The sequence below is a fragment of the Dendrobates tinctorius genome, unplaced genomic scaffold (genome assembly GCF_039654945.1).
Source record: "Dendrobates tinctorius isolate UK_male_01 unplaced genomic scaffold, ASM3965494v1 ptg000129l, whole genome shotgun sequence".
Lineage (NCBI taxonomy): Eukaryota > Metazoa > Chordata > Amphibia > Anura > Dendrobatidae > Dendrobates > Dendrobates tinctorius.
Genome location: NW_027361797.1, coordinates 16811816 through 16955994, shown reverse-complemented (window position 1 = coordinate 16955994; position 144179 = coordinate 16811816).

Sequence of the window (144179 nt, the reverse complement as noted above, 5' to 3'; positions counted from 1 at the left end):
CTACATACATACTACATGCTACATACATACTACATATATACTACATACATACTACATGCATGCTACATACATACTACATACATACTACATACATACTACATGCATGCTACATACATACTACATACATACTACATGCATGCTACATACATAACACATATATACTACATGCATGCTACATACATACTACATGCTACATACATACTACATATATACTACATACATACTACATGCATGCTACATACATACTACATGCTACATACATACTACATATATACTACATGCATGCTACATACATACTACATGCTACATACATACTACATATATACTACATACATACTACATACATACTACATGCATGCTACATACATACTACATGCTACATACATACTACATATATACTACATGCATGCTACATACATACTACATGCTACATACATACTACATATATGCTACATACATACTACATACATACTACATACATGCTACATACATACTGCATGCTACATACATACTACATACATACTACATACATACTACATACATACCACATATATACTACATACATACCACATATATACTACATACATACTACATGCATGCTACATACATACCACATACATACTACATACATACTACATACATACTACATGCATGCTACATACATAACACATATATACTACATGCATGCTACATACATACTACATGCTACATACATACCACATACATACTACATACATACTACATACATACTACATGCATGCTACATACATACTACATGCTACATACATACTACATATATACTACATACATACTACATGCTACATACATACTACATATATACTACATACATACTACATACATACTACATGCATGCTACATACATACTGCATGCTACATACATACCACATACATACTACATACATACTACATGCTACATACATACTACATATATACTACATGCATGCTACATACATACTGCATGCTACATGCATGCTACATACATACTACATACATACTACATGCTACATACATACCACATATATACTACATACATACTACATACAATACATACATAGACATACAGTACATATAACATAGAGTAACATACTTACCAATACTTGTCACATTGTTCCCCGAAGCCATTGTCTTTTACGGAATAAATATTAACATAACAAACCACAAAAATACTCACCCACGATCCGAAGCAGTCCACGAGTGTGTCCCACGACGATCTTGGGTAGAGAACTGCAGCATCAGCTGATGCTGCCGTTCTCTACGGGCTGCAGGAATCCAATGACGGAAGGTAGGTATCCTTCCGCACTGTATTCCTCCGCCACTTAAAAAAAAAAAAGTCCCTAGTCTCACTTTATGCCATTGCTGCGTGGGAAATTCCCACACAGCAATGGCATAAAGTGAGACTAGGGACTTTTTTTTTTTTAAGTGGCGGAGGAATACAGTGCGGAAGGATACCTACCTTCCGTCATTGGATTCCTGCAGCCCGTAGAGAATGGCAGCATCAGCTGATGCTGCAGTTCTCTACCCAAGATCGTCGTGGGACACACTCGTGGACTGCTTCGGATCGTGGGTGAGTATTTTTGTGGTTTGTTATGTTAATATTTATTCCGTAAAAGACAATGGCTTCGGGGAACAATGTGACAAGTATTGGTAAGTATGTTACTCTATGTTATATGTACTGTATGTCTATGTATGTATTGTATGAATGTATTGTATGTAGTATGTATGTAGTATATATGTGGTATGTATGTAGCATGTAGTATGTATGTAGTATGTATGTAGCATGCATGTAGTATATATGTAGTATGTATGTGGTATGTATGTAGCATGTAGTATGTATGTAGCATGCATGTAGTATGTATGTAGTATGCATGTAGTATATATGTAGTATGTATGTAGCATGTAGTATGTATGTAGCATGCATTTAGTATGTATGTAGTATGTATTTAATATGTATGTAGTATGTATGTAGTATGTAGTATGTATGTAGCATGCATGTAGTATATATGTGTTATGTATGTAGCATGTAGCATGCATGTAGCATGCATGTAGTATGTATGTAGTATGTATTTAGTATGTATGTGGTATGTATGTAGCATGTAGCATGCATGTAGTATGTATGTAGTATATATGTGGTATGTATGTAGCATGTAGTATGTATGTAGCATGCAGTATGTATGTAGCATGCATGTAGTATATATGTAGTATGTATGTAGCATATATGTAGTATGTATGTAGTATGTATGTAGCATGCAGTATGTATGTAGCATGCATGTATTATATATGTGGTATGTATGTAGCATGTAGTATGTATGTAGCATGCAGTATGTATGTAGCATGCATGTAGTATATATGTAGTATGTATGTAGCATGTAGTATGTATGTAGTATGTATGTGGTATGTATGTAGCATGTAGCATGCATGTAGCATGCATGTAGTATGTATGTAGTATGTATGTAGTATATATGTAGTATGTATGTAGCATGTAGTATGTATGTAGCATGCATGTAGTATATATGTAGTATGTATGTAGCATGCATGTAGTATATATGTAGTATGTATGTAGCATGTAGTATGTATGTAGCATGCATGTAGTATATATGTAGTATGTATGTAGCATGTAGTATGTATGTAGCATGCATGTAGTATGTATGTAGTATGTATTTAGCATGTAGTATGTATGTAGCATGCATGTAGTATGTATGTAGTATGTATGTAGTATGTATGTGGTATGTATGTAGCATGTAGTATGTATGTAGCATGCATGTAGTATATATGTAGCATGTAGTATGTATGTAGCATGCATGTAGTATATATGTGTTATGTATGTAGTATGTATGTATATATGTGGTATGTATGTGGTATGTATGTAGTATGTATGTAGTATGTATGTAGTATGTATGTGGAATGTATGTAGTATGTATGTAGCATGTAGTATGTATGTAGCATGCATGTAGTATGTATGTAGTATTTTTTTTTTTTTTTTTTAACATTTAACACATTAGCCGGATGATGGGACTACTACTGTCCCATCATTGGCTAATGTGTCAATCACTGTCATGGTAGCAGGCATCGCGAGATGGGACTTGTAGTCCCATCGGACGATGCTTGCACAGACCCCCGGACATCAGCACAGCCCCCCGGCAGGCCGGCACAGCCCCCCGGCAGGCCGGTACAGACCCCCACAGGGTGCACAGACCACCGGCAGGCCGGCACAGCCCCCCAGCAGGCCGGTACAGACCCCCACAGGGTGCACAGACCACCGGCAGGCCGGCACAGCCCCCCGGCAGGCCGGTACAGACCTCGGGCAGTCCACACAGCCCCCCGGCAGGCCGGCAGAGACCCCCGGAAGGCCCGAAATGACGGCGCATCATGATGCGCACACACCGCGCATCATGATGACGTCAGGCTGTCAATCAACTTTGAACTTCCGATTCCGATGCCGACTTCCGATATTGAAAAAATATCGGAAGTCGGTATCGGAATTCCGATACAGCAAGTATCGGCCGATACCCGATACTTGCGGTATCGGAATGCTCAACACTAAGGGAAATATGTTCAGGGACATCCTTTCCAGGGTAATAATATGTATGCAAGGCAAAATAAATATCCCCCAAAAAAATGCTCCTCCACCACTTTGGCTATGTTCACATGTAGCGTTTTTGATGCATTTTTCAATGTTAACATTGCTTTCAATCAATACTAATGCATTAGCTTGGAAATTTCACTGTAGCATTTAACAACCTTAGCTGGCCATGTGGTATGTGACACATCATCAGACACATCTTTTTTTATTTATGAAGGAGTGACTCTTAAAGTCACAAAGCCTATTTTTATAGGGGCATCAGTCGGCATTACTATTCTTAAAGGGCCATTATAAAACAGTGAGTCTCCTATACTGTTATTGCCTATGCATTGAGGGCTGCGCTGCCAAAAATTAGGACGCATCCTAATACCCCTTTCACGAGATGTACAGGAGGACCTCCTGAAAAAATGTTCCCATTTTAAGAAAGTGGGTCTCCCATAGTGTTTGCCTATGCATTGAATGCAAGAGCTGCCTTGCCCCAAAGTTACACGCCCCCAATAACCCTTGGAACAGAGGTACTGGATGGCCACATGAAACCAAAGTTCCCATTATTTTTCATTTGGTACTGCCATACTGTTAGCCTATTCATTGAATGCAAGGCCCGCCCTGCCCCAAAGTCACATGCACCCCAATAAGTATTGAGCCCACAAACTGGAAGGCCATAGGAAAACCAAGTTCACATTATTCTTTTGGTACTGCCATACTGTTAGCTTATGCATTGAATGCAAGGCCCACCCTGCACCAAAGTTACATGCACCCCAATAAGCCTTTGAACCCACATGCGGGATGGCCACAGGAAAATCAAGTTCACATTATACATTTTGCTCTTCCATACTGTTAGCCTATGCATTGAATGCAAGGCCTGCCTTGTCACAAAGTTACACGCATCCCAATAAGCCTTTGAACCATGGTACTGTATGGCTATAGGAAAACCAAGTTCACATTATTCATTTGGTTCTTCCATACTGTTAATGCAAGGCGTGCCCTGCCCCAAAGTAACACGCACCCCAATAAGCCTTTCAACAAACGTACTTGAGGACCTCATGACACAAATGTTCCCATTAGAAGAAAGTGTGTCTCACATAGTGTTTGGTCTGCCCTGCACCAAAGTTACATGCATTACAATAACCCTTGGAACAGATGTAGATGTGGTCCTCCTGAAAACAATGTTCCCATTAATAGGAAGTGGGTCTCCCATAGTGAAAGTAGATACATTGAATGCAATGTCTGCCATAATTATTAGGCACTCCAAAGCCCCTTGAAAGAGACATGGAGGAAGACCTCATAAAATTGTTCCATTATAAAGGAGCGGTCTCTTTTACTTGGAATGCCCATATTTTTGTAGTGAACTTGCATGTGATCTGTGTGCAGGAAAACCACACTTTAAAATATCTGTACTGTAGGTAAAAATTTATTTTTGGTTATCAAACTGGAGTCAATAACTAGGGTAAGACTCAGCAAAAACAGTAGAATGTAGGACTGAAATGCCACAATTTGTAGTCCACAGATAGATCTGGCGTTTGACAGAGATACCAGACTGTTCAATATGTGGCCTGTATTTTTAAATTTTGTACCCCAAAATAGTGTAGATAAATAGGGTATCAGGCAGGAAATACAGTGGAATGTAGCCCTGAAATGCCACAACTTGTAGGCCACAGATAGATTGGGCGTCTGACGGAGATAGCACACTGCTAAATATGTGGCCTGGATTTTTTTTTTTTTTTGCAACCAAAATTGTGTCAATAAGTAGGCTATGAATATGATACTACAAAAAAAATTCTTTAGAGGACTAAAATTATAAAATATTTAGCGCAATGATATGCAATGTGTGTGGCAATGAAAACAGAGTAAAATATATGAACTGTAGCTAAATTTTTTTTGGCAGCTAAATATTTTTTTGGCAGCAAAATGGTTTCAAAAAATTTTATAAGACACTCCAAAAAATACTACAGTACCACAACAAATGTCAGAATTTCCTATGCACTCTGATATGATGACTGGGATGGGCAAAGCCGTTTAAAATAGCTGGATTTTCACAGCGTAGTATTAAAAGGATCAGGCTGTGGTCTGCAGTGTCAACAAGCGAATGGAGAAAAAAAAAGGGCTCTGGATTACTTTGGAAAAAAATAATCAGGATTGAGGTGCAAAAAAAAATTATTCCTAGCCACTAATATCTGGAACTAGGTATATACCGTATGTAATAGGTAGCAGCAGCGGCAGACAGTAATGGACCCTTTTGATGTACAGTTGTGGCCAAAAGTATTGACACCCCTGCAATTCTGTCAGATAATACTCAGTTTCTTCCTGAAAATGATTGCAAACACAAATTCTTTGGTATTATTATCTTCATTTAGAATCATAGAATCATAGAGTTGGAAGGGACCTCCTGGGCCATCTGGTCCAACCCCCTGCTCAAAGCAGGATTCGCTAAATCATCCCAGTCAGATGACTTTCCAGCCTCTGTTTGAAGACTTCCATTGAAGGAGAACTCACCACTTCTCATGGCAGCCTGTTCCACTCATTGATCTCTCTAACTGTCAAAAAGTTTTTTCTAATATCTAATCTTTGTCTCCTCCCATTCAGTTTCATCCCATTGCTTCTAGTCTTTCCTTGTGCAAATGAGAATAAAGATGATCCTTCTACAATGTGACAGCCCTTTAGATATTTGTAGACAGCTATTAAGTCTCCTCTCAGTCTTCTCTTTTGCAAACTAAACATTCCCAAATCCTGCAACCTTTCCTCATAAGACAGGGTTTGCAGACCGGTCACCACTCTGGTCGCTCTTTTCTGAACTTGCTCCAGTTTGTTGATGTTTTTTTTTAAATGCGGTGCCCAAAACTGGACACAATATTCCAGATCAAGTCTGACCAAAGAGGAGTAGAGGGAAATAATGACTTCACGTGATCTAGACTGAATGCTTTTGTTAATACATCCTAGAATTGCATTTGCCTTTTTTGCTGCTGCATCACACTGTTGACTCATATTCAGTCTGTGATCTATTAGTATACCCAAGTCTTTTTCACATGTGCTGTTGCTTAGCCCTATTCCTCCCATTCTGTATATGCTTTTTTCATTTTTATTGCCCAGATGTAGTACTTTGCATTTTTCCCTGTTAAAAACCATTCTGTTAGCTGCTGCCCACTGCTCCAGTTTATTTATATCTTTTTGAATCCTCTCTCTCTCTTCTCTAGTATTAGCTATCCCTCCTAGCTTTGTGTCATCAGCAAATTTAATCAGTTTACCCTCAATTCCTTCATCTAAATCGTTGATAAAGATGTTGTACAATACAGGGCCCAGGACAGAGCCCTGTGGTACCCCACTTGAGACATTCTTCCAACTGGATGTGCAGTCATTTACGACCACTCTTTGGGTCCGATCACTAAGCCAGTTATGAATCCACCTAACAGTTGCCTTGTCCATTCCATACTTAGTCATTTTTTCAATAAGGATTGTATGAGATACTCTGTCAAATGCTTTGCTGAAGTCAAGATATACTATATCTACAGCATTTCCTTGATCCACCCAATCAGTGATTCCGTCATAGAAGGAAATTAAGTTAGTCTGACATGACTTATTAGTTACAAACCCATGCTGACTCTGTTTAATCACTTCATTCTTATCCAGGTACTGACATACATGTTGTTTAATAATTTGTTCAAAGATCTTCCCTGGTATAGAAGTCAGACTCACTGGCCTATAGTTGCCTGGGTCCACCTTCTTCCCCTTTTGAAAGATAGGTACAACATTTGCTCTTCTCCAGTCTTCTGGGACTTCTCCTGTTCTGCAAGAATTTTCAAAGATTATGGAGAGGGGTTCAAAAATTTCTTCTGCTATCTCCTTTAGTACTCTGGGGTGTAATTCATCTGGACCCGAAGACTTGAATTCATTTAGGTTAGCTAAGTGTTTCCTCACTATCTTTCTGTTTACAGATATCCTGGATTCTTCTATTCCCTTAATAGGACAGTGAAGAACAGTTGATGTTACATTTCCTTTCTGAGAGAAAACAGATGCAAAATAGGAATTTAAAAGTTCGGCATTCTCAAAATCCTGTATTACCATTTCATCATTTTCATCCTGTAAAAATCCTATAGGATCTTTGACTTTTCTTTTGCTTTTGAGATATCCCTAAAATCCTTTATTATTGCTTTTGACATCTCTTGCAAGCCTCAATTCATTGTCAGCTTTAGTTAATCTGATTTGTGCCCTGCAGGTTCTGCAGACAGCATTATATTCTTCTTTAGATATGCCTCCCTCTTTCCATTTTATAAACATTTTTTTCTTCCTTTTTAGCATGTGCTTAAGTTCTGTGTTCATCCATCATGGTTTCCTTAAATGCTTCCTATTCTTCCCTCTTTTCGGAATTGTTAACAATTGTGCTTTGAGAATTTCATTTTTCAAGATTTCCCCTCCTTCCTGGACATTTTTGTCTTTAAGGATATCCAGCCATTGGATCCCTCCAATTCTCTTTCTGAATCCCTTAAAATCTGCCTTTCTGAAATCTTACCTTGACGTCTGAGTCTTCACAGGTCTTCCTCCTCTAGTTATCCAAAATTCTAAAATAGCATGGTCGCTACCTCCTAGGGTCCCAGCCACTTTTACCTCCTCAATAGAGTTGAGCGATACCGTCCGATACTTCAAAGTATCGTATCGGATGGTATCGGCCGATCTTTAAAAAAAGTATCGGTATCGCCGATTCCGATACCGGAAGTCCCATTCAAGTCTATGGGACTTCCGGTATCGGAATAAGAAAAACCCTTTCCTGCCCTTGTACAGCCTCTCTGGGGTCTGTACGGGCCTTTCGGGGGGCTGTGCCGGCCTGCCAGGGGGTCTGTGCAGGCTCCGGTGGTCTGTGCCGGCCTGCCGGTGGTCTGGGCAGGCTCCGGGGGGCTGTGCCGGCCTGCCGGGGGGCTGTGCCGGCCTGCCGGGGGGCTGTGCAGGCTCCGGGGGGCTGTGCCGGCCTGCCGGGGGGCTGTGCCGGCCTGCCGGGGGGCTGTGCAGGCTCCGGGGGGCTGTGCCGGCCTGCCGGGGGGCTGTGCCGGCCTGCCGGTGGTCTGTGCAGGCTCCGGGGGTCTGTGCAGGCATCGTCCGATGGGACTACAAGTCCCATCGGGCGATGCCTGCTACCATGACAGTGATTGACACATTAGCCAATGATGGGACAGTAGTAGTCCCATCATCCGGCTAATGTGTTAAATGTAAAAAAAAAAAAAAAATTACATGCTACATACATACAACATGCATACTACATACATGCTACATTCATACTACATACTACATACATGCTACATTCATACTACATAAATACTACATGCAACATACATACTACATATATACTACATGCATGCTACATACATACTGCATGCTACATACATACCACATATATACTACATACATACTACATGCATGCTACATGCTACATACATAACACATATATACTACATGCATGCTACATACATACTACATGCTACATACTACATATATACTACATGCATGCTACATACTACATGCTACATACATACTACATGCATGCTACATACATACTACATACATACTACATATATACTACATGCATGCTACATACATACTACATGCTACATACTACATGCATGCTACATACATACTACATGCTACATACTACATATATACTACATGCATGCTACATACATACTACATACATACTACATATATACTACATGCATGCTACATACTACATGCTACATACATACTACATATATACTACATTCATACTACATACTACATACATACTACATACATACTACATACATACTACATACATACTACATGCATGCTACATACATACTACATGCATGCTACATACATACCACATACATACTACATGCTACATACATACCACATATATACTACATACATACAATACATTCATACAATACATACATAGACATACAGTACATATAACATAGAGTAACATACTTACCAATACTTGTCACATTGTTCCCCGAAGCCATTGTCTATTCCGGGATAAATATTAACATAACAAACCACAAAAATACTCACCCACGATCCGAAGCAGTCCACGAGTGTGTCCCACGACGATCTTGGGTAGAGAACTGCAGCATCAGATGATGCTGCCGTTCTCTACGGGCTGCAGGAATCCAATGACGGAAGGTAGGTATCCTTCCGCACTGTATTCCTCCGCCACTTAAAAAAAAAAAAGTCCCTAGTCTCACTTTATGCCATTGCTGTGTGGGAAATTCCCACACAGCAATGGCATAAAGTGAGACTAGGGACTTTTTTTTTTTAAGTGGCGGAGGAATACAGTGCGGAAGGATACCTACCTTCCGTCATTGGATTCCTACAGCCCGTAGAGAACGGCAGCATCATCTGATGCTGCAGTTCTCTACCCAAGATCGTCGTGGGACACACTCGTGGACTGCTTCGGATCGTGGGTGAGTATTTTTGTGGTTTGTTATGTTAATATTTATCCCGGAATAGACAATGGCTTCGGGGAACAATGTGACAAGTATTGGTAAGTATGTTACTCTATGTTATATGTACTGTATGTCTATGTATGTATTGTATGAATGTATTGTATGTATGTAGTATATATGTGGTATGTATGTAGCATGTAGTATGTATGTGGTATGTATGTAGCATGCATGTAGTATGTATGTAGCATGCATGTAGCATGCATGTAGCATGCATGTAGTATGTATGTAGCATGTATGTAGTATGTATGTAGCATGTATGTAGCATGCAGTATGTATGTAGTATATATGTAGTATGTATGTAGTATATATGTAGTATGTAGTATGTATGTAGCATGCATGTAGTATATATGTAGTATGTATGTAGCATGCATGTAGTATGTATGTAGCATGTAGTATATATGTAGCATGCAGCATGTATGTAGTATGTATGTAGTATATATGTAGTATGCATGTAGTATGTATGTAGTATGTATGTAGCATGCAGTATGTATGTAGCATGTATGTAGTATGTATGTAGTATATATGTAGTATGTATGTAGCATGCATGTAGTATGTATGTAGTATGTATGTAGCATGCAGTATGTAGCATGTATGTAGTATGTATGTAGTATGTATGTATGTAGTATGTATGTAGCATGCAGTATGTATGTAGCATGTATGTAGTATGTATGTAGTATATATGTAGTATGTATGTAGTATGTATGTAGTATGTATGTAGCATGCAGTATGTATGTAGCATGTATGTAGTATGTATGTAGTATATATGTAGCATGCATGTAGTATGTATGTAGCATGCATGTAGTATTTTTTTTTTTTTTTTTAACATTTAACACATTAGCCGGATGATGGGACTACTACTGTCCCATCATTGGCTAATGTGTCAATCACTGTCATGGTAGCAGGCATCGCCCGATGGGACTTGTAGTCCCATCGGACGATGCTTGCACAGACCCCCGGACATCAGCACAGCCCCCCGGCAGGCCGGCACAGCCCCCCGGCAGGCCGGTACAGACCCCCACAGGGTGCACAGACCACCGGCAGGCCGGCACAGCCCCCCGGCAGGCCGGTACAGACCCCGGGCAGTCCACACAGCCCCCCGGCAGGCCGGCACAGCCCCCCGGCAGGCCGGCAGAGACCCCCGGAAGGCCCGAAATGACGGCGCATCATGATGCGCACACACCGCGCATCATGATGACGTCAGGCCGTCAATCAACTGAACTTCCGATTCCGATGCCGAATTCCGATATTGAAAAAATATCGGAAGTCGGTATCGGAATTCCGATACAGCAAGTATCGGCCGATACCCGATACTTGCGGTATCGGAATGCTCAACACTACTCCTCAACCATTTCCTCCCTGTTTATAAGGATTAGATCCAAGGTAGCAGTTCCCCTTGTTTTCTCCCCTACCTTTTGGAAGATGAATTTGTCAGCAAGAGAGGATAAGAATTTCCTTGACCTGTTATTTTTGCCTGAGAAAGATTCCCAACAAATGTCTGGATAGTTGAAATTTCCCATGACAACTATGTCATATTTTTTGGAGAACTTGGCCATTTGATGCATAAAGAGTTCATCCATATCTTCAGCTTGCACAGGCGGCCTGTAGTAAATGCCTACAATGGTGTCCTTTCCATTGTTCTGTCCTTTTATTCTTACCCAAACAGTTTCCACAGAACTCCCAGTCTCTGAAGCTTCAATCTCTGTGCAGATATACTGTGCGTTTCTAACATACAATGTGACACCTCCTCCTCGTTTATCAAGTCTATTTCTTGCAAATAAGTTGTATCCTTCTAGTCTTGAATTCCAATCATGTGTATTGTCCCACCAAGTTTCAGTGATTCTAATGACATCAGATTTCTTTTTCTGTGTTAGTAGTTCCAATTCTCCTTGTTTGTTGCCCATGCTTTGTGCATTAGTATAGAAACATTTTAGTTTGTGATTGGTTTCTCTTTCTCCAATATTTTTATTAATTAGATTCTTTTGTCTTTGTTCTTCCTTTCCACTTCTAATAGCAGAGTTCTCAATAGCATTTGTCAGGTGTATGGCTTTTTCTGGTCTTTTGCTTCCCTTCCCATGTTGTTCTAGTTTAAAGCTCTCCTTACAAGTGTAGCAAGGCGACTTCCAAATACATGTTTTCCAGTCTTCGTAAGGTTCACCCCATCTCTAGCAAGTAGTCCATCGTATAGGTAATTCACTCCGTGATCCAGAAATCGAAATCGTTGCTGATGGCACCATCGACGTAGCCAGTTGTTCACCTGCAAAATCTTATTCCACCTCCTTGTTCCATGGCCATCCACTGGGAGGATGGAAGAGAAGACCACCTGCGCTCCCAGTTCTTTCTCTTTCTTGCCTAAGTCTTCAAAGTCTCTGCAGATGGTTTCCAGGTCGTTTCTTGCGGTGTCATTTGTCCCCACATGTAGCAGCAGGAATGGGTAGTCGTCTGTAGGTCTGAAGAGTCCTGATATCCTGTCAGACACATCTTTAATTTTTGCACCTGGAAGACAGCACATTTCTCTTGAAGTTATATCTGGTCTGCAGATAGCGGCCTCTGTTCCTCTCAACAGGGAATCCCCCATGACCACCACTCTCCGTTTCTTCTTCACAACATTTTTCTTTCTCCATCCAGGAGGACTCTGAAGGCGTACAAGGTTGCTGTTTGTGGGCAAAGTCTTATCCTGATGTATTTCTTCATTGCTTTCCTGCGTGAGAGCCTGGTAATGGTTCCTGAGAAGTATGGGCGCTGACTGCCTCCTGATCCTCCTTCTTCTCTGGGTCACATGTTTCCATTCCTCTGTTTCTTCAAGTGCACTTCGAATTTCTTCTCTTTCTGTAACATGAAGAGATAATTCTGCTCTGTCTAAGAACTCTTCACCTTCCTTAATGATCTTCAACGTAGCTAACCTCTCTTCGAGATTTTGCAACTTTTCCTCCAACAGGGACACAAGCTTGCATTTGTGACATGTGAAGTTTGGCTTTTCCACTGGTAAGTCTGTGAACATGTAGCAAGAAATGCAGCTCACCAAATGGCTCCTGGCCTCTTCCATATTGAGATTTCTTAAAAACGATGAAAGATGAGCCAAAATTCGCGCGCCGATTCACGTTTTCCGATTTCCTCTTTTCAGCTGCAACGGCCAAAACCCAGTGATCGTTGAGCTCGCGGAGACTCTTCACTTATCCCAGGAGGCACTGGGAATATGCAAATGATCTCCTCAGGACTCTTCCCCTGGTTTTCCGATTTCCTCTTTTCAGCAGCAATGGCCAAAACCCAGTGATCGTTGAGCTTGCGGAGACTCTTCACTTATCCCAGGAGGCACTGGGAATATGCAAATGATTTCCTCTTTACTCTTCCCCTCTTCATTTGTCTTAAATGAAAAAACACAAAAAGAATTGTCCTAAAGCCAAATTGGATATAATTCCACACCAAACATAAAAAAGAGGGTGGACAAAAGTATTGGCACTGTTTGAAAAATCATGCGATGCTTCTCTAATTTGTATAATTAACAGCACCTGTAACTTACCTGTGGCACCTAACAGGTGTTGGCAATAACTAAATCACACTTGCAGCCAGTTGACATGGATTAAAGTTGACTCAACCTCTGTCCTGTGTCCTTGTGTGTACCATATTGAGCATGGAGAAATGAAAGAAGACCAAAGAACTGTCTGAGGACTTGAGAAACCAAATTGTGAGGAAGCATGAGCAATCTCAAGGCTACAAGTCCATCTCCAAAGACCTGAATGTTCCTGTGTCTACCGTGCGCTGTGTCATCAAGAAGTTTAAAGCCCATGGAACTGTGGCTAACCTCCCTAGATGTGGACGGAAAAGAAAAATTGACAAGAGATTTCAACGCAAGATTGTGCGGATGTTGGATAAAGAACCTCGACTAACATCCAAACAAGTTCAAGCTGCCCTGCAGTCCAAGGGTACAACAGTGTCAACCCGTACTATCCGTCGGTGTCTGAATGAAAAGGGACTGTATGGTAGGGGACCCAGGAAGACCCCACTTCTGACCCCGAGACATAAAAAAGCCAGGCTGGAGTTTGCCAAAACTTACCTGAAAAAGCCTAAAACGTTTTGGAAGAATGTTCTCTGGTCAGATGAGACAAAAGTAGAGCTTTTTGGGCAAAGGCATCAACATAGAGTTTACAGGAGAAAAAAAAGAGGGATTAAAAGAAAAGAATACGGTCCCTACAGTCAAACATGGCGGAGGTTCCCTGATGCTTTGGGGTTGCTTTGCTGCCTCTGGCACTGGACTGCTTCACTGTGTGCATGGCATTATGAAGTCTGAAGACTACCAACAAATTTTGCAGCATAATGTAGGGCCCAGTGTGAGAAAGCTGGGTCTCCCTCAGAGGTCATAGGTCTTCCAGCAGGACAATGACCAAAAACACACTTCAAAAAGCACTAGAAAATGGTTTGAGAGAAAGCAATGGAGACTTCTAAGGTGGCCAGCAATGAGTCCAGACCTGAATCCCATAGAAAACCTGTGGAGAGATCTAAAAATGGCAGTTTGGAGAAGGAACCCTTCAAATATCAGGGACTTGGAGCAGTTTGCCAAAGAAGAATGGTCTACAATTCCAGCAGAGCATTGTAAGAAACTCATTGATGGTTACCGGAAGCAGTTGGTCGCAGTTATTTTGGCTAAAGGTTGTGCAACCAAGTATTAGGCTGAGGGTGCCAATACTTTTGTCTGGCCCATTTTTGGAGTTTTGTGTAAAATGATCAATGTTTTGCTTTTTGCTTCATTCTCTTTTGTGTTTTTTTCATTTAAGACAAATTAAATGAAGATAATAATACCAAAGAATTTGTGTTTGCAATCATTTTCAGGAAGAAACTGAGTATTATCTGACAGAATTGCAGGGGTGTCAATACTTTTGGCCACAACTGTATGCAATGATATTTGTATACCCACATACAGTGCCTGCATACCTTGCACTGATGTGTATATAAGCACATACACAATGTTAGGACAGCGGAACGCACCAAATATAAAATAACAGGAGGTGCGTTCGGCGCCCGGAGTCGACCGTGCAGTAGGTGACAAGACCGCTGCTGAACAATGGCAGATGCACCTAATCAATGAGGTACTGCGCTCGGGTTAACGTCACCCGAACGCTAAGGACGGCTCTGTTCTGGCACAGAGTCGCAAGAGGCAATGTGATGCCGAGACAGAGGCCTGCGTGTGGCGTCACAACAGCGACCAAGAGTAGATACGGTTAGTGCAGCGCAGCGGCAGGTAAAGCCGCAGATGTCGACGTTGAGACACGGGCGCCGACGGACACTAGTGTAGGCGAGAATCACGTGGCGTGTAGCTTGCCACAAGCTGAGACTGACTATCCAGCTCTATGTCACCATTCGTAATATCCGAGGGAAGGGGTTTCATAATGCATCAGTCACCAGTCCACACATCCGTCACCATACACACACAGCATAATTTGCTACACTAGCGCATCGCCGAGCCGCCATGCGGGCTTTTTATAGCGATGCGCTTCCGGGACCTTCCATTAGCTTGGGAAGGACCAATCAGATCCGACGTAGGACCCGAGCATGTGACCCCTGCTCTCCAGTGAGAGGTCAAGTTGCGGGCATGCCCAGTAGCACGGCATGAGGACTTAGCCTCAGGAGCAGTTCCCTGCAGAGCAGATTGTGCTGCTATTGCTGCACCAGAGGTGGCAGCAACATCCAGGCTGTCAGAATGAGTCTGAGCAGCAAGCCTGGCTCGCCGTGTTTGCTGAGCAACACCCCGAGCGGTCGAGGAAGAATGGGAGACTGCAGGATGTCTGGGTCTGGACTCCCGCTGTGCAGTGCCAGGAATCTGACGCCTAACACACTCCCTGCCTACCAGGCACTGCAATCTATATACAAGGTAATTTGTCCTTAGAAGGACTGTTGGTTTAACTGGATTTGTGGATTCTATGATGGTATACCCACACTAATAAAAGCACAAATCTGTCCCTATCTCAGCAGCAGCTCTTCCTACACTGTCTGATTCTGGACATGACAGTGATGAGCAGGGCAGCAGCAGGTCTTTTATAGACCTGATGATGCTCTGTGGCCAGCCAATCACTGTATTACCACAACGAAGAAGGCTTCGGCATTACATTGCGTGGCAGACAATACCTGCTTGTTGATTGGTGCTCTAAAGAGTGCCAAAATTGCAGGGCGGAGACCTGAGCTCCTGCCGAATAATCCCCGAAATGCTCGGTGCTCGCTGAGTACTGGGAGTATAGCAATACTCTGGTGAGTACCAAGTAGTGGCGATCATGTTCACTCATCACTAGTCACAACGTATTGTTGACCTATCCACACTATGATACTCATCAGGCAATCTGTGGCCACAGTGGTAAGAGTAAATTCAGTCTGTTTTCCTATTTTACCCACGTTTTCATTCTTAAAGGACATCTACAAAGGTTATTCAATGTTCACATAACAAAGATTGGTGAGACCCTCACCATGCTGAAAAGCCGAGGTCTAAATTCACCTGAATCGAGCTCAGGTCGATCATGTGTAGGAGTGGTGGAGGTGATGTTCTACCCCTTGTCAAAGGTAAAAAACCTCTTGGGCTGCAGTCTAGAATAGATAGGGTTAACTGTAATGGCCGGCCCAGTTCTGAGAGGGGCAACTGAGAGTTAGTGCTAAGTTCAAGTTCAAGAACTGTCAAGGGCAGTTAGAGGACGTGTACTAAAGTGACAGCAGTGGTCATAGGCAATAGACCACTAGGAACATGAGCCTGTTACTCGGGGAGTGGATTACCATAGAATCCTTCTGTGTGAATCAATTTGTCAGCCTGGGAACCTCGAGATGGATGTTGGGGCACTTATGCTCACTAAGTCTGCCGAGCTGCAGCTAAAAATGGAGTAAAACTCTCAGAGGCAGGAAATGATACAATCTGGGTGCATCCTGCACCGCTAGTAGTGGAGAAGAATTCCTATTGCTAGAGAAGGTAGCAAGAGGGATGTTCTACCCATACCGAGAACCAGGGCTGAAGTTATGTCCAGTACCTGTGGAAAAGACTGTAACCTGTTGGGCCTTATCCTTATGCTTGATTGTCAAGACTGCAAGCTGTCAAGTAAAAGTTTGATTATTTCTATGAATTCCATGTCTCCTGGAATGTTTGTTTCAGAGGCTCCAGAAGAAGCCTGGAGCCAGTGGAGACCTATGGGCCACAAGTAAGTGTGATGCACCCCACATACAGCAGCACACAGAGACTGGGGCATGATTTGTCTGTAGGGTGCCAGTGCGAGCCAGAGCAGCAGCTTGCCCACTATTAGCTCGCTCGGGCACCTTTGACACGGGCACCTCTGTCTTAGAATCGGTGGGAGTTCCCACAGTCGGACCCCTAGGGGACATAAAGTTATCCCCTTTCCTGAGGATAACTTCCAAACTTTCCATCAAGGGAAAATGCAGTTTGAGTCTCAGCCCATCCCTGACTGTATGTATGCAATTACTGCAGCAGAAATGAAGTTACCGCAGTGTTGAAAAAAGAAACTGTAATAATTGTTTCTGCAGTTAACACATCTGCATATGTTTCCGTCTCCAATAACATTTTGTCCACTCATTTGCAGAACCTCAAATAAGCTAAAATGTAAAAGTTGAAGTAGAGGTCATGAAACTTTGGAAAAGTTCCTCTGCTCTCCGTTAATTAGGTGCACTTGAATCAATGCCAATGCATGTCAGATTGTTTTTACATCATTGCTGGCTTAGGTCTTTTCTTATGAGCCTGCATAATTGGAAGATAGAAGTTCTAAATAATAAATGTTTCAGACCACTTGCTGCATGCAGGAAAGTATTATTGTAAAGGTACTTAAATCAGGGAGGTTATAAGGGTTTTGTGTAAGTAAAACAAAAATGGAAAATCACAACTGGTAGAAAATTACATAACATGAATTAAATTACATTCCAAAATTTTTCATTGTTAATAACTATAACAATTAGTAATACATAAAATACATTTCTCAAACAAATTAATGGCAATTTAAAAAATAGAGGGAGTAATCAGGGTCTCCATATATATTAATAGGAGATACAAGACTATTATCCGAGCTATTTTCAGAAAAATATTATAGATTTCTTTTTTGGTCATGGAGGTTTAAAAAAATGTTTAAAAAAAATTCTGTCAAGAACATAAGACCTTGGTCAGGGGTGATACAAGCACTCTTTGGACTCAATACATACATGAACCAGAGGAATCAAATACTCAAGCTTATTTGGACACACCTCAAGCCCACTTATACATGCTGCTATGCAACACCACTAGTATCGCAATATTCACCATCAAATCAGCCTCAGGATACCAACTATGGACCATCTTTGGTCCATCTATGATGAAAACCTCTTCCTCCTGCCTGTTAACATACAGGATCAGTGCTACCTAACACAAGTGGTATGAATTAGATTAATAAATCCAGTATCACTGGGCACTTGGCAACTATCCTGTGAGTAGATAAATTAGAGAGTAGCTGAGAGTTTTGGAAGGGCAAGCTTTGACTGTGCAAAGAGGGGCCAATAAATACATGTAAAGATAATTGCCCCTAAAGCAACCCTCACTTAGGACACATGCAATATCTATAATATTCAATGTCAAAACTATTCATGGATATATCTGTATTTGGGGAACCTAACTGCTTCTGTGGCTGCAATTGCAATAATTTTTTTTGGTGGCAAACCACACAAATGCAATAGCACCCTGAATTATGGATATGTCATAGTTAGAGATGAGCGACTTTGCCTTTTTTAGGGTCGAGTCGGGTTTCATGAAACCTGACTTTTGCAAAAGTCAGGTCAAACGAAATCGGCCGACTATAGGGAAAAGTCGAAGGCCAACTGAAACACGAAACCCAATGCAAGTCAATGGGGAAGCAAAGTCGTCAGGGAGTGGAGGACAGTAAACACACCTACAGTGCCCATTTCGATGCCAAAAACATCATTTCTTATTACTGAATCTTGTCAACCTTAATTTACTTCATAATAATAGTTACACATTGAAAACTGGGGGTTATTTGGCTAAAGTGGAGGGATAGGGCTGGCTCCAGGATTTCGTGTGCCCTGGGCCAAAGAGTGTCAGTGCGCCCCTTTAACACATACTACAGCTCATGATGCTCCGATACGGCACAGAAATATAGGTATAGTACAATGATAAATACTTCACTGCTTACATGACATGACTGACCTATTTTAAATTGTACACTAGCGCAAAAAAGGACAGTATATTACTCCATACAGTATTATGGCCACCACATTGTGCGCCATACAGAATAATGAGCCCCATATATTTCTCCATACAGAATAATTTGTCACTCAAATATAATGTTCCATACAGTATATGATGAGCTCCACATAATGCTCCAGTATATGATGGGCCTCATGGATGATGCTCCAGTGTATGATGGGCCCTAATAATGCTCCATATACAATGGGCTCCATTTCTAATGCTCCAGTGTATAATGGGCCCCGTAAATGCTGCTCCAGTGTCTGATGTCCCCAATCTGGAATGCTCCAGTATATGATGGGCCTCATGGATGATGCTCCAGTGTATGATGGGCCCTAATAATGCTCCATTTAAAATGGGCCCCATTTCTAATGCTCCACTGTATAATGTGTCCCATAGATGCTGCTCCAGTGTCTGATCTGCCCCATTTATAATGCTCCAGTATATGATGGCCCCCATGGACGATGCTCCAGTGTGTTATGGGCCCAAATAATGCTCCATATATAATGGGCTCCATTTCAAATGCTCCAGTGTATAATGAGCCCCGTAAATGCTGCTCCAGTGTCTGATGTCCCCAATCTGGCATGCTCCAGTATATGATGGGCCTCATGGATGATGCTCCAGTGTATGATGGGCCCTAATAATACTCCATATATAATGGGCCCCATTTCTAATGCTCCACTGTATAATGTGCCCCTTAGATGCTGCTCCAGTGTCTGATCTGCCCCATTTATAATGCTCCAGTATATGATGGTCCCCATGGATGATGCTTCAGTGTGTTATGGGCCCAAATAATGCTCCAAATATAATGGGCTCCATTTCTACTGCTCCATTGTATAATGGGCCCCGTAAATGCTGCTGCAGTGTCTGATGTCCCCAATCTGGAATGCTCCAGTATATGATGGGCCTCATGGATGATGTTCCAGTGTATGATGGGCCATAATAATGCTCCATATATAATGGGCCCCATTTCTAATGCTCCAGTGTATAATGGGCCCCGTAAATGCTGCTCCAGTGACTGATGTCCCCCATTTGGAATGCTCTAGTAAATGATGGGCCCCATTTTTAATTAACCCAGACATGGTATGTGAAAAGAACTCCATGGAGTAATCTGAAGTGTGTGCTGCTGCATCCTTCACTTTTGGGGTGGGTGAAGGACACAAGGAAAGGGGTTGCTCCTGACCAGAAGCCTGTACTTATGACTCAGTGCTTGCATTTTTTTAAACTTCAGAAGAGGAGGCGATAGAGCTGGAGGCTATTTCAGCAATGGAAGGCAAAAACAGTTCCTCATGCTCCGGCTTTAAAAAGCAGTCTACCTACTCCAAGAAAATGGAGCCTTACTCGCCTTCCAGAGCTACACCATAATGCAGGCTCAACACCTCCTGCCTTAGCTGCTATTGTGTTTTTGGCACTACCAGCAGATGCACCACCACCACCATCAGTACCAGGTGGCCCCCCACGCCCATGTCCGCATCCTCTTCCACCATACTTCCTCATGTTTTGGAAAATGGACCCAAAATACCCGCATATATATGGTACTGTATCAGAAGCGTACAGCTCTATACAGTCTAGGGATAACAGTAAATCTCCGTATATGTTTCATGAGTCATACACAGACGCTCACAGGCTAAGTATGGATTACCCAATAAAATAAAAAGTTGAAAAAGGGTACAGTATCACCAGATACAAGGTATATATAGTATAGTAGTAATCAACACAAGCCCAATAAATAGTACTGTAGGCAAAAACTAAAAAGTCTCAATTAATGCACGACACCAAACTAGAGAAATCAAAAAGCAAAAAACACAAATATAACTAAAAAGTAAAAAATATACTGCAAATAATGCATAAAGGTAATGATAATAATAAGGGTATTTAGTAAACATAATTTTGATCAAAATAATGTACAAGCCATCCCGCCACGTCACGGCAACTCTTGTGGGACAGTCCCTACTCTAGTATTTAAAACCTTTTCACTTGCCAAGTGGCGTGAATGTGAATAAGGGTCAAGCGACTGAACCACTAGTAACAGCTTAGGCCAGACTGGATGGCTTTCCGAGCTCAGAAAGAGGGCGGTCACACCCATATATGCACTGAATGCACAATGAAATGAATAAAAAACAAATCTGAACTGAGAAAAGTAAGTTAATGTGTATGCACAATGTAAGTGCATATTAACACATGACCATTAACCAGAGAAAACAAAAAGCAAAAAACACAAATATAACTAAAAAGTAAAAAATATACTGCAAATAATGCATAAAGGTAATGATAATAATAAGGGTATTTAGTAAACATAATTTTGATCAAAATAATGTACAAGCCATCCCGTCACGTCACGGCAACCCTTGTGGGACAGTCCCTACTCTAGTATTTAAAACCTTTTCACTTGCCAAGTGGCGTGAATGTGAATAAGGGTCGAGCGACTGAACCACTAGTAACAGCTTAGGCCAGACTGGATGGCTTTCCCAGCTCAGAAAGAGGGCGGTCACACCCATATATGCACTGAATGCACAATGAAATGAATAAAAAACAAATCTGAACTGAGAAAAGTAAGTTAATGTGTATGCACAATGTAAGTGCATATTAACACATGACCATTAACCAGAGAAAACAAAAAGCAAAAAACACAAATATAACTAAAAAGTAAAAAATATACTGCAAATAATGCATAAAGGTAATGATAATAATAAGGGTATTTAGTAAACATAATTTTGATCAAAATAATGTACAAGCCATCCCGCCACGTCACGGCAACCCTTGTGGGATGGCTTGTACATTATTTTGATCAAAATTATGTTTACTAAATACCCTTATTATTATCATTACCTTTATGCATTATTTGCAGTATATTTTTTATTTTTTAGTTATATTTGTGTTTTTTGCTTTTTGTTTTCTCTGGTTAATGGTCATGTGTTAATATGCACTTACATTGTGCATACACATTAACTTACTTTTCTCAGTTCAGATTTGTTTTTTATTGTTTTTTATGACACCAAACTAGTATAAATTGCCAATAATTACAACAAAATTTTGTTAAATACAATAGCATGACATAACAAGAAAATTCACAGAAAAACAGGGACACTGCGATCCTAAAGAGGAGCCATATTGCACATTTGCCCGAAGTTGGCATTAACAAATGCATAATATTGCAAAGGCCTTCATGCCTACAAAAATATCAAACTCATATGTCCATGGTAACACCCATATGAATTTCTTTCATATCACCTGAGTAAACATACTAAAACTATTCCTTATGGATAAGGGCATAACCCAATATTTGAAAATACTCAATGAGCAAGCAATACCATCTAGCTCTAAATGAGCGTCTCAAAAAGGTGAACTAAGAAATTTAGTCAATGGAAAATTTCCCAATCGGACACTTACATGGAGGGAGTGTGTAGCGCCAGCCATGCATGGTTCATTTTAATAAAAGATAGATCATCAACATTTTGGGTCGACAGACGGGTCCTTTTTTCTGTCAGGATTGATCCAGCAGCACTGAAGACTCTTTCAGATAACACACTAGCAGCAGGGCAAGCGAGCTCCTGTAAGGCATATTGTGCCAATTCAGGCCAGGTGTCCAGTTTAGAGGCACAATAGGCAAAGGGGAATGACCTGTGAGGGAGAACATCGATATGGGACAAGAAGTAGTTCGTAACCATAGTTGACAACTGCTGTCTCCGGTCACTTTTAATCGATGCAGTATTAGCAGTCGTGTGAGCAATACTTGAGAAATCATTCCACAACATGGTCATTAAACCCCTGTCTCCAATGCCACTTCGTCTGTGTGCACCACGAACACCTCTTCCATTGTGCCCACTATGGATCGTGGGAGAACCAGCATTGTGCTGGGAAAGCCTCAAACAAACCGTTTACCAGAGTTGCTTGTTTGTTAGCCAATATTATCTCTAGGTTCTAGTGTGGCATGATGTTGTGTAATTTGCCTTTATAGCATGGATCGAGGATGCTGGCCAGCCAGTAGTCATCATCCCTCATCATTTTGGCAATGTGGGGGTCCCTTTTTAGGATCCGCAAGGCATAATCGCACATGTGAGCCAATGTTCCAGGTGTAAATGCTGCACTGCCACTGCTGGGTGGAGGAGCACTTTCTGGCAAATCCACATCCCTACAGTCACACACAAATACTGTACCTGACCTTGGAAAGCCAACATTTTCTCTTGCCCCCTGAGAAGCATCTTCCTGCCTGAAATAATCATCCCCCTCATCCTCCTCCTCTTCTTCCTCCACCTCGTCCAGGACAGTTCCCTGACCAGACAATATCTGACTGTCATCAAGGCTTCCCTCCTCCTCCTCCTCCTAAGCTGCAGATGCCTGATCCTTGATGTGCGTCAAAGTTTGCATGAGCAGACACAAAAGTGGTATGCTCATGCTTATGATGGGTTCGTCTGCGCTTACCAGCCGTGTGCACTCCTCAAAACACTGAAGGACTTTACAGAGGACTTTAAGCTTTGATGCACACCCGACAATTCCATGTTTTCCCTAAAACTGCCTGCCCGTGTATCTTCCCACAAATGCATTACAGCCTGCCTCTGTTCGCACAGCCTCTCAACCATGTGCAGGGTGGAGTTCCACCTTGTTGCAGTGTCTATGATTAGGCGGTGCTTGGGGAGGTGGAGCAATCGCTGCAGCTTCTGCATATGAGTGGAAGTTTGAGCAACGGATGTGCCAGCACAGTATTCGCAACTTATGTAGCAGGGATGTTAACTCAAGATAATTATTGAGGAAGCACTGCACCACCAGATTCAATGTGTGAGCCAGGCAAGGTGTGTGTTTGAGTTTTGCACGGGCTATGGCTGCCACAAAATTACGGCCGTTATCACTGACTACCTTGCCTGCCTCAAGATGTAGACTGCCCAGCCATGACTCAGTTTGTCACTGCAAGTAGTCGGCCAGTACCTCCGCGGTGTGTCTGTTTTCGCCCAAAGACATCATCTTTAACACAGCCTGCTGACGCTTACCACTAGCTGTTCAATAATGGGACACCTCGTGTGCAACACTGCCAGCTGCAGATGGAGTGCTCGAGCGACTGCTCTCTGTGGACGAGCTTTCACTGATGGAGGAGGAGGAGGGTCGAAAGCCTACAGCCAACTGTTTCCTATACCGTGGGCTAATCAGCACTGTTCCACCACCGCTGTCCCCTGTGGAGCCTGCATCCACCACATTAACCCAGTGCGTAGTGATGGACACGTAACGCCCTGGCCATGCCTACTGGTCCATGCATCTGTTGTGAGGTGCACCTTTCCACTCACTGACTGTTTTATTGCATGGACAATGCGGTCTTTCACATGCCGGTGGAGGGCAGGGATGGCTTTTCGAGAAAAGCAGTGCCGACTGGGTAGGTCATAGCGTGGGACAGTGTAGGCCATGAGCTCGTGGAAAGCTTCGCTTTCAACCAAATGGTAGGGCATCATCTCTAATGAGATTAGTTTGGCAATGTAGGCGTTCAAACACAGTGTATGCGGATGAGAGGATGAGTACTTTCTTGTCCTACTCAGAGTGTCTGGTAGGGTGAGCTGTATTGGAGAGCTGCATATGGGGGAAGTAGCGGTGGACTGGACGGAGTGAGAGGGGGTTGGTGATGGCATTGGTGGTGATGGCCTAAATTCAGTGTTGTGTTGCAAAACCATTGTGATTCCCTGAGTGCTTTGGCCTTGCGACGACACCTCCACGTTTAGCACTGATGGTGTGCTTAACGGTGGCGGTGGTCTTACAGTGGGGGAAGTGATGGAACGTTGCTGGCTACCTTCAGTCGGAGCAGGTGCACATGTGCTACCTGAGGTTTTGTAGTCCGTCCACGCATGCAAGTGCATGTTGATTAAATGTCTAAGCATGCAACTGGTATTCAAATTTCTGAGTTGTTTACCTCGGCTAAAGGTCTTTCCGCACTTCTTACAGGTAACCTTTGCCTCATCAGTAGGATTTTGGACAAAGAAGTGCCACACTGCACTCTTCCTACTATGGTATACATTTTCTGGCCTTGCACGCTGTGCGAAGTTGACCGTCTGGCCAAGCTGTCCTGCAACTCTTTTAGTTTTTGGTCTACGTTTTTGGACGGGCCAGCCAGATAACTGCTGCTGCGATGTCAATGCCTGCTGCAGATCCATCTCCTTATCTGAACTATTGCCAGCGCCACCCTCCTCCCCCAATGGACGCCAATCCGGGTCAAGAACTGGGTCATCCATCACCTCCACTTCAAAGTCATCTGCACCTTCCTCTTTTACCTTCCTCTGTGTCACTGTGTAAGGCGGTATAGTATGTGGGAAGGGGCACCTGAGTTTTATCAGGATCAGATTCTGGCTCAATAGACTGCGAGGGCAATGTAGTGCTCTGGGTCAATGTACCAGCAGAATCATCTAGCAGTGGCTGTGCATCAGTGCACTCCATGTCAGATTCATCTTGGACTGGGGAATTCAGGATTTGACAGGATAACCCAGTCATGGTATGTGAAAAGAGCTCCATAGAGTAATCTGAAGTGTGGGCTGCCACATCCTTAACTTTTGGTGGGGGTGAAGGACACAAGCAAAGGTGTCTTTCCTGACCAAAACCCTGCACTGACGACTCCGTGCTTGCAGGTTTCGAACGTTCAGAAGATGAGGCAATAGAGCTGGTGGCTGTTTCGGCAATGTACGCCAAAACCTGCTCCCGATGCTCCAGCTTTAAAAGCAGTTTTCCTACTCCAAGAAATGGCAACCTTACGTGCATTCTTGGGCCTGACGATGACGCAGGCTCAACAGCACCTGCCTTAGATGCTATTGTGCTTTTGCCAGAACCAGCCGATGCACCATCACAATCAGTATCAGCTGCACCCCCCTGCCCACATCCGCGGCCTCTTCCACCATACTTCCTCATGTTTGGGAAAATGTACCAAAAATACCAGCAGAGAGATAGTACTGTATGAGGAGCGTCCACCTGTATAAGGTGTATTAAAAAAATTAAATCTACGTATATATTTTGTTAGACACAGACACTCTCACAGTATGTATTTGACTGTAATCTAGCAAGCAGATATACGGAACTGTATCAGAAGTGTACAGCTCTATACGTTTTTGTGTAACTAACAATATCCGTATATGTATTTACGGAGTGTCACACAAACACACGCTGACTCTGTATAGATGTGACTGTAATGCGAATGGCAGATATACAATACTGTTTGAGAATCGGACAGCTCTATACGGTGTGTGTATGGAAAATTGTCAATCTCCGTCTATTTTTATATGGACTGACACACGCTGTCTCTATCTAGTTTTGACAGTAATCAAACAGAAGATATACAAAACTGTTTGAAAAGTGGACAGCTCTATAAGGTGTAGGTCTGGAAAAATGGAAAATCTCCTAGGCTTGTTTTTCCAGAGTCACACCCAGGTAGCTTCTATTTGTCCGTGATACAAGGCGGTACACGGTAGTGTGTGAGGAGCGTACACCGCTATACGGTGCCTGTATGGAAAATTGTCAATCTCCGTCTATTTGTATACGGACTGACACACGCTGTCTCTGTCTAGTTTTGACCGTAATCAAACAGCAGGTATACAAAACTGTTTGAAAAGTGGACAGCTCTATAACGTGTAGGTCTGGAAAAATGGAAAATCTCCTTGGCTTGTTTTTCCAGAGTCACACCCAGATAGCTTCTATTTGTCCGTGATACCAGCCGGTACACGGTAGTGTTTGAGTAGCGTACACCGCTATATGGTGTGTGAAAAAATGAACGCTCAGTAACTCACCAGAACAAAATAATAAAAGTTGGAGTGTGCTTTGAAAAAAGCAGTTTGAACAGTAGTGTGCACATAGCAATGCAGCTAGCAGGTAGCTTAAAAAAGCAGCCTAATCACCACCAGCGCTGCTGCACACAACAAAAATCCTTCCATTTCACTGCACACTAACTGTACAATGAAAAGCGCTATCAACAGGAGCAATTTTGTTTTTCTTCTTCCCTGCCTAACGCTCTCCCTATTCAGAATCAGCAGCAGCAGCACCAATCCCTATTCTAAGATCGGCAGAAGTTAGATGGCGGTCGTCGGTCACGGCCTTTTATACCCACTGTGACGCCACACAAAGCCAGCCAATCACTTCAATGCCCTTCTCTAAGATGGTGGTGGCCGCTGCCCATGTCATCGCGTTGCCCACAGTGTGCATTCTCCATCATTCGCTGAGAAAAGGCGCTGGAAGTATTATTTGAAACGCGACTTTGGCGCTCTGATCGGCGACCTCATGGCCGACCTCACGCTATGGTTGGGTGTCGGTCGGCGAAACCCGACTTTAGCTAAAGTCGGCTATTTTTTTAATTTGACCGACCCGTTTTGCTCAACTCTAGTCATAGTCATATTTGGTGCAGCTAGGGTGACAAAGATATACTTGTAAATTTAGCGGTCATATCATTCCACTAGGAGGTTCCTGTGGGAAAATATGACATAAAATAAAATTAGGCCTTAAACTATGTCTCTTTTTGCATATTCATCCTTCTTTTATCCCAGCAAAGGAATGATTGAGGGGTTTGGTTAAGACCCTGTGTAATACCTTACAGGGATGAGCGAACGTGCCCACATCTTTGGTGCCTGTTACACAGCAAATAGGCATGCGGGGATTACTGTTGAGTTAATGTAATACCATAGCAATCTTGGCTGTGGCATGCTAATTCTCTTGGATCTCTCTGCAGCATTCGACACTGTGGATCATCAGCTCCTCCTCACTCCATTGGCCTCAAGGACACCGTTCTCTCCTGGTTCTCCTCCTATCTCTCTGACCGCTCCTTTACTGTATCTTTTGCCGGTTCCTCCTCCTCTCACCTTCCCCTTACTGTTGGGGTTCATCAAGGATCAGTCCTAGGCCCCCTCCTCTTCTCCTAGTGCACTGCCCCTATTGGTCAAACAATCAGTAGATTTGGTTTGCAGTACCATATCTATGCTGATGACACCCAATTATACGCTTCTTCTCCTGACATCACGCCAGCCTTACTAGAAAACACCGGCGATTGTCTAAACGCTGTGTCTAACATCATGTCCTCACTATATCTGAAACTGAACCTGTCAAAGACTGAACTCCTTGTGTTTCCACCCTCTACTAATGTACCTATGCCCGACATTGCCATTTCTGTGTGTGGCTCCACTATTGCCCGCTGTCTTGGGGTCATACTTGATAACGAGCTTTCCTTTACCCCCCACATTTGATCACTCTTGTCATCTGCACCTCAAAAACATTTCTAGAATTCGACCTTTTCTTATTTTTGAGTCTGCAAAAACACTTAAACTCTTACTGTTTCTCTTATTCATTCTCGTCTCGACTATTGTAACTCTCTTCTAATCGGTCTCCCTCTTACCAAACTCTCCCCTCTCCAATCTGTCTTGAATGCTGCAGCCAGGATCATATTCCTCACCAATCATTACACCAAAGCCCTCCATGGCTCAGCACCACACTACATCTCCTCCCTTGTTTCAGTATACCACCCTACCCGCGCCCTCCATTCTGCTGATGACCTGAGGTTAGCTTCCTCAATAATCAGAACCTCCCACTCCTGTCTCCAAGACTTTACACGTGCTGCGCCAATTCTTTGGAATTCACTGCCCAGGTCAATATGATTAGTCCCCAATCCCCACAATTTTAAGCGTGCCCTGAAAATGCATTTATTCAGACTGGCCTATCGCCTCAACATATTAACCTAATCTATCCCTGTGTAGCACAGCTAAAAGTTTTACCATAACCAGGTTCCCCGCATCATGCTCCCACATGCTTTATGCATCCATTAGCCCTCTGTGTCTGTACTGATACACACGTAACATTATGGCTGGTCCATACAATCAGGGCAACTGTTACCACCCACCTTTCGAGTCTCCCTTTTTTTTCTCATAGATTGTAAGCTTGCGAGCAGGGCCCTCATTCCTCTTGGTATTTGTTATAATATATGTGATTATTGTTATGCTGTAATATCTATTGTCTGTACAAATCCCCTCCGAAATGTAAAGTGCTGCAGAATATGTTGGCGCTATAGAAATAAAATTTATTATTATTATTGCTGTGAATGGATGGCCGTCTGACATCAGCAGGGACAATAAAAAGAAGACAGGCGCCTCCCGACTCAGCACACTGACACCATTGCATAGCTCTTTGTATTGAAGGGATGGAGTGCTTGTCTAGGCCTTGTGCACAGTATAAAGAATCAGAGGACTGTAGTGTTGATACTGGTGCTGAAGCTGATCAATCATAGACATTCTAAGAGCTAATCTGCATTAAGCCTACGGAGGGAGAGGGCGTTGCAGGAGCAGGAAGATTGACAGAATCTAGTCTGTAGACAGGAATAAGGCCTGTCCAGTCCATTGGCAAATATATACCTACAGTTTTTTTGTGGTGGGCTCCAAAAATGGAATATGTTTTGATCAATAAAATCATTTTTGCGTTATATAACAGACCCAAAAATAGTTGAAACTTTTTTTGTGCTACATTTCTCAGACATGCACTATTCCATAGTGCAGAGTAAATTTCCGTGATCTCTAAAATTGTTAAAAAGCTGTTTAAAATTTTGTAGGCTTCCATTTCACAGACATACAGTTTTACATGGTTAGTGAACATTTCTGTGATCTGTAAAACTTCTAAAAAGCTTTTAAAAATGTTGTAGGCCTCCATTTCTCAGACATACAGTGTTACATGGTCTTTAAACATTTCTGTGATCTGCAAAACTATTAAAACGCTTTTAAAAATGTTGTAGGCTTCCATTTTTTCAGACAGTGTTGCATAGTCTGTGAATATTTCTATAATCTCTAAAAGTGAACAAAGGCTTTTAAAAATTGTGTAGGCTTCCATTTCTCAGACATACATGGTTGCCTAGTCTGTGAACATTTCTGTGAACTCTAAAACTGCTAAAAAGCTTTGAAAAAAATTGTAGGCTTCCATTTCACAGACATACAGTGTTACTTGGTCTGTGAATATTTCTGTGATCTCTAAAAGTGGTCAAAATCTTTTACAAATTTTGGAGGCTTCCATTTCTCAGACATAGTGTTACATGGTCTTTGAACATTTCTGTAGTCTCCAAAAGTGAATTAAAGCTTTTTTTAAAATGCTTGTAGGCTTCTGTGTCTCAGACAAAAAGTGTTATGTGACAATAGATAAAAAAGACAGTGCCTCAGACAATGGTGAAAAAAAGGCTTGCATTTTATTCTGCCTCCTGTGGCGACGTTTCGGTCCGAAGACCGTCGCCATAGGAGGCAGAATAAAATGTAAGCCTTTTTTTCACCATTGTCTGAGGCGCTGTCTTTTTTATCTATTGTTATGGAACTTGCTCCAGCATGGGCTCCTTGGTTTTGACGTGCGCCTCTACAAATCTGTCTTAAAGACTTTGACGCTTATAGGGTGTAGTTAACTTTTTGTTTTTTTGGTAAAAGGTGTTATGTGGTCTGTGAATATTTCTATGATCTCTAAAAGTGAACAAAAGCTTTTAAATATTGTAGGCTTCCATTTCTCAGACATATAGTGTTATCTGGGAACATTTCTGTGATGTGTAAAACTGCTAAAAAGTAGAGATGGGTGGAAACTTGGATGTTTGGGTCCATCGGGTTCAGCCAAAAAGCTAAAAAAAAGTTTGAGTTCGGGTACCAGAACAGGACCCGGACCTGAACCCCATTCACTTGAATGGGGGGCACAAACATTCAGTGTTTGCCAGACTGTCATGTGCATGACAGTACAGTAAACACAGCTTCTTATTGGTGGTAAAATCATCACCGCTAATCAGACAGCCATGGTTCCCACGCTGTCAAAAGACAGCATGAGCCAGCAGCTGTGATCAGATGTCTAAAGTTTACCTCCGGTCACTGATGTCACTGGTGTCGTCTGCTGCCACTAATAACATTGAGAGCAGGAGCGGCTAATGGGAGTATTCATCAGCCAATGCCTGCGCTGTAAATAATTTTTTTTAAAATGGCATGGGTTCCCCTGTATTTTTGATAACCATCCAGACAACTCGCAGATGGAGGTTGCAACCCTCAACTGTCAGCTTCAGCAAGGCTGGTTATCAAGAATATATGGGTCCCCACTCCAATTTTTTTAAATTAATTAAATAATTTAAAAAAATGGCGTGGAATCCCCCCTATTTTTGACAACCAGCCTTGCTAAAGCAGACAACTGGGAGCTAGTATTCTTAGGCTGGTAAGGGGCCATGGATATTTATCAGGAATGCTGCCTGAATATCAGGAATAGCTGCCTGGTGGGCACTCACCAGTGGCTGAGGTAGAAGCTTGCCTAGAACTCCGGTGCCAGGGACAGCCAGCGACTGCGGGGAGCCGTGAACGAAGGTGGTGCTAGTGATGCTGCAGAAGCTAGCCATCCACTAGAAAAGGCAGACAGGACCTGCGGCACGTGACCACGGGTCAGAGGGGAGGAGGCGGAGCCTAGCGCGCCTCTGTTAGAGCCAACAGAGTGGGGCTGCCGCGGCTCCTGGGGGCAATGTAGGAGGGAGAGGGGATCCAGGGGACATTACAGGGCGACAAAGGGGAATGTAGTCAAACACAAGCCAAAGTCACACACAGAACCAGGAACTAAGTACATAGGGGTAAATCAATGGATAGTCAAAGTAAGTAGCCAGAGTCAGAAAACCGGGAGAAGCAGATAACGGAACACAGACAACAATCACAAATCACAACAGGAACAGAACCGGGTCAAAAGAAAACAGACACACTATAGCACAGGCACAGGGCACAGGCACACAAGGGTCGACACACTCAGCCAAGGGTCAAAGTATAACCGACAAAAGATGGCCCCACAATGAGGCTATAAAAAGCCTTAAAGAAACCCAAAACAAAGTCATCTGGGTTAACCCTTAACACACACAATCCATTCACCAGCAAACCATGACATATTGGCCTGTACCAGCCTAAAAATAGCAGCCCGCAGCCACCCAGAAAAGGCACATCTATTAGATGCACCAATTCTGGTGCTTTGCCCGGCTCTTCCAACTTGCCCTGTAATGGTGTCAAGGGGGTTCATATTTGTGGGGTTGATGTCACCTTTGTATTGTCAGGTGACATCAAGCCCACAGATTAGTAATGGAGAGGCGTCTATAAAACACCTATCCATTACTAATCCTATAGTTATAATGTAAATAAAGCCACAGCAAAAATAAAGTCTTTTATTTGAAATAAAACAAAACCTTCTTTTCCATTTTTATTTAAAAATAACACAGATATACCCACCTAACGCCCATTCCATTGAATCCCTCATCTCCTGTAATAAAGCAAAAATAAAAAAACAGCAATATCCCTCACCCATCCGACATTCTGACCGACACTGTAATCCATGTCTGGGAATAAATAGTTTTCAACCTGGATGGTGCCAAGATGCGACCGTCCAGGCTGAGAACCACTGAGGAATGAGCTGCCTCAAGCGCAGCATCAGTGACCAGCGGTGACATCATCAACGTAACTGTCAGTCACTGAGGCTGCATTCCCAACTGAACTGTGGTGACCTCGGTGAGATCCCCACTAGCACAGTGAGAAAAGACTCACAGTGCAGTGGCAAGTTCACCGCAGTTCACTGGGAGAATGTCACTGTGGTGAATTTGAACTGCAGTGAAGCCAGAGCAGTGCAAACTGGTGGTCGGTTGGATAGCAGAAAATTCTTCCGTCATGCTTGGCAGCACCACTCAGTCTTTCACACGGTCCAGTCTCACCAGCCTAAAGTCTGGATCACTAAATCCTCACCCTGATCCTCTTTCCTGCCCATGTGGAGTACCAGGAGACTCCTGATCACACACTAGAACACTCTGAGGAATTCTTCGCCACAACATTTCTTGATTGAGGCCTCTCAACCTGTATGCTCCTAGAGGGACCGAAGGACATTCTGTTTAGTGATGCACAAAACTAATAGCAGCCATGGCCACAAGAACATGACATTGGGATGTAAAATGCAATTTCTCATCGATTTCAAATGTTTTATTGTCCCTTCTTAAAGTGGAGTAAGGGGTGTGACATCATTGTTCTCAGCGGTGATCTGGGAATCAAAGATGCCTCCAGGTATCTTGCCCATACAGTTCTCCTTACATTCAGCACTTTTCCTATCCATTTGAACATTTTCACTGCCCCAGACCTCTTTATAGGCTCTGCTGGACAAAATATCTCAACTTTCCCATTGAGGTCCATTATACTAGTTACTCGAAACGAGCATGCGAGTATTAGGAGTTACTTGGTTTGAGCAACGAGCACCCAAGCATTTTAGTGTTCGCTCATCCCTAATACCTTATCAAAAGAAAGCCACAGTCAAATCCAATGAGAAGAAATGTGAATTGCAGTTCTGTCCAAATTTTCCATGATAGTCTACTTTCTTAGAAGCTCTCACAGATCCAATTCGTAAGAGCTTTCTGTATTTAACACATTTATTTTAGTCTATTTTTGATTGTTTGTCTTTTAATGATTTCATTTGTTTGTAAACTATTATGCACTTAGATATTAAATCTAAAACGTATTAAGTTTGTTCCTTACTGCTCTAACCATACTCAGAACCTTGAAGAAGGAAAGTATAGCCTGGTTGCATTAGGTCTCATGCACCTAACCGAACAGTCCCAAGATAAAAATTGGAGACATGTCCAATTTTGATCCGGGTGTCAGATCAAAATTGGAAATTCAAGTCTATGGGTCCATTAAAATTTTGGACCACACTTGGATGACATATAAGCACAGTTTGATTTTCACAGACTGACAGAATGGAGGGGGTGGAGAACCTTTTCTTCTCTCCACTTCTAAGAAAAACTGATGCCACCCTAATCAAACTTTGATCAGATTCTGATCAGAATAATCAGACCATTTTTCGTGGTTGGAGTGAAAATGGTCGTGTGTATTCCAGAGTACTAAAAGTGTATTTGGTGCTTGGGAAGGCTGGGTGGAGCTTATCCTAATGTGTTATCTACAACAAGCATCTCACTGACCTATCAAAATGGAGAGTGGTGGCAGCAAGGAGTGTGGTGTGTATGTATGAACTGGCTGTAGGATGCAGCCTATTGCGATGAGTGAATGGACAAGTGAGTTTGAGAAGCCAATTCCCCCTTTATAGTCACATCAGATTTGGTGTTGCTTGTGACAACAGAAATGGCAACACGGTAGAGACAATGATGAACAAGCGTCTAATAACAGTGCCGAGGGGTGCCAAGAAACAATGGGTATATTGGCAGGCATCCATGGAAATGTTTTCTGCAATCCATTCTACTTAGCAGGTTCAAGAGGAACCTTAATCCTTCTCCCTTAAATCTATTTACAGAAATCTGGACTTCAAACATGGTTTCCTGTATTGCATCCATGTAGTAGCTGCCAGATGGGGTAGAGAGCTGGCAGAGAGGTTTCACTAGCCAGGCCAAAACCAAAAAATGCAGACGCAGATGGTGATGTCACAAGGACAAGGTCAGCAAGATAGCAAAGGTCAGAATCAGGAGAATGGAGTCAGTGTCCTCAGGTAGGTAAAAGTTAAAGTCAGACCGGGACAGTCACCACACAGGTTTCCAAAGTCCCTCTCTGTTTATACCTCCAGCCAACCTACTGTTCTCACTACAGCTCTATACTGGTGCTTAGCAGAGCATTCAGGCACTACACACAATTACTTATACACTCTTCCCTACATGCTCTTTCCATCAAGCTCTACTCCATCAGTGTACCCTCAAAAGTCAATGTTGATCCTGCCCAAGACAATGTTTTTTGTGGCACAACTGAGCTGCCCATCATCTCACATCAAGAAACGGGCAAAGCACTGTGCCATTAAAATAGTGGCAACAAAGGAGAAACAGCAAAGAGGGCAACAATAAACTGAAAGGGGAGCACATTTTTTGTAGGTGGGGATTTTGAGGGTTATCCATTTACAAGATTAATATTTCTGTATTTTTGCATTTCTACAGAAAACATTTCCATTGCTTAACATTCCCTTCATCATTATCTTCTAGTGGCAGGTGGCCAGTAGATCATTTTTTCATACATGTCATGCTTATATTTCTTATCACTGGCATTTTAATGCTGTTTTCTCATATTCTTCTGCTGCTTTTTTATCTTTTGTCAGGCAGTATTTTGCAGTTGTACAATGCACTGATCCAAATCTGTTCAACCTGGTACCTGAACTGTATTTTTTTTAATTTTGAAAATGGACCAAGAATATGACACTTTGCTTTCTTAAAACCACTCGACGAAAAAGCTGCATCTGCAAAAATCTAAATGTTCCTCCAAGCTAAGTAGTTGGTCAGACCTTTACTTTCCATCATCTTTTAGTTACTATTAAATCTTTGCTGCGTGAAATCAACTATTAGACTAAAAATCAAGTAGTTTATCTTAAAGTAAGCTTTTTAGCCAGTCATGAATGTTCTTTTGGAATGTGTGTTTTATGGTGCAAAGAAGGTGATTTTTATACAGGGCATATATATTGAGAAAAACATGAAATGAATAATTATTACATTCTCAAGGTGAAATATGCATCGCATTTATAGGAAGACCTATTATGTTTTCCATTATGCCTGTTTTACTAAACACTTGTATTTCTCATGAAAAATAGCATTGCTGCGGCATCTCTTCTTAACTTTTCTTAACTGATGTGAGAATCATGTGGGAATAGTGGATGAGGGCACCTGCCCAGGGGTACAGATGGGGAATGCAGATGCCCTGTCCCGAGTGCACTGTTTGGCGGGTGTCATTGCTCGACCGGAGTGGTCTGAGCAGAGGGGTGGGATATGTGAGAATCATGTGGGAATAGTGGATGAGGGCAGGTATATCTCGCCCAGATTCCTTTCCTATGTGGCCTAGTCTGGTCAGTATCGCACCTGCTTACTAATGGATAATGGGAGGTGGATATAAAAGGATGCCAGGTGGTTGTGTGAGTGTCTCAGCCTGGGAACACAGAGAGCCTGTCTGTGTGAGAGACACACGTGAGTGGAAGCAGTGCCCACTGCAATTGTGGTTTGGCTGGACGGGAGAAGCCCGCCAGTTGGTAGTTAGGTTGTCCATTGTTTAGTTAGTGCCGGACAGGCAAGGATTTGTTTTATGTTTTATTTCCTTTTGCATTGCTTTCACCGTTAATAAACCTGACCCAGGGTCAGTTACACCCGCATCCCAGCTCTGCGCCTGAGTTTTATGCTGAACGCACGTGACCTTTGACCCCAGCAAAGCCGATCCCGGAGTGTTTTATCACACTGCCCATAGGCGATAAACATTAAAGCAGTCCACACATTCTAAAGTGTCAATCCTGAGTAAACAGCTTTCATGAGATTTTGCAACTCTGGGGTGTGCAGCCAGCTGTCAGATATAGCCAGACTCCTCATAAAAAAGATAAACATGATATATTGCCATTTTGACCTTTTCGATTGTTTTATGACTCAGTGCTTGTTCATACTGATTAAGAAGAACTGACAGTGTCGGCTCACCAGGGTGGTATAATTGAAAATATTTGTACTCACACCAGAATAATCTTTGTACTTGTTGTAAATAGATTTGTTTCTTTATAGTTAATGCTGTTAACTTGCCACAAGATGTCGTTGTTGTTTGAACATGGTTAATAGACTGTGATATGCCTATAAGATGTGAGAGGAGGATTTACAAAAGTAAAACACAGGATGAGGAAGCATGGCCATCTTGAGCAGGGTCTGCATTAATGAGAAGTGTATGAGGCTGTGCTGGAGAGGGATCCGGTGATATCCCCTCGTGACAGCACCACACTGAGTTAAGAGCAGCGGCAGATTGTAGCTGAACTGATCAGGTATCCGAGCCTGTTCGGATGCAAGAGAATTCCTGCTGTAAAAGCTGTTAAGGAACAGAAGGGGTCGGGACCTGTGAAGTGAGAGGTGCTGCACAACATGGAAGATTGATACCACAAACATCCTCGGTTTTGCTCACCGGCTGTAAGAGCTCCGCATCTGCCTGCGTGTCCTAATTTTGTCGTTTGGAGCAGACCCGGCGAAACCTCAGTAAATTAACATGCACACATCACAATATATTTTGGCACCCAGAGACAGAAGACTTGAATAAAGCCTATAGTTAGTTAGATATATTGACTTTATGGACCACGTTTTCCTAACTGAATCAACGGCCAGAAACTGCAGATTTGTCACTATGTTTTCTTGTGGTTCAGTAACTAAGCACTTTAGTGCTGACACAGCATGCAGCAAACTCCAGACAGGACTTGTGTTTCCTCTTTGTTTGCTGGAAGAGGAGTCTCTCTGTGGAAAAATATAAGACAGAGCAGTGATTCAGCTCCAATAGACTTTGTCCACGGCACCTTCACTGATGTTATACGTACATGGTAGTTAGTCAGGGCATGAGTCAGGTAACTCACACTTTGCTCTCCCCTTTATCCATGTGCTTTATATTTATCCTCCTGTGTTCCCTTGCCATCCACATTCACCACCCTATCCCCCCTCCATCACGACTCATACACATCAGCCCCTCTATACATCCCTTTCCCATGTACAGCTCCCATGAACTCCTCACCTTCCTGAACAACCTCAGCCCATCTTGGCCAAACACATCGCAGAAAAAAACTACTTATAATTCCAACAGCTATTTGCTCTTTATCTTGCTACTGCTACTGATTTCTGGGGACAACTCCCCCAACCCTGGTCCACCATCCCCCAACCTCAACCACTACCCTACTTCATATCGAAACCATAATAATCTTATTAATATTACTACAATATTAATATTAATTAATATTATTACTTGCACTCCCTCATCTCCATCTTTTAATTGTGCTCTCTGGAATCCACAGTCTGCTTGTAACAAGCTTCCTTTCCTACACAACTACTTTCTGAAAAACTCTCTTAATATGTTGTCCCTCACTGAAACCTGGATTCAGGATTCTGACACTGTCTCTCCTGCTGCCATTTCCTACAGTGGCTTACAATTCTCTCACTCCCCGAGACCCACAAACAGACATGGTGGTGGAGTCGGCTTACTCCTGTCCCCACAATGCACTGTCCAGGTCATCCCCCCAGTTCCATCACTATTATTCCCTTCTTTTGAGGTCCACACCATCAGGCTCTTCCATCCCCTCCCCCTCAAGGTAGCGGTCATATACCGGCCCCCAGGCTCACCCACCCACTTCCTTGACCACTTTTCAGCCTGGCTGCCGCACTTCGTGTCCTCAGAACTTCCAACCCTTATCCTGGGAGACTTCAACATCCCCATTAACAGCCCTACTTCTAAATCTGCATCCCAGCTTCTATCACTAACCACCTCTCTAGGCCTCTCGCAGCTTTCAACCTCTGAGACACACAAGGATGGTAATACCCTTGATCTGGTTTTCGGCCGGCTCTATTCAATCTCCCACCTAAATAACTCCCAGCTTCCACTCTCTGACCACAACATTCTCTCCTTCACGCTCACAAATCCTCGCCCACCCCAGCTCACTCCTACCTACCACACAGTCAGAAATCTACAAGCCATTAACCCTCAGACACTTTCAGATTCCCACCACTCATCACTGTCCCCAATCTCCTCTTTTTCCTGTCCTAATCTGGCTGTTCATCACTACAATGACACTCTTAGAAGCACCCTTGACTAAGTAGCTCCCTTCACCCTCAGAACCTCCAAGCAGAGTAAAACAGCCCTGGCTCACATCGCAAACTCAACTTCTCCAGCGATGCTCTAGGAGTGCTGAACGCCAATGGAGAAAAACCCGTACAACAGAAGATTTCATCCACTTCAAATTTTTGTTAAGAACCTATAACGCTGCCCTTCACCTCGCCAAACAGACCTACTTCACTACACTGATCTCCTCACTAGCCAACAACCCCAAGAAACTTTTTGACACTTTTCACTCCCTCCTCAGGCCAAAAGCACAAGCCCATATCACAGACATTTGTGCTGATGACCTGGCCTCCCACTTTACAGAAAAAATAGATAATATCTGTCAGGAAATCTGCTCCCTACCACCAAGTGCTGTGACTTCCATCCCTTCCTGCATTTCCCCGGGCTCACTTTCCACATTTGATCCCATCACAGAAGAAGTCTCCAGACTCCTCTCTTCTTCTCGTCCGACTACATGCACTACTGACCCCATTACCTCACATCTCCTCCAGTCTCTCTCCAGTCGTCACAACCCACCTAACTACAATCTTTAATCTCTCCCTCTCCTCGGGCATTTTCCCATCCTCCTTCAAACACGCCATTGTTCCTCCATTACTAAAGAAACCCGCTCTCGACCCATCCTGCACAAACAACTACAGACCAGTCTCCAATCTCCCCTTCATCTCTAAACTTTTGGAACGCCTAGTTTACTCCTGCCTTACACGTTACCTCTCCACTCACTCCCTTCTAGACCCTTCACAGTCCGGCATCCGCCCACTACATTCGACTGAAACTGCACTCATCAAAGTGACCAATGACCTTCTGACAGCAAAACGTAATGGTGACCACTCTCTGCTCATTCTTCTTCACCTATCTGCAGCTTTCGATACTGTTGACCACCATCTCCTACTCTCTAGGCTCCAGTAACTAGGCATTAAGAGCACTGCTCTCTCCTGGTTCTCTTCCTATCTTTCTGACCGCTCCTTCAGTGTTTTATTCTGTGGCTCCACATCATCTCCTCTTCCTCTCGCTGTCGGGGTTCCTCAGGGCTCAGTCCTTGGCCCCCTTCTTTTCTCTCTCTAAACGGCCCCAATTGGACAGACCATCAGCAGATTTGGCTTTCAGTACCATCTTTATGCTGATGACACACAACTATATACATCTTCCCCCGACCTTACCCCCGCTGTACTACAGAACACCAGTGACTGTCTGTCCGCAGTCTCCAATATCATGTCCACTCTCTATCTGAAACTCAACCTCTCCAAAACTGAACTTCTTCTGCTCCCGCCGTCTACTAACCTCCCTAAATCTGACATTTCCCTTTCCGTAGGTGGTACTACAATAACACCCCGGCAGCAGGCGCGCTGTCTGGGTGTTATGTTTCACACCAATCTCTCCATCACATCCCATATACAATCTCTTGCCCGCTCTTGCCGCTTACACTTAAGGAACATCTTTAGAATCCGCCCATTTCTCACCATGGAAACAACAAAAACCCTCACTGTAGCATTGATTCACTCCAGCCTGGATTACTGCAACGCTCTATTAATTGGCCTCCCAGTCACTCGACTATCCCCTCTCCAGTCCATACTTAATGCAGCGGCCAGGGTCGTCCATCTGTCTAATCGGTACACGGATGTGTCCGCTCTTCGTCAGTCATTACACTGGCTGCCCATTGATTATAGGATCCAATTCAAAGTACTTGTTCTCACCCACAAAGCTCTCCACAGTGCGGCACTCCCCTACATCTCCTCCCTCAATTCTGTCTATCCGCCTAGCTGATCGCTGCGCTCTGCAAACGACTTTCCACTAACCTCTGCACTAATCCTTACCTGCCACTCCCGACTCCAAGACTTCTCTTGTGCTGCTCCTTTCCTCTGGAATGCTCTACCCCAAGAAATTAGGACTAACCACAATTTGCATAGTTTTAGGCACTCCCTCAAAACACATTTGTTCAGAGCGGCCTATCACTTTCACTAATCAAAGTCATTCTATGTGTAAGTGTGCGTGTGTAGCCCATTCACTATCTCCATCCATCCTTCACCCCCTTAAGATGGCTGGACCTTCATTGTAAATACAAAATTGTAAATACACACCTGTACTTTGTATCTCCCTCACCTCATTGTAGATTGTAAGCTCTCACGAGCAGGGTCGCCTTATTTCCTCTTATTTTGCTTTAATTATTGTATTGTTAACGTTGTTATTTATGACTTGAGTTTTGAAACTGTTAAACTGTAAAGCGCTGTGGAATATGTTGGCGCTATATAAATAAAGATTATTATTATATTTTGTTAATTTTGTAATATTCTCAATATAGTTGAGGACAGACTTTTCCTCTAGTTTCTTGTGGTCATACTGGGATGGGAGAGGAATATTTGGTTGGGAAATAGGAATAGAAGTATATATTCTTAAGATTGTGAACCAATGTGCTGAACCGAAGGCGAGCCCGTGCTTTGCACTCATTTAATTTAACCAGTTTTTCTCAGGGAGTAACCAGGTTCAGACAGGCTCGCCAACAGGTAAATTCACATAGAGAATATAGCAGAAACAGTTCTTTGGGTGCCGAGCTGTTCAGTGGATATAGGCCTCTGGAGAAATGTTTGCTTGTTTGTTTGTTTGATGTGTTTTATTTGTGTGTTTATCAAAACCGGGTTGGAATATATTCATTTCTAAGTAAAAAAGTGGACTGTGTGGAAATTAGTTCTTTTCTCGTCTGTGACTCCGCTGTATCTTGAACACTCTTGGTGCATGATTTACACTCTCTCTTCCAGACGCAGTGATCATGTGATCACTGGCTGTAGGGATAGAACAGGAGCTGCTGGATCCTAGGAGACCTAGTCAGTTCTGCTTTGCAACCAGGAGGGTGAATTTTGTCCTATAACTGAAGAAAAACAGCAATAAAAATAATGTATTAACATGTTAAAATGTCCAGTGTTTGAAATAAATATAAAAACTTAAATTTATATAATAGCAAAAAAAAATGAAATAAACATAAATAAATAAAACAAAACTAAAAAAAAAGATGAGTCGATCAGTCTGAATTGCTGATTCTAGCCCTCCCCCTGTAGGAAAAAAATATGTCCAAGATATACCATATTTTTCAGACTAAAAGAAAAAAAAATCCAGTCTAATGCCGGAGCTCCCGAAAAAAGTGAAATATGAGAGATCGGTTCACTTTTTTCGGGAGCGCCGGCATCAGACTGGATTTTTTTTTCTTTTATCTTGTACCTGCGGAAGACTGAGGATCGCCCCGTTGATCAGGAGCCGTTCAGCAAACCGAACAATTAGGACCTTGGTTTGGGACATTCCCCCAGGGCCAATACGCTGTTCCTTCAACCTCAATTTTGTGAATGCATCAGCTTTGTATTTTAATTTGGGACATTTTTAATATTGCACTTAGATCCTGCGCGGTGCTGTCCCTTTTATATTCCCTATCCTCAGGGTACTATATGGAAAATAATTTTCGGACTATAGGACGCATGGGACCATAAGACGCACCCTAAATTTTCAGAAAGAAAATGGGGGAAAAAAATTAATGCGTCAAATGGGGATCTGTCTTACAGTCCTGAATTCATCTTACCCGGGGGGAGCGGTAGCGCTGCTGGCAGCAGGAGTCGGGCGATTCTTCTGGGGGTCTGACGCTGCAGGGCGATGATCTCGCTCCCATCCCAGCCTGGTGCGGAAGTTTCGGCGGTGCTTGGTTCTGGGGGGGGCTCCAGTGATATAGTGTGGCAATTTTGCCAATGCTCAGTGCGGCAGGGGGCTCTGGCAACATGGTGCTGCATTGCGTCGGACTGGAGCACCTTGGGCTCACCACAGAATATCATTCTTGGGGCCCACTATGTAGCTATATAGAAATAAATACAAGGCCACCAACTGTGCGATATAACCCGCTAATATCATGGCATAACTTAAGGTAGTACATGTCTTAATGATATAGCAGGGGTTGGCGCCCACATTTTGGTTCGAACTCAATGATAAATGTGCCCTTGTGTTAATTAACCACTAGGCCAATGTGTTATAGCACCAGTGTAGTGGAGGGGATTTTATGACACCTCATCTATACGCTGAGAAAATCTACGGCAGGAATTGACCGATTCAGATTTAACATATTCACGACCGATTTCATCCTTTGCAATACAAAGAATCAGGTCAGTGGTAAAGGTGTGACATTACATAATAGTAAACACAGCAATATCTGCACAATGTCTGCACAATGTCTGTGTAGATATTTCTGCGGTTAATTTGCTGTTTGATTTCTGCAGCAAATACATTATGTGAATGCCCCCTCTTCTAGTGGTAGGGGTCCTAAATCACTTATATATGACATTGGAGTAATATCGAAATGCGTTTTCCCTCACATCCCCCCATACACTTTTTACAGAAATCTCTCTGCCACCTATAAGACCATAACGTTTTATGAAGGGCCTCATTTTGTTAGTAGTAGGGAAAGAAAAGTTTTAGTCAGGGGTGATAAAGTGGGAGAGGGGCTCAATCAGGGTAATACAGGGGGAGGTGACACAGTCATGGTGATACAGGGGGGGGTGGTGCAGTTAGTCAAGGGTAATACAGTGAGAGAGGGGCTCAGCCAGTGTGATACAGAGGGAGGTGCTGCAGTCAGGGTGATACAGAAGGAGGTGGTGCAGTCAGGGTGATACAGGAGAGGTGGCACAGTCAGGGTGATACAGAGGGAGGTGGTACAGTCAGGGTGATACAGGGGTAGGTGACACAGTCAGGGTGATAAGGGGTAGGTGGCACAGTCAGGGTGATACAGGGGGGTGGCACAGTCAGGGTGGTACAGAGGGAGGTGGTGCAGTCAGGGTGATACAGGGGAAGGTGGTGCAGTCAGGGTGATACAGGGGGAGGTGGCGCTGCCAGGGGTGATACAGGGGGAGGGGACACAGTCAGTCAGGGGTGATACAGGGGGAGGTAGTTCAGTCGGAGGTAATACAGGGGGAAAGAGGCTCAATCAGGATGATACAGAGAGAGGTGGTGAAGTCAGGTGTGATGCAGGGGTAGAGGGGCTCAGTCAGAGTGATACAGGGGGAGGTGGCGCAGCCAGGGGTGATACAGGGGGAGGGGACACAGTCAGTCAGGGGTGATACAGGGGAAGGTAGCTCAGTCGGAGGTAATACAGGGGGAAAGAGGCTCAAACAAGATGATACAGGGGAAGGTGGCATAGTCAGGGGTGATGCAGAGGTAGAGCCTGGCACGTAACTACAGCGGAAATGCGCGTGTACGAAGTGTATGGAGCGGAGCTGCGTGTGTACCAGGTGTGCGGAGCCACGTGTGTATGATGTGTACGGAGTGGAGATGTGCATGTACAAGGTGTACGGAGTGGAGATGTGCGTGTATTTTGGCATGTGGGGGCCCCATTTGAAAGTTCGCAATGGGGCCCATAACTTTGTAGTTACGCCACTGTGTAGAGGGGCTCAGTCAGGGTGATTCTGGGCGAGGGGGTCCAGCAGGGGTGATACAGGGGAGGGGTGCAGTCAGGGGTGATTCAGAGGGGAGGGGGTGCAGTCAGGGGTGATATGGGGGATGGGGTACAGTCAGGGTGATTCAAGGGCGAGGGGGTGCAGTCAGGGGTGATACAGGGGGGAGGGGGCTCAGTCAGGGGTGATATAGAGGGAGGGGTGCAGTCAGTCAGGAGTGAAAGGAGAGATGGGGCAATGGGACCCTGATTTATCCCTAAGTAACTTAGTGCCTCCCCCTCTATCACCCCAGACTAAAGGCCCCCCATTTACACATACTTTTAGGCTGGTAGGGGGGCCCTCCTTCAACTATTGCAGCTGTAGCAGGGAGTCCTCTATCTCCCTCTGCTGCTTACACTGTGGGGGAGGGGCATTATAGATGACAGCAGCTCATTACCTGAGCTGTGCTGTACAGCTGGGGAGAAGACACAAACAAAGCTAACACTGATTAGCTGAGCTGCAGCCAATCAGTGTTAGCCTTATCAAGAGCTGCTCCACTCTCCCTGCTTGCTCATGGCAGGGAAGAGCGGTGACACAAAAAGTCATCAGGACACACGAGCGCTATATTACTTACAAATAGTGTTCCATAGTCTTCAGCAGCCGAACATGTGAGCTGTTATCAGTGAGGCCCGCACTGCTCTCTGAGGAGCTCTGAGCGTGGGAGCTGGGAGTAGTGGTGGTGACGTCACACTGGGAGGAGTCCTGCTCTTGGCTCCTCCTACAGAGCAGTGAATATTAATTTTTCTTTAGCAGCAGGGACAGGAGCAGCCGGCTTCTGCTACCTGTCACCCCCTGCCACTCCACTGGCACCAGGGGCCCCCATAGCAGCTGCCCACTGGCTGGGGGCCCCTGGAGCAGTGGGGGCTCTAGGCAGCTGCTGGCCAATATGCCAGCAGGTGTCAGAGCCTGGGCCCACTGGAGAATCCTCCAGTTCTCCAGTGTGTCAGTCCGACCCTGTGCGGCAGCTTCGGTGGTGCACAGTGCTGTGGTCGGCTCCGGCGACATGGAGCGGCAGTTTCATTGGTGCACGGTCCTGCGGGGGCTCTGGCGACATTATGTAAAAGCACAATTTTTTCCACAGAGTCATTTACCATCTACAGAGTTGTAAGGTACTAGCAGGAACGGAGTATGCAGTGACGAGCAAGAGGCAGAACAAGATTTAACGGGTTCTTTATGCAAAGACATCTTAACGGTAACTACTCCATGCAAGGAGTGCGAAGGAATGGAAGTATACAAATGTAGGAGGGGATAACACGGTGGGGGGGTGCAACGTTAACAACAGACAGTTAAAGCAAATCAATTTATCAGTCGGTGGCTCCCTGACGGAAGAGGTTGAAAGATCCCACGATGGCAGTGCAGGTGGCGCGAAACGTCTCTGAAGTGGTCCCAGATGAAATTGAAGCACTGTCTCATTGCAGAGGTGGCGTATCCTGGCCTTTCCAAATGTGGTCTCCCAATCCAGGAACACGGTGTTGGACAAGAGGTTGTAGGTGGCACAGCAAGTGCGACACAAAGTCTCTAGATAGAGGCCAGAGCAGAGCCTCCCAATTCAGTGTGTAACACAAGGTCAGTACTGTGAAGCTTGTCAGTCACTGTGGGGGGTGCTGACCAGTCAGGACTCTCGGGTTCAGAAGTCTGCAATGTGCTTGGCCCTGTCCGTGCACAGGTTACGTACACAGGGAAGGACAGGCCGCAAAATAGGCCTCCTGGTTGGCAAGCAACAGCGGAGACGGAGTTAACGTTCTCCTTGCACGTACACTGTCTTCCCGCCAGAAGTCACGTTTTCGCATGCTCAGCCCCTTTAATGTCCACACCGCCTCCTATACTCAGCCCCGACAGTTCCAGCCCAGGCACACAAGAAGCTGCCCTAGCCCGGTCCATGTCCCTACATTGTCACTGGGAAAGTCACACACTTTTGTAAAGTGTAAGCTCTTATGGTCAATAGGGTCTTCTCTCTCTTCTGTAGAGTCTAAGCTCTTATGGTCAGCAGGATACTACAGGAGAGAGAGAAAGAGAGAGATAGCGAGGACTCCGCTGATCATAAGAGCATACACTTTACAGAAGAGAGATAGGGGACCCCACTGACCATAAAAGTACACACTCTACAGGAGAGAGAAAATCCTGATGACCATAAGAGCTTACACTCTACAGAACAAAGCGAGAAAACCCTGCTGACCATAAGAGCATTCCCTCTACAGGAAAAAAAGACAGAGAGAAAGAGAGGGTACCCTGCTGACCATAAGAGCTTAGCTTCTACAGAAGAGAGAGAAGACACTACTGACCATAAGAGCTTACACTTTACAGGACTGAGCGAGAAAACTCTGCTGACCGTAAGAGCATTCCCTCTACAGGAAAGAAAGAGAGAGAGAGGGAAAGATAGGCTCTTATGGTCAGTCAGGTTCTCGCTATCCTCTCCTCCATATGAATTTTACAAGCAATTACAAGATTTCCAGTATTGAAATTAATTAAAATGTATTTGCTGCAAATCAAATTTTGGGGGAAAATTTGCTGAATTTGAATTTTAAACTTCTTTTCTTCATGTGCTTCCCCATAATGCCCTGCAGCTTCTATAAAGGTGATCAGTACCTGGGTCATCACACATCAGCGGTTCCTAGTGGAGCACAATTTGCACCACAGAGTCATTCTTCAGAGTCACTGGGAAAGTCACTATCTTCTGTAGAGTGTAAGCTCTTATGGTCAACGGGGTCCCCTCTCTCTCTCCTGTATAGCGTGTGCTCTTATGGTCAGCATTGTTCTCTCTCCCTCCTGTAGAGTGTAAGCTCTTGTGGTCAGTGGAGTCCTGTGCCTCTCTCTCTCTTTCTCTCTCTCTTGCCTGTAAAGTGTATGCTCTTATGGTCAGCCAGGTTTTCTCTCTCCTCTCCTCCACATGTATTTTAGAAGCCAAAAAATGTATTCACTGCAAATCAAATTTTGGTGGAAAATTTGTTAAATTCAAATTTTTAACTTCTGCTTATCTCTACTCCTAATGTGGTGCCCCCAGGAGTATGGTCGCCACAGTGGCATCACCTCCCTCCTAGGGAGTGTGATGTCATGCTTGGAAGCAATGAAAGGGTCTCTCTATCAGGTAATTCTAACACATAGCACAGTTCCTACCCCAGGCCAGCAGAGGGAGATCTGAACCTAACTGCTGAGGAGCTGCTCTCTGTGGTCGGGAGGAAGGAAGTTAGTTCGTACAGAGCAAGGGAAGAGTGTGGACATGTGGAGATAAGCTGGGGAGGACTGAGCTGGAGTTAAGCTCACCCCTAGCTGAAGCGCATTGACCGGGCCCCGGCGTCCGAGGCTGTGTGGATACTAAAGGTCCCACAGCAGAAACCGGAGGAAGAAGAGGCTGTAAATGCTCTGTTCCCACCTAAGACTCGAAGTCACAGCAGCAACGTGTGTGAGCCAGAGAGAGAAGGCTATAGCTGCCTGCCATGCAAGTGGAGTTCTAAATGAGAGCAAGCAAGAGGAACCTGAGTGTAATCCATAACTAAAAGAACTACAAGTACTTCAGATTAGCGCTAGGAAATTGACTACACATCCCATCTGCATAGAGAGACTCCCAAGTTGCTTCCAGGCTGACCAACTCCTATACCATCTGTGATCTGAACCCTGGACTGTACCTACAGTAAAAGGTAAAATAAACTGCATCCTGTTGTGTTCTTTGAATCCTTCCTACAACCCCTTCAGCACTGCTACATCTCTGTGTCTAAACACTACATCATCTACCTCAACACCTACTACTGCCCTGGGACTACAGCTCTACCTGTGGAGAGCTATTCCATCTTTGCTGCCTTATACCCTCTGTCCCAGAGGATCTGCACCGCAGTGTCGGCTTAACACCTTCATTGCCGAGTACCACAGGTGGCATCACGAATTATCCACCTATAAACTTTATTCCGCTTCATTCCACCTATTTTTAATGGACACCCAGGGCCACGGATCGGGTCAGTGCCACTGCGACACATCCCTTTGAGACACTGGCCCGGTACTGAGTAATCCCCACAGCCCTGGGGATGATCCATTTACCATTCCCGAACCCTGTCTCAGCTGTGCTGGCATTGTCAGACTCTGCAGAGGTACGACCTATTGAAAAATAGGTTCCAGTTCTCAATTTGTTTATACATTTCCAGGACTGATAGGGGATGAACATAACACAATATGCAATAGCATTGTCATTTCATGAGAAAGAGTTTACTGCATAAAAACAAAGATGTTAGGTAAGCTTACAAGTCCTTTTAAAAGATTAAGGCTGTGTTAAGTAGTCTAAAAGGCAAAGTTAATATCTTCAAATGAAAGAGATCTCCGTCAACAGAAGATATTGTAGATTTTGTAGATGTATTTCAAACTGAGCTGATTTGCATCTCAGAAAATTGCTGAAGAATAAAATGTTTAAGTATTCCTGTATCTGCATGAGATGGAAGAATTGATTTACTGGGTCTGAGATTCAAAGGAAATTGAGTTGTTTCGCCTCCTGGAGACTCAATGGAGAAGAAATACGTAAAGACTCATTTATCTTTTCTTAAACTTCCTTTATGTCATTTAGGATGGTGATATTCTCTGTAATGTTTCATCAACAGAAATAAAGCACTAATGTTCAGATCTTACAGATACAGACTACAAAAGTGTTCAGCCAAAGCATACAAAAAATAAAAATAAAGGCACTTTTGCTGATATTATTAGGACTAGCATTGTACATGCCAGTCTCATAAGGGTCATAAAAGAATAAGATGCACCTAATCCATTAAGAGGCAGACGCCACTTAATGAATTTGGCACATCTTATCATCTCATCCATGCATCTCGCCATGTCGGGAACTTATGAAACATTTCTGGTTTAAGAGCTGGCAGATCATTAAATAAAATTGTCAGGTCATGTCTGTCCTCCAGCTAAGCCCATTGTGGAGGAGCTGGCGGAAACTAGTGTGATAATGCAAAATGCCAAAAGACGCAAACATTTTTTGCAGCTTAATGCTGCACAAATATTATGCAATAGTTCAAGGTGTTTTACAGCAGTATTATGGTGTAAACAGCTTGATAAATTGCAGCCTTTGTACCCAGCATAAACTTTGAGGGCTGATTCATCAAATCTGGTATACTATTAAACTGGTATAAACTGGCATAAAAGCTTTGAAAAGTTATCAAATGTATGCGCAACGGGAAGTTGCAGCAAACTTTTGTGATGTTTGGTGTTGAAATGGGAGGAGCTGGGAAGAGGCAGGGACAGGACAGGGCATGGCCTCGTACACCCATCAAATTCATCCAAAGTGCAGTGCATTTTGTGCATCAGATATTATATTCCAGTCGTTGACTGGTGTTGCATTTCTTTTGTGTCACCTGCCACTCAGTTGAAGCGCCAAATTCGTAAAATTAAATGCAACTTCATAATTAATTTGGAACCTTGAACTCCAGCAAGACTGGTTCAGAGCTGCGCCAGTCTTTTTGAATCATCTCCTAAGTTCCCATACCCCCCAGAGGTCAAAAGTGCTGAGTCTGTGTGTAGGCAGTGTTCACATTTTTATCAAAGAATATGGACTTTATAGGTGGCACAATGCAGTCAAGCAGGTAATATTCTCCTACCATCTCCAAAAACAGGACTCATCTATCCGACTGCCACATAGAGAAGCGAGATTTGTCACTCTACAAAACATGCTTCCTCTGTTCATTTTCGGTATGCTTTACACCGCTGCATCCAAAATATAGTATTGTGCTTGGTGATGTAAGGCTTACATGCTCCTGGATAACAGTTTTTGAGCTGTTATGCTCTTGGCCCACAGTTTTTGTGCTGTTGTTAATGGCAGAGGAGGTTTGTAACTCTGTAGATATTGAGTTTTATGCACTATATGCCACAGCACGCTGCAATTTTGCCCTGTAGCTTTACATCATCTTCCACTGCATGGACAATTTGCTGCCATTCCTTCCACTTGTCAAAATGACTCACAGGTGACCATTGAGTAAGCCTGAATCTGCTAAAATGATAGTGCATGCCCTCATCTTCTCCCGCCTTGACTACTGCAATGTCCTCCTGTGTGGTCGCCCAGCTAATTCTCTCACATCTCTCTAGTCCGTCCTTAACTCTGCAGCACAACTAATCCACCTTTCTCAGTCACTATTCTTCTGCTTCTCCCATCTGCAAATCCCTTCATTGGCTCCCAATTCCGCAAGGTAACCAGTTCAAACTATTAACATTGACCAAAAAGCCGTCCAAAATCTGTCTCCTCCGTATATTTCCGAACAAATCTCCCGTTACCTTCAAACATGTTATCTCTGGTTCTCACAAGACCTTCTTCTCTACTCAACTTTATATGTTCCTCACTCAATAGTCTCCAAGACTTCTCCCGAACATCCCCCATACTCTGGAATTCTGTGCCCCAACATGTCTGATTATCTACCAGTTTTGGAACTTTCAGAAGGAACTTGAAATCTCATCTCTTCAAGAAAGCTTACAGCCTCTACTGACTCCGCTGTCACCCCACCACTACCAAAGCTGCCACAAATCCCCCAACATTCCCCATTATCCAGTAAAGTGTAAGGCCAGGGTCCCCTCCTTTGTGTACCAGTCTGTCAATGTTACTTTTTTCACTGTAATTTATATTTGGATTTGGAAGGTCCCCTCTTCTCAAATACAGCACCATGAAATCAAAGGTGCTCTAAAAATAAATAATAATAATAATAATAATAATAATAATACATTTCACAATCTGACTTGTTACCCCGGTGACATCCTATTACAGTACCACATTTTAAGGAGAACTGCATGCCGAAGGGCTGGAGTTTATAAACTTATGACTGTGGAATTGAAAGACAAACCTGGATTCAATTATTTAGAGGCATGTGTTAATAAAAGCATATTTGGGGAGGCGCAACAAACTAACATGAGTGTGATGTAAAATCTTAATAGGGGAGGTCTAGCATAAACTTGGCTTCTCATTTTATTGAGTGATGTTAAGCGATAGATTTGCCATTGTATTGTTATTTTTAGGCTTAAGTCAGGCGGGGTTGCGGATAGAAGGGTACACTATATGGCTTAGACAAAGATCGCTCAGATCGAAACGGGTTGCCTTTGTCTGTGATCTTGGCTCTCTTCTGGAGAGCATATCATTATATGCCTATTTTTACATGATTTAATAAAGAAGATAAGTTTTACGCAGCTGGAACTGAACACAACTTTTTCCTATGGTCTGTCTTTACGTTTGTGTACGTGGAGTTCTGAGGACCTGCGGTTGTTACTGGTGAGCTGGCTTACTCTCCTTTTTTACTCTATATGTCCAGCGTTGGAGCTGTTTATGGAGATTATGATTGGTAAACTGTAGAGAATAAGGTGCTATCCACCCTATTAGATAAATTAGAAGTCACAGAGGAAATATACTAAGTGCTCGCTTAAAATATGAATACAAACTATGTATTAGAGCGTTGAAGAAAAATTGAAGACATTTCAATTTTAATGTGTTAATTTCTATATAATTATGCTACTTCCAATGTGTGCATTTTTTATGTGGCTTCTTCCAATGTCTGGTTAAAGAACCTTTATGTTTGTTTCCTACATTCAGCCTGTGGTTGGTCATGATGTCAATCAGTTTCAGTTATTGCCGAGGGCATCCAGCTGTTCTCTATGCGTACATATTCAAGAAGCAGCTGTCAGCCAGAAGACATGTACAGTCCATATGACCACAAGTCACAGGGCACACACAATAATGTGCCAATGACGTAAGCAAGCCATCTACACTACTCTGCTGCCCTGAACAGCGCAGCACATATATTTCTACTGTATTAAATGAATTTTAAATTATCATGTAAAGATAGGACAAAAATTTTGAAGCCTGCAGATCTTTATGGATGCTTATCATTACTGATCCTATACTTTTTGGGAGCTATTGAAAAATTAATTCTGTGAAGGGGATCTTACTATTAGGCTGGAGTCACACTGAACGTATAAAAATACACACCGTATTGTACGGTGGTAATACGCAGAAATGTTCCCTGAACAGTGATCCATATATCATCCGCTGTCAAGATGTGGCCGCGTATTTTGCGCATTTAAGCATCCGTATGTAATCTGTATGGCATCCGTATGCCGAGATTTTCTCGGAGGCTTGCAAAATGGACATATAATGGAGCCCAAAGACAAGTTAAAAACGGAAACGAAAGAATAGATATATACACATAGAATACATATATATATATATATATATACAGTGGGGCAAAAAAGTATTTAGTCAGTCAGCAATAGTGCAAGTTCCACCACTTAAAAAGATGAGAGGCGTCTGTAATTTACATCATAGGTAGACCTCAACTATGGGAGACAAACTGAGAAAAAAAAATCCAGAAAATCACATTGTCTGTTTTTTTTTCATTTTATTTGCATATTATGGTGGAAAATAAGTATTTGGTCAGAAACAAAATTTCATCTTAATACTTTGTGATATATCCTTTGTTGGCAATGACAGAGGTCAAACGTTTTCTGTAAGTCTTCACAAGGTTGCCACACACTGTTGTTGGTATGTTGGCCCATTCCTCCATGCAGATCTCCTCTAGAGCAGTGATGTTTTTGGCTTTTCGCTTGGCAACACGGACTTTCAACTCCCTCCAAAGGTTTTCTATAGGGTTGAGATCTGGAGACTGGCTAGGCCACTCCAGGACCTTGAAATGCTTCTTACGAAGCCACTCCTTCGTTGCCCTGGCGGTGTGCTTTGGATCATTGTCATGTTGAAAGACCCAGCCACGTTTCATCTTCAATGCCCTTGCTGATGGAAGGAGGTTTGCACTCAAAATCTCATGATACATGGCCCCATTCATTCTTTCATGTACCCGGATCAGTCGTCCTGGCCCCTTTGCAGAGAAACAGCCCCAAAGCAAGATGTTTCCACCACCATGCTTTACAGTAGGTATGGTGTTTGATGGATGCAACTCAGTATTCTTTTTCCTCCAAACACGACAAGTTGTGTTTCTACCAAACAGTTCCAGTTTGGTTTCATCAGACCATAGGACATTCTCCCAAAACTCCTCTGGATCATCCAAATGCTCTCTAGCAAACTTCAGACGGGCCCGGACATGTACAGGCTTAAGCAGTGGGACACGTCTGGCACTGCAGGATCTGAGTCCATGGTGGCGTAGTGTGTTACTTATGGTAGGCCTTGTTACATTGGTCCCAGCTCTCTGCAGTTCATTCACTAGGTCCCCCCGCGTGGTTCTGGGATTTTTGCTCACCGTTCTTGTGATCATTCTGACCCCACGGGATGGGATTTTGCGTGGAGCATCAGATCGAGGGAGATTATCAGTGGTCTTGTATGTCTTCCATTTTCTAATTATTGCTCCCACAGTTGATTTCTTCACTCCAAGATGGTTGGCTATTGCAGATTCAGTCTTCCCAGCCTGGTGCAGGGCTACAATTTTGTTTCTGGTGTCCTTTGACAGCTCTTTGGTCTTCACCATAGTGGAGTTTGGAGTCAGACTGTTTGAGGGTGTGCACAGGTGTCTTTTTATACTGATAACAAGTTTAAACAGGTGCCATTACTACAGGTAATGAGTGGAGGAAAGAGGAGACTCTTAAAGAAGAAGTTACAGGTCTGTGAGAGCCAGAAATCTTGATTGCTTGTTTCTGACCAAATACTTATTTTCCACCATAATATGCAAATAAAATTAAAAAAAAACAGACAATGTGATTTTCTGGATTTTTTTTTCTCAGTTTGTCTCCCATAGTTGAGGTCTACCTATGATGTAAATTACAGACGCCTCTCATCTTTTTAAGTGGTGGAACTTGCACTATTGCTGACTGACTAAATACTTTTTTGCCCCACTGTATATATATATATATATATATATACATGTAATTGAGACATATATATATATATTTATATTTCATAGAGTTCTACACAGCAGAATAGCCGCTAAATCAAATGCTGGCTTCCGTAAAATCATTCCAAAACCCGACATGAAATGGCACATGGTTTACATACAGTAAACCAATTCAATTCATGTATTTTTTTATATGTCCCTGACTAATAATTAAATTAGGGTTTGTGTGTAAAATTTGGGATGTCTAGGTGTTAAATTAAGGGGTTAATTCATTGTACAAAAATGCATGGGGTCCCGCGGTGAAATCGCAACCAGAGGGAAAGCCAGTGAGTGAGGGCAGATTTTAATAGCCTTGAGAGGGACCTTTGTTTTTGCCCCCCCGGCTTGTTTTTGCCCCCAGAAACCCCAGAAAAGGCGCATTTTTTTACAACGAATTACCCCCTTAATTTAAAGGGAATCTGTCATTAATTTTTTTGCCTATCAGCTGCGGCCACCAGCATCAGGGGCTTATCTACAGCATTCTGTAATGCTGTGGATAAGCCCTCAATGTTACCTGAAAGAGAAGAAAAAAGAGTTATATTATACTCACCCAGGGGCGTTCCAGGTCCGGTTCGGGTCCGGAGGGAGTCGTGGTCTGGTCCGGCTCCTCCCATCTTGCTAGTCCGGGACGATGTGGGATATTATAGTGAATGTGGCTATGCGGAGTGGGCGGGGCTGTACACTCAGATTTATATATATAGATATAATCATTATAATTTGTTATAACTAACCGTAGTTAGCTACTATGCCCGGGCAACACCGCGCAAATTGTGTCAGAGCAGCTCAACCACACACAAGGACCCCTTTCTCATGTAGTGTGCAGGGGCGTTGGACATAAGCACATAGACTACGACTACCGTCCCATGCCACGTTACAGATATCAGTAATAACAAATAAATTCTGACAGACAGGACATAGTGTGGAGGAAAAATTTAAAAGGGTCATCTTAAAGTTTCCAAATAAGCAGCTCATCCTGGCACAGATAGAAACAGCAGCATAGTATTCGATCATCAGACAGTCAGCTGACTGGATGATGTGGGATATTAGGGGTAGTAGTCCGGCGGCTGTGACGGGATGATGTGGGATATTAGGGGGAGTAGTCTGGTGGCTCTGGCTGACGGGATGATGTGGGATATTAGGGGTACTATAGTAATAGTGCACGAAAAAAAACTTAGGGTACTTATTTAAGATAATTTTCTTCGAAAAACATAAAAGTCATTTTATTTTGACACAGTGACCCTATTCGGGACGGTCCTAATCTCTAGTATTAAAACCTTACCATATGTATATCAAATTATGCAAATGTTAATAAGAGCCAAGCAGGACCAAGACCCTGACTAATGAACACCAAGCCAGAACCAATAGAACCATTCCTAATAAGGTCACCTTGATGTGGTGGGATGGCTTTTACTTTTTTTTATCAAAATTATGTTAACTAAGTAACCTATGTTATTTTCATGCACTATTGCTATCTATTTATATAGTGAAGAGTATTTGTCATTTTGTTTTTACCTTGGTTTTGTCTATTTAGAGGTCAGTATGAACATGCACCAACACGTTGCATGAATACCAACTTATATTCAAGTTCATCTCTTTTGATTTTTGTTTCTGTTTTTTGAGCTCTGTGCAAATAAGGGTGTGGCCTTTGTTTTCTTAGAGCTGGTCATTACGTTTATAAAACTCCCCATGGCTGAATGTCCATTAGTCGGGGTCTCTATCCTGCTTGGCTCTTATTCATATTTATATCATTTGACACATAGTAAAGTTTTAATACTAGACATTAGGACCATCTCAAATAGGGTCACCTTGACGTGATGAGATGGCTTTTACATTTGTTTTTACAAAATTATATTAACTAAGTATTCTATGTTATTTTCATGCACTATTGCTATTTATTTACTTACTGCAAAGTATTTTCTCATTTAATTTAAATCTTGGGTTTAGCAGAAAAAGTGTGTCTTTATTATTTCATCAATACTCCATTATTAATAGCTAGTCTATTTGGTAGCACACCTACTGGGGGGGCAGTGGGTGCGGTCAACCCGGGTCCCATGCTCTCTTGTGCCCACTCGGACCTACGCTACACTTAGCTATATTGACATGTACAGCACGCCGATATAGTTGTCTACAATAGAGCCAGGAGACACAATCTCCCTGCTCTACTGTTCTCCATTTAGTGATCCAAGCACCAGTGCACTGTGAGGATGTAAGTGTTCCAGCGCAGTGACATCATCTAACCTTGTCGGGACTCTGACACGCTGTGCGATGACAGAGTGTTGGTTCACTTGGAAGATACATCAGGACCTGGATTAGGTGAGTATGTAATTTTTTGTATTTAAGTTCAAATATGGTGTGACTGTGGGGGCCGTCATACGTTATACTGGCTTTAGTTAGGGGCCATTACACTTTATGGCAGATACTGTGGGGGCCATTGTCCAAATGTTGAGTACTCTGGGGGGCAATTGTACAGTTTGCAGAATACTTTCTGGGCCATTGTACAGTTTTGGGTGTTTTAAAAAACGTCGTGGGAACCCCTCTATTTTTGATAACCATCCATGATAAAGCTGACAGTTGAGGGCTGCAGCCCGCAGCTGTCTGTTTAGCCATACTGGTTATCAAAAACAGAACAGATCCCATGTAATTTTTTTTAAATTTATTTACAGCTCAGGTGATGGCTGATTAATGCTCCCATCAGTGGTGCCAGCTCTCAATGTTATCAGAGACAGCAGGCGTAGGCTAATGGAAGTGGTACTCACATCTGCTGATGCCTCTGTGATCAGCTCACTGCAGTGCTCTGATTGGTGATAATAATCTTCCCGACGCTCAGAGTTGCCGTTGTTTCTCGTGCTGTCATGCAGATGACAGCGTGGTAACACCTAATGTTCGGGGTGTCGAACGCAACTTCCTGGAGAAGTCCGTGCTTGGGATATGTGCCTGAACAGTAGGTGTTCAGTACAATCCATAAATTTAACTGTTCGGGTTCACCCACCACTACTCATTTCATAACTAACCTGACAGCTTTTGAAAATATGTAGAACAGTGTAATACGGCCAACTGCACCTGCCCTTCGGTAGAGTCAGGTCCTAGGCCAGCCCTCTTCACATACTGCACTGTTGACACAGGAAATTCTGCTTCATTTTGAACACTAATGGAAGGCTGGAGTCACACTCCCAAATTTCTCCTGCGATAATCGCATCGCATAGAACGGACTGGCCAGCACCTCTCCTGACCTGAGCATGACAGCGTGATGGATTACTATGCAGCTGTCAAGCTCAGGTCAGGAGAGCAGACAGCCTGTGTGAGTTTTACGATACGATTCTCGGACAAAAAATATGCCAGTGTGTCTCTGCCAGAAGAGGGGATTCAGGACAAGTGTTTGTAGTTGTAGGTCATGTCACCCTTCAGTAGTGTTGAGCATTCCGATACTGCAAATATCAGGTATCGGCCAATATTCGCTGTATCGGAATTCCGATGCCGAGTACCGATATTTTTACAATATCGAATACCGGAATCGGAAGTTCCCATAATGCAATGAGCCAGTGTTGTGGCTGTGATTGGCTGCTGAAATTATGTCATCATGATGCGCAGTCTGTGCGCATCATGATGCGCGGTCTGTGCGGGCCTGCCGGGGGTCTGTTCGGGCTGCTGGGGGTCTGTGCGGGCCTGCCGGGGGTCTGTGCGGGCTGCCGGGGGTCTGTGCGGGCCTGCCGGGGGTCTGTGCGGGCTGCCGGGGGTCTGTGCGAGATGCCGGGGGTCTGTGCGGGCCTGCCAGGGGTCTGTACGGGCCTGCCGGGGGTCTGTGCGGGCCTGCCGGGGGTTGTGTGTATGCAGGCATCGTCCGATGGAACTACAACTCCCATCGGGCTATGCCTGCTACAATGACAGTGATTGGCACATTAGCCAATGATGGGACAGTAGTAGTCCCATCATCTGGCTAATGTGTTGAATGTAAAAAAAAAAAAAAAAAAAAACATACATACATACATACTACATATATACTACATTCATACAACATACAACATACATACATACATACATACATACTACATGCATACTACATACTGTGGCAGAGCTAAGGGTCGTGTAATCGATGGGAGATATGTGCCTCATAAATGGCTTGTCTCTATAATGTAAGGCATAAGTAAAGCATATCAGATATTGTTATTGTTGTTGTTTGAAGGACCTGTGGTGAGGTCACAGTCAGGTGACCAGTCAGCTGCTGGGTTCGTGGGTGTAGCTGCAGCCTTATAATGTGGCCTGCTCCTGAACCTGGGAGTTGTGTGTGGGGAGGACTAAGCCTCCCATGTGTGCTGAGACTCCTGGTCTGAGTCTATAACCACGGACATTTGTGTTCTTTTGCCTGAGCTAAAGGTTCCTTTTTGGTGTTACGCTGCCTTGTGTGTTTATGACGTGAATAGAGTTGAGCGATACCGTCCGATACTTCAAAGTATCGTATCGGATGGTATCGGCCGATCTTTAAAAAAAGTATCGGTATCGCCGATTCCGATACCGGAAGTCCCATTCAAGTCTATGGGACTTCCGGTATCGGAATAAGAAAAACCCTTTCCTGCCCTTGTACAGCCTCTCTGGGGTCTGTACGGGCCTTTCGGGGGGCTGTGCCGGCCTGCCAGGGGGTCTGTGCAGGCTCCGGTGGTCTGTGCCGGCCTGCCGGTGGTCTGTGCAGGCTCCGGGGGGCTGTGCCGGCCTGCCGGGGGGCTGTGCCGGCCTGCCGGGGGGCTGTGCAGGCTCCGGGGGGCTGTGCCGGCCTGCCGGGGGGCTGTGCCGGCCTGCCGGGGGGCTGTGCAGGCTCCGGGGGTCTGTGCAGGCATCGTCCGATGGGACTACAAGTCCCATCGGGCGATGCCTGCTACCATGACAGTGATTGACACATTAGCCAATGATGGGACAGTAGTAGTCCCATCATCCGGCTAATGTGTTAAATGTAAAAAAAAAAAAAAAAAAAAAAAAAAATTACATGCTACATACATACAACATGCATACTACATACATGCTACATTCATACTACATACTACATACATGCTACATTCATACTACATGCAACATACATACTACATATATACTACATGCATGCTACATACATACTGCATGCTACATACATACCACATATATACTACGTACATACTACATGCATGCTACATGCATGCTACATGCTACATACATAACACATATATACTACATGCATGCTACATACATACTACATGCTACATACTACATATATACTACATGCATGCTACATACTACATGCTACATACATACTACATATATACTACATGCATGCTACATACATACTGCATGCTACATGCATGCTACATACATACTACATACATACTACATGCTACATACATACTACATATATACTACATACATACTACATACATACTACATGCATGCTACATGCATGCTATATACATACCACATACATAACACATATATACTACATGCATGCTACATACATACTACATGCTACATACATACCATATACATACTACATGCATGCTACATACATACTACATGCATGCTACATACATACTACATGCTACATACATACTACATATATACTACATGCATGCTACATACATACTACATGCTACATACATACTACATATATACTACATGCATGCTACATACATACTACATGCTACATACATACTACATATATACTACATGCATGCTACATACATACTGCATGCTACATGCATGCTACATACATACTACATACATACTACATGCTACATACATACCACATATATACTACATACATACAATACATTCATACAATACATACATAGACATACAGTACATATAACATAGAGTAACATGCTTACCAATACTTGTCACATTGTTCCCCGAAGCCATTGTCTTTCCGGAATAAATATTAACATAACAAACCACAAAAATACTCACCCACGATCCGAAGCAGTCCACGAGTGTGTCCCACGACGATCTTGGGTAGAGAACGGCAGCATCAGATGATGCTGCCGTTCTCTACGGGCTGCAGGAATCCAATGACGGAAGGTAGGTATCCTTCCGCACTGTATTCCTCCGCCACTTAAAAAAAAAAAAAGTCCCTAGTCTCACTTTATGCCATTGCTGTGTGGGAAATTCCCACGCAGCAATGGCATAAAGTGAGACTAGGGACTTTTTTTTTTTTAAGTGGCGGAGGAATACAGTGCGGAAGGATACCTACCTTCCGTCATTGGATTCCTGCAGCCCGTAGAGAACGGCAGCATCATCTGATGCTGCAGTTCTCTACCCAAGATCGTCGTGGGACACACTCGTGGACTGCTTCGGATCGTGGGTGAGTATTTTTGTGGTTTGTTATGTTAATATTTATTCCGGAAAGACAATGGCTTCGGGGAACAATGTGACAAGTATTGGTAAGTATGTTACTCTATGTTATATGTACTGTATGTCTATGTATGTATTGTATGAATGTATTGTATGTATGTAGTATATATGTGGTATGTATGTAGCATGTAGTATGTATGTAGTATGTATGTAGCATGCATGTAGCATGTAGTATGTATGTAGCATGCATGTAGTATATATGTAGTATGTATGTAGCATGCATGTAGTATATATGTAGCATGTATGTAGTATGTATGTGGTATGTATGTAGCATGTAGTATGTATGTAGCATGCATGTAGTATATATGTAGTATGTATGTAGCATGTAGTATGTATGTAGTATGTATGTGGTATGTATGTAGCATGTAGTATGTATGTAGCATGCAGTATGTATGTAGCATGTATGTAGTATGTATGTAGTATATATGTAGTATGTATGTAGCATGTAGTATGTATGTAGCATGCATGTAGTATATATGTAATATGTATGTAGCATGCATGTAGTATGTATGTAGTATGTATGTAGTATGTATGTAGCATGCAGTATGTATGTAGCATGTATGTAGTATGTATGTAGTATATATGTAGTATGTATGTAGCATGCATGTAGTATGTATGTAGCATGTAGTATGTATGTAGCATGCATGTAGTATGTATGTAGCATGTATGTAGTATGTATGTAGTATATATGTAGTATGTATGTAGCATGTAGTATGTATGTAGCATGCATGTAGTATGTATGTAGTATTTTTTTTTTTTTTTTTTTAACATTTAACACATTAGCCGGATGATGGGACTACTACTGTCCCATCATTGGCTAATGTGTCAATCACTGTCATGGTAGCAGGCATCGCCCGATGGGACTTGTAGTCCCATCGGACGATGCTTGCACAGACCCCCGGACATCAGCACAGCCCCCCGGCAGGCCGGCACAGCCCCCCGGCAGGCCGGTACAGACCCCCACAGGGTGCACAGACCACCGGCAGGCCGGCACAGCCCCCCGGCAGGCCGGCAGAGACCCCGGGCAGTCCACACAGCCCCCCGGCAGGCCGGCACAGCCCCCCGGCAGGCCGGCAGAGACCCCCGGAAGGCCCGAAATGACGGCGCATCATGATGCGCACACACCGCGCATCATGATGACGTCAGGCCGTCAATCAACTGAACTTCCGATTCCGATGCCGAATTCCGATATTGAAAAAATATCGGAAGTCGGTATCGGAATTCCGATACAGCAAGTATCGGCCGATACCCGATACTTGCGGTATCGGAATGCTCAACACTAGACGTGAATAAACCACATGAACTTTGGAAGAACCTGCATCATATTTGTCTCCCGCTGCACCTAAGCGAGTCACATCCCTACAATTGGTGGAGAATGCGGGCAGCGGTCCCAGCAGAGACTTGAGACAGTTGCTGCATGTCCTGGGTGAAGTTTGCAGCGGGGCAACAAGCACTGCCTGGAATAATGGAGGACCTGCTGAAACACCTGGTCCAGTCCCAGGTACTGCAGCAGGAAACCAACAAGCTGTTGTTACAGCAGATCCAGCAAAGCCAGCAGGAGCAGCGGCAGCAGTTCCAGCAGAGCCAGCAGGAACAACGGCAGCAGATGCAGCTTCTGGCAACCGCCATCCAGGAGGGCAGGACGAGCACCCCAACCCCAGGTCGGGCTGATGCCACCGACGTCGAGAAGGCGGTAAGACGCGCATTACAAAAAAATGACCCCTGAGGATGATGTTGAGGCCTTCCTGACGGTGTTTGAGAGGGTGGCTGAGAGGGAAAAACTTCAGCCAGAGCGGTGGGCGGAGGTACTGGCCCCATACCTAACGGGGGAGCACCAGAAGGCATACTTTGACCTGACGGTACAAGATGCCAGAGAGTATCCCAAATTAAATGCGGAAATTCTCACACGCTTGGGGGTAAAAATGACTACCAGGGCACAGCGAGTTCATCGCTGGGCCTATCACCGGGACAAACCCCCGCGCTCCCAAATGTTTGACCTGTTGCACCTGGTCCAGAAAAGGCTGCAGCCAGAGTCGGCTTCCCCTGCACAGATGGTAGAGCGAGTTGTGATGGATTGATTTGTGCATTCTCTGCCGAGACCTCTACAGACTTGGGTTGCCCAGGGTGATCCCCAAAATACTGATGAACTGGTTGGGCTGGTCGAGAGATACCAGGGGATGGAAGGTTCCTTGGGGAAGCAGCCCATTCCGTATTGGGGTCCCAGGAGGGGGCGGAGTCCCAAAAAGGGGTGGTGCATCCAAGGTCAAAAGGGGCGGGGGAGGCGGTGCCCAAGGTCCCCTCGGGTGATATTATTTGCTGGAAGTGTCACAGGCCAGGACATATAGCGGCCCGTTGTCCCCAGACCACCGAGCAGATGGACTGCAGCATGGGACGCCATAGTTCATACTACGCATATCCAGCTTGCAGTGTGAACTCGCTACCTAACAAGGGTCCACAAGCATGTCCCGTGAAGGTGAACGGTCGAGCAGTAATGGTGCTTCGGGACTCAGGGAGCTTGGTGACCCTTGTGAGGGCCAGTTTTCCTCTCAACATACTCCCGGGTAAAAAGATTGGTGTTCGGTGCATACATGGTGATGCAAAGGACTACCCTATGGCTAGGGTGAATATTGAAACGGCACATGGCACCGAGTCGCATGAAGTTGGCGTTGTTCGAGACTTGTTGCATCCTATAATTATTGGCCGGGATTTCTGTCTGTTTTGGGATCTGTGGGGGATGGGTTCTGAGTGTGCTAGCAAGAGCAGGGAACCAATCCACTCCACGGAGGTATCGCCAGCACCTGAGGCAGACGGGTTTCCTTTATGTGTCCTTGTTGGGGATGAAGAGGAAGGGTCCCCTGTACCTGACATCCTGGAGTTAGGGGTGGCCGGGGAGAATTTTGGGACTGCCCAACATAGGGACCCCACGCTAAGGGAAGCCTTTAACAATGTCACTGTCATTAATGGGGTTGCACAAGAGCCAGGAGCAGACACAAGGTTTCCCTATTTTATGTTGAGTGGGGAATTGTTGTAACGGGTCACGAAAATAAGGGAGGAAGGGGTAGAGCAGTTAATAGTACCAGGCCCCTATAGACGGAAAGTGTTGGACATGGCCCATTCACACATCTTGGGGGGACACGTGGGGGTGGAAAAAACGCAGGAATGGATTGTACAGAGGTTCTATTGGCCTGGGTGTCACCGGGAAATAGTAAACTATTGCAGATCCTGCCCGACATGTCAGTTAACTGCCCCCACATCTCATTTTCGGAACCCTCTTGTGCCACTGCCCATTATTGAGGTGCCATTTGAGAGAATTGCCATGGACTTGGTCGGTCCCTTAGTTAAATCAGCTCAGGGTCATCAGTATATATTAGTCATCCTGGACTATGCCACACGCTATCCTGAGGCCATTCCCCTGAGAAACTCCTCCGCGAAGAGTATAGCCCGCGAGCTGGTCCATGTGTTTTCCCGGACGGGTTTGCCGAAGGAGATCCTGACCGACCAGGGGACACCTTTTATGAGCAAGGTGATGAGAGAATTGTGCAGAGTCTTGCAAATTTCCCAGTTAAGGAATTCAGTGTACCATCCGCAGTCAGATGGCCTTGTTGAGAGGTTTAACAAGACACTGAAGAGCATGCTGAGAAAAGTCATAGAGGAAGATGGTAGAGACTGGGATTGTCTCTTACCGTATTTACTGTTTTCTATCCGTGAAGTTCCCCAGGCCTCCACGGGGTTCTCGCCCTTCGAGCTTCTGTACGGCCGGCATCCGCGAGGTCTCTTAGATATAGCCAAGGAAACCTGGGAAGCCGAAGTCACGCCCCACAGAAGCGTCATTGAGCATGTGGCACTGATGCAGCAGAGGGTTGCGAAGGTGATGCCCATTTTTAAAGAACATCTCCGCCAGGCACAAGAGGCTCAGGCCAGGGTCTACAACCGGTCAGCCAGAGTGAGGCAGTTCAATCCGGGAGACCGAGTTCTCGTGCTAATCCTGACGGTGGAGAGTAAGTTCTTGGCCAAGTGGCAAGGGCCATATGAGGTGGTGGAGAAGCTGGGAGACGTAAACTACAATATCCACCAACCCGGAAGACGGAAGCCATACCAGGTTTACCATGTCAACCTCATCAAGCCGTGGCAAGATAGAGAGCCAGCGGTAACTCCGTGCTTGCTGGGCAACCTAGAAGGGGAGGTTTGGAGTGGTTACCATAGCGGACACGCTATCGAAGGCCCAGAAACAGCAGTGCCGGGAGTTACTCCAGAAAAACAGGGACCTGTTCTCAGAGGTGCCGGGGTGCACGAAGGTCATGGAGCACAAAGCTCTGACCGAGCCACATGTGCGGGTGAACATGAAATCGTGTCGTATTCCTGAGGCCTGGCGAGAGGTAATCTCCAAGGAGGTGCAGCATATGATGCAGCTTGGGGTCATTGAGGAATCCAAGAGCGGCTGGTCGAGCCCGATTGTCCTGGTCCCAAAACCTGATGGTGAATGGAGGTTCTGCAATGATTACCGGAAGCTGAATGAGGTCTCCAAGTTTGACGCTTATCCCATGCCACGCGTTGATGAGCTCATCGAGAGACTTGGACCGGCCAGGTACATAACCACTTTGGATCTGACAAAGGGATATTGGCAGATTCCCATGGCACAGGAAGCCAAGGAGAAGACGGCATTCTCCACACCAGACGGGTGCTTCCAGTATGTCCGGATGCCGTTTGGCCTACAGGGAGCTCCGGCAACCTTCCAGAGGGCGATGGATAGAATCCTTGCGCCTCATAAGCTATATGCTGCCGCATATCTAGATGATATCGTCATCTTTACCACTGACTGGGAGACTCACCTGGAAAAGGTCAAAGCAGTGTTTGACGCTCTAAGAGAGGCGGGGTTTACAATAAACCCGAAGAAGTGTGCCTTGGGGAGAGAAGAAGCCAAGTACCTCAGATATCTAGTGGAGCATGGCGAGATCAAACCCCAAATCAATAAAGTGGAGGCAATTCAAACATGGCCGAGACCTCTGTCAAAGAAGCAAGTTAAAGCCTTCTTGGGGATTGTGGGATATTACAGGAGGTTCATCCCAAACTTCACCACAATGGCTGCACCTCTAACTGATCTGCTTAAGGGGACAAAGTGTCATGTCGGACGCTGTTCACACCACAGCATCCGGCAGGCAGAGGTAGTTCCACCTCCAGCCACTATAGCCTCAGTGGCGCCGGCCTGATCTTCAGGCTCTCGGGGGTTAATACTGCTGGAGACCAGGTTGGATGGTTAGTCACGCCCACGGTCTTTAAATAGTCATGCTGGCCTATGGGCGTCGCCGATTATAGCTTGTGTTGCAATGGGAGAGGCCGGAGAGTCTGAAAGCACTCCAGCGGTTCCTTGGGTTTGCGAATTATTATAGGAAATTTATAAAACACTTTTCGACTGTCGCCAAACCGCTCACGGACATGACAAAAAAGGGTGCCGATCTGGCGAACTGGCCTGAGGTGGCTATACGTGCATTTGAACGTCTGAAGAATAGTTTTGCTTCAGCCCCCATTCTGGTGCAACCAGACGTGTCTAAACCTTTTGTGGTAGAGGTTGATGCGTCGGAGGTGGGAGTGGGGGCAGTACTGTCTCAAGGCTCGTCCTTGAGCGAGATGCATCCATGCGCCTACTTCTCCAAGAAGTTGTCGCCGGCTGAACGGAATTATGATATCGGCAACAGGGAGTTGTTGGCCATCAAACTGGCTTTTGAGGAATGGCGACACTTCTTGGAGGGGCTCACCAGGTCACAGTTATCACCGACCATAAGAATCTGCTCTACCTGGAGTCGGCCAAGCGTCTGTCTCCTAGGCAGGCTCGCTGGGCATTGTTTTTTACTCGTTTCAATTTTCTTGTGACGTACCGTCCCGGGGCTAAAAACACCAAGGCGGATGCTTTGTCTAGGTGTTTTCCGGGGGGAGAACCTCGGGAAGAGCCGGTACCCATCCTCCAGAAAGGGGTAGTGGTCTCGGCTCTCACGACTGAGGTAGAGGCGGAGATTGCCGAGGCCCAAGAGGAGGTACCACCAGGACTTCCCGCCAACAAATCATTTGTACCCCTGCATCTTCGGCCTAAGGTGTTGAAGGAACACCACGATTCGGTACTGGCTGGTCACCCAGGGGTGAAGGGCACCTTAGAGCTGGTATCGCGTCGTTTCTGGTGGCCCAAAATCCGGCAGGACGTGGTCTCGTACGTGGCAGCTTGCATCACGTGCGCTAGGGCTAAGTCACCCCGAACCCGTCCTGCTGGCACGCTACAGCCTCTGGGGGTACCCAATAGGCTATGGACAGAAATCTCCATGGATTTTATCACTGACTTGCCAGCCTCGGCAGGGAACACGGTCATCCTGGTGGTGGTTGACCGTTTTTCAAAGATGGCGCATTTTGTGGCGTTGTCCTCTTTGCCCAATGCTAAGACGTTGGCTCAGGTATTTGTGAAGGAGGTGGTCAGACTCCACGGAGTACCGTCTGACATAGTATCTGATAGGGGTACGCAATTTGTGGCGAGGTTTTGGAAAGCTTTTTGCTCAAGGTTGGGGATCAAGTTGTCACATTCATCGGCGTTTCATCCACAGTCTAATGGACAAACTGAGCGCATGAACCAAAATCTAGAACAGTATTTACGATGCTTTGTGTCCGACAACCAGGAGGAGTGGTCTACTTTCCTTCCTCTGGCCGAATTCGCTTTAAATAATCACCGCCAAGAGTCATCAGGAGAGTCTCCATTCTTTTGTGTGTACGGTCAACATCCTCAGTTTTGTACCTTACGTCAGGGTGACTCCGGGGGTGTCCCGGAGGAGGATCAGCTAGGAGCCCAATTGTCTTCAGTCTGGAGGCGGGTGAAACAGCGTTTGTTGAGCATGAGTGCCAGGTACAAACGGGTGGCTGACAGTAGACGCGTGCCAGGTCCGGACCTGTGTGTGGGTGAATGGGTGTGGTTAGCTACGAAGAACATAAAACTCAAAATCCCTTCTTTAAAACTGGGTCCAAGGTTTATTGGGCCTTTTAGGATTTCTGCCATCATTAACCCAGTAGCTTATCGGTTGGAACTTCCCGCGGTGTACAAGATACACAACGTGTTTCACAGGGCTTTATTGAAAAAGGTGGTAGGCTTGGTCGACACGACGCCGATGCCACCTCCAGTCATGGTGGATGGCGAGTTAGAGTTCGAGGTCGCCAAGGTAGTGGACTCTCGAGTAGTACGCCGTACTCTTCAGTATTTGGTGCACTGGCGGGGGTATGGTCCAGAGGAGAGGTCTTGGGTTCCAGCCTCAGACATACATGCGGATCAGCTGGTCAGTTCTTTTCACCGTTGTCATCCGGACAAGCCGGGTCCTATGAGTCTTGAGGGCCCTGGGGTCCCTCGTAGAAGACGGGGTACTGTCATGTCGGACGCTGTTCACACCACAGCATCCGGCAGGCAGAGGTAGTTCCACCTCCAGCTACTATAGCCTCAGTGGCGCCGGCCTGATCTTCAGGCTCTCGGGGGTTAATCCTGCTGGAGACCAGGTTGGATGGTTAGTCACGCCCACGGTCTTTAAATAGTCATGCTGGCCTATGGGCGTCGCCGATTATAGCTTGTGTTTCATACCAAGTGGTTCCGGTCTGGAGTGGAGGTGTTCAAGAGAGAGAGATTCATATCTGGTGTCGTATGATCCGTCGTTATCCTTTCTCCTTCCCATATTTGTGTTTAGTTGTACCCTGTTCACATTACTGTTTATTCCTGTGTGTGTGCGGCGCAGTGCAGTTTAAGTTCTCCCTGTCTGTCATTATTTGTGTGGGAGCTTTGGTGGTGACTTCTCACTGGGTGGAGGGTGGAGGGTTAAGTGCAGGGCTGAGCAGGAGATAAGGTAAGGTCCGAGGCTCAGGCATTTGCACCTTCAGCAAAAACCCTGGGTTGAGGGTCAGACAGGGTTTCCCCTAGTAAAGGGACACCACAGGGGCCCCCGGGTATTTCAGCCTTAGTTGAACTAAGCCCCCGTGACACAAAGTCAGTGATGGTCAGCTGGTCCGAAGAAGCAGAGTCAGCCTTCCAAGAAATGAAGGGAGCTCTTTGTAAGCAACCCATTTTGGTGGCCCCAGACTTTAAGCGTGAATTTGTCCTCCAGACAGATGCCTCAGATGTCGGGGTAGGAGCAGTCCTCTCCCAAGAGATACGTGGGGAGGAGCATCCTGTTCTCTACTTGAGTAGGAAGTTGACTTCTTGTGAGAGGAATTACTCAGTTGTAGAGAAGGAGTGTTTGGCCATAAAATGGGCAGTGGACACATTACGGTACTACCTGGTGGGATGGAAGTTTAGGTTAATATCCGACCATGCCCCACTCAGGTGGATGAGGGAAACAAAGGGCAAGAATACTAGGGTCACCCGCTGGTTCTTAGCCCTACAAGACTTCAGCTTTCATGTAGAGCATAGGGCCGGGAAGCTACATGGGAATGCCGATGCCCTCTCCAGAATCCCTTGCCTGGTAGGTGAAAGTGCCAAGCCCCACGGCTTTAGGCAGAGGGGGGAGGTATGTGGCAGGGCTAAGGGTTGTGTAATCGATGGGAGATATGTGCCTCATAAATGGCTTGTCTCTATAATGTAAGGCATAAGTAAAGCATACCAGATATTGTTATTGTTGTTGTTTGAAGGACCTGTGGTGAGGTCACAGTCAGGTGACCAGTCAGCTGCTGGGTTCGTGGGTGTGGCTACAGCCTTATAATGTGGCCTGCTCCTGAACCAGGGAGTTGTGTGTGGGGAGGACTAAGCCTCCCATGTGTGCTGAGACTCCTGGTCTGAGTCTACAACCAAGGACATTTGTGTTCTTTTGCCTGAGCTAAAGGTTCCTTTTTGGTGTTACGCTGCCTTGTGCGTTTATGACGTGAATAAACCACATGAACTTTGGAAGAACCTGTCTCATATTTGTCTCCCACTGCACCTAAGCGAGTCACATCCCTACAATACATACAACATGCTACATACATGCAACATACATACAACATACATACTACATACAATACATTTATACAATACATACATATAGACATACAGTACATATAACATAGAGTACATACTCACCATCACTTGTCACTTTGATCCCTGAAGCCAGTGTCATCTCACTGTAAAAAATATTAAAATAACAAACAACCAATATACTCCCTGATCCGCAGAAATCCACGAGTGTCCCACGACGATCTCCTGCAGTGCATCACTGAGAGGTTACTATAGTTCACTGGTCTCACGTTATGGCAAAAGCTGCGTGGGAGCTTTCTCACAGAGCAATGCCAAAAGTGAGACTAGGGACTATTTTTTTTACAGTGGCGGAGGAATACAGTGCGGAAGGATACCTACCTCCCATCATTGTATTCCTGGGGCCCCTAGAGAGCGGTCGCATCAGCTGATGCTGCTGTTCTCCACGGGAGATTGTCGTAGGGCACTCATGGATTTCTGCGGATCAGGGAGTATATTGCTTGTTTGTTATTTTAATATTTTTTACAGATGACACTGGCTTCGGGGATCAAAGTGACAAGTGATGGTGAGTATGTACTCTATGTTGTATGTACTGTATGTCTATATGTATGTATTGTATGAATGTATTGTATGTAGTATGTATGTTGTATGTCTGTAGCATGTTTTATGTATGTTGTATGTATGTAGTATGTATGTAGTATGTACTATGTATGTATGTTGTATGAATGTAATATATATGTAGTATGTATGTATGTTGTATGAAAGTAGTATATATGTAGTATGTATGTATGTATGTTGTATGAATGTAGTATACTGTATATTTAGTATGTATGTTGTATAAATGTAGTATATATGAAGTATGTATGTAGCATGTAGTATGTATGTATGTTGTATGAATGTAGTATGTATGTAGTATGCATGTATGTTGTATGAATGTACAGTAGTATATATGTAGTATGTATGTAGTATGTATGTTTTTTTTTTTCATTCAACACATTAGCCGGATGATGAGACTACTACTGTCCCATCATTGGGTAATGTGTCTATCACTGTCATTGTAGCAGGCATAGCCCGATGGGAAGACTGTTTCTTTAAATTTATCCAATGTAGCTGAAAGACCCTGAAAAATCCCAAACTGGTTCACTTATCTGGATGACTATGCGCAAATGTGTTTTTTTTCTAATGAAGAGTATAAGGGGCCCGTCACACATAGCGAGATCGCTTGCGAGATTGCTGATTTTGTGATGCATCAGCGATCTCGCTAGCGATCTCACTGTGTGTGAAACCTATCAGCGACCGCCCCCTTCCCCCGCCGGGTATCGCTGATCGTGCAGGAATGTCATGGGCCATTTTTTGATCATTGGTCTCCCACTGGCCAGCACGCACCGTGTGGCAGCGGGAGACCAACGATCAGCGAGCTCCCAGCGCTGTAAGCAGACGCTGGGAGCTGGTATCCAAGGTAAATATCAGGTAACTAAGCGTGCTTGGTGCTTAGTTACCCGCTGTGTACCTTGGATACCTGCGTGCTCGCGCTGGGAGCTGGTATCCAAGGTAAACAGCGGGTAACTAAGTGTCACGCGTGCTTACCCGATATTTGCCATGGATACCAGCGTCCTCGCTGGTCCTGATCGCTGGTGAGATCTGCCTGTTTGACAGCTCACCAGCGATTATGTAGCAATGCACCAGCGATCCTGACCAGGTCGTATCGTTATCGGGATTGCTGGTGCATTGTTTGGTGTGACAGGACCCTAAGTCCTAGAGTTAAAATGAATTGCTTGAAATTTTGCTAGAACTGCTAGCTACAAGCACAAACTGCTCCTCTATAACCAGAAAGCAGGGGGGCAGTAAACATACGGTACACAGTGGTACTAAACACTTGGCTAAGCACCAGAACATTATCAGGAGAAATAACGATACTTTAACTCCTGAAAAAAGTAAGTGGAAGATAGAAATTATATTTTTAGAAATGGGGAATGGGTTTAGGGACGCACTTGTGCTGCCAGAGTCTGGTTAAATTAAAAGGACCAGTTACAGATGTTATTCTCTAGCAAAGATTTTATATAGACAATCCGCAGAGCTAGAGAAATTGGTAGGGAAAAGACATGTAAAGTAAATATTTTGAAAAAAACATCAGGTCATTTGGTGTTCGGAACATCCTCACTTCTGATCCTGGCAGAGACACTTGGACTGGCAGTGCTGAAGTGTGGGGTTCATTTCAGGTGTTGCTCCTTTTCTTTTATATGGATGCCTACCATCTGTACTGTTAAAAAAAAAAAAGAAAAGTAGCAGAGATACCCCTTTCAAAATTGCTATAAATTTGTGGTTAATTGTTTAAAGGGAACCTGTCGGCTGGGTTGTGCAGAGTAACCTACAGAAAGTGTCAGGTCGGCGCCGTTATACGGATTAAAATGATACCTTGAGTGATGAAATCCATCTTGTGCTTTTTGCTTAATGTTTATTTTCAGTTTTTAGCTAATGATATGCCCGTGTTCCAGGTCGGGCCTGGAGGGGGGGGTTCTTTATGTGGCGCTCTGCTAAGGTATTCATAATGCAGACTGGTGACAGGTCACTGATCCCTCACTGACCTGCTCCCTAGTTTGCATAATGAATACCTGTACATACTGAAGAAAAAAAAACCTTCAGCAGGCAATCTCGGCAATCTCCGAGAGCTGCTAGTGCGCAGGCACGGGCGGCGCCATCTCAGAGGAGGAAATTTTTTTCTTCTCCAACAGGAATGCGCCACCAGCGCCTGCGCAATAGCAGCTATCAAATCTCTATACATACCAATAGCTGCTACTGCTCAAGCACAGAGGGCGCCATTTTCAAATTGATTTTTTTTCCTTTAGTATGTACAGGTACTTCTAATCTCTCATTTCCTACCAGTCATACAACCCTAAACAGCTATTCAACACTTTCAATTCTCTCCTCTGGTCCCTCAGCACCTGCTCCCTCTCCTCTCCTCCCATCTGAAGACTTTGCCTCATTCTTCAAGAAAAAGATTGTTAACATCAGAGAAAGCTTTGGCTTACTGTCCTCACAGTCCCTCCTCATAATTATTCAGTACTCCTCCTCCAAAACCAGTTTCTCTACCATTGCAGAAGACCAAATTTCCTCTCTTTCCTCTCTGCTCTCCAGATCATATCTCAACACCTATTCACTTGGCACTGTTCTGTCCCACCTCATCCCAAACCTCACCACAGTCGTCATCCCAAACCTAACCCATCTCTTCAACCTGTCACTAACAATTGGTGTCTTCACTGTATTATCAGTGTCTCTGCCTGCAGTCCCTCTCTCCATGCAGAGACGCAAGCGTACTCGCTGATGCGGCTCCAGTCCTGCTTATCCCAGGTCTGCTGCTACCCGGGGTGCATGCATGGCACACAGCTCCCCGGGCACTGTGCTTAGGGCGAGCATGCGCACACTACCCTTTCTTAACGAAACAGCGCGCATACCTTAAAAGTGTCCCCAGCCGATAGTTGAAGGATACTTACTATTTAAAGCACCTCCTTTAACATGGAGGTGCATGTGCAATGATGTCAGCTTGCTTCCTAGCACTTTGGTGAGTTCTCAGGTTCCAGTGCTTGTACCCCAGCCCACTGCTCATGCCAGTGCTCATCTCAACAGAAGCCGATCCTGCTGTTCCTGTCAGAGCTAATCTCAATGTCAGCCAGTCCCACTGCATCTTCCAGGCTCATCTCTACGTCACCTGGTCCAGTTGCACTTGCCAGTTCTCATCTCTCTGTCAGCCGGTCCTGTCTGAATCTGTGCTACCTGTCATCTTACTCTACCTGCCTGCATCGGTTGGACATTCCCTCAGTCCACCCCAGCTATCAGTTCCTAAGGGGTCAGCTGCCATCTACAGTCCTAGAATAGAACTGGACCACGTCCTATGTCTATCCTCGAATTTCGTTTTCTTTAGCTGCTGCGTATCTGTGGTCAGATTGGGTGAGGTCCCTAGTCATGCCCCTCCAGGTCTTCCTTGGGTTTCGGCACAGTGATTCCATCACTCAGTCCATTACAGTTTGCACAGGCCATAGAAACTGCTGGCCCCCAGGCGTCTTCCATCTCAGACCTATACTAAGAGGTCTCCAACAAGAAGGATCAGCAGGATAATATTTTATGCTATCTGCGGACTGTGAATACCTGTCTTGACATGCTAGCAGTACTGGCCGCTTCCCCATCCTCTCACGTGGCTGTTACCACTACGGTGACCCACCAGGCTGCCAGTTATGCACCAGGTTCTAGACCTCGTTTGTTGGCTCCTCCACACTTTGGCGGCGATCCCACCATGCGTAGGGGGTTCATTAACCAGTGCACTCTGAACTTCAAATTCCTGACTTATCAGTATGCCTTGGACCAAGCCAAAGTGGCCTTTAGCATGTCCCATTTATCTGGTGAGGCCCTAGCATGGCTCAATCCTCTGTGGGAGAGAGGGGATTCTTTGCTGTTGAACCTACATACCTCTTTAAGCCTTTTGTAAAGTCTTTGATGAGTCTGGACATGTTTCTTCTGCAGCTTCTTCTCTACTCTGGTTACGGTAACCTCTCCATTAGCCAGTATGTGGTCTGTTTTCGTACTTTGCCTTCTGAACTCACATGGAATAATGAAGCTCTGATGGCAACCTTCTGTAAGGGCCTCTCCGGTCAAATCAAGGACAAACTGGTTGGTCAGGATATACCCAACTCTCTAGATGACCTGGTGTCCTTGACAACCTGGATTGACATAATGTTCCTGGAGCGGACCAAAGAGGTTAACCATAATAGGAAATCTGTGCACGTAGCTCGAACTTTTCGACGGCTGATCGCTAAGCAAGTTTCTGCTGCGACATCCTTCCTTGAACCCATGCAGATTGACCAAGTGAAACTCTCTAAATGCCGCCAGGAGGTTTGTCACGCTGAAGGAACATGCTTCTATTGCGGTACCTCCAAACAATTTATCCGGTCCTGTCCCAAGAGATGGGGAAACGCCAGACTAGAGTTGGTAGGAGAAGCTAGCTTGGGCAAGACTTCTTCCTCTACATCATTGACCCTAACTGTATCGGACACTTGCAGCAAAACGTCTTTTGTTGAATTGGTCTCCTGCTCCGCGGGCAATTTTGTTCAACAGGCTGTGGTCGAGAGGTACAAAATCATGATTCTACGTCTTTTGGATCCATTGGTGAGTTCCTCCATGGATGAAAAGCCTCCCCCCAAGACCATCCAGTTCATAATGGAGCCTGTTTAACTTCAGGTTGGGATGCTTCATTCTGAGAAGATTTCTCTCTAAGTGTTTTCTGGTCTATCTTATCCTCTGCTTCTAGGTCTCCCATGGCTGCAAAGACTTGAACCAGTTCTGGACTGGAGGTCTGGAGAAGTACTCCATTGGGGTTCCAGTTATCATGAGAGTTGCTTTGCTCCCATTCTTCCTGTCTGGTCTCCTACTTCTCCTGCTAATTTTCCTGGTCTGCCTGTGGTATGTTGGACGTATGCAGACGTCTTTGACAAGAAAAAGGCTGGGACCTTGCCACTAGAGTTGAGCGAAACGGGTCGAAAAATTTCAAAAGTCGCCGACTTTTGGCAACGTCGGGTTTCATGAAACGAAACCCGACCCTAGGATGAGGTCGGCCACGTGGTCGGCGACTTACGTGCCAAAGTCGCGTTTCAAAAGTTTGTTTTGCGCTCTTTTTCAGCCAATCAGGATCCACGGACACTGTGGGCAACGTGATGACATAGGCAGGGGTCACCACCATCTTTCAGAAGGGCATGCAAGTGATTGGCTTGCTTTGGTGGGCGTCACAGGGGTTATAAAAGGGCGTGCACGCCGACCGCCATCTTACTTCTGCCGATCTTAGCATAGGGAGAGGTTGCTGATTCTGTAGGGAGAGCGTTAGGCAGGGAAGAAGAAAAAAAAACTGCTTCTGCTGCTAGCGATTTTGCCTGTGCAACACACCAGTCACTGTGTGTGCAGTGCAAGGGGAGGCAATATTGTGGTGGATCAGCGGTGTTGGTTGTTAGGCTGCCTTCTAAGGCTTCCTGACAGCTGCATTGCTGTTTCCCCACTGCTCTGCAAACTGCTTTTTTAAAAGCAATCCCAATTTTTTTTTTTGTCCTGCTGAGGTACTGAGCGTGCATATATACACACCATACAGCGGTGTACGCTCCTCACACAGTACCGTGTAACGGCTGTTATCACCGCCACAGTGAAGCTATCTGTGTGTCACTGTGGAATGATAAGTGGAGGACTTGTTCCGTTCTTACAGACCTACACTCTAGGGAGATTCCTATTCTGCCCAATTCTACAATTCACTTTTTTCACACCTGTGGCATAGCGCTCTGATATTCAGTGGGCCTCACACAATCCAAAAGTGTCCAGTGTCCACAAGTGTCTGCAGAAATTCAAAATCTCCCTTATCCTGTAGTCACTTTTTTCACACCTGTGCCATCGAGCCTGTGACATAGCGCTCTGATATTCAGTGGGCCTCACACAATCCAAGTGTCCAGTGTCCACAAGTGTCTGCAGAAATTCAAAATCTCCCTTATCCTGTAGTCTCTTTTTTCACACCTGTTGCATCGAGCCTGTGACATAGCGCTCTGATATTCAGTGGGCCTCACACAATCCAAGTGTCCAGTGTCCACAAGTGTCTGCAGAAATTCAAAATCTCCCTTATCCTGTAGTCACTTTTTTCACACCTGTTGCATCGAGCCTGTGACATAGCGCTCTGATATTCAGTGGGCCTCACACAATCCAAGTGTCCAGTGTCCACAAGTGTCTGCAGAAAATCTAAATCTCCCCTGTCCTATAGACACCTTGTACCTTGTTTTACATTACTATATAGTTTGTTGGATTTTGTCTACATTTCTACCAAAAATGAGGAAGGCTGGTGGAAGAGGCCGTGGAATTGGGCGGGGGTTGGCAGCTGGTAATGATGGTGTTGGTGGTGGATCTGATGGTAGTGGCAAAAGCAAAATAGGACCGAATGCAGGAGGTGTTGAGCCTGCGTCATCGTCTGGCTCCATAAGGCTTCGAAGGCATAGTTTTCTAGGAGTTGGCAAACCGCTTTTAACGCCAGAGCATCAGGAAAAAGTTTTGTCTTACATTGCTGACTCAGCCTCCAGCTCTATCGCCTCCTCTTCTGAAGTTGTAAAAAGTAAAAGCACTGAGTCGTCATTGGAGGCTCATGTTCATGAACCACACCTTTCCTTGTGTCCTTCACCCCAACCAAGATTGAAGGATGACGCAGGCCATACTACTGATTACTCCATGGAGCTGTTTTCACATACCATGCCTGGATTATCAAGTGAAATGGTGAATTACCCAGGCCAAGATGAATCTGACATGGAGTGCACTGATGCACAGCCGCTGATAGATGATTCTGCTGGTACATTCACTCAGAGCACTACATTGTCCTCGCAGTGTACAGAGTCAGATTCTGACCCTGATGAGACTCAGGTGCCCCTTCCCGCACACTATACCTCCATACATGGTGACACAGAGGAAGGTGCACATGACATTGAAGAGGAGGTGATGGATGACCCAGTTGTTGACCCAGATTGGCATCCATTGGGGGAAGAGGGTGCTGCTTCCAATAGCTCAGATGAGGAGCATCCACAGCAGACATCGACATCGCAACAGCTGTTATCTGGCAGGCCCGGAGCACTCCAAAGACAGGTTCCAAAAATCAAAAGAGTTGCTGGACAGCTTGTCCAGAGGGTCAAAACATCACAGCGTGCTAGGCCGCAAAATGTCTGCCAAAGTAGGAAGAGTGCAGTGTGGCACTTTTTTGAACAAAATCCTCATGATCAGGCCAAGGTTATCTGTAAGAAGTGCGCAAAGACCTTTAGCCGAGGGAAAAATCTGAAAAATTTGAATACCAGTTGCATGCTTAGACATTTAACCAGCATGCACTTGCAAGCGTGGACACAACACCAAACCTCAAGTGCCACATGTGCAACTGATCACAAAGAAGGTAGTCAGCAACGCTACATTGTTTCCCCCACTGTAAGCCCACCGGTTAGCACAGCAGCAAATGTTGAGGTGTCGTTGCAAGGCCACAGCAGTCAGGGAATCCCACTGTTATATCAACGAAATACTGAATCTAGGCCATCAGAAAGAACACCAACTCCATCACCATCATCAACCCTCTCTCAGTCCGCCCTGTCCACCGCTACTTCCACCATATGCAGCTCTCAAGTCCAGCTCACCCTCCCAGACACTATGAGTAGGTCAAGAAAGTACTCAGTCTCTCATCCGCGTACACTGGGTTTGAACGCCCACATTGCCAAACTAATCTCGTTTGAGATGATGCCCTATCGGTTGGTGGAAAGCGCAGCTTTCCGCGAACTCATGGCCTATGCAGTACCACGCTATGACCTACCCAGTCGCCACTTCTTCTCTCGCAAAGCCATCCCAGCCCTCCACCATCATGTGAAAGACCGCATTGTCCATGCACTCAAGCAGTCAGTGAGTGGAAAGGTGCACCTCACAACTGATGCATGGTCCAGTCGGCATGGCCAGGGCCGTTACGTGTCCATCACTACGCACTGGGTTAATGTGGTGGATGCAGGGTCCACAGGGGACAGCGGTGGTGGGAGAGTGCTGCCTAGCCCACGGTATAGGAAACAGTTGGCTGTAGGCGTTCCACCCTCCTCCTCCTCCTCCTCCAGAAGCGAAAGCTCTTCCACAGAGCGCAGTTGTACGAGCACTCCATCTGCAGCTGCCACTGTTGCACACGAGGTGTCCCCCTATCGAGCAGCTAGTGGAAAGCGTCAGCAGGCTGTGTTGCAGATGATGTGTTTGGGCGACAGACACACCGCCAAGGTGCTGGCCGAGTACTTGAAGCGACAAACTGAGTCATGGCTGGGCAGTGTACATCTTGAGGCAGGCAAGGTAGTTAGTGATAACGGCCGTAATTTTGTGGCAGCCATAGCCCTTTCAAAACTCAGCCACATACCTTGCTTGGCTCACACCTTGAACCTAGTGGTGCAGTGCTTCCTCAAAAATTATCCGGAGTTAACAGCCCTGCTCCATAAGGTGCGAAGACTGTGCGCGCACATCCGCCGGTCGCCTGTACACTCCGTTCGTATGCAGAAGCTGCAGCGATTGCTCCACCTTCCCAACCACCGCCTCATTATCGACATTGCAACAAGGTGGAACTCCACCCTGCACATGGTGGAGCGGCTGTGCGAGCAGAGGCAGGCCATAATGCATTTGTGGGAGGATACACGGCCAGGCACTTTGAGAGCAGACATGGAGTTGACAGGTGTGCAGTGGTCGAAGCTGAAAGACCTCTGTAAAGTCCTTCAGTGTTTTGAGGAATGCACACGGCTGGTAAGCGCAGACGACGCCATCCTAAGCATGAGCATCCCACTTATGCGTCTGCTCATGCAAACTTTGACGCACCTTAAGGAGCAGGCGTCTGCAGCCAATGTTGATGAAGAGGAAGAGGTGGAGGGAATCCTTGATGACATTCAGCCATTGTCTGCTCAGGGACCTCTCCTGGACGAGTTGGAGGAAGAAGAGGAGGAGGAGGATGATGATGGGGATGATTACTTAGGGGAGGAGGATGCATCTCGTGGGGCAAGTGAAAATGTTGGCGTGGCAAGGTCTGGTACAGGGTTTGTGCGTGACTGGAGGGATGTGGATTTGCCAGAAAGTGCTCCTCCAACCAGCACTCGCAGTGCATCATTGACACCGGGAACATTGGCCCACATGTCAGATTATGCCTTGCGGATCCTAAAAAGGGACCCCCGCATTGCCAAAATGATGAACGATGACGACTACTGGTTGGCCAGCATCCTGGATCCACGCTATAAAGGCAAATTACAAAACATCATGCCACAGGAGAACCTTGACCTAATATTGGCTAATAAACAAGCAACTCTGGTAAATCGGTTTCTTGAGGCATTCCCAGCACACAGCAGCGGTGATGGTTCTCACACGAGCCGTACGGGCCGGGGGCAGCTTGGCAGAGGTGTTCATGGTGCACACAGCAGAAGTGGCGTTGGAGACAGGGGTTTCATGACAATGTTGTGGACTGATTTTTCAAGTACCGCTCACACAACTGGTAATACAGCATCGATGGAAAGTGACAGGAGACAGCAGTTGTCAACTATGGTTACAAACTACTTTTCCTCCCATATCGATGTTCTCCCACACAGGTCATTCCCCTTTGACTATTGGGCCGCTAAACTGGACACCTGGCCTGAATTGGCACAATATGCCTTACAGGAGCTCGCTTGCCCAGCTGCAAGTGTGCTATTGGAAAGAGTCTTCAGTGCAGCTGGATCAATCCTGACAGAAAAAAGGACCCGTCTGTCAACCCAAAATGTGGATGATCTAACCTTCATTAAAATGAACCATGCATGGGTTTCCAAGGATTTTGTCCCACCTTCCTCTGATGACACATAGGGTGACAGAAAAATGGCTTGCTTTGGTCCACCTCTTCCTGGGACTTGACCTATTTCGCCTTTTGCATCAGCTGAATGTCCAACTTCAACATATGCCACTTTCTAAAACTCCCTAACTGTGCTGGGTAACATGCTCCCCCCCATGGCCGGGGTCACCACCTAGCGCACGACACCGTGCGAGTGCCGTTGCCCTGGACAGGTGGGTAGGCCGACTCTTGGGCGCGGGCACTGGCACAGGGTCCCTCATAGTGCAATCAAGTGTCTCTGACGGTGGTGGTGCACACCCGCCATCAGACACACCGCCGTACTATGAGGGGCCCAGTGCCAGTACCGACGCCCACGAGTGGGCCCCCCTTGCTTGGGCAGGGCCCCAGCATTTGCAATCTTTACCTCTCCCTGCTCCTCCGCTGTGTAGTCTGGGCCGTCAAATCCATACTGTGCCTGACACCGTCTGAGCCTGCCTCCTGATGTATAGACATATATTTTGAATGTGTACGCTATCCATACATGTTATCCGGGGATACGGTACCCTTTCTCACCTTTGTGCAATCACGTGCAAGCCATACTGGGCCTAACACCGTCTGAGCCTGCCTCCTGATGTATAGACATATATTTTGAATGTGTACGCTATCCATACATGTTATCCTGGGATACGGTACCCTTTCTCACCTTTGTGCAATCACGTGCAAGCCATACTGGGCCTAACACCGTCTGAGCCTGCCTCCTGATGTATAGACATATATTTTGAATGTGTACGCTATCCATACATGTTATCCTGGGATGCGGTACCCTTTCTCACCTTTGTGCAATCACGTGCAAGCCATACTGTGCCTAACACCGTCTGAGCCTGCCTCCTGATGTATAGACATATCTTTTGAATGTGTACACTATCCATACATGTTATCCTGGGATACCGTACCCTTTCTCACCTTTGTGCAATCACGTGCAAGCCATACTGTGCCTAACACCGTCTGAGCCTGCCTCCTGATGTATAGACATATCTTTTGAATGTGTACGCTATCCATACATGTTATCCGGGGATACGGTACCCTTTCTCACCTTTGCGCAATCACGTGTAATCCATACTGGGCGTGAGAACGGCTGGCGAGCTGTTAAGCAAGCTACAGCACCTGTGGTTTGCACACGTAAGTTTTTCATTTTTTCAGGAATGACGGTTAGGCCTAATTCCGGAACTGCGGTTGACCTGCACTTACTGGGAAATCATCGTTCGCGGGTAATAATTGTAATCAGTGATCCCCATCACTAACGTTGTTCAGCGGGTTATCTGCACCTGTAAGCGACAAACGCTGGCCTTTTCAGTGTAGCGCACATGCAGCCACGGACATGTAAGGGCATGACACACCAGTTATTGGCCAATCTCATGTGCCAGAGCCTCACGTGTCCCTCTAGTAAGCCGGACTCGGACCGCGGGGCATGACGGAGTCTCGTTCGTTAACGGAATTAAGCTTGCAATGTGTGCATCTGTTCTGTAGCTGGCATGGTTGAGGTTTCCCAGGTGGAGTCGAATTTAACCGTAGGCTCCACTCCTGGTGGTGCCCTTCTGGACATTCCTTTAAGGTTCAGCTTTGCAACCATACTGCCCACGTAAAACAAACACTTTGCCTTCATGAACGCTGTTTGGAGGGTCATGACTCGTGGGAATAACGCCGCCCAATCAGTTAACCTGCTAGAGAGATCCTTCGTTGCTCCCAAGCATGACATTACACTCCCTAGGAGGAAGGTAATGCCACTGTGGCGACCGTACTCCTGGGGGCGACACAAGTGCACTGATGCCCAGCCACTGCTCGATGAATCTGCTGGTACATTGACCCAGACCACTAGATTTCCCTCGCACGCTACACGGCCTGAATCTGACCCTGATGAAACTCAGGTTACCCTTCCCATATACAGTTCCTCTTACACGGTGACAAAGAGGAAGCTGCAGATGAAAGTGCAGGTTCGGCCCACCCGCCATCAGACACACCACCGTACTATCAGGGGCCCTGTGCCAGTGCCGTCGCCAACGAGTGGGCCCCCCCTGCTTGCTCAGGATTACAGCACTTGCAAGGTTGAAATACTGTGCAGTGAGATGGAAGATGGGGATGACGAGGAGTCCAGACTAGTACAGGGATTCCCTAGCGAGGAGACTTATTTGATTGTTTTCAATGTTGGGACAGCAATTTTTTGGGAGCTCTATACTCTGGAGAATGATAGATGGGGCCCACCATACACTGGAACATTCCAAAGGTGGACATCAGACACTGGAGCAGCATTTACAGGGCCCATTATACACTAGAGCATTAGAAATGGGGCCCATTATGTTTGGAGCATTATTTGGGCCCATAAGACAGTGGAGCTTCATCCATGGGGACCAACGTATACTGTAGCATTATGTGGAGCTCATCATATACTGTTTCAAACATTATATGGGACCAATGATTCTGTATGGAGAAATAGATGGGCCTCGTCATGAGATGTAAAAAGTGAAGTATTTTTCATTGTACTATACCGCTATTTCTCTGCCGTATCGGAGCATGATGAGTTGTGGTATGTGTTAAAGGGGCGCTCTTTTGCCCAGGGCACATGAAAACCTGGAGCCAGCCCTACCCCCCCACAACTTTAGCCAAATAACCCCCATTTTTCAGTGCGTAATTTGTATTATGAAGTTAATTAAGGTTGACCAGCTTAAGTAAGAAGAATTGATGCTTTTGGTATTCAAATGAGCACTGTAGGTGTGTTTCCTGTCCTCCTCTCACTGCCGACTTTTATTCCCCATTGACTTACATTGGGTTTCGTGTTTCGGGACGACCCCGACTTTTCCCTATAATCGGCCGATCTTGCTCAACCCGACTTTTGGAAAAGTCGGGTTTCATGAAACGAAACTCGAACCTAAAAAAACAAAAGTCGCTCAACTCTACTTGCCACCTCGTAGGCTGTATGACTGACCTCACCTCCATGAGGCCGAATCTATCCCCTGTCCCAGGCTGAGACTCATGCCATGTCAGAGTATATTGAGAAGAACTTTGCTAGGGGATTTATTCAGAAATCTTGGCTGTAGCTAGGTTTTACTTTGTAAAGAAGAAGAATGGTTCTCTGTGACTCTGCATTGACTATAGGGGCCTTAACCAAATCACAGTTAAAATTAAATACCCCCTACCTCCCATCCCTGAGCTGTTTGATCGTCTGAAGGGTTCCAGAGTCTTCACAAAGCTTGACCAATGAGGGGCTTGCAACCTGATTTGGAGTCTCCAAGGAGACAAATGTAAGATGGCTTTTAACACCCGTGATGGCCATTATGAGTATTGTGTTATGCCATTTGGACTATGTAATGCCCAGCCGTCTTCCAAGAACTAGCAAATAACATCTTACATGACCTACTCTTTACGTGTTTGGTAGTATATCTTGACTCTAGATGACATCTTGATATTCTTTCCCGATCTGCCAACACACAGGAGGGATGTTCGACCCGTTCTGCTAAGGTTAAAAACTAACTGTCTATATGCCAAATATGAAAAATGCGCCTTCAAATAGACCTCCCTTCCATTTCTTGGCTACGTAGTTTCCGAGACTGTTCTGAAGATGGATCCCGAGAAGGTTTCTGCCATACTGAAGTGGCCTCATCCAGATGGTCTTAAGGCTATCCAGCGGGTTTTCTGGTTTGCAAAATATTATCTTCAATTTATTCCGCATTTTTCCTCCAGAACTGCTCCTATTTCTGCCCTGACCCGCAAAGGGGCCAATCTCTTCCCAAGGAATGAACTCCAGAGGCAGAAGATGCCTTTGTATCCCTCAAGCAGGCATTCTACTCAGCTCCTGTGCTGCATCGTCCAAATCATAATAAGCAGTTCTGCCTGAAGGTGGATGCATCTTCCACAGGGGCTGGTGCCATTCTGACTCAAAAGTCTTTATTCGGTTGCGTGGTGTCCTGTGGTTTCTTCTCTAAGCTCTTCTTTGCACCAGAACGCAACTCCTCTATTGGCTATAGAGAACTGCTTGCAATCACGCTGGCTCTGGAGGAGTGGAGGAGTGGAGATACTTGCTGGAAGGAGCGCTGCACCCTGTGATTACATACAGGGTGGGCCATTTATATGGATACACCTAAATAAAATGGGCATGGTGGTGATATCAACTTCCTGTTTGTGGCACATTAGTATATGGGAGGGGGGAAACTTTTCAAGATGGGTAGTGACCATGGCGGCCATTTTGAAGTTGGCCATTTTGGATCCAACTTTATTTTTTCCAATGGGAAGAGGGTCATGTGACACATCAAACTTCTTAAGAATTTCACAAGAAAAACAATGGTGTGCTTGGTTTTTAACGTAACTTTATTCTTTCATGAGTTATTTACAAGTTTATGACCACTTATAAAATGTGTTCAAAGTGCTGTCCATTGTCTTGGATTGTCAATGCAACCCTCTTCTCCGACTCTTGACACACTGATAGCAACCCCACAGAAGAAATGCTTACTGGGAGTTATGGACTCTGCTGCTGCAGCCATGGCTGTGATTAGGGACAGAACAGGAATTATGTCTCTAGTTTATTTATACTTCTTAATCATTAAAGTACAAGATGCCACTGTTGGGTCCTATACAGTGTAAAATGTGGTTCACCCAGAGGATGCTGTCCTGTTATGGAAAGCAGCCGCATAACTGAGGTAACCCACTGTGACCCGGGGCTGGGATTAAAACTGTAATTTTATGTGCAAGGGGCCGTGGTGTTTGTGGACTGTGACTTTAAGTGGACTCACCTGCGACTACCACCCCGTGCCACCTTGTTACATGACCACCTCTACTCTCACCTACTGTATCCTTACCCATCCATTGTAGACTGTGAGAGCTCACGGGCAGGGCCCTCTCTTCCCCTGTACCAATCGGTGACTTTTATTGTTCAAGATTATTGTACTTGTTTTTTATATATGTACACCCCTTTCACATGCAAAGAACCATGTAATAAATGGTGCTATAATACTAAATAATAACAATAATACAACTGGCTAAAGGGAATCTGTCAGCATGTTTTTGCTATGTAAGCCAAAGACAGCATGCTGTAAGGGTTAAAACACATATTTCAACATGCCTCTCTTATCAAGATCCATTGTTTTGATTACCTGCAATCATTGTTTTAGTGCTAGGAACTGATCATTGCAGGGGCACAGCAGCACTACATGCTAGTCTGATAGGCACCCTCCTATGATAGGCAGCTCACTGTCTATAGACATTGTATACACAAAGCCTGGTGTGGGTGAGGTTAGCATTTCAGCTTTGCTAAATCTAAAAGCTCTGGTTGTGTCAGAACTGCTGCATCCAGTAATCTAAGTTTTACTGTATGGGATTAAGCTTCTCCTTGCCTATAAGCAAGCCAACAATCAGTGAGAATCACTCACTATATACACAGATAGCATATATGAATATTCATAAAAGACAATAGAAACCTCCTCAATTAAATATGAATAAACAAAAATAAAGTCCAAATTAATAAAGACTTAAAAAAGTTTTTATTTAATTACGCAATAAAAGGAAAACCAAACAAATTGGACATAATACAATACCATAAAATGTCATAGAATAAGGAGATATTTTGACTCAAGCAGTTGTCTCCTCAGTCATTACTAAAAAAACAGATGGAATATTTGACTATGGAACATCCAACTATTGCGACATTTTATATACTCCCTAAGGTACACAAAAATGCCTTTTGTTCATCTTGCCGCCCGATTGTGACAAGCAATAACAATTTTTGTGAACCTATCTGTAAACTAATTGATTATGTTCTCTATCCTTTGGTAGAAACCTTACCTTCTTATTTGAAGGACACAAATGATGTTCTATGAAAAATAGATGGTTTACAATTGGAAGAGGATATGACCTTGGTGACTTGTGACATCGAATCCCTTTATACATCCATACATCATGAGGATGGACTGTTTGCTGTCAATCAATTCCTGTTGATGTCGAGTGAAGATGGTGAGTTATACAAATTCATCATGTGTCTCTTCCAGTTTGCACTCACCCATAATTTTTTTATTTTTTCTGATCAGCTTTTCCTACAGCTCCACGGCACAGCTATGGGGGCGGCTTTTGCACCCTCGCACGCTAATTTGTTCCTGGGGCTGTGGGAGAGAAGAATTTTTACGACTGATTCTACACCTTTGGTGGACAGAGTGCAATACTGGGGGAGATATATTGATGATATTCTTTGCATTTGGCAGGGTTCCTTGAATGAACTACACACATTTATGGACCATCTAAATGAAAATGATCTGAATTTGCATCTGACCTATAAAGCGGAAAGATTCAATGTTGAATTTTTGGACATTCTGTTTCAAGTGGATGATGCTGGTTTTGTCTATTCTGATGTGTTCCGCAAGCCTACCTCGACAAATAGTCTCTTACATTTTTCTTCTTGCCACCAACGTAGCCTTATTCGTGGTATACCTGTGGGGAAATTTCTACGTATGCGACGTATTTGTTCAAAGGAAGAACTGTTTGAAAAACAGAGCAGATATTTGAGTGAGAGATTTAGGGAAAGAGGATATCCTGATGCATGTATTGAGCAAGGCTACTGACGAGCGAAAAGAACCGAACGTCTAGCGGCACTTCATAAACGCAAATCCAACATCCAGCCCCTGGATAAGGTATGCTAAATTCAAACTTTTAATTGTAAATGGCGCGAAATTAGTACCATTCTGACAAAACATTGGAAGGTTCTTCGGTTTGACACGGTCCTTGCACAATATTTACCTCCTAGGCCTGCCATCACATTTAGGAGATCAAGGAATATCCGTGACACACTTGTACATAGTCATTACAAGAAGAAGGAGGTTAATGCGTTTGGATCACGAGGCCCAAAATGGGGCTGTCGTCCATGTGGATCATGTGTAGCATGTCCGAATGTAGAGAGGTATGAGAGTTTCTCTAATGCTGATGAGAATAGATCTTTTAAAAGTTTGCATCACATATCATGCACCACCACCGCAATAATTTACTGTGCGAGCTGCCCTTGTAATCTTAAATATGTTGGTTTAACATCTAGGGAATTTAGGCGTAGGGTGAGAGAACTTGTTTTGGATATTAGAGCAGCTAAGAATGTCTCTGATGTCGACTCTCTAAAGACATTGCCAAAGCATTTTAAGCTATTTCACCAATGTAATGAATCTTTATTAAAGGTACGAGGGATTGATCATGTTATACTGAACTCTAGAGGAGGTGATATTAAGAAACGTCTCGCGCAGATTGAGTCCAAGTGGATTTTTAGATTGGACACTATTGCACCCAAGGGCCTCAATGAACAGATATCTTTTAATGCGTTTTTATAGATGTTTTATTAATAAAATATATCTTCCTTTTCTTTTTGCTTTTAGTTTGTACCCGATCCTTGGAATTCTTTCATCCATCTTATCATCCATCTGATCATCTAGATTTTATTATACTTCTGACATAATTTTCACTGTTTATAATATGTGATATTTGCATCCATTTACATATTTATATATATTTTTTCACCTTTTTATTATTCATTTTTCATTTTTTTCACTCGATCGCACTTGTGTTTCACTGCACTTTTATTTTTCATTTTTTACTTTATATTTTTTTTATTTTTATTTTGTTATAATAATGATGTATGGATGTATTCACATGGATGTATATATATATATATATATATATATATATGCCAACGATTTATTTTATCGATATATATTGTGATTGGATTTTGTATATTTGATATCCCCCTTTTTTATTTGTATTGATATTTTTTCTGCTGCGTTCAATTATATTATGCTTGCAATATATTTGGGTTGTATATATCATTAATGGAATACGTTATAAGTAGTAATCTATTTTTTGTTATTTATTTTTGTTTTCATTATTTATATTATGGTGCTTGCATTTCCAACTAGAGTACATTTACAATGATCGCCATAAGGGAATGTATATTTTTCTGCATCTGCATTTGTAGGGGAGGAGTTATCCTTGTTTACACTCTATGCTGCAGCACGTGGATGGTGATGCGCTGTTCCCTGCTGAAGGGGCGTAGTTATCCTCGCTCTGTTAATCTATCTGAGCAGTCGGGTCCTTACGCGTCACTTCCTGGTCTGGCTTCTCGTCGGCAGCATACATTCCACAATTGGGCGCATTATTTACTGCATTTCCGGCAATTTTTATGGCGGCCGCGGCGTGCGTTCCAGGTTGGAACGCACATGATTATCATTTAAAGAATTCACCTTTTCTTTTTGTTCCCTGTTATATGTGATTAGGCTGGGAGATATTACACTGAATATGGGGTTTCATCACTATTATACTTATGCATTCTTTTTGATTATTAAAATGTGGGAACCAAGAGTTTCTATTGGTCTGGGTTACACATAAATACTTCCCCTTTGCACCACTATCTCACTCCTTGAGAAAGCCACGGTAGGCGAAACGTATGTTGGAGGGAGCTGGAGACACACTGAGCCACTGATCACGGGTATCTATGATCCTATTACATTTCCTATGCACTTTATTTGAGCTTTCAGACCCTGTGTCTGCTTACTATATGCACTTTAGATTGCTGATGGATTTTTTATGATCACTATATTTATTCGTGGCCCATGTGTTTACTATGTAACTATCTCCTTATACTATGACATTTTATGGTATTGTATTATGTCCAATTTGTTTGATTTTCCTTTTATTGCGTAATTAAATAAAAACTTTTTTAAGTCTTTATTAATTTGGACTTTATTTTTGTTTATTCATATCTAATTGAGGAGGTTTCTATTCTCCTTGCCTATTTCAGACTGCTCTCAGGAGAGGCAGCAAAAACCTGGTGACAGATTTTCTTTAAGGACTATTTTAACCCCTTAGTGACCGAGCCAATTTGGTACTTAATAACCAAGCCAATTTTTACAATTCTGACCACTGTCACTTTATGAGATTGTAGCTCTAGCGCGCTTCAGCAGAAACCACCGATTCTGAGACTCTTTTTGTGACGAGCGTCAGCTTACGCTGAGTCGTTTTCCCTTTGAATGAGTGAACCCTCTTGGCCGTGGCACCCACCGACCTAGGGCGCACTGACCTAGTGAGAATCCACCCCTATACAGGGAGTGTCAGGGGCAAGACCAAGGGGCTGAGCCACCACAGCAGCTGGACCAGACGGCCGGCTCAGGGAAACAAGACAAGACGAGACAAGACGTTAGTTCAAGGAAACTTCAATAAGGAACACTTCTGGGTGCAACAGGTGCAAAACGTGAACACACAAAGTACATAAAGCAAGGGCACGCCGAAGTCCAAGGCATAAGGAACACTTCAGGGTATGACAGGTGCAAATCGTGAACACACAGAGTACATAGAGCAAGGTGCATGCAAGAGCATGCCGAGATCCAAAGCGTGGTACGTGCAGATGGTAGACAGAGGCACGAGGATATCGGACTCTGGATAGCAGGCAACGATCAACCGGTACATCAGGTTCTGTAGCTCTGAAGGTGATCGGCAGGCTCCGGACATCCGGTAAGCAAACCAGGGTTCCATGCAAGGAGACAAGACAAAGTTAGAAACAGGATGCGTGTCAACAAACACGCCCGGGTCAGGTTCACAGGACGGAGGCCTGCGCATGCCAAGAGGCATGCCAGGGACAGGGACGGTGGCCTGCACGTGCGAAGAGACACGTCAGGGACAGGGTACAGAATTGTGACCTGCACGTGTAGAGAGACACGTCAGGGACAGGGTACAGAGCGGAGGCCTGCACGTGTAGAAAGACACGTCAGGGACAGGGTACAGAGCGGTGGCCTGCACTGTAGAAAGACACGTCAGGGACAGGGTACAGAACATAGCATAACAAGGAAGCATAGCGAGGACAAACAAAGCACGAAGGACAACACGAGTCAAAGCACAAGACAAGAGACAGAATACGAGCACGGAGCGTGTGCAGAGACGCACGACAGAGCAAAGTGCAAGGGCACAGAATAGAGTGAGCAACCCAGCAGACCAAGCAGCCATGCAGGGAAGCAACACAATACTCAGGCCCTGAGCATAGGAAGGGGCAGTCTGATATAGGGCATAGCACCTCCACTTCCGGGTCAGGACCAGGGAAGAACTTCCAGTTCTGATCCTCCAGGATCACAGGGAGCAGTTACATGATCAGGATTCCAGACATGCAGGGATGATTGCAGAACCAGTGCTGAAACCTAGGCAGGTCACATGAACAGAATTCCAGACATGCAGAGATGATAGCAGAACCAGTGCTGAAACCTAGGCAGGTCACATGATCAGAGTTCCAGACATGCAGAGATGAATGCAGAACCAGCCTCTGCTGGAACATAGGAAGGACACATGATCAGGGGTTCTAGACATGATGAGACGATCACAGAAGGGAGAGCAGAAACGAAGGCATCCCGCAGCTCAACAGTCATGAGGTGAGTTTGCACACTGCTCTAGGGAGCATGCAGGACAGCAGACATGAGATGTGTGTGCACACCGCTCCAGGGGTCATGAGGCAAAACAGACATGGCGTACATGACAGACATGGCGGACATGACACTTTTTTTTGTGTGTGACATATTGTACTTTAAGTTAGTGGTAAAATTTCTTCAATATGACTTGCGTTTATTTATGAAAAAAATAAAACAGTAACTGTATGAATATCAATAGGAAATCTGAAGGGGGCCTTCAAAAGAGAAAAAATACATTTACTGGGAAGTAAACAAATGGTAATCATTGATAGAAAGGGATTCTCTGACAGTAAATCTTTTTTTTCTGCATGGATTGATTAAATATAATAAATGGAGGCATAGTCCTTTTCCAGCGCCCCCGCGGATCCAACAGTTCCTCTTCAGAAATCTGTGCCAGCTTCAGAATCAGTGACTGCCCTGTTTGCTGTTTGGAAGTTACAGTTTTTTACAGGCTGCAGCAGTCAGGTTACAGTAAGAGCGAGTGTGACATTAGAGAAATATCCGATGTCAAGTTCTTCAATTCACCAGAAGGCAATTACATGCTACTGCTGTGTAGTGACTTATGAACAGTGCAGACATTGTTTCCAGAGACGGCGCAGTCCTCCAGAGCGACCAGCGCTACATAGGTTAGGGTACTAGAAGGTGAGTATGACACCATTTATTTTTAATCAAACCATGCCCCGAAAATGTTACTGTCCATTAGCATCTTTAAGGGATAAAGTTGATGTGCTTCTCACATGTTAAAATATCTTAATGGTGTCACACTGTGATGGTCTTCGGTAAGGAGGGGGGCCTCAAACTGTCCCTTTAACTGGGACCCTAACTATCCCTCTATTGAGGGGTACTGTTGAAGATAGAGAGGCCCGAGTCTTCGACCTTACTTTGCTCCTGTTAAACCGTGATCTGTCTCCTACCCCAACCCAAGAGGCACGTGACAGAAATGTAATGTAAACAAGACACAAAGACAAAACATGGATAACAGAAAACCTCAATCATGCAAAAGCACTAACGACACCTTTCACTCCCTCCTCAGGCCAAAAGCACAAGCCCCTATCACAGACATTTGCGCTGATGACCTGGCCTCCCACTTTATAGAGAAAATAGACAATATCCGTCAGGAAATCCGCTCCCAATCACCAAGTTCAGTGACTCCCATCCCTCCCTGTATTTCCCCTGGCTCACTCTCCACATTCGATCCCATCACAGAAGAAGAAGTCTCCAGGCTCCTCTCCTCTTCTCGTCCGACTACATGCACAACTGACCGCATTCCCTCACATCTCCTGCAGTCTCTCTCTCCAGTCGTCACAACTCACCTAACTACAATCTTTAATCTCTCCCTCTCCTCTGGCATTTTTCCCTCCTCCTTCAAACACTCTATCATTACTCCATTACTAAAGAAACCCACCCTCGACCCATCCTGCACAAACAACTACAGACCAGTCTCCAAGCTCCCCTTCATCTCTAAACTCTTGGAGCGCCTGATATACTCCCGCCTTACCTGTTACCTCTCCACTCACTCCCTCCTAGACCCTTCACAGTCCGGTTTCCGCCCCCTACATTCGACAGAAACTGCACTCATCAAAGTGACCAATGACCTTCTGACAGCAAAACGTAATGGCGACCACTCTCTGCTCATTCATCTCGACCTTTCTGCAGCTTTCGACACTGTTGACCACCCTCTCCTACTCTCTAGGCTCCAGTCACTAGGCATTAAGGACACTGCTCTTTCCTGGTTCTCTTCCTATCTTTCTGACCACTCCTTCAGTGTTCTGTTTTCTGGCTCCACTTCATCTCCTCTTCCTCTGGCTGTCGGGGTACCTCAGGGCTCAGTCCTTGGCCCCCTTCTCTTCTCTCTCTACACGGCCCCAATTGGACAGACCATCAGCAGATTTGGCTTTCAGTACCATCTTTATGCTGATGACACACAACTATACACATCATCCTCTGACCTTACCTCCGCTGTACTACAGAACGCCACTGACTGTCTGCAGTCTCCAACATCATGTCTGCTCTCTATCTGAAACTCAACCTCTCCAAAACTGAACTTCTTCTGCTCCCGCCATCTACTAACCTCCCTAAATCTGACACTTCCCTCTCCGTGGGTAACACCATAATAACACCCCGACAGCAGGCGCGCTGTCTAGGTGTTATGTTTGACTCCGAGCTCTCCTTATCCTCCCATATACAATCTCTTGCCCGCTCGTGCCGCTTACACCTAAAGAACATCTCTAGAATCCGCCCTTTTCTCACCATGGAAACAACAAAAACCCTCACTGTCGCCCTGATCCACTCCCGCCTGGACTACTGTAACGCTCTATTAATTGGCCTCCCCCTCACTCGACTCTCCCCTCTCCAGTCCATCCTTAATGCAGCTGCCAGGGTTGTCCATCTGGCTAATCGTTACTCGGACGCATCCGCTCTTCTCCAGTCGTTACACTGGCTGCCCATTCATTACAGGATACAATTCAAAGTACTTGTTCTCACCCACAAAGCTCTCCACAGTGCGGCACCCCCTTACATCTCCTCCCTCATTTCTGTCTATCTGCCTAACCGACCGCTGCGCTCTGCAAATGACTTTCGACTAACCTCTGCCCTAATCCGTACCTCCCACTCCCGACTCCAAGACTTCTCCCGTGCTGCGCCAATCCTCTGGAATGCTCTACCCCAAGATATTAGGACCATCTACAATTTGTATAGTTTTAGGCGCTCGCTCAAAACACATTTGTTCAGAGCGGCCTATCACATTCAGTAATCAAAGTCATTTTATGTTTGTGTGTGTGTAGCCCATTCACTATCTCCATCTAACCCCCACCCCCTGAAGATGGCTGGACCATCATTGTAAATACAAACCTGTGCTTTGTATCTCCCCCACCTCATTGTAGATTGTCAGCTCCCACGAGCAGGGTCATCTTATTTTGCTTTAATTATTGTATTGTTAACGTTGTTACTTATGACTATTGTGTTTGAAACTGTTCAACTGTAAAGCGCTGCGGAATATGTTGGCGCTATATAAATAAAGATTATTATTATTATTATTATTAATAGGGAGGATGATACGGACAAGGAGGAATAAACTAAATACGAACAAGGATCAGGAGATATACATACACATACTACAGCATACCACAGAACACCACTACAACAACTCTACTCCATCCACTTAACTTCAGCACACAGCACAGGAAGACAAATATTTCACTGGCAGGGACAAAAAGGTCTGACAAGTTTACATAGGAAGATGTAATAATGATCAGATCAAAAGCAGCTAAAATGTACCAGCATAGAAAGGGTCGTTAACCTCTTCAGCACCAGAAGAAACTAAATCAAATGAAAATTTTTGCATATTATTGAACTGTAAAAAAAGTGATAAAAGGTAATAAACATGTTCTTAGTCCTATATGTAGAGCTGTGATGACTGCAAAAATTGTGTTTTCTACAAGTCATAGATTACTGAATAGACCATCTATTGAAGGGGTGCACAACCTGTGGCGTGGGGACCACATGCTGCCCATCATGCCATTCCATGCAGTTCCCAACCCTATGGACAGAAAAATTCTTTCTGACAGGGTAACTATATGTGAGCACAGAAGATCAGTGACCAGCAGTTGAGGAGCAGGGACTGACAAGTAGTACTGGTGGACACCTCATACAGTAAATCAGGAAAATGGGGTCTCTTAACCTCTTCCTTGTCAATGTATTTATGGGACTTCTGAATCATTAGGTAGTAAGCAAAAACACATATTCTACTGTAGAGAGCTGTGTTCGTATATGACCTATTCCACTTTAAGACTTATTCACACTTTTTTTATGAAGATTTAGCAGCGGGTTTTACTGGGAAATGTTGAATATAATGTGAGATAGCTAGCACTGTGTGCAGTAAAGGAGTTTTCCCCTCTCAAATCAGTAGGAAACATTCAAAGAATATTTGACTCCGTTTTTAATATGGATTTAGTAGCAGAATATATTTCTAAATCTTCATCAAAAATTCTGTATGACTATACAATGAGGCTACATTCCCATTATCCCAGTATTTTAGTTTTTTATTCTTCCTGGTATTTGTCTTTGACAAAGCTATATTGATACAGTCATGTACAGATTACATGTTTTTTTACCTGTGAATTTTCTACATCTAATGCAATTCTACGGAAAAAAATCCACATATCAAAAAACTCAGTGCTCATTGGAGATTGTCATTTCTCCTATGGCACAAGTCCCTACAGTAAAAAGTATACAGTAAAAAGAAGAAAATGTTTTTTTAAAGATGAAAAAAAACACAAAAGATCAAATCACCCACCTTTTGCCTCATTGAAAATTAAACAAAAAGAAACATATTTCTGCATTCACAAATGTTCGATCTATCAAAATATAAATCAAATTAAACAATGTAAAGAGAAAGAAAATCAAAACTCCAGAACTAGTTTTTTGGTCTCCGCAACACTGCAATAAGAGGCGACAAATACATCGTACCTACCCCAAAATGGTATCAGTAAAAACATCAGTTAAGAGAGCAAAAAATAAGTCCTCACACAGCCCCCCCGTATCCCAAAAAAATGAAAAAGTTACAGGTCTCGGAAAATGGAGACAAAAGCAAGAAGAAAATGTCATACAAATTTCCAAATGTATTTTTACCACTGAAATAAAAAAATATATATACCAGTTTGGTATATGCATACTTGTACTGACCTGGAGGATCATATTGGATGGTCAGTATTACCATACAGTGAACATGGTAAAGATAAAAGAAAAAAAGACAATTGTGAAATTGCACTTTTTTTTGCAATTTCACATCACTTGGCATTTTTTCCCACTTTCCAGTAGGCTATATGGTAAAATCAATAGCGTCATTCAAAAGTACAGCTCGTTCCACAAAGAACAAGCCCGCATACAGCAATTTTGATGGGAAAATAAAAAAGTTGTGGCTCTTGGATGAAGTCATGTGTGTCTTTTTTTCTTATTTTTTTACATTGATTTATAAAAGTGACGCTGGGCATGATAAATAGCGCTATTAATATGACATGAAAAAGTGTAACTCCGATGTTCTCACATACTTTTACTTTGTATTAATAACAATAACTTTGGAAAAAGTATCCAAATATAATTGTGGTGATGTTGGAATTCTATTAATAGTAATTGTTACATTAGAGAATACATCACCCAAAATAACCCAAGAGGAATAAGCATGCGCTAAAAAATAGTTGACAGAGTTAGATTAGTATTTTATGCCTGAGAGACAGTCTAGTGCTCCATTAGTAGGTCCATGGATGAATAGCTACAATAACCATTTCTCACAAGAGTTATAAAACACAATGCATAGTTAATAGCTTCTATTTTAAGGGAAGCCATTCAAGTGTTGGGTAAATTGGTAGAAAGTAAAGCATAAGGCTGTCTGAACCCAACAAATGTTCCATACTATAGAGAATATTTTATTTATTCTAAGGCATTTAGGGGACAAGGAAGCAGGAGTCCCAGAGTGACCACTACACTGTAAAAATATTAAAACTGTTCAAGTCAAGTAAAAAAAAACACATAGAAAATATGTACAGTATGTACATATCTCAAAATTGAAATTGCAACACCAGTAAGGAAAAGTCATGAAATTATGGAAGTCATCAGAATGATAAACATGTTGCTGATGTGCAATAGTGATGGGTGAACCTGTGAACACCAAACATCTAAAAAAGTTAGGTTCGGGTACCCGGACCCCATTCAGATGAATGGAGGGCACAAGCATCCGTTGTTTTCCACGCTGTCATCTGCATGACAGCTCGGCAAACACCGGCTCTGGTCATCTGTAAGACTATTACTGCCGGTCAGAGGGCTGTGGTTCCCAAGCTGTCAGATGACAGAGTGAGCCAGCAGCTGTTACTGGTGGTGAAAAGTTTATCGCCAGTCATAGGCGTCATCTGATGAGAGAGTACTCATCCCATCTGCCTACGACTGCTGTCGTTCATTAGAGGAGTGTTCATTAGCTGACAACTGTGCTATGAATATAGAAATAAAAAAATGGATTGGGGTATCTTCTATTTTTGATAACCAGTGCAGGTGTAGCGCCCCAGAGGGCTCAGTCACCACAGAGGCACTGCACCTCAAGCAGAGGAGGGGTCACCCAAAACCCACACACTTGAATCCAACATCAGATCTCTCAGTCAATGGGGAGAGCTGTGTAGAGGGTGTCGGTGGAGAAAGTTAGAAGAGGAAGAGTCAAAGTTTGGTAAGCTGTGGTCTGAGAGTCAGAAGTCAGTCTGTTGGAGGGAGCGGTAGAAGACAGACAGTCGGTGAAGAAGGAGTCGCATGTGGAGATTGAAGTGGAGTGCCACTTGTCTCCAGACTGAAGCAAGAGAGAGAAACTCCAGAAGTAGAGGAAGAAGAGGTCCTAAGGGCACAGATAGTGAGCAGTCCATCTGTGGGACCCATATCCACACTGACCGTAGTCAGGTGGAGGGAACATGTCGTGGTGATGGGACCGGCCCCAGCTAGTGGAGAAACTAAGAACTCAGCTAGCACTCTGGAGGCGGTAGGTATTGCAAGTGCTACAGCCACATCCACACACATTCACTGAAAAGGCAGACATATAGGATCCAGGGGTCTGGCCAACATCGCCCGACAAGATCTGAGTCTGCTGGCTTTGGACACTGTGTATGAAGACGCAGGGCTGTAGAGGTGGTAGCCAGCAGAATGAGATGGCCAGGAAAGGAACATCTGAAAGGGGTTTCTGATATGGTGTACCCCAATTTACCTGGTTGCTGACTGGACCATGGACCCTAAAGACACAGCACCCCTGCTGGGAATTGTAACATCAGAACTGTGAGTAAAACCTGTGAAGACTGCACCCCACTCTGTCCTCCAATTTATTACTGCGTCACTTAATCTGCACTACACCCACCATCATTTCCAACACCATAACTGCCCTGGGGAATAGCTCTGCCTGTGGAGAGCTGTACTATCTCTGCTGCATCAATAACTACCCCAGCGGACTGAATCTGCAGCGTCAGCTAACATCTTGCTTGTCGAGTACCACAGGTGGCATCACGAATTAACCCCTTATAAACTTCATTTCCCCTTTTATAATCCTTTTCATTGGACGCCCACGGCCATGGACCGGGTCACTGCTTCTGTGACACATCCCTTTAAGAACCAGCCCAATACAGAGTACCCCCGCTGGCCCTGGCAGGCACTCCATTTTAGCATCACAAACAGGATTTACCAACCCGGTACCACCGGGTCCCGTGTGCCTTATACCTAGTTGAACTGTAAGATTGCTGCCATTGCGGTAACACGCTGTGTGCTGGGAGGCATGACGTCGTGGGCGGCCCTAGTCCTAGGGTGAGAAAATTATGCCTGCCAACACTAGATACTTCTGTGCTTTAAGAACTTGTCAATCGGCCAGCGAGATCTGCCTACTGATCTGGGATGGCGGGAAAAGAATAAAAAAAACCCGCCCACGGAGAAGAGAGTGGGAACAGCACCTGGGTGCAGCAAAGGACTCGGCAGGCAAGATGGCGAGTGGTGGATACCCAGAGCATGGGGTGGAAGCCAGGGGCTCCCCCAGCCAACTGGAGGAAGATCATCTTCAGCTGCCTGCAACGGATCCGGGTCTCCTGGAGGTGGAAGTGGAGGAGCGCAGCAATCAACTACTGCAGTCACAACTGTCCACCATGTCTCGGTGGAAAGCAGCCTGAAGGTGAAACTGGTGGAGCCACGTCCCATCTGGCGGCCCCTGATCTCAGTGGAGGAGACAACTGATACTGGAGCAACACCACAACCAGATACTGTCGCAGTACCTGCCCCAGTAGTCAAGGAGCTTTTAGTGGGCCCCTTTTCTGTGTCACCAGTCCGTAAACTCAGCCTGGTTTATGCTCATCTAGAATGGGATCGGTCCTCAGGTATGGAGGATAATCTGGAGGCTCCGCTCCAGACACGAATCTGCCAGGGGAGGTATACATGGAGAAAGTGGTGTGCCGCTGGGCAAACCTGGGGAAGGATCTAATCGGTTCCCTAGGGAAGATCAAAAAGAAAGAGAGAGGGTGGAAGTCCTTAGCTGGGAGGAATACAACCAACAGCTGGCGCTTAAGTGGTGAAAGGAGCAGGAAGAGCGTGACTCCCAGCAGAGGGCATTAGAGGAGAGGAATCTGGAGGCCAAGGTCCAGGCCCACATGGCCAGACATGCAGACCGGGGCCCGCTGAGGCAAGGCACCGTAGTTTCCTTTAGACTGAAAGGTGGCTGGGGGTTCATAAAGGAGCCCGATTAGCTGGTGGAGGTATTTGTTAACCGGCGGGATGTGGAGTCTCATCTCCTGTAGGGGCACCCAGATCGGGATCTATACCCAAACGACGATGTGACCTACACCCGGCATCTAGGCGAAAAAGGGTGGTACGCCCTGCACGTCAGGAAATGTAGATACACCGCTCCTGATGCAGAGGCTACCAGACCTGAAACACCCCCAGTGTCAACTTCGCCAGAAGTAGAGGTCCTTGCTGCATCACCCACCGCTGCACTACCCGTATAGCTTCCACAGCATCAATAGTCTGCACAGCGACTACCTCAGAACCTGCAGTGGCAGCAACACCTACTAAAGTATGTTCCCACGCTACCCAAACCCAGGACATGATCTTACCATGCATGATTTAATTGGCCATGATCTCTTTGTTTTACCTGGAGTAACACTGTCACATGAACTCCCCCGGCCAGGAGGATGCAAGCCCCAGGAATTACACTGGAGGCTAAAGCAGTAAATGTGAATAATTAGCCAAATGTGACTGCAAATAGTTAATATACCAGGTTAAGTGTTTGCTCTTCGCTGAAGTTAAAAGGGACAAGCTGGTCACGGGACTATGTGTGATCAGAACTTCCCTTGTACATAGTTAGCACTTGTTAGGGTGCTCCTTGCTGGTTTTACATAAAACCATGTGGAAAATGCTGTTTGTTATCTACACTAAACTTAACTTGCCTTAATGAGCAAAGAAGAAAAACGTCTGGCGTGGCCAAAAAATTGGTCCAGCAAGGTGACCAGCCATACTTTGTAATCACGCCCAAGGTCTACGTTGGGGGTTTAAGACGGGTTCCCCCATATTACTCCCAGGACAGTGAGAAGCTAATCCCGGCAGGGGATGTTACCACACCTTGGTCTCACTAAATCTTGATTGCACTGGAACTTGATTTTTTTTGCTTTAACTAGAATGTTATTGCCTTTAAAGTGTGATTTAGTTTGGTAGTGAATTATACTTGAAAATTTGATTGCACTTAATGTAAGACTGCTTAGATAGTCAAAAGCCCTTGAGAGAGAGTTTAACTTATAATGAAGCTGCTAGTTGTATATGCGAGATAGTTCCCTATTTTCATAGTCCTAAATAGCTAGTAATGTTATTAAAGTCATATTTCTATATATATAGTAGTAATATGTAACATTCAAGCATAAGTGCCTCCCATAAAGGGAAGAAGAGTTTTTGTTTAATGGTTACTCTGTTGTAATGCATTGCAGAAAAAAATTGCATGTCTGTAACATTTGTTTTGCTTTGTTCCAGCTCGAAGATGTGCTGTGTTTAATGGGTGGAATATGTGGTGCCCCAGAGGGTTCAGTCACCACAGAGGTACTGCACCTCACCCAGAGGTGTGGTACTCCGCTCTCAGGTAAGGAGGGGACATCACTCAGAACCCACACACTTGCATCCAACATCATATCGACAGGGAGAGTTGTGTAGAAGGTGTGGGTGGAGAAAGTTAGAAGGGGAGGAGTCAGAGTTTGGTAAGCTGTGGTCTGAGAGTCAGAAGTCAGGCTGTTTGAGGAAGAGGTAAGAGACAGTCGGTGAAGGAGTCGCATGTGGAGATTGAAGCAGAGTTCCGCTTGTCTCCAGACTGAAGAGAGAGAGAAACTCCAGAAGTAGAGGAAGAAGAGGTCCTAGTGGCACAGATAATGAGCAGTCCAATCGTGAGGCCTGTATCCACGCTGATCGCAGTCAGGTGGAGGGACCAGGTCGCGGTGAGGGGACCGGCCCCAGCTAGTGGAGAAACTAAGAACTCATCTAGCAATCCGGAGGCTGTAGGCATTGCAAGTGCTACAGCCACATGCACACACATTCACTGAAAAGACAGACATATAGGATCCAGGGGTCTGACCAACGTCGCCCGACAAGATTTGAGTCTGCTGGCTTGGGACATTGTGTGTGAAGACGCAGTCCAGGAGAAGTGGTAGCCAGTGTAGTGAGATGGCCAGGAAAGGAACATCTGAAAGGGAGTTCTGATACAGTGTACCCCAACTTACCTGGGAGCTGACTGGTCCACGGACCCTAAGGACACAGCACCCCTGCTGGGAATTGTAACATCAGAACTGTGAGTAAAACCTGTGAAGACTGCACCACGCTGTGTCCTCCAGTTTATTACTGCGTCACTTGCCCTGCACTACACCCACCATCATTTCCAACACCATAACTGCCCTGGGGAATTGCTCTGCCTGTGGAGAGCTGTACCAACCCTGCTGCATCAACAACTACCCCAGCAGACTGAATCTGCAGTGTTAGCTAACATCTTACTTGCCGAGTACCACAGGTGGCATCACGAATTAACCCCTTATAAACTTTATTTCCCCTTTTATAATCCTTTACATTAGATTCCCAGGGCCACGGACCGAGTCACTGCTGCCGTGACACATCTCTTTAAGAACCGGCCCAGTACTGAGTATCCCTGTGGCCCTGGCGGGTGCTCCACAGGGAAAACTGACAGCTGCAGGCTACAGCCCTCAGCTGTCAGCTTTATCACTGGTTATCAAGAATACAGGGGACCCCACACGGTTTTATATAAATAATTTTTTAAAAAGCCATGCGCCGTGACGAGCAGCTTCAGCTGCACAGTCAGTGAAGCTGGGTACTACACTCAGCTTCAGTGCTCACACGCGGGGAGCCTGTCGTCATGGTGCATGCACGGCTCCCCGATTGACAGTGCGCAAACAAGGCTGAACTGCACTATCCTTCATAAACATGTTTATCTGAGCACCTATAACCCATTTGTACAAGTAAGACATACTTGTTATTAAAGTATAAGTGTCTATAAACCTAATGGTAACAACTTAACCCCTTAACACCCAGCACTTTTTTCGGTTTTACATTTTCATTTTTTGCTTCCCTTCTTCTCAGAGCCATAACTTATATATTTTTCCGTCAATATGGCTGTGTGAGGGCTTGATTTTTGTGGGACGAGTTGTTCTTTTAAACAACACCATTGGTTTTACCATGTCATGTACTAGAAAACATGAAAAAAATTCCAAGTTTGGTGAAATTGCAAAAAAAGTGCAATCCCTCATTTGTTTTTTGGTTGGCTTTTTTACTAGGTTCACTAAATGCTAAAACTGACCTGCAATTATGATTCTCCAGGTCATTACGAGTTCATTGACTCCAAACATGCATAGGCTCTTTTTTAACTAAGTGGTGAAAAAAATTCCAAACTTTGTTAAAAAAAAAAAGTGCCATTTTAGCATGTCCATTTTTCGTGATCTCAGGTTGGGTCAGGGCTTATTTTTTGCATGCCAAACTGATATTTTAATTATACCATTTTGGTGCAGACACTATCTTTTGATCGTCCATCATTACATTTTAATGCAATGTCGCGGCGACCAAAAAAAGTAATTCTGGCATTTTGACTTTATTTCTCGTTATGCCTTTTAGCGATTAGGTTAATTCTTTTTTTATTGATAGATCGGGCGATTATGAACGCCAATATGTGTATGTTTGATTTTTTTTGTTTTATTTTGAATGGGCGAAAGGGGGGTTGATTTGAACCTATATTTTTTTTATATTTTTAAACACAGTTTTTTTTACTTTTGGCATGCTTCAATAGTCTCCATGGGAAACTAGAAGCTGTCACAACCCAATCGACACTGCTGCATAGAGGCGATGATCAGATCACCTCTATATACAGTAGCAGAATTACTCACTTGCTATGAGCGCCGACCACTGGGTGGCGCTCACAGCAGGCCGGCACTGACAACCATAGAGGTTGTCATGCCATCACACCGGTAATCCACGGTCATGTGAGGCGGGTCACCAGTGGGTATATTTCCTGCGCGATTGGCGTAAGCTCTTGTTAAGTGCCGCTGTCAGAGTTTGATAGCAACATTTAACTGGTTAATAGCCATGAGTGTATCACGGTTCCACCTGCGGCTATTCTGGGCACAAGTTAGCTGTTTAAGACAGCTCATATGTGACGGGAAAGATGTGGGCTCACCACCAGAGCTCACATCAATGGGAGGGAGTCCGACATTGGCATACTATTACGCCCAATGTCGGAAAGGGGTTAAAAAGAGTCTGTCAGCAAGTTTCTACTACTTCATTTGAAAGCAACATGATGTAGGCAAAGTGACCCTGATTCACTTAATTTACTGGGTGCAGCCATACTGACACAATCAGAGCTTTTAGATTTTGCAATGCAGAGCTCTGACAAAGAACACCATGTGTGTTTGAAAAGTGCTGCTACTAGGCTGTTCTTGTACTGATTTTTGTATATATTTTTTGCACCTTCTCCTATCCAATAAAAAAAAAACATTTTGGCAAAAAATTCTGGAAGCTGGAATAACCCCTCCTTTCGTCCACAAGAAACAAACGCTGCACTCTGCTTTCTCCAGCAGTCCCATAGACAATGAATGAACAGGAGACTGATCAACTTAGCTCAATTTAAGGCCTCTTTCACATGTCCTGATATTTCAGGAAAAAACAGTACTGGAGATATCAGTGTCCTCCTGTCTGTGTGTCTGTATGTGCAATACTTGTGGCATACGTGTGGCAACTGTGTGCCACATCAGTACTACAAGTACTGGTGCCTAGAAAGCAGCAGTACTGTTCATGCTGTTCCCCGAGGCCAGGTGCTGAAGACAGCTCTCATCATTGTCCCCTGCTCACACTGTGATCAGCTCTAGAAGGAGAAAATGTTGAGAGTTGTATTCAACTGATAACAGTGAAAGCAGGCATCAGCTGATGAGAGTATTCATCAGCCACTACCTGAGCTATAAATAAAGAAAGAAATGGCATGGGTTCCTCTGTATTTTTGATAACTAACCAGGCAAAACTGACAGCTGTGGGCTGAAAACCTCAGCTGTCAGCTTCAGCAAGGCAGGTAATCAAGAATAGAGAGCTCCCCACTTTGTTTTTCTATTATTTAAATAAGTAATTTTAAAAATCGGCATGGGGTACTCCACAATTTTTTACAACCAGCCTTGCTAAAGCAGACAGCTGGGGGCAGGTTTTCTCAGGCTGGTAGGAGGTAATGAATATTGGCTCAGCAAGCCTAAAAATAGCAGCCCCGCAGCCACCCAGAAAAAGCACATCTATTAGATGCCCTAATTCTGGCACTTTGCCCAGCTCTTCACACTTGTTCTATGGTGGTGGCAAGTGGGGTTCATATTTGTGGGTTTGAGGTCACCTTTGTATTGTACGGTGGCATCAAGCCCATGGCTTAGTAATGGTGAGGCGTCTATAAGACTTTATCCATTACTAATCCTATATTTGTATGGTAAATAAAAACACTGCTAGTATAAAGTCTTTTATTTGAAATAAAAATAAAACACACATTTCCATTGATGCCCTCGTGAACTGTAATAAAACAAAAATAAAAAACAATTCCCCTCACCTGTTCGACCATCTGTCACATTCCATAATCCATGTCTGGGGATAGTTTCAAACCTGGACGGTGCCAAGATGTGACCGTCCAAGCTGAGAACCACTGAGGAATGAGCTGCTGAGAGTGCAGCATCAGTGAGCAGCAGTGACCTCATTGAGGTTACTACCAGTCACCAAGGATGTGTCTTTAAATGGGCTGAACTGCAGTGACCTCAGCACCATGAGGAAAAGTCAGTGAATTCACCGCAGTTCAGCTCAGTGAGTTCATGGCAGATCACCTCTGCTAACTGATGCTGAGCTCACAGCAGCTCATTCCTCAGTGGTTCTCAGCCTGGATGGTTGCATCTTGGCACTGTCCAAATTGAAAACTATTTATCACCAGACAGGTAGTAGTAATCCCTTCAGCCACCACCTGCTCTGGCTGTTAGTTGAATAGCGCTGATCACAGTGCGAGCCTGTGGAGAATGATGAGAGCGGTCTTCAGCATCCCGTGCTAGGGAACATTGCGAACTGTACCACTGATTCCCAGGTGCTGGTACATGTCACACTGATGGCAAAAGGATGTCTTCCATGTGTCATCAATGTGCACGTGTGCATAACATTTTGTGGCCTGTGCTGCTGTTTAAAAAATGGAAATTTCAACGTGTTTTTCCCACAAACACACGGTCCATGGAAACAGACTGACATGTGCACCGACCCATTCATTTGAATGTGACTACGTGTGCAAGTGTCTCCAGTACGTGTGAAAACTGTCACCGCACGTACTGGACACACTGATGTCTGAAAGAGGCCTTAGACGAAGCTTTGTAGATCTCCTTTCTAGGGATTCCATAACCCCATTCACGTGATGTAACGTATGTTCTCCCACATGTTCTCCTCTCATATAATTGTCTTCTCTTACACATCCAGTGGAATCAAGTTTCTCTAATCATTTACAACCATCTTTGTACAAACAATATATAAATGTTAAAATACAAGGGTACATAAACCTAAAAGTAACAAAAATGCAAGTTACTCTATATGGATGGGATAGGTCAAACCGTTGGGCCCCCAGCTATCAGCAAGTTCCTCCCTGTCCCATATAAATGGGGTAAGTTTCAACTTAGGAAAACCCTTTTAAAGAATTACAGGCTAGACATGTCTATAGAAGTATCTAGGGAAAATTGTAAATTGTGGTTACCTCCATATTTAAAGATATAGGAGTTACCTTTTTTGCAAAAAAGTGTTTAGGCCGGGATCACATATATGAGAAACATGGCCAAATCTCGCAAGTTAATACCGGGCACTGCCGTCGGCACTAGGATTGGAACGTGCGGCCGCATAGCAATACATGCAGCTGAACGCTCCACTCCCGAGTGCCGGCGGTATTGCCGGGTATTAACATGCGAGATTCGGTTGTGTTTCTCGCATATGTGATCCCGGCCTTATACTTAAAAACTTTAATTAACCAATAAGCATTGAATCGGGCCGTATCAATAATCAGATCATGAGGAAGACTTTTGTCGAAACGCGATGATCTACCCTTCTCACAGTGTGCAATGCCCAACATTATGTGCCATTCATTGTTTTTATAGCTTTATAATAAAAGTTATTCTTTAGCCTATCCAAGCCGTTGCTGGATCTTTTTTTTTTCTTTGCTTCTCCGTATCAATAATTAACCAGTTTGCATTTATTCGAACAGTGGCAAATGGTTGGTTAGTTCTACAACTTTATTTCAAAAGTCAACTTTAAACCCCCGTTACAGATAATTGAGTGTGAGCGGGGATTTCAGATATAATAATGTGTATATATTGTGTAGCTACAGGAAGAAATGTTTCATGCTAGGAGAAATTATTTTAATAATACTCATAAAGGGCTAACAAATAAAAAAAATCAGCAAGACGATTACCGGGCTTCACAATGAATTACAGCAGAGAAAGCATTTGTAGATCCGCTGCGAGTCTTCCAGTCTCTGCTACACCACACGGATTCCTGAGCCTCTGCTGCCATCTACTTCTACACCATGTCACAGCGCCTTCCTTGGCTCGCTGCTATCTGTTAAGTGCTGCATCATGTTTTACATTGTCATGAACTAAATTATTAAAAATGTGGTAAGTGTAGAAAGCAGGTGCCACGACTGAGACTTTTAGTCATCATGTCATGGCTACCATCATGTCATGGCCACCATCATGTCATGGCCACTGTGGGTGAGTGGCTTGTCGTCCCATCCTTATGTATGTAATTGAATGATAATGAACTTTGCTTTGTATTATTTTGCATAATTTAACAGAAAAAGAAACCTCACAGACGTGTGAACAGAACCTAAAACCAACCCCTTTAAAGGGAATGTGTCAGTAGATAAGAAAGTAACCTACTGTTTAAAACTAGTTTTACTGTCATTTTTGTTTTACGTGTATTTTGAAAAATAATTTGGCAATGTTTTTTGTCATATCATGATTTTTATTAACAAAAAGAGAATGTATAAATGGTTAAATTTGATGTCGTTTTTCAACATATATAACTTTGTAAGAAAATTAGTCATCTTGCAATTTTCACACTGGCCATTGAGGCAAATTTATGCTTATATTTCCAGTCCTCACAAAGTTTCCAGCAGCCTATCATCAGAGACAGTATTACAGTAAACTTTTAAAATATATATTGAACTAAAATTTAAATGACATGGCTCTGAGGTATACATTAAATACACACATGGTCAAAATTGTTGGTACCCCTCGGTTAATGACAGAAAAACCCACAATGGTGACAGAAATAACTTTAACCCCTTAACCCCCAAGGGTGGTTTGCACGTTCATGACCGGGCCAATTTTTACAATTCTGACCACTGTCCCTTTATGAGATAATAACTCTGAAATGCTTCCTTGGATCCTGGTAATTCTGACATTGTTTTCTCATGACATATTGTACTTCACGTTAGTGGTAAAATTTCCTTCAAATAACAAGCGATTATTTGTGAAAAAAATGGAAATTTGGCAAAAAATTTTAAAATTTCGCAATTTTCCAACTTTGAATTTTTATGCCCTTAAATCACAAAGATACGGCACACAAAAATCTTAATAAGTAACATTTCCCACATGTTTACTTTACATCAGCACAATTTTGGAACCATCATTTTTTTTGTTAGGAAGTTATAAGTATTAGAAGTTGACCAGTGATTTCTCATTTTTGCAACACCATATTATTTTTACGTACAACATCACATTTGAAGCCACTTTGAGGGGTCTATATGATAGAAAATACCACAAAATGACGCCATTCTAAAAACTGCACCCCTTAAGGTGCTCAAAACCACATTTAAGAAGTTTATTAACCCTTCAGGTGCATCACTGGAATTTTTTGAATATTTAAAAATATGAACATTTAACTTTTTTTCGCAAAAAAATACTTCAGGTTCAATTTTACCAAGGGTAACAGGAGAAATTGAACTGTAAAAGTTATTGTGCAGTTTGTCCTAAGTACGCTGATACCTGATATGTGGGGGGGAACCACTGTTTCGGTGCATAGTAGAGCTCAGAAGGGGAGGAGCGCCGTTTGACTTTTTCAATGCAAAATTGGCTGGAATTCAGATCGGATGCTATGTCACGTTTGGAGAGCCCAGATGTACCTAAACAGTGGAAAACCCCCACAAGTGACCCCATTTTGGAAACTAGACCCCCCAAGGAACTTATCTAGATATGTGGTGAGAACATTTAACCCACAAGGCCTTCACAGAAGTTTATAACGTACAGCTGTACAATTAAAAAATCTTATTTTTTCCACAAATATGATCTTTTCACCCCCAATTTTTATTTTTCCAAGGGTAATAGGACCCTAAAAGTTATTGTGCAATTTGTCCTGAGTATGCTGATACCCCATATGTGGGTGTAAATGACTATTTGGGCGCATGGCAGAGCTCAGAAGGGAAGCAGCGCCATTTGACTTTTTTGCTGGAATTGAGATTGGACACCATGTCGCGATTGGAAAACCCCTGATGCACCAAAACAGTGGAAACCTCCCACAATTGGCACCATTTTGAAAACTAGACCCCCCAAGGAACTTATCTAGATGTGTGGTGAGAACTTTTAACCCCCAAGGGCTTCACAGAAGTTTATAATGTACAGCCGTACAATTAAAAAATCATATTTTTTCCACAAAAATGATCTTTTCACTCTCAATTCTTATTTTTCCAAGGGTAACAGGACCCTAAAAGTTATTGTGCAATTTGTCCTGAGTACGTTGATACCCCACATGTGGGGGTAAACCACTATTTGGGCGCATGGCAGAGCTCGGAAGGGAAGCAGTGCCATTTGACGTTTTTGACTGGAATTGAGATCGGACACCATGTCGTGTTTGGAAAGCCCCTGATGTACCAAAACAGTGAAAACCCCCAACAAATGACACCATTTTGGAAACTAGACCCCCCAAGGAACTTATCTAGATGTGTGTTGAGCACTTTGAACCCCCCCCCGTACTTCACAGAAGTTTATAACGCCCGGGTGTGAAAATAAAAAAATCGTATTTTTTCCACAAACATGATCTTTTAGTCACCAATTTTTTTATTTTCTCAAGGGTACCAGGAGAAATTGGACCCCAAAAGTTGCTGTCCAATTTGTCCTGAGTACGCTGATACCCCCATATGTGGGAGAAAACTACTGTATGGGCACACGTCAGGGCTCGGAAGGGAAGTAGTGACGTTTTGGAATGCAGACTTTGATGGAATGGTCTGCAGGTGTCATGTTGCATTTGGAGAGCCCCTGATGTACCTAAACAGTGGAAAACCCCCACAAGTGACCCCATGTTGGAAACTAGACCCCCTAAGGAACTTATCTAGATGTGTGGTGAGCACTTTGAACCCCCAAGGGCTTCACAGAAGTTTATAACTCCCAAGTGTGAAAATAAAAAAATCGTATTTTTTCCACAAACATGATCATTTAGTCCCCAATTTTTTTATTTTCCCAAGGGTAACAGGAGAAATTGGACCCCAAAAGCTGTTGTCCAATTTGTCCTGAGTACGCTGATACCTCATATGTGGGAGAAAACTACTGTATGGGCACACGTCGGGGCTAGGAAGGGAAGTGGTGACGTTTTGGAATGCAGACTTTGATGGAATGGTCTGCGGGTGTCATGTGCGTTTGGAGAGCCCCTGATGTACCTAAACTATTGAAACTCCCCACAATTGACCCCATTTTGGAAACTAGACCCCCCACGGAACTTATCTAGATGTGTGGTGAGCACTTTGAACCCCCAAGTGCTTCACAGAAGTTTATAACGCCCGGGTGCGAAAATAAAAAAAATCATTTTTTTCCACAAAAATGATATTTTTGCCCCCAATTTTTTATTTTCCTAACAGGAGAAATTTGACCCCAAAAGTTGTTTTGCAATTTGTCCTGAGTAGGCTGATACCCCATATGTGGGGGTAAAACACTGTTTGGGCGCATGGCAGAACTTGGAAGGGAAGGAGCACCATTTGACTTTTTCAACGCAGAATTGGCTGGAATTGAGATCAGGCGCCATGTTGCATTTGGAGAGCACCTGATGTGCCCAAACAGTGGAAAAACCCCAATTCTAACTCCAACCCTAACCCCAACACACCCCTAACCCTAATCTCAGCCCTAACTCTAGCCCTAACCCTAGCCCTAACCCTAGCCCTAGCCCTAACCCTAAGGGGAAAATGGAAATAAATACATTTTCTTTTAATTTTATTATTTTTCCCTAACTAAGGGGGTGATAACAGGGGGTTTGAATGACTATTTATGGTGGGTTTTATTTTTGGCAGCTGTCACACGCTAATAGACGCTTTTTATTGTAAAAATAATTTTTGCATCACCACATATTGAGAGCTATAATTTTTCCATATTTTGACCCACAGAGTCATTTGAGGCCTTATTTTTTGCGGGACGAGTTGACATTTTTATTGGTATCATTTTCGGGCACGTGACATCTTTTGATCGCTTTTTATTCCGATTTTTGGGACGCAGAATGAAGAAAAACCAGCGTTTCATGAATTTCTTTTGGGGGTTGCATTTACACCGTTCCGCCTGCGGTAAAATTGCTAAAGCGGTTTTATTCTTCGGGTCAGTATGTTTACAGCGATACCTCATTTATGTCATTTTTTATGTTTTGACGCTTTTATGCAATGAAAACAATTTTATATAAAAAATAATTATTTTTGCATTGCTTTATTCTGCGAGCTATAACTTTTTTATTTTTTTGCTGATGATGCTGTATTGTGGCTCGTTTTTTGCGGGACAAGATGACGTTTTCAGCGGTACCATGGATATTTATATGCGTCATTTTGATTGCGCGTTATTGCACTTTTTGTTTGGCGGTATGATAATAAATCATTATTTTTTGCTTAGTTTTTTACTTTTATTTTTTAAGGGGTTCACTAAAGGGGTTAACTAGTGGAACAGTTTTATAAGGCGGGTCGTTACGGACGCGGCGATACCAAGTATGTGTACTTTTATTGTTTTTTTTTTTATTTCCAAAAAATGAATTTATTAGAGAATTTTTTTTTTAATTTATTTAGCGATTTTTTAAAAATTATTTTTACACTTTTTTTTTAACTTTATTATATTGTCCCAGGGGGGACATAACTGTCATGTGACAGATCGCTGATCTGTCACATCACAGATCACTGTGACAGATCAGCGATCTGTCACAGGCACTGCACTGGCTTTCCTCATGCCTGCGCTTTGCAGGCACTGAGGAAGCCAGCTCCCTGAAGGCCCCCGAAGGTTCCCGCCGCCTACTTGGATTCGGGGACCTTTACATTGCGCTGCTGTGGGGGGCTCAGGGAAGCACGGTAAAAAACGGCTTACCCTCAGGCATGGACTATGGCATGGGACATAACGATGGACAGTGAGGGATATGGTTGTTTTTTATCTTTGTTTTATTACAGGAGATCATGGCTTCAATGGAATGGGAGATGACGTGAGTATGGTTTTATTTACATTCATTAAAGGAGTTGGTGTTATTCTTTCAATTAAAAGACTTTATTCTAACTTTGTGTATATTTACAATATAACTATAGGATTAGCAATGGATAGGCATCTAATAGATGCTTCTCCAAAACTAAGCCGCAGGCTTGATGTCACCAGACAATACAAAGGTGACATCAACTCCACGAATATGAACCCCATTTGCCACCACCACAGGGCAAATGGGAATAGCCAGGAAAAGTGCCAGGATTGGCACATCTAGTAGATTCTCTTTTTCTTGGGTGGATGCCAGGTGCTATTTTTAGACTCGGGAGGCTATATCCATAGCCCCATACCAGCCTAAAAATACCAGGCCCCACTTGTCAGCTTTAGCTTGGCTGGTTGTGGAAAAAATTTTAAATTATTTTTTTTCAACAATTAAAAAATATGGTGTGAAGACCACTCTATTCTTGATAACCAACCTTGCTATCGTTGACAGCTGAGGGTTGCCATCAACAGCAGTCAGTTCAGTTTTGCCTGGCTGGTTATCAAAAATACAGAGGAACCCCAAGTCAATTTTTGTAAAATTATTTATAGCGCAATTGATGGATCAATTGATGCCACTTTTCCTGGTGTCTGCCCTAATTTGAGTTGTTTTGGCAGCTTTTTGGACCCCCTGAAGGTGTTATCTATGATTTTGTTTTTTCCTCCCATTGAAGTCAATGGGGTTCGAGTATGGTGGACGAACCGTTCAGAGAATGTTCCTCAAACATTGTAACTTTTGCTGATCAGAACTGAACCTTGAAAGGTTCGTTCATCTCTAATGAAGAACTCGGAACTCAAATATTAGATGCAAATAGTACAATAATTTATGTCATGCACGTAATGTCATGTCTGTGACATTTCGGTCATGCAATAGACCTTCAACATAAACGGATTGCAGGGTTCAAAAAGAATAAAGGAAAAAAAGCTTCAGCAGGCAGCAGTATGTTAAGACATGTGGGTGCTGGAGTGATCCCCGCAATCCATGTCTGATTATTACCTACTGCATGACCAAAACATCACAGTGATACAGTCGATTGTATGACATTAAAATAAATTAAACAACTATTTGCATCTAACATTTGAGAGCAAGGTTCTTCATTATTCATTATTTTGGAGTTGAATCCTACCTGAGCACCAACCTTACCTAGTGCCACTCATCTTCTTACATTATCAGATTTAGATCATTCATTGACTTGTTATTTAAAAATATATAAACTCAACCATTAGGTATGTACAACTATACCTTTGGAAACAAAGGTAATTCAATGTGCTCAGCAGATAACAATGCTTCGTTAGATGAGTAAATCTTTTAAAAATCTTTTTAGGCTCAATTGATTGAGGAAATTTGACTCACATTGAATAAATTCTGTGCAAATCGATTATTGACATAAATGATATGCATCTCATCTCGCATGACCATGCGGCACACAACGCAACTCACTGATCTTGCAAGAGCAAGAGGTCTATGCACCACCAGAAGAAGGAAGACCTGGAAGCAACCAGAAGACGAATAAGGCTGAATAAGAGCCAATTGGAGGACCAGGTGGCAGAAAGACAAGTAGGGGAAGAGTCAAGGAGAGGTGAGTATAAGAATTCCCTTTCCTGGACCTCAGAATCCAGCCAGTCACAATTTTGCTGAATTCACAAAAAATATTCCCCAAAAATTTGGATTCTGGCAATTTAGAAATTTTTGGGAAATTTGTAATTAATTTTATTATGACTCAATTTGCTCATTTTTAAATGTTTCTTTGTAAGTCATCTGCATGAAGTTTACAAGTTCTCCAATGTTTGCAATGTCCAAAAACACCCTAATAGTTTAAATAGACTTTGTTAAATAGACCAGAATGCGTGTGCCAAAAAAATCAAAGGAAAATATGATGCTGAGCCTCATTGTAAATTGATGTGAATGATGAAAAACTCTGTACAGCACTATGGAGTACTGAATGATATCCCTACAAAAGCAACAGAAATAGGTAAGTATAGAAATAGAATATATCTCCCAAAAATTGCTTAGTCAATACTAGAGATGGGGGAATCAATTTGTCGAACTTCAATCCATCAGCCAGGTAGGAATCTGTGACCACAGGATGGGTGGCTTGCAAATCTCTCGTTACCTCATGGCTCCTCTTTTAAATTGCACAGTGGGCACAACTTCACCATTGCAAGGTGGTGCACTCAAAACATTGAACAAGACCAGCATCATCTTTGCGGTGTCGTACACCCAAGGTGTTGAGCAAGCCCAACATCTTCTTAGTGACGTGGTGCACTCAAGTTATCGAGCAAGCCCAAAATCATCTTTGCGGCGTGGTGCACCCCAAGTGTCCAGCTAGCCCAAAATCATCATCATTGCAGCGTGTTGCACTCAAGATATCAAGCAAGCCCAACATCATTTTTGTGGCATGGTACACCCAAGATGTCGAGCAAGCCCAATATCATCATAATTGCCATGTGGTGCACTCAAGATGTCATGCAAGCCCAAAATCATCTTTGTGGCATGGTGCACCCAAGGTGTCAAGCAAGCCCAACATCATCTTAGCGGAGTGGTGCTGCCAAGGTTTCGAGCAAGCCCAAAATCATGTTTGTGGCGTGGTGCACCCAAGATGTTGAGCAAACCCAACATCAACATCATTGCGGCGTGGTGCACTCAAGTTATCAAGCAAGCCCAACATCATCTTTGCAGCGTGGTGTACCCAAGATGTCGAGCAAGACCAACATCATCTTTGCGGCATGGGGCACCCAAGAAGTCAACCAAGCCCTATTCAAAAGAACAGCCAGCAAATTTGGGATGTAAGGAGAGTTGCAGAATTATTTCAGTTTAGCAGAATTAATAGCAATCATACATTTGAGGGACAAATCATAGTTTACGTGAAACATACAAGAACTATACAAATCATCAATGGAGAGGAAAAGAGACTTATCCTAAGATGGCTTCTATACCTAGGAGTGACCTTTTAAACAAGAGAAACAGATACACTACATATTTTTAAGCATAACAGCTATGACAGCGCCATCTGCTGAAACTGCAATGTAACTCCTCCAACGTATAATAAGTCTGCAGTTTGTTGCATGTATTTAAGCATGGAGCTGCAAGGTCTCCCGTCCAGCGGTCACAATTTACTGACCTGGCTGATGGACTACAGTCCTGAGAATTTATTCTCCCATTTCTAGTCAATATTCAGACATCAGTTATTTGTGAAGCTTCATGGCTATTACTTCTCCCATGGAAATTCATGAATGGAACTTCTGACTCTCCTAATATCACTGTATAGCCAGGCAGATTTGCCATTCAGAAACCTAGGGAATCTGAGTGGGCATATTTGTTGCCACTATGATCTAAGGCAATGTTTAGTAGAATTTCATGAACCGCTTGACAGAAGAGTAGAGATCACTGGCTTTTATTTCCGACCTTATTTTAGGAAGAAATGCTTATCTGCAGAACGAATGTTATTACAGCAAAGTGTTCTAGCGTGAGATAGGATGGCAGATGCAGGTATCAATAAAAAAAAAAATGCTGACAGACATAAAAAAAAAAAAAGCCAGAAGCTGCAAGACAATACCTTATCTGTTAGGTTTCAGAAATGATATTCGTTTCACAATAGTCCAGTTCTAACTAGAATGGATCCCTTTAATTTAAATGACACATATAGCTTGCAGTGCTTCATTATCAGCACTATTGTCAGTCATGGAGGTCTGTAGACATTGAGATAATTCTAGCTCTGCAACATAGTAAACAGCTTGATCTAACAGCAGAAGTTTATGTGTGAAGGGGGTAAGGTGGTATTTCTATTTTTCCGCTCACTAGGGAGCGGATTGTTCCAGGCGGTAATCTCCATGTGGAATACTGTGCCCTGTGCTGGTTAGAAAACCTCCTCTAATCAGTATTGTTATCCAGACAGCAGCAGCGTTAAGGTGCCAATACAGGCTCTGGAGAAACGCATTTGTCTCCTAATGTAAAGTCTTTCTGTGCCTGGCAGACAGCAGATTTTCTTCTTTACTGCAGCTTATTTTACCGTAGACACACAGCATAGCTCTTCAGATGTTTTGCAGGCTGATCTTACAAATCACAAGAAGCGTTTCTCTCTTACAAGCATACAAGAACAGCATTTGTGAAGAGCGTTTGTCCAAACGGCCAGTTCCACATTATCGGCAAAATTATTGCTCGGTAACAAAATGTGGCCTCAAAAAAAGGATATTTTTCCAAATTTAGCTTTTGATGCAATTTTTTTCACAGTTTCTATCATATTTAATAACAGATCCCCAATATGTATCCGTAACGGTCAGCTGTAGTATTAAAAACAAAGCAAGCTTAATATTGTGTAGGTCCCTTGTGAAATGCCAGAACAGCTCTGATCCATCAAGGCAAGGACTTCACAGGACTTCTGGAGGTGACATGCTGTATCCATGGCACAAAGACGTTGGCAGCTTGTCCTGTATGCTGTAGGTTAACTCCATGGGCTGGATGTGAGTTTCCAGAATATCCCACAGATGCTTATTTAGAATAAGATCTGGAGAATTTGAAGATCAAGTCAACACCCTGAACGCTTTGTCATGTTCTTCAAACCATTCTAGAACAATTGTGCAGGGTGGCAAGGGAATGGTCCTGCTGAAAACGGCAACTGACATCAAAGCAAGGACTCCACAGGACTTCTGGAGGTGCCATGATGTATCCGTGGCTCAAAAACTTTGGCAGCATGTCCTATATGCTGCAGGTTAACTCCGTGAGCTGGTTGTGAGCTTCCAGAATATCCCAGATAATTATTTAGACTAAGATCTGGGGAATTTGAAGGTCAACACCCTAAACTCTTTGTCATGTTTTTCAAATCACTCTAAAACAATTGTGCAGGGTGGCAAGGGAATGGTCCTGCTGTAAATGGTAACTGACATTAAAAAATAGAATTGGCGCACTGGAGTGTGCCTTGTCTACAACAATGTTTAAATAGCAACTAGTGATGGGCGAGTAGTATCGTTGCTCGGGTTTTCCCGAGCATGCTCGGGTGATCTCCGAGTATTTTGGCGTGCTCGGAGATTTAGTTTTAGTCATCTAAGCTGCATGATTTGTGACTTGTAGACAGGCTGAATACATGTGGGAATTTCCTAACAAACAGGCATTCCGCACATGTATTCAGCCTGTCTAGCAGTCACAAATCATGCAGCTGAGGCGACAAAAACTAAATCTACAAGCACGCCAAAATACTTGGAGACCACCCGAGCATGCTCGGGAAAACCCGAGCAATGAGTATACTCGCTCATCACTACAAGTAGCAACCATTGTTTTAATGTCGTGTTTCCATAAATCAATAGCACACATGGAAATAAGTAAGTTTATAATATATCTGATTAGAGAAATCTGCTTCTTTTTTCTCCTTGATTAATCTTTTTACTCTCAATTTAGAGCGAAAATATCTGACTTCAATGAATATAAACTTTGCAATAGATAAGCATTCTATGCAGAAGGGAAATGAGACAAGGAGGGAGGAGACAGATAGTCACAGACATCCTCCTGCAAGTTATCCAAAGTGGACAGTTAAGGCTCCGTTACATTTAGCGATGCACCAGCAATCCCAACCATGATATGACCCGGTCAGGATCGCTGGTGCATCGCTAAATGGTCGCTAGTGAGCTGCCAAACAGGCAGATCTCAATAGCGATGCAGCAGCGGTCGGCGGTCGTACTCACCTGTCAGACGTGGGGAGGGTGACGTCTTCCGCCCGCGTCCATGGCTCGCTCGTCGGCACCTGAAGGAAGCCGACAATGAGAAATGGACCAGGCCGATCTCACATGATCAGCGATAACCAGCGGGGAGCCGGTCGGAGGTGAGGATCACATGTAGCGATATCGCTAGTGATATCACTGCTGCATCACAAAATCGGTGACACTTTAGCGATATCGCTAGCGATATCGCTATGTGTAAAGGGCCCTTTACACTTTAAAGGGACTCTGTAACCATGTTTTTACTGCCTAATCTGAGAGGAGCATAATGTAGAGCTAGAGACCCTGATTCCAGCTTTGTGTCACTTACTGAGCTGCTTAGTGTAATTGTGATAAAATTACTGGTTTATCATCAGGAGATTATCACTATAGGACTAGTAAACCTGTTGGCCATTATACTGTATGGGGCATTATGTGGGGCCATTATGCTGTATGGAATGCAATGCAGGCAAATTATACTCTGTAGTGGACTATGCAGGGCCCATTATACTGTATAGAGGACTATGTCAGGCTATTTTACTGTATGGAGGACTTTGCTGGGCCATTATTGTGTATGGAGGACTATGGGGGGTCCATAAAAAATATGAATGTTTTGAGGACTACGTGGGGTCTAAAATAATGTATGGGGGATTATGTGGGGTCCATTATATTTTGTGGAGGGTTGTGTGAGAAGTACAGTTGGGGAATAATACTGTAATGGAGTCACCATACATTGGGTACAGAAGGGTGGGTGTTCATACCGTGCTTCTGAATGGTGCTGTGGAGGAATTCACTGTGAGGGTATTTTAGTGTGTTTGGGTGGTACTTTTGTTGGCATCATATTTCATTATCTACATTATTCGAGGTTTATTTATAATTTGTTTTTACTTATTTAAATTAGGCCATATGCTTTTTACTGCTCTTACATAACATAACATATTATTCCAATATGCTAAGATCTACTAATTAAAATCTACTTTGTTTGTAGGACAACCCCTTTAATTTTGTTTCCATATGAAAATGTTCATCGTTATATTTGATGACGTTTGACCCAATTTTAGTGGACTTTAGACAGAGGCAATTCAAGTTCACACATGTCAAATTCCAGTGAAATGTAGGCAAGCACCAACACATTATATGTCATATACTGTATATTATATATATATATATATATATATATATATATATATATATATATATGAAAGGTGTCCTGGAGAAGCGTACCCCAAATCATCTGGGAGTTGGCTGGACCACAGGCCTGGAGGATACAGCACACAGTTGGAGACAGTAATCTGCTTAACTGTGAGTAAAGCGTTGAAAACTGCACCCAGCTGTGTCCTCTGAATTATTCATGCGTCACCGCAGCCCTGCACTACAACAATCATCACCTTCATTTTACACAATAACTGCCCTGGGGAACAGCTCTACCTGTGGAGAGCTGAACCAACTCTGGTGCATCATCATCCGCCCCAGTGGACTGAATCTGCAGCATCGGCTAACACCTTAATTGCCGAACACCACAGGTGGCGTCACGAATCTCTTATAAATGTTATTTCCCCTTTTAACATCATCATTTTCATTGGATGCCCAGGGCCACGGACTGGGTCACTGCTGCCGTGACACATCCCTTTAAGAACTGGCCCGGTACCGAGCATCCTTACGGCCCTGGCGGACACTCCATTGGGCTCCATGAAACCCCAGGTGCTTCAGAGAAGTATAAAGCGTAGAACCGTGAAAATAAAAATAAAAAATCACATTTTTCGCACAAAAATGTTATGGTAGCGCCAAAATATGTACTTTCACAAAGATAACAAGGGGAAATGGAACCCAAACTTTGTTGTGCAATTTCTCCTGAGTACGCCAATACCCCATATGTTGTCTAAAACTACTTTTGAGGCACAGTGCACAGCTCAGAATTGAAGAATCACCATATTTGAATTCAGATTTTGCTAAACTGGTTTGAGGGTGCCAAGTCACTTTTTAGAGTCCCTACGCCTCTCAATTAATTCATCCAGGGGTGCAGTGATCAAATCGACACCACATGTGTGTCACAGAATTTAATACCATTGGATTTACATTTTTACCAACAAAATTTTGTTTTAGCCCCATTGTTTTACCCCCAATGGTGGTTGCTGAGTGAAAATTGCAAACTGACTTTGTAGTGACCAATATGTTATGCTCAGCTCATGCTTCTGGAGACATGCACCCATAAATTAGGTGGGCTATCATCACTACAGATATGCCAAACATGTGGCTCAGAATGGAGAGGAGCATTTGGATTTGGGAGCGCAGAATTAGCTGAATTTCTTTTGGGGGGCAATGAGCCATTTGGATTTTCCAGAGCCTTTGTGCTATCAGTACCGTGGAAGCCCCATATATTTCCATTGACAGATGATGGACCACAGTGGGGACTTTTTGTAGATTGAGTTGAAGCTTTTATTGGAAACATTTTACATAATGTTTGGGATCACATTTATCACACACCACATTGAGCTGACATACCTTGTGATCAGACTCTGCTTGAATGCCTAAATACTAGCAGCCTTAGGCATTCTTCTTAGAGCTTTCCTGTTTCTCCTTGTCACTGTGACTATATGTGAACAAGGCTTGGGAGGAGCCAAAACGTTATATATTGAAAAAAATCAGTTATTCCTGAGTTAGATATTCCTGTAAAATTTGTGTTTAATTTGGATGAAATATTCTTTGAACGTCTGAAAATAATAGTGGGAAGAGTATCAACCAATGAGAATGCTGTATCTTTAAAAAAAACATTTATCCTGTGCTTTATGTTGAGCACTTACTTTGGGGTTTCCATTTAAATCTCTGAGTGACTTGAAACCCCCGAAAGATCCATTCACTATAATGAGGTAGCAGAGATACCTCTGTTAAGCAATGTCTTTTCTTTTCAGAAGTGCACAAAACTGTGGTGGGCACCGCTCTTGCTACTGAGTGCTGGTGTCAGCCATCAGAATCAACTGACAAACAGCGACGATCGTGCGTGCACAGCCCCTGTGCGCACAAGATCGCCATGACGGGTCCAATGTCGGTAAGCACCAGCCATCTTGGAGGTTTTGATATGTCCAAGTTTGTAAAGGAGTTAGGCCCCCATCACACATAACGCCGCACCAGCGATCCCGACAACGATATGACCTTGTCAGGATCGCTGGTGTGTCGCTACATGATCACTGGTGAGCTGTCAAACAGGCAGATCTCAGCAGCGATCAGGACCAGCGACGATGCGGGTAACAAGCGCGCGTCGCTTAGTTACCCGCAGTGTACTTTAGATATGAGCGTGCTGGTGCAGGGAGCTGGTATCCAAGGTAAATAGTGGGTTTCTAAGCACCACGCAGCGCTTAGAAACCCGCTGTTTACCTTGGATACCAGCTCCCAGCCCAAGCACGCTGGTATCTAAGGTACACAGCGGGTAACTAAGTGACGAACGCGCTTAGTTACCTGCGGTTTACCTTGGATACCAGCTCCAGCTCGCTGATCGCTGGTCTCCCGCCTGCCACACGCAGAGATGCATGCTGGCCAGCGGGAGACCAATGATCAAAAAAATGTACAGGGCTTTCGAGCACGATCAGCGATACCCGGTGGGGGGCGGTCGCTGATACATGTCACACACAGCGATATCGCTGGTGAGATCGCTGTTGCGTCACAAGATTTGTGACTCAGCATCGATCTCGCTAGCGAGATCGCTGTGTGTGACGGGGGCTTAAAGGTGCACAAATATATCTTGGAAAGTGTTCAGCCTCACGAATTAATGTTTCCATTCAGTGAAATTAAGCAGAGGAAGATGTGCAGGCTTGATCTAAAACCTGCATCACACACAGCGATCTCGCTAGCGAGATCGCTGCTGAGTCACAAGTTTTGTGACGCAACAGTGATCTCACAGCAAGATCATTGTGTGTGACAGGTATCAGCGACCGGCCCCTCTGTCAGGCATTCCTGATCATTCTTGAAAGCTCTGGACTTTTTTTGGGTCGTTGGTCTCCCACTGGCCAGCATGCATCGCTGCGTGTGGCAGGCGGGAGAGCAACGACCAGAGAGCAGGAGCTGGTAACTAAGGTAAACAGCGGGTTTCTAAGCGCCACGCGGCACTTAGAAACCCTCTGTGTACCTTAGTTACCAGCGTGCTGGTGCAGGGAGCTGGTAACCAAGGTAAACAGTGGGTTTCTAAGTGCTGCACGGCGCTTAGAAACCCACTGTTCACCTTGGTTACCAGCTCCCTGCATCAGCGCGCTGGTATCTAAGGTACACAGCGATGCGCCCGCTCGTCGTCACTGGTGCTTATCACTGGTGAAGCTGCCTGTCTGGCAGCTCACCAGCGATCCTGACAAGTTCATATCGTTGTCGGGATCGCTGGTGAGTCGCTATGTGTGACGGGGCCCTTATGTATACATACAGCCTACATTGGCATTTCTGTCCTGCATCTGGTGGGGGTATGTGTGTCTTTGTTCCTCTCTGCAGGGGGCATTTCTGATACACAACCCTGCAGACAGGCTGGAGACTGGGCTCTTGGAACATTCTTCATTCTTTGATCTAAAAGCAAATGTTTATGAAGGAGAGTGTGAACACTTCTGCCCATCCAGGGGCTTGATTTAGGAGAGGGAGAACAGTAAGCCACATGTTTAGTGAGGCAGTTGGTGCAGTGAGCCGAGGGGCGATGCTCTGTTGGTGAGGTCCTGGTGCCCCTGTATGGATGGCTTATGGAGATTGTAGATGGATTGCCGGCTGGAGCTTGAAACGCGTTCTACGGTCGTGATATCTATTGTCTGGATGTGAAAAACTATCTTACGACTGTTGTTGCCGGCCGGAGCTTGATACAAATGCTACGATTGTGCTATCTATCGTCTGGATGTGAGGAACTATCTTAAAGACTGGTGTTATTGACTAGAGCCGGAATCGGGCTATGGTTGTGGTTTGAAGCATGGACTGTGACTACAGACTATACTGGTGGGAGATACAAAAGCTGTGGGCCAACCAAAAGTTGGGAGACAGTCGGTATCACCTTTTAAGGGGGCAGTGGAACTATCTGCCCCTGGATGGGATCTTGTGGACTGGGGACACTGCAATGTGACTATCTACTGCTGTAAGACCATGGATGTTAGAAATGAAAATAGTGGTATTGTTAGGCTGCCTACATGATTATTACAACCCACAACCTCAGGTCTTCACAACACATACTGTATAAACACACATAAACACAAACAGACACACAAAAACACACATATACACACAGAAATACATGCATTTAAGTAAAAAAAAGTCCTCTAATGTGGACAACCCTTTTAATGAAAACACATGTGTTCATTTGCACATGCATTAAACCATTCTTCTTTTAGACAGTTTTGATGAATTTGTCCAATTATGTATTATACTATGGCAAACCATACATTTATAGGGAGACCACGGCTAGAGAGCAAAGCAATAGACATCATATGGTTCTAGTTGCTTTTGTGACCAATTTTGGACAGAAACATAAAAGACACTGCACCTTTCTGTAGAGCAGACATGTAATAAAAGACAGCAATTTTCACAACTGACAACATCAGTTACTATTAAAACTATTTTCATTGAAATCATTTTCATTTTAATCTATAAAGCATGCTAATTCTATTCTGGTGCAGAGGAAGGATCTCCGATCCCCGAATGCAAATATCCCATATTCATAAATCATTTTAAGAAAAAAATAACATGACATTTGCTTGCAGTATATATATATATATATATATATCGTCCTTTACATCTTATGCTTAGCACGTAAGGCTCAGTCAGAACTCTTTGAAGAGTAGTATCAGAAACCTGGTCTAGTGGAAATACAAAATTAGAATTCTAGAGATGCCACTTCTGTGCAATGCAGCATTTTCTCTTCCTGCAAATTACAACTAGTGACTGCAGGCAATGCTACACAGCTTGGATACTCTGAAAATGTCCAATTCATTGCAGTCGTAAGCTTTACATTATCTACACTGAGCTTAATATAGGGAATATATAGAACACTTAATGACAAAGGGCTTTATGCACAGTAATAGAAAAGTGTCTATTAGATATAGTTGTGTCATAATGTGCCCTATAGAATGAATACAAATAGCTGGTATGTCTGATCCAGTCACATGGGATTACCATAGTATGTACATGGACTTTTGCCAATCTAAGGTTGCACAATATTCAGTGGAGATGAGTGGATCTTTTAACTTTCAACTTTCCTCCCAAAAAATAATTTCTGTGAATACATTTGTGCAAATACCAATACTGGAAACATTGTAATTGCTTGGAAAATACCTGTGGCAGAGAGGAGACAGAGAACGCTGCTGACCATGATAGACTACACTTACAGGCAAGAGAGAAAGAGAGGACCCCGGTAACCATAAGAGCTTATACTGTACAGAAGAGAGAGAGAAAACCTCATTGACCATAAGAGCTTACAATCTATAGGAGAACAAGGACCCTGCTGACCATAAGAGCTTACACTCTACAGAAGAGAGAGGACCCCACTGACCATAAGAGCTTGCAATCTATAGGAGAGCGAGGACCCTGCTGACCATAAGAGATTACGCTTTACAAGAGAGAGAGGACCCCGCTGACCATAAGAGCTTACAATCTATAGGAGAGCGAGGACCCTGCTGACCATAAGAGATTACGCTCTACAAGAGAGAGAGGACCCCGCTGACCATAAGAGCTTACAATCTATAGGAGAGCGAGGACCCTGCTGACCATAAGAGCTTACAATCTATAGGAGAGAGAGGACCCTGCTGACCATAAGAGATTACGCTCTACAGGAGAGAGAGAGGACCCCGCTGACCATAAGAGCTTACAATCTATAGGAGAGAGAGGACCCCGCTGACCATAAGAGCTTACACTCTAGAGGAGAGAGCGAGAACCCCATTGACCATAAGAGCTTATGGATCGCCCGCCAGGGCAGTGGGGTACTCGGTACCGGGCTGGTATTTCACAGGGAAGTGTCACAGTAGCGGTGACCCGGTCCGTGGCCCTGGGCGTCCATGTAAGGGAGTGAAGTGATGGAATAAAGTTTATGAATAGATGATTCGTGACGCCACCTGTGGTGTTCGGCAATGAAGATGTTAAGCCGACGCTGCAGACAGATCCTCTGGGACAGATGGTGTGGTGCAGCCAATATGTTATAACCCTCCACAGGCAGGGCTGTTGTCCCAGGGCAGTGTAGATGGGTGTTGGGAAGGAAGGTGCAGTGTCAGGCACAGAAATGTAGCAGTGCCGGGGAGGTTGCAGCAAGAAGGCAAGGACACAATAGGTTGCTGTTTCTTTACCTTTACTTGGCAAATGCAGTCCAGGGTCCTGAGTACAGATGGCACAGGAGCTGGTTAGCCTGGAAGCAAATCAGGAATCACTCTGGCAGATGGGTTGTGCAGTCTCCTTACTAGCGCTCTCTATGAAGTACTCCCAGTACTGAGTTACACTGGAGTTCCCCCTTTCTGATGTTATCCACACTCCACTCGCATGGCAGACAGCCATAGCCTTCTATCTCTCTTGGCTCACCCGTTGCTGTTGTGCCTCTGAGGATTATGTGGGATTAGGGCATTTACAGCTTCCTATTCCTCTGGTTTCTGGTGCAGGACCGTTAGTATCCATACACCCTTGGAGACCAGGCTCCAGATCATGCGCTATCACTGGGACTGAGCTCTCCACTTTCCTCAGTCTCCCCAGCTCTTCTCCTCCACGTCTGCACACGACGCCCTCCTCACACTAACTGCCTCACTCCTTCCTGGCCCCCAGAGACAGCTCCTCCCCTCATTTCTGGGCTCAGAGCTCCCTCTGCTGACCAAGAGTGGGAACTGTGTTGCATGCAGTGATTAACTGCCAGAGAGACCCTTCATTGCTTCCAGGCATGACATCACTCTCCCTGGGAGGAAGGCAATGCCAGTGTGGTGACCATACTCCTGGGGGCGCCACACTTACACTCTACAGGAGACAGAGAGAACCCTACTGACCATAAGAGCTTACAAGCTATAGGAGAGAGAGGACCCTGCTGACCATAAGAGCTTACACTCTACAGGAGAGAGAGAGGACCCCAGTGATCATAAGAGCTTACACTCTATGGGGGAGAGGATACCACTCTCCATAATATCTAACACTCTACATGAAAGAGAGAACCAAAGTGACCATAAGACCTTACACACTACAACACAGAGCTAGAACCCAGCTGACCATAAGAGCTTACACTCTGCAGGAGAGTGAGGACCCTGATGACCATAACATCTTATACTCTACAGGAAATAGAGAGAGAGAGGACCACAGTGATCAAAAAAGCTTATATTGTACAGGAGAGAGGACACCCCTGATCATAATATATTACACTCTACATGAAAGAGAGGACCATAGTGACCATAAGAGCTTACACACTTCAAAAGAGAGAGAGAGGGGACCCCGCTGACCATAAGCGCTTGCACTCTACAGAAGAGAGAGGACTGTCATGATCTCAGTGTGGGTTTGACTTGCACATGTGGGGTTAATGTCTGGAACCAGTGCTGATGACTGGCATTTCTGGGGTTAAAGGTTGTGATCCCAGTGCAGGCTTACCTGCACACCTGGGGCTTATGATTGTGGCCTCTCCCTGGTTCTGGGAAAGGCTTCTTATAGCCTCAGGAAGTACTTTCCCCGTCAGTTACACTTCCGCCCTTGGCATAGTGTGGTGACCCCTGAGTGTGTTTGTGCTGTATTCTTGTTTATCTGATACTCTGTGTACGACTCGGTCTGTTCTCTGGATACTGCTTGTTGGATTCTGCTTGGCACCTTCTATGTCTGTTTGGCTTTGACCACTGCCTGGCCCCGACTCTCCGTTCTGTCTCATCCCTGGTACTTTACTGTTATCTCTGTGTATGACCTGACTTGTCTGACTTTGAGAATTTCTGTATTAGTGTTCTGCCTATCTCTGACAGTAGGACGCTAAGCCCCGCCCCCTTGTGGTCACATGACTGTAGGTCCTTCACTGCTCACTGACTTTAGCTTCTCCAGGTCCTGTTTGCCTGAACTATCCAGCCGTGTCTGACCCCGGGCCCCACTGCAGTGTGGGTGAGTCCTTGCTCAGCGGTGGCTGACCTTAACAGGACCGTGACATTATAACTGACCGTTAAGTTTTTGGGCTTTTTTTTTCTCTGCTGAGAAATATGGATCCCATGCAATCTCTGGCTGTACAAATGAAAACTCTGAGTCAGATGTTTCACGGTTTATCTCTGGAGCAGTAAGCTCTGGCTCGTTCTCATCAACAGGTTTCTGAGACAGTGCGAGGGGCTTTAGCTACTGGGTCTCTGGGGGCTGGGGCGAGTGATGTTGTTTTGGTGTCGCCAGAACCACCTGTTAAACTGCCTGACTTCTTTTCTGGGAACAAAAAGGAGTTCAGGGTCTTCATGGAGGGGTGCAAACTCTTCTTTAGTTTGAGGCCACGTTCCTCTGGGGACAAAAGTCAGAAGGTTGGGGTCATTATGTCTTTATTAAGAGGGTCCCCACAAGCTTGAGCTTTCTCCCTTCCTCCCACTGCCCCTGAGAGAGTGTCTGTGAATGCGTTTTTTGAGGCCCTCGGGCACATATATGATGAGCCGGACCGAGTGCGATTGGCAGAGGACATGGTGATGAGTGTCTGTCAGGGGAAACACTCGGCTGAGTGATTTTGTACGGAATTCCACCGCTGGGCCGCAGAGGTCTCTTGGGACGAAGACGCACTCCGAGGACTCTTTCGCAGAGGCTAGTCTGAGCGGTTACAGGATGCCTTGGCATTACATCCCCCACCTAACTCACTCGAGGACGCCATGACCCAGGCCGTCCGGATGGACCGCAGGCTGCGGGCCAGGGGGATGATGCAGGCGGAGACTCCATTGTTCTCTAGTGGAAAAAGAGACTGTTTCTGTGCCCATGGACGTAGGGGCTCTCTCCCTAAAGGAAAAGGAGAGACAACGCCGGAGAGAAAAGCAGTTATGCTTCTACTGCGGTAAAACGGGACACTGGAAAAGGGAGTGTCCTGATTGTCCATCCTCGACCCGGTCGACGGGAAACAATTAGGTCTGGGTAGTCAGCGGGGAGACTACTCAGACCCTCAGGTACCCTTTTCCTCATTTTCTAAGGTGTTGCTTCATGTGGAACTGTTAGTGGACGGTTGTTTTTTTCCCTCTACAGCTTTCGTGGACTGGGGTGACACCTGGACTACCCGGTCACTCGAGGGTCTTGCTGAGGTAATGTTGGCTTGGGGTTTTTAACCCCTTTTGGGTGGGTGATAGCTAAGCCCCCTTGTGGGAATGATCAATTCCCTGCTAATTTTAATGTGGGCTTATGGCAACAGTTTGTACTAGTTTCATTAAGCACATCATGTTATAGGCAATATATTAGGGCATTGTGGCTCTTTCTATATGCATGGATTATAGACATTTGCCTATATAGCCGGTACCTCATTTAGAGGCGATATAGACTCCTTTGGTGTTGCTTTGTCACATACTTTTGATTATTGCCTCTGTTTCCCATTAATATGCTAACATACCTATGCCTCTTGATTAATAGAGCTGTGTATCTTTACTACCTTCCCCTTTGCGGCTGGTGGTAGTCCAGTGTGTCTTTAGGCACTGCTGCACCTTAGTTTGCAATTTGCACATGTCCTCTTCTTGTCCTTTTTGTGTCCTTTTCTAATAAAGAAATCTAAATATGATGATACAGGATCATTTGGTCGTATTTTTGTGGTCTCCACACTCACGTTTAATGCATAGTAGCGACTGATCCATGATTGTCCTATACTTGAGCACCAGTGTGTTATGATTTTACATATAAGATGCTTACATATACCTTGGCTATTATAGCTTTCATGGACTGCGGATCATCCATCAATCTTATTGACTCCCAATTGGTCACACGCTGTAAGATAGGGACAGTTAGACTTAAGATTCCGATCAAAGTGGTGGCCATTGACTCCTCCCCCTCACTAAAGAGGGAAATCTCTTTATGTCTGACTTGTTTTCGCTCAAAGTGGGTGCTACCCATGTGGAAAACTTAAGTTGTTTAGTTCTGGACAATCTACCAGCAGGATTGGTGTTGGGCATGCCCTGGTTACAACGCCATAACCTAGTCATTAACTGGAAAATGGGGGAGATTGTTCAGTGGGGGTTTAATGATTCGATGTTATGTGATAAGTCTGCACTATTGGTTGAACCTGTTAAATCTGTATCTGTGTCATCTGTCAAGCTGGAAGGTATTCCGGAGTACCTGAAAGAATTCGAAGATGTCTTCTCTGAAAGTGAGGCGGAGACGTTGCCGCCACATAGACCCTTTGACTGCGCTATCGAGTTAGTCCCGGGGCTAAATTGCCTAAAGCCCGTCTGTTTAATTTGTCTGGCCCTGAGCGCTTGGCCATGAAAGATAACATTGCTGAGAGTCTTTCCAAAGGACACATACTTCCCTCAGTTTCACCTGTGGCGGCAGGGTTTTTTTTTTGTAAAGAGAAAAGATGGCGGTTTACGTCCCTGCCTCGAGTTTCGTGAGCTCAACAAGATTACTGTACGAAATACGTACCCCCTTCCGTTGATTCCCGATTTGTGTAACCAACTTTCAGGGGCAAAATGGTTCTCCAAACTGGATCTTCGGGGGGCATATAATTTGATAAGGGTCCGGGAGGGGGATGAATGGAAAACCGCGTTCCTCACGACCGAGGGACTGTTTGAAAATGTAGTCATGCCGTTTGGTCTTACCAATGCCCCAGCCATATTTCAGAATTTCAACAACGTGGTATTCTCGGATCTCATTGGTCTTTTTGTTGTCATTTACTTAGACGATATTCTGATATACTCTCCCGACAGTCAATCTCATCTGAATCATGTACAAATCGTTCTCCAAAGACTGAGGGAAAATCATCTGTATGCCAAATTGTAGAATTGTGTGTTTTTTGTTCAAGAATTGTCTTTTTTGAGATTAATTGTGTACTGTGAGGGTTTTCGCATGGACCCCAAGAAGGTGCAGGCCATTGCGGATTGGGTGCAACCTCGAGACCTTAAGGGTCTTCAGCGCTTCTTGGGGTTCACCAATTATTACCGCAAATTTATTCGGGGGTTTTCACTGGTGGTCAAACCACTCACAGATCTTACATGTAAAGGTGCAGATGTGAGAAACTGGTCCTCACTCGCAAAAGAGGCCTTTGCAACCCTGAAAAGAAGCTTTATGTCTGCTCCCGTTTTAGTACAGCCAGATCCCTCCAAACCTTTCATCGTGGAAGTGGACGCCTCCGAGGTGGGGGTGGGGGCGGTGTTGTCCCAAGGGCCTGCCACTCTAACCAACCTCAGGCCATGTGCTTTCTTTTCCAAGAAGTTCTCTGCTGCGGAAATAAATTACAACGTAGGCAATAGAGAGCTTCTTGCGGTCAAATTGGCGTTTGAAGAATGGAGGCACTTTTTGGAGGGGGCCAGTCACCCGGTTACGGTGATCACGGATCACAAAAATTTGTCATACATTGAGTCTGTTAAAAGACTAAAACCCAGACAGGCCCGTTGGTCACTTTTTTTCCCGTTTTCAGTTTACTATTACATTTCGTCCAGGGTCTAAGAATGTCAAGACTGACGCCTTATCGCGCAGTTTTCAGCCGGTGTCTCCCCCTGAGCCACCGTCCTCCATTCTTCACCCTGGGGTTGTGTTAGCAGGGGTCTCGTCTGAATTGGAACGGGAGATTCAGGGGGCCCAGTCGCGGGCTCCGGCGGCAAAGCCGGGGGGTAAGTTGTTTGTCCCAGAGCAACTTCGCCTGAAACTCTTGCAGGAGTTCCATGAATCCAAGCTGAGTGCTCACCCTGGTATTTCAGCCACGCGTCTGACGGTGGCTAGAATTTTTTGGTGGCCTACCCTTGGTTCGGACATAAAAAAATTAATTGCTGGTTGTGGGGTCTGCGCTCGTTCTAAAAGCTCTCATAGCCGGCCGGCAGGGGAGTTGATGCTTTTGGCAGTGCCCGAAAGACCATGGACTCATTTATCCATGGATTTTGTTACCAATCTCCCTCCATCTAAGGGTAATACGGTGGTATGGGTAGTGGTGGACAGGTTTTCTAAGCAGGCTCATTTTGTACCCCTGTCCGCACTACCGTCAGCTGAGACATTGTCCAGGTTGTTTGTGCAGCATGTGATCCGGTTGCATTGGGTACCCCTGAATGTGGTGTCTGATTGTGGTGAGCAGTTTGTGGCTAAGTTTTGGCATGCTTTCTGCAAAAAATTAGGGATGTCTCTGTCCTTTTCGTCTGCATACCATCCTGAGAGCAATGGTCAGACAGAACGCACTAATCAGTCCCTGGAACAGATCCTCAGGTGTCTAACTTCTGCTTGACAGAATGACTGGTGCGATGCACTGCCATTGGCTGAATTTGCCTTCAATAGTCGGGTGAGTCAATCCACGGGTATGACTCCTTTTTTGATCAATTATGGGTTCAGTCCTCATTTTGGTGAGTTTTGTCGTCTGGACTCGAGGTGTCCCGGGGCTGAGGGCTCTGTTCAGCGATTACAGAATATGTGGGCAGAAGTCCAGCGGAGTATATCTAGGTCTCAGGGCAGGTATAAGTTTTTCGTGGACAGGAAACGAATACCAGGGCCCACGTTTCAGGTTGGAGACAAGGTTTGGCTCTCCACACGAAATATTAAGTTGAAGGTTCCTTCAGCCAAGTTGGGGCCCAAATTCATTGGCCCATACAGGATTGTGGAAAAAATCAATCCAGTTGTGTATAGGCTGTGCCTTCCACCCTCTTTCAAGATCCCTAACGTCTTCCACAAATCTCTACTGAAACCTTTTGAAGCAGTCCAGGGAGACTCCGAGTCCGCTGCTCCTCCTGTTTTGGTCGAGGGGCAGGTGGAGTACGAGGTTGGTTATATCGTAGATTCCAGGTTGGTACGGTGGTCGGTACAGTACCTGGTTCATTGGAAGGGGTATGGACCGGAAGACAGGTCCTGGGTACCGGCCCGGTTGATGCATGCTGATCACCTGGTGCGGGCTTTCCATGCTAACTACCCAGGCAAACCTGGGGGTCCAGAGGCCCCCCGTTGAATGGGGGGTACTGTCATGATCTCAGTGCGGGTTTGACTTGCACATGTGGGGTTAATGTCTGGAACCTGTGCTGATGACTGGCATTTCTGGGGTTAAAGGTTGTGATCCCAGTGCAGGCTTACCTGCACACCTGGGGCTTATGATTGTGGCCTCTCCCTGGTTCTGGGAAAGGCTTCTTATAGCCTCAGGAAGCTCCTATCCCCGTCAGTTATACTTTCGTCCTTGGCATAGTGTGGTGACCCCTGAGTGTGTTTGTGCTGTGTTCTTGTTTATCTGATACTCTGTGTATGACTCGGTCAGTTATCTGGATACTGCTTGTTGGATTCTGCTTGGTACCTTCTATGTCTGTTTGGCTTTGACCACTGCCTGGCCCCGACTCTCCGTTCTGTCTCATCCCTGGTACTTTACTGTTATCTCTGTGTATGACCCGGTTTGTCTGACTTTGAGAATTCCTGTATTAGTGTTCTGCCTATCTCTGACAGCAGGACGCTAAGCCCTGCCTCCTTGCGGTCACATGACCATAGGTCCTTCACTGCTCACTGACTTTAGCTTCTCCAGGTCCTGTTTGCCTGAACTATCCGGCCGTGTCTGACCCCGGCCCCTCTGCAGTGTGGGTGAGTCCTTGCTCAGCGGTGGCTGCACGCCGACCTTAACAGGACCGTGACAAGGACCCTGCTGACCATAAGAGCATTCACACTACAGGAGAGAAAGGGAGAGAAGACACAAATGACCATAAGAGCTTGCATTTTACAGGAGGGAGGGGACCCATTAACCATAAGAGTTTACACTCTACAGGAGAGAGAGGACCCCACTCACCATAAGAGCTTACACTCTACAGGAGAGAGAGGACCCTGCTAGCCATAAGAGCTTACATTCTGCAGGAGAGACAGAGGATCCTGTTAACCATAAAAGCTTACAATCTACGAGAAGAAAACATACCCATTGACTCTGGATATGCAAAACAATTCTGCCACACAAACTGTTCTCCACTGGGAACCACTGATCTGTCATGGGCCAGGTACAGGCCACCACTATACAAGGTATGATAATCTTCTACATGTCACAGCTGCTATGATGGAGAGTGCCAAGCGGCTATGCAAAATGACATTACCCTGCTCTTTGATGCTTGGTGGAAGTTGGGCGAGTTTTTTTGCAAATTACGAATAAAATCTTAAAATATTTGAATTACCGCAAAACCACAAATTTCAGGAAATTTGACTCGAGCTCAACCTTCCATGGATCATTCCATTCATCTCATGTATTCAGATGCAGTCAGAGATATCCAATTTTTATACTACCACTTCACAGAAACCAGTTGAAGAGTAAATGTGCTGAAAGTTGTAAACATGTACAGCACTATAGACCCTGCAATTAAGAAATTAGCGCTAGATTGAGATCGTAGACTCCCATCATTAATTAAATCATTTGATCTGTTGCTGTGAGATCTCAGTTGATGGCTCAACATGGTTTTTTAACTTTTTGCCATACGTTAATGAAAAATGTATTGGACTGCAGAATGATAAATTACATTCTAACATTCAGTATATATTTAAGGGGTTTTCCAGGATGATCAACCACGCAGCGCCTTAAAGGGAAATTGTCACCATGAAAATGCAGTTGAATCCGCAAGGGGAGCAGAGCAGATTAATATATAGAGTTTTGTGAGCAGACTGACCCTTCAAAAGGAACCTGAAGACCTACCTCTTCCGACAAGCCTACGACCTAAAGAAACTCTTTATCCACCATACTGCTGCATGATCAGCTCTACTCTCACCTTCTGTATCCTCACCCATCCCTTGTAGATTGCGAGCCCTCACGGGCAGGATCCTCTCTCCTCCTGTACCAATCGGTGACTCGCTTTGTTCAAGATTATATTGATTCTGTTATGTATTTTCCTTTTCACATATAAAGCCCCTTGTAATAAATGGCGCTATAATAATAAATAATACCGTAATAATAATATAGTTTTGTGAGAAAAAGATTCCGTATAACTTCTGTTTTAATCATTGAATTCTCTGTTCTTTCTAACGTTTTAAGATATTGATAGCCTCTTCTAAATATTAGCCATCAATATTAAAGACCAGGAAACCACTTTAATACAGTACTTTGTATATAATATATAGAAAAATTAAAGAGCAGAATCATAGAATGTTAGAGTGGGAAGGAACCTCACGGGTCATCGTGTCCAACAGGAGTCAATGCAGGAGCCACTAAACCATCTCAGACAGATGTCTGTCCAGCCTCTGTTTGAAGACTTCCATTGAATAAGAACTCACCACCTCTTGTGGCAGCCTGTTCTACTCATTGATCACCCTTACCATCAAATAGCTTTTTCTGATATCTAATCTGTATCTTCTCCATTTCAGTTTCATTCCATTGCTTCTCGTCTTTCCATGTGCAAATGAGAATAAGGATGATCCCTCTACGCTGTGACAGCCCTTCAGATATGTGAGAGAATCAGCAGAAACTGGCTACTTCAGGTGATTCTTAAAACTGACTGATTTGGTGATGCAAATCTGTAGCCCTAGTCATAGAGAAAAGCTGCACCCTAGATACTAGGCAGACATGACAAGGTATCATTATACTGGAAAATGTCCCAGGAACCATTTTTCAAGAGAACTACACCAGCCCTCATGTTGCTGGTGATATTTTGCCATTGTGAGCCACCTGTGTGGCCTAAACGAACTACCATGGCCTTCAGCATCTCCGGATTTGTCTCCCATTATGCACATTTGGAACGTAATTGGTCAGGAACTGCAAAGGGATCTGCCAGCAGTGAATCTTGATGATATTTGTTCAAGTGCATTCACTGCAGAACATTCTTCAGACAACCATTATTAGCCTCATTGATAGCGTGGTGAGATGTGTAAGTGCTGGGATTTCTGAAAGCGGTCTCAATGGAGCGCTGGCGTGGGCCACACCAGTGGGGAGGATGGTAGATGACAAGCCCAAGGCAGCACCAGCCGCAGACCCTCGTTGAGGGACAGTACCTGTAGAGTAATGAACCGCGGTCAGGAGGGCACCCTCTTGACCGCGGTTCATTGCTCTACGGGATTTCTGTATGTGGCACTTATACTCATTACTGAGTAGATTGAGATTTTTGAAATGTTTTCCCTTTATTTTTTTCACCATGTACATAACAATAACACGTCTTTTGTTCCTGTGATTTTGTGATTTCTATAATTTCATGACTTTTGTTTTTTGGTGTGGCAATTTCAGTGCTCATACATGGGGTAAATTTTATTGGTCAGCTAACTTTATTTGAAAACTTAAGCCCCAAAGAGTTTGCTTGAGTAAGATGCACATCTTTCAGCTGCCGTGCGCCACCATAAAATGAATTTGGCACATCTTTCATCTACCGTGTCCACCCTAACAAAAATACAACTCTGTAGTAATTTGTGAATAATTTGTCAAAAGTTCTTCCTTCAACATCTTGCTAAGGTCCAACCAATTTTCAACAAATTGTCTGAGATCGCTAAAGCTGGCACAAAAATAAAAAAAAAGTTGCTAAATTTGGGTACAACACCAAGTTGGGAAATAATCGGTGATATTTTAAACCAGAATTTGCTATGTTGAATTAGTGACATGGACCATGTAACGGTCAAGATTTGGTCATGAATGGTCAAGAGCTCAACCACCTGATCCTAATGGGTCAAGAATTTATCAGGTCATACTTGGAACTGGATTATCAATACTTAAAGGGAATCTATCAGCAGGTTTTTGCCATGTAATATGAGAGCACCATAATGTAGGAGCAAAGCCCCTGATTACAGTGATGTGTCACTTACTGGGCTGTGTTTTGCTGTTTCAATACAATGAGTGTTTTATCATTAGGAGGTAATCATTACAGAACAACTTGCAACGTGCAGGGTAGTCCAACCATGGACCCAGCACTGATTAGCAGCTCTCTGTCACTATACAATGCATGTATTTTGTGGTGTGGACAGGGGTACATACAGCTCAACAACGAAGCTCTGCTAGATCTGTGGCAAATCGAATTGTGATTGCATCAAAACTGCTGCACCCAGTAAACTAAGTGACCCGTCCCTGGAATCAGGCTCTCTGTCAATACCTGATGGAGTTGTCAGATAGCAGTAACCAGAGCGCAGGGCAATGTGAGTCTTCCAGTATGCCAGGCATGGGTCGCATCCTCTGAGTCACAGTTTACACAGTTGATGGTGTCTGTGCCCGGTACCTGGCGCTTCGAAGGTCACTGTGATAAGGACACATGGCTGCTGGTGTGCGGAGGTTAGACGCCTGTTTACTGATCCCTCTGAGTTGTGTGGTATTGATAGTGCTACCCGTGAAGTAGATGCAGAGGGAGAACCGGAGAGTTAGGGAGTAGTCAGGAGTCAGGTCAATGAGGAAGAGGCTAACTTTTACTTCAACACAGCAATGGAGGGTAAAAAACAAAAGATGGTACATAGGAAAACAAATGCCAATGGCAAAACAGTCCCAAATCCCAGACAGGACATGACAGTAGAGACAGAGGAGCAGGAAGCATAAGAGGAGAGCAGTGGCGTAACTACAAAGTTATGGGCCCCGGTGTGAACTTTCAAATGGAGCCCCCCCCATGCCAAAATATTTTCCACCCAAATTCAATTAGAATCTCCATTATTTATCAGTGATATGTGGGGGAGGGAGGTGACAACCTCAGTGACCTCCATTATCCTTTTATTTCTACAACTGCAGTACTACAGATGACCTCCAGGATTACTTTTCAAGAGCTGTATGGCAGCACAAGGTTCATTGCCAGCATTGCCTCTATAGACGTGGGTATTTTTGCAGTGGGCAAGGGGGTGAATATTGGGTACCATGTTTTGCATGCGTTTGTGTGATTATTGCGCATAATGTCACAATCAGGATTAAAAATCATTGACCAATTAAGTGACTCATACTCCACCAATTGGACAGCAGTGGGCGTGTGTTATTGGAATTCCTTATCTAGACCCAGTTTACAGCTATTCTTCCCAGTTGCTAGCAGTTTATGAAGATGTGGATCTGCGCTGGAAGAGCTTTCACTTCAACTTGGATCTGGACATCAGGATGGCTCAAGCTTACGCAGTTGCTTGCCATGAACAATGGGAGAGAGGGAGACAGCGAACAAGGCAGCGTCGGCATTTGTGGATTCATCCTATTGTTGAACTCCGGGAGAGCCGTGGAGCGTACCACACCCTCTACAGTGAGCTACAGGCAAACCCGGAGAAATTTACGGATTACACACGGATGACCCAACAAAGCTTCATGTATTTACTTGGTCGTGTACAAGATGTCATCCGTAGACAGGACACACCGCTCCGTCATGCGATTCCTCCTGAGGAACGGCTCCTGGTCAAATTACGGTACGTAATATAGCAAAAGCACTGACTGCATAATATTATTTGTTCTTTGATGCACTATTATATTCTGGCAGAATTCTTGATTTGCCATGTACTTAACAAAAGTATGCTGCATTGTTTTGAGGCCATTTTTTAAAGAAAAGGATGCATATTTATTTATTGGTGTGCCCCTTTTTTGGGGTTTTTTTGATGTCTTAAAAATCCCTATACACAAATATAAATTCTTGTTGTTTCTTTGTGTCCCAGATTCCTGGCTACTGGAGAGACCCTCTCTTCTCTGCACTTCCAGTTCCGTCTTGGAATATCCACGTTGTCTGGAATAGTTGCGGACACCTGCCGGGCTTTGTGGGACGTTTTCTGTCCAGAATTTATGCCCCTTCCCACCGTGGAAAAGTGGCTTGAAAATGCAGAAAGATTCTGGACAGTCTGCAATTTCCCTAATTGTTTGGGTGCAGTGGATGGGAAACACATCAGGATTATAAAACCCAAGAGAACGGGATCAGAGTACTACAACTATAAAAAGTACTTCTCTACAGTACTAATGCCCATTTCTGATGCAGACTGTAAGTTTGTTGCAGTGGACATTGGTGCACTTGGGCGTGGTAATGACTCCCGGGCTTTTAAGAACTCGGACATGGGCCGGAGGTTGTATGGCAACCAGTTCAATTTCCCCATGCCACGTCCTCTTCCCAACACCGAAGGTCCGCCACATTCCTTTGTAATGGTTGGGGATGAGGCATTCCAGATGTGCCAACACCTGCTCAAACCATACTCCAGCCGGGACTTGGACCACACAAAAAGAATTTTTAATTACAGGCTGACCAGGGCCAGAAGAATTGTAGAGTGTGCCTTTGGTATACTAGTGTCCAGATGGCACATTCTCTCCACAGCCATTAATCTTAAACTAGAAACCATGGATGAGGTGGTGAAGGCCTGTGTTGTTCTGCACAATTTTGTGATGGATAGAGAGCACCCTAGTTTTGAGCTAGATGATTCTTCTCCTAACCCCTTGACTGAATTTAATCAGCACCCTCTATGGTCATCCATTGAAGTAGGGCAAATGAGGGACCAATTTGCGGCCTACTTCACCTCTGATGTAGGACGGGTGGCCTGGCAAGAGCAAATGGTGTAACCAAATTTTTATGTGTTGTGTATGTTAATAAAAACCCTGTGTTTATACCTGTATTGTTTTTTCTACAAATTTCAAAGTATGATAGAAGGGCAGGTTCATGAACATATGACGTGTATTTTCTACATCATCTCTTCACTTTGTAAACACACATTAAATAGAGGATGAGGTTATTTAGAAGGTCTATCTATAATAACCTTGGATTGTATTCCAAATAGTAATGATGTTAAAAAACACCACAGTAGATTAACTGATAGAGATACTAATCAAGGTAACAATAGATAGGCCTTGCAATCAACACCATCCTCTATTACGTATTACCAGAGAATAGACACTGAGGGCATGTAAAAAATGCACGTCATATAGATTTTTCTTTTTTGCAAATACATATCTCCAAGATTGACGCACGAAACATGTGTCATTTCTGGAGCTATGTGTTCACAAAAAAGAAAACAGTACAGCGCAGTATGTGTACGGTGCAGTGTGTGTACGGTGCAGTGTGTGTAGGCGGCGAAAGACACATTAACCAAACATTATTTGAACACAAAATATTCGATCTTTATTTATTTATTTTTTTTACTTATTTTCCCTTTGAAGGACGTTTGGGCGAAGTGTTGGATACTTTGGGGTGTGGAGAGAGGAGGAACGGCTGGAAACTGTGGAAGGGGTTCTAGGTGAAGCTGCTACTAAATTACTGGAGGAAGGGAGGTCAGGAATGGTAAAGGAGGAAGGTTGTGAAACATTGGAAGGAGAGGGGGGATTGAGTAACAAAGTTTTTTGTTTCTTCTTCTTTGGGGCAGGAGTCACTTGCCTGGACCGACTACCACTGTGTGACCGCCTTACATGGCTTGACCGCCTAGAGCTGGTGGTCCGTGGACGAGTGGAAAAATAAACAGAATGTGGGTCTCCCCTAGAGTGCTCGGTGGTGGCACTGGCGGTGCTCCTTGAAGGTGAAATGGTAGTGTCGGTGCTCATGGAAGGTGAATTATGCCCGGTGATTCTGGTGGGAGAAGTGTGGGCGGTGCTCCGATAAGGAGAAGTGGTGGCGGTGCTCCTCTGATGTGGAGTTGTGGTGGTGCAATGAGGAGGCGAAGTGTTGGCGGTGATCCTCTGCAGAGTAGTGGTGGCGGTGCTCCTTTGAGGAGATGTGGTGGTGGTCCTCTGAAGAGTGGTGGTTGGGGTGCTCCTTGTATGGTGCGGAGTTGTGGTGGTGCTCTCATACATTGGAGAAGTGGCGGTGCTCCGATACGGAGATGATGTTCTCTCTGTGCTATGAACAGGTGAAGAGGTGGTGGCCCAACCAGATTTAGAGCTGGAGGTGCTCCAAGATGTGGTAACGGTGGCAGTACTGGTGCTCCAGACAGGAGCAGCGCATGACATGATGGTGGCAGCTGGGGTGGAATGTCCAGCAGCACTCGACATTGGTGTGGTGTAGTGGTGCCCGGCTTGGCTAGGAATGCAGGTGACTGTGCAGTGATATGCAGCAGAAGTCGGTACTGTGGTGAAGCGAGTCAGTGGTGGCACAGGTGGGAATGACAACACTGAGTGCTGCATGTACTGATTCTGCTGCATAGTCTGCAAGTAAGCAGTGTTGCAGGCGCGTAACACAGTCAGCTGTTGCTCAGGACTAAGGTGATCCGCCATGCCCTGTTCAATTTTACTAAAGAAATTGTGCGCTGGTCTATTGAGGTCAGCCTCCAGCCAGTCAAGGCGCTGGTCGAAAGAGTGGAGTATGTGTTCCATGTGGTTAAAACCACGTTCCATTAGTGAGAACCCATTTTCCACTCTTTCAGACAATGTCTTGAGGCTGGCATGAAAGGCCTCGCTCAAGTACATGAACTCGGGCAAGACAGGACAGGCCTGACAGGCCTGACCAAGGCCCTCTGCCGCTGGCGGGTGGTGCCCGCATAACCAGTGTCAGAGACCTGGGACAGGGGAACACCTGATTGACCAGTTTCCTGGTCACCAGCTGTCTGTGTTGCTGACCTGCAACTTGCTTCCTGGCTGTCGGATGGCTGGGACGGGTCCGAGGTTGATCGATGAAGAACCGCTCCCGGAACAGGTTGCAGGGTGCTGATCCAGGTGCTGTGGAAAAAAAAGGTAAACATTAGTATCAAGCATTAACAAGACGGATCAGCTGTGGAATATAAATATAACTAGGGTAAATCAAAAAAAAAAAAAAGAAATACTTACGCTCTGGTGGCAAGTACTGGTCGTAAGAATTCCAAGGAACGATGCTAGCGGTATTTGGTTCTTGTCCTTGCAGATGAGCCACTGCGAACCTGTCCCTCAGCACGAACATCAGTGTTGAAACGGTCCTTCATCGAGCGCCAACGTGTGCGGATTTTGTTCACTGTTGAAACAATGGAAAAGAACAAAAAAATTAGGTTGTAAAACGTAATGATGGTAACATCTGTATCACCACACACACACCTGAGTTAAGTTGTCATCAATGATGAATCCCAAAAAATTGCAATAAAAATGCATTCACTATTGAACCTGAGGACACATGTGTGTTTACTGCAAGGAGATCTCTTGCAGTAAACACACAGGTAGCATCAGGATCAAGAGTGAATCATAAAAAAGAGACAGCATGACAATACACAATGCGTACACTATTGAACCTGAGGACACATGTGTGTTTACTGCAAGTAGATCTCTTGCAGTAAACACACATGTAGCATCAGGATCAAGAGTGAACCATAAAAAAGAGACAGCATGACAATACACAATGCGTACACTATTGAACCTGAGGACACATGTGTGTTTACTGCAAGTAGATCTCTTGCAGTAAACACACATGTAGCATCAGGATCAAGAGTGAACCATAAAAAAGAGACAGCATGACAATACACAATGCGTACACTATTGAACCTGAGGACACATGTGTGCTTACTGCAAGGAGATTTCTTGCAGTAAACAAACATGTAGCATCAGGATCAAGAGTGAACCATAAAAAAGAGACAGCATGACAATACACAATGCGTACACTATTGAACCTGAGGACACATGTGTGTTTACTGCAAGTAGAGCTCTTGCAGTAAACACACATGTAGCATCAGGATCAAGAGTGAACCATAACAAAAAGGCAGCATGACAATACACAATGCATACACTATTGAACCTGAGGACACATGTGTGTTTACTGCAAGTAAGATCTCTTGCAGTAAACACACATGTAGCATCAGGACCAAGAGTGAACCATAAAAAAGATACAGCATGACAATACACAATGCGTACATGTGGCGCCCCTGAGGCTCAGTCGCCACAGAGGTACTGCACCTCCTCCTGAGGTGTGGTACCCCACCGTCCAGGTAAGGTGGAGACTCCTGACCACACTCCAACACCTGCACCCCACACCACAAAGTAGTGTAGCAAAGCACCTTTGGCAGCTCCCTGCTTGGAGTGTAGCAAAGCACCCTTTGGTGGCTCCCTGCTTGGAAACGAAACGTGCTGGGTGGTGGGTGGAGCTTAGCTCACATTAACGAGAGCGGGAAGAGTTTAGGAGTCAGTCAGTGAGTGAGTGAGTTGTTCAGTTGGTGAGTAAGAAGAAGATCCCCGGAGAGAGGGATAGATGGATGGAAGTGCTGCAGCAGATCCCAGTGACCTGCGTCTTCTGGCACAGGAAAGGAAGAGAGAGAGAGCGACATAGACCGAAAGCCTAATTTTCCATAGAAAGAAAGATTAGTATGGAACGTGAGGAGTAAAAAGAGAACACAGGACGTGGGTTAGAAGAGAACCCTTCCTAGAAGTCCTAAGCGCAAGGCCGGGGCCAGGTCCCCGAGGTTGTATGGATACTAATGGTCCTGCAGCAGACACCAGAGGAATAGAACTAGTGACCGCTTTATTCCCACACAAGACTCGGGGGCACAACAGCAACTGGATAGTAAGCCGGGACTTAGTAGCAAGGAGTCCCCGAAGCAGGCTACAGCTGTCTGCCGTACAAGTAGAGTTCATAAGAACATCAGACAGGAGGAACTCCAGTGTAACTCAGTACTAGGAGTACTTAATTTAAAGGCGCTATAAGAGGAGTCGTTCAGAAAGGCACATGTTGGCGGATTGTTGGAAAGGAGTATTCCATCTGGCCTGGAGGTTGACTGAGTCCTGGACCCGGAGGACACAGCACGGAGGCAGGCACCTGTTTGTACAACAGACTGTGAGTAAAGCTTCGGAACTACATGCTCTGGTGTTCTCCACTCATTCCTGCGCCACAGACTTGGCACCGCTACATCTCTGTGCCTACACTGCACCATTCCTGCAATGCTTATCTACACTGCCCTGGGACTACAGCTTCACCTGTGGGGAGCTATAACATCTCTGCTGCGCCATACCATCAGTCCCAGAGGATCTGCATGCAGCGTCGGCCTAACATCTCCCTTGCCGAACACCACAGGTGGCGTCACGAATCATTCAACTTTATTCCATCATTCAATTCCCCTTTTTACTTGGGCGCCCAGGGCCACAGACCGGGTCACCGCTGCTGTGACACCTTCCCCCTGAGTTACCGGCCCGGTACCGAGTACCCTACAGCCCTGGGAGGGCGACCCAACTTTGGCGTCATGAACAGGATGACGAAACCTGATGCCATCGGTTTCTGTGTGCCTAAGACTCAACTCTTTTGAAAATGTGCAGAAGACCCAATTTAATAGACTGTAAAATGAACGCTAGAAATGGCCGCCGGCGCGGCGAAGAAGGGCGTGACAATATGGGTGGTCCTAAGAAAAGACTGCGAACTGTCCTGGGCCTCCCCTGTCTGAACTTCTATGCGACAGCAACATGGCCCACCCCCCGAGGGGTTAGTATACTGGCCTGGTATGGAGGAGTAGGAAGAAGACGCCGCCCTCAGAAGGAGCGGCGAGAGCCAGTGGCGGGAAAAGAGCCAAGGCAGGAAGAAGAACGCCAGAACGCCATATTGGAAAGAGAAGGGAGGAGGCCTGCGGAGCGCGAGGAGGTTGAGCTGAATCTCCCTGGTGCAATGGCTGAAGGCTCTGATCCGGCTTCCAGGAAGAACTGTCAACAGCTGGAGGAGGAGATTGCCCAGTTGACTCTCGCATCTGATCGCAGACATGGAAAATGCACAGCGCACTGAAACGCTGAGGCCTGCGTGCAGTCGCTAGACACTGCGCACGCCATTTTAAAGATAGGGGACGTGCGATCGATAGCGCACAATGCGCTGCACAATAAAACGCAAGTGTGAAACCAGCCTAAGTACCCTGCTTTGTTGACTACTAAGAAGGAAGGCGGCCATGCTGAAAGAAACCATTTACACATGAGAGTCGTCGCCTGGGAGAAATGCGGGATATATGTTATGGCCAGTGCACACATCTGACATGTCAGAGTCTCTGGTACACAGCAGTCACTGGATGAGGCTGAAGTGGGTTTCTTATTTGTCAGTTTCTTATTCAGCAATTTTTACTTTTCTGCTTTTTTATAGGTTTAACAACAAAATAAGCATCACAATAATAACATACCATGCAGCGAGGGGCCTTTATGTGAATACACTTAACAGCTACAAAACTTATAAAACTGCCACAAACATGGGCATCAAAGTGGGCACCAAAGAGCGTTAATGAAAGGGTTAAATGACTTTGGGCCACTGATATCACACTGTAGAAACATAGAACAGAGAGCCCCACATCAAACCCCGGTCCCTCCAGCCTGGCCCAAACGGGTTCTGGGCATCAGTATTGGTATCAAATTGGGCTAACAGACATTTTCACTGATTTGAATAAGTAGCTGAATAAGTAACTGATGTACACGGAGAGCAGCCACAATGGAGCACACAGGAACTCTCCTGCTGCTGGAGATCACTGTCCTTGCTTTGGCTGCAGAAATTACCTCAGTCCAAGAGAAGGTAAGGCTACTTTCACACATCAGTTTTTTGCCGTCAGGCAGGATCCGGCTATTTTTAGAAAAAACGGATCCGGCATAAATTTTGGAGAACTGTAGAAACGGATCCGTTTTTTTGCTGGATCCGTCTAGCAGGTTATATCTGTTCCTGGGGGCTGGCCAATTGGATCTGAGCATCCGCAGACTTAAAAAAACCGGATCCGGTGGCTGGATCCGTCTTTTTCTGGATCCGGCGCATTCCGGCGCCCATAGACTTTCATTGTAGCAAAAAGCTGGAAGCGCCGGATCCGGCGCTTCCTGCTTTTTCGCCGGAGACAAAAAACATTACAGTAGCCGTTTTTTCCAGATGCCGGAATGAGACAAGTTGCCGGATCCGGCAAAAAACGGATGAAACGCAATGCCATCCGGCACGATCCGGCGCTAATGCAAGTCAATGGGGAAAAACTGGATCCGGCATTGCATTTTGCCGGATCCGGTTTTACAAAAAAAAGCCGGATCGCGCCTGAAGGCAAAAAACTGATGTGTGAAAGAGGCCTAAGCAGGATGATGAGCTGAGCTCTGTGAAGGACAGAAGAGGGGGAGACAGAGAGGGCATGTCCTGATACAAGAGGGGCATGTCGACTACTTCTCACTTTACATTCAGCCGGCCTCAGCACTCACACTCACCCAACGGGAGCTTCCTTCGTCCTTCCCTATGGTGTGGCTGAAGGACCTGCAGTGACGCATGCCCAGTGACGCCTCCCTCCAGGTCACGTGGTAGGGTCCTTCACTTGCGCTCCCTGATTCTCTTTTTTTCTTCATCTTCGCTAGACTGGGTGGGTGGGCGAGCGGGCCTCTAAGCACTCCGGGCCCCATCGCAGCTGTGACCACTTTGACCGCAGTAGTTACGCCCCTGGAGGACATCATGACAGCAAATCCCTCCAGTAGCCTAAGTCTGGTGTCCTGTACTGAACGCTGTGGAAACTACCTTCCACCCTTTCAGGATCTCAATCCCTGAACAGCCTCCATGTTCGAGCCTCATTAACCTTCGATAACGTTTTCCCCATAGTTGCTCTGAGTAACTGCTCCAGGCCGAATGTTTTTCCAGGATTGCCGGGCACGCTTACAATGGCAGTAGACCTGTGTGCACGGTAGAACCAGGGCATCACTCAGCCAAGCAGTAGACATCTTGTGGGTTCCCTCACACTTTCTTCCAACTAGCTGCTCCATAACGGACTGGTGGAATAGAGGAACAACTTCCCACACATGCTTTCTGGTGCTCACTGAACTTCCTTCATAGGCTCTGGACCCTGAAATCTGACTGGAATTATTCTTTCCATAACTTTTATATACAAAACTACATCC